This window comes from Macaca nemestrina, chromosome 18 (genome assembly GCF_043159975.1).
Source record: "Macaca nemestrina isolate mMacNem1 chromosome 18, mMacNem.hap1, whole genome shotgun sequence".
NCBI lineage: Eukaryota > Metazoa > Chordata > Mammalia > Primates > Cercopithecidae > Macaca > Macaca nemestrina.
The window spans coordinates 58481353-58625531 of NC_092142.1; the positions used below are offsets into that span (position 1 = coordinate 58481353).

Consider the following 144179-nt stretch of genomic DNA (forward strand, 5'->3'; position numbering starts at 1 on the left):
ATTGTGGAAATAAATTAGCTGAGGCTAACAAAAGACTTGCTGTCATGCTTAATTCTCATTTCAAATAATTTTAGTGATTGAAATGATCTTATCATTCTTATGCATTGACTTGTAATATTTCATCTTTGAACTTATAAGATAAATATGCACTAATAAAATGTAACTTTTATCAATTTTCCAAAATGCATTTAATATAAAATATCTGATTGTAAAAAGTTTCTTGGTACTAAACACACAAATTAAAATGAGCAAAATGATAAAATGAACATAATGCTAAAAGGAGACTGTTGACAAGTGAATGTGCCATATCCTGAGATATTTAACCAAACTTAATTCGGTAATGAGAGCTTAACACATAAATATTTCCAAGACTAGTTTTCTGAAATGGCTGCAGAAAGAGCCCAAATATTCACACAGAAACTCATACAGGGGTCCCCACTGTAACAGCCCAATGGGTTCACCTTGCCCGCTGCCTAGAGAGAGCCAGTTAATCAAGATGAAAATTTCAATGGAGAAAGAGGAATTCACGCAGAATTAGCTGTGTGGGAGACCAGAGTTTTATTTTTACTCAAATCAGTTTCTCCGAGCATTTGGGGATCAGAGTTTTTAAAGATGATTTGGTGGTTAGGGGCTTAAGAAGTAGGGAGTACTGATTGGTCAGGTTGGGGATGGAATCATAGGGGGTCGAAGAGATTTTCTTGCTGTCTTCTGTTCCTGGGTGCGATGGCAGAACTGATTGAGCCACATTACCGGTCTGGGTGGTGTCACCTGATCCATGGAGTGCAGGGTTTTCAAAGTATCTCAAGCACTGATCTTAGGTTTCACAATAGTGATGTTATCCCCAATTTGGGGAGGTTCAGAGTCTTGGAGCCAGAGGCTGCATGACCCCTAAACTGTAATTTCTGATCTTATAGCTAATTTGTTAGTCCTGCAAAGGCAGACTGGTCCCCAGGCAAGAAGGAAGCCTTTTCAGGAAAGGGCTGTTATCAATTTTGTTTCAAGCCATGAACTGAATTCCTTCCCAAAGTTAGTTTGGCCTATGACCAGGAATGAACGAGGACAGCTTAAAGGTTAAAATCAAGTTGGAGTCGGTTCACCAGTATACAAAATAGCAAACACCAGGCATGTTCTGTTAGAACCGGACATGAAGCAGTTGGATGTAACTAGGCCACTCTGAGTTGTCTCTCTCTTTTATTTAGTTCAGTCATCCAACGGATTTCTAATGTATACCAGGAACTTTTCTAGGCACCGGGTTAAACAAAACCGACAACATCCTTCCTCTCATGCAGTTTACATTCTAGTGAAAGAAAACAGTCAAGAAGTAAAATACATGTATACATTATTATAATAATATAACATTAATAACCTAATAGTATTGTAAGATAAAAACAATACAACAAGGTCATCTCTCATGAGTGGTGCTAGGCTGGGAATAAGTGTTTCAACAGGTTATTTAGGGTAAGTTCCTTTGAGAAGTTTCATTGTGGACTTGAAGTTGAGGTAATGCACCATGTGGATTTCTGGGAGCATTATAGGCAGAAGGAACGGTCAGTTCACAGGTGCTGAGAGAGCAGGGGGTACAGTGTGAAAGCCTCTGTGCTGTGGTGGAAAGATCAAGCGTGAAAATACTAGGTCACAATTACTCACCTCTCCGCACTGCCATAGACCCTGTAATAATTTCCAGATCGATGGTTTTTAAACCATTGTTGTAGTTTTGTGTACTATTTGACAGATGAAGAAACTGAGTCTTAGAGGTTAAGCTACTGGCTCAAATTCACAGAAATGTAATTTTGTGGGCATGTTCAGCTTTTATAGCGCTGCCCTTCTCTTGGAATCTTAAAATCCTTATTTTCTCCAAAAGAAATTTTAAAAGAGTTCTGGTTGAGTAACTCATGATTGCATGACTAATAAATGCTAGAGATGGGACGAAAATCCAGTTCTCTCTGTTTTTAAGGTTGATGTTCCTCTACCTCTCTGGTTTAGATAATTGTCCCTTCTAAAAATACATGCTAAAATTTAATCGCCAGTGTGGCAACATTGTGAGGTGAGGCCTTTTTAAAAACTTTTATTTTAGGTTTAAGCGTACATGTGCAGACTTGTTATATAGGCAAACTCATGTCACGGGGGTTTGTTGTACAGGTTATTTCATCAACCAGGTATTAAACTTAGTATCCAATAGTTATTTTTTTCTGCTTCTCTCCCTCCTTCCACCCTGCATCCTCAAGGAGACCACAGTGTCTGTTATTCCCTTCTTTGTGTCCATGTGTTCTCATCATTTAACTCTCACTTATAAGTCAGCATTTGGTTGTCGATTCCTGGATTAGTTTGCTAAGGATAATAGCCTTCAGCTTCATTCATGTTCCCACAAAAAAAATTATCTCATCTTTTTTATGACTGCATAGTACTCCATGGTGTATATGTACCACAGTTTCTTTATCCAATCTGTCATTGATGGGCATCTGGGTTGATTCCATATCTTTGCCACTGTGAATAGTGTTGCAATGAACATTAGCGTGTGTGTGTCTTTATGGTAGAATGATTTATATTCCTCTCTGAGTATATCCAATAATGGGATTGCTAGGTTAAAGGCAAGTTTTGTTTTTAGTTCTTTGAGGAATCTCCATACTGCTTTCCACAATGGATGAACTTATTAAAACTCAAAACGTGGGAACTTTAAGAGGTGATTGGGTTATGGGGGTTCTGCCCTTAAGAATAGACTAATGTAATCTCAGCACTTTGGGAGGCTGAGGGAGGAAGATCACTTGGAGCCGGGAGTTTGAGACCACCCTGGAAAACATGACAACATCCCATCTCTACAAATAATTTTTTAAAAAAGATTAGCAGGGTGCAGTGGCTAATGCCTGTAGTTCCAGCTAGTCAGGAGGCTGAGGCGGGAGGATTGCTTAAGCCCAGGCTTCCAAGGCTGCAGTGACCTAGAATTGTGCCACTGCATTCCAGTCTGGATAGCAGAGCAAGACCCTGTCTCAAAAAAAAAAAAAAAAAAAAAAAAAAAAAGACTATAATCATAGGTTAATTGATTCATAAATTAATAGATTATCATGAGCTTGGGACTGGTGGCTGTAAAGAAGAGGAAAAAAGACCTGAGCTAACATGCTTAGCTCCTCATCTTTTATAGTCTTGGGACTGCAGAGAGTCCCCACCAGCAAGAAGGCCCTCACCATATGCAGCCCCTTGTCCTTGGACTCATCAACCTTCATAGTGCTAAGAAATAAATTCATTTTCTGTATAAATTACCCAGTTCCAGGTAATCTGTTCTAAGCAACAGAAAATGGACTAATGGTAACAGACATCGGCCATGTATGTCTCAGGGCCTGCACGTGGGGAGAAGAAATCTTGTGAAATCGACTAATAAATTACACCTAGCATACACCTACAAATGGGCAATGTGAAGTTTAGTAAATTTCCTAGAAAGGAGAATAGCATTTTGAAGCACACTTTGTCACACTGAAGAATCTGAGTCTTTGAATGGCTTACAACTGAGAGAAGAAATCTTTTTAAAATGTGTAAGATGGCTTTGCTTAAAGAGAAGAGAATACAAACTCTTTTGAAGTTTTAACTGCTGGTTAGATTCCTTAGGCCAGTGGTTCTCAACTGGAGGCAATTTTGTTTTTCAGGGATCATGGCCAATATCTAGAGACCCTTTCAATTGTCATGATTTGGGGTGGGAGAGTGCAACTGGTATCTTGTAGGTAGAAGCCAAAGATGCTGCTAAACATTCTACAATGCACAGTTCAGCCCACCTCCTACCCCTCAAGGGAATTATCTGATCCAAAATACCAGAGTGCCAAGGTTGAAAAACCTTGTTTTAACAGCAAGGGGAGATTAAGATGTAAATTGGGAACTAGTGTGACTAAATTCAGAAAGGCTGCTACAGTTGGCTCCTACTACTTAGTATCCATGGAGGATTGGTTCCAGGACACGACATCCTGCCTGTTCTCCTGCAAATACCAAAATCCCCAGATGCCCAAGTCCCTTAGGGGGCCTGCCAAATAGGCAGATAGGGAGGGCTGACTGTATTAGTATTTTGCTTTTAATCAGGGAGACTGATCTAGTTGATTTGCTTGAACAAACAGCACTAGCAACATTTCTCAGCAGGGAGGAGGATAATATAGACGGAGGAAGAGTACAAATTTCAAAGCATATAGACATAAAACTCTGGAGTTGCTTCATATTTTAGCTGTGTGATTACTTACTAAAATTCTCAATGTCTTCATCTATTAAATGGGAAGTGCACAAAGATGTACTTTGCATTGTTTTGGGATTAAAAAAATATTTTCACCAAAGTTGAGAACCACTAAACAAATGTTAATTATCTTTACTGAAAACATGTTCAAATTGAGCAAATAATACTATTAAATGATGGGGAATGAGGTACAAATTACGGTCTCTGAGTTTCCATGAGAAACTGTGAGAAATGTCCTGAGTCAGATGCAGGTTTTATCTGGGTGAAACCAGACTCAATTTTGATCGGCAGGTGTCAGCTGTTGGACGTAAGTTCTACTGATTTCCTACTCTCCCAAATCTTAGAAGAAAGGCGTATTCACAGAATGAATGCAGGCAATATTTGAAAGCCAAAAATCACTTAAGATATTTTTGAGAGCTGGTAACTAAACGCTTACCTTTTTTTTTTTCCCTCTTCTAATTATAAAATAATAAATTCTAGAAAGGGAATTGTACATTGTAGGATATTTGTGAAATATCATACTACACAAGAAATTAAAATCACTTCTAAGATCAACACATAGCAAAAAAAATCAGGGTTCACAGCTTTGTCTCAGCGGGTGGCTATTTGCTCTCCCTGTTTTAGATAGGTTGATTTCTCCCCGGTTTTCATTCCTGAAAGCCAAAGTAACCATTCAGGCTCCCTGTCACTTAAAGAGGAGGAGATTTATTGCATTTAACCGAAAGGGCACTGTTGGAACAGGGACAATGTAGTAAGTTAACTGTAATCAGGGAGGTCCAGACCAGCTCTCCTGGCCTCTCAGGTCATTTCTTATCTGCTCCTGTTGCTTGGTCATCAGCAGCTGGGACTCTGTTCACAGAAATGCTGCTGGAGAAAAGGCTCAGCAGGGATCAGCTTTCAGCTGGTTGAGTGTCACAGGCTGGGTGGCTACTGATTTTTTATGAGACCTGTTTTATCCTATCAGCTTTACTTTTCTGCAGGCAGAGGAAAGCATATCAAGTAATTACTCCTTCAATAACTTATAGGAAAGAGGTAAAGTGAAATAAGCTTTTGGTTGGAACTCAAACACAGCCAAGAAGTACTAGAAGACAAAATTCCACTCAGCCAAGGAATAGAATATTGGGGTCAATGTAGGTCTTTTTTCCTTATTTTTGGCCATAAAGAGGTATTTAGTTTTCAGCATAGGAAACAGAGCCATGTCCTGGCTTTCAGGGCTCCAATTCCATGGGCCATGTCCTCTGTGTATACATGAGGGTCACACTGTCTCAAAGGGTCTATCTTTTTTCTAACACCATGATGACTGTGTGTTTTAAGAGGACTTTTTAGTTTTTTGTTTGCTCATTTTGTTTTCAAGACAGTCTCATGAATACATGTTACATATAAACACATGCATTTTAAACATAATCAGAATATATAATTTGGTGGTAATTATCATTACAGTTTTAGGCTACAACATATATTATATTAGTGTAAGAAATCCTCCAATATTTCTTAACCAAGAGCTAACTTCAAATGTAATAATGGGAAATTTTCTATTTAATTAAAATACATACTTTCTGGCTAAAGAATAAAGTTCCTTCTTTTTCTTTTTCGAAAATAGGTTCTATGATAATATAGATATCATATAATTTCCCCTGTATTCAGTCCATTGTAACTTAACAAAGAGAAACTTTGCCTTTGAATTTGAGGAATGTATTTCCTCCAGAGATAAACTTGCATAATGTTTGCTTAAGAACCCAGGAGTTTAATTTATAATTCCCCATTATATTCGGCAATTGTCAGAGTGGAAGGCAATAACAGATTTAACAGTAGGGTCGGAAGGAATGTGAAAACCCGATGTTATTGGCATTAAACTGTAAAACTTTCTATAGGTGCATGATTTATATTAGAATGTGGCATTGGTGGCATCTTGGGTTTCCCTGAAAGTGCTACCTTTGGGGCAGTGGAATGTACTTTAGGGGAATTAGTTTTCTCTGCTTTGTTCAAAATGATCATGAACCCTACACATTTTATTTGTTAAGGCACTGAGATAGGAGCAGAGTTTAAAGTAAGAGTTTTTACTTTATTGTTTTTCTATATGAATTAAGTAATTAAATTTTAATATGAATTAAAAAGTACAAAATTCCCAGTTTTATAGCTTGGAAAAAATTACTGCACCCGTATCAAGAAAGAGAATATTAACAATACTTTAAAATACTCTTCGTGATTCCTCCCTGTCTGTAACCCTTCTTCCCCAATGATAACTTCTGTCCCAATCTCTAAAACCACAGATTAGCTTTGTCTATTTTTGAATTTGATTTGATATGAATAAAATCAAGAGTTGTATTCTCCTTTGTGTCTGCTTTCCTTGTCTCACTGTTTTGTTTGTGAGATTCATCCATGTTTCTGTATGTAGCATTAGGTAATTTATTTTAATTGATGTATGGCACATGTAACAAAATGTCATAATTTAGTTATTTGAATATGTTCATTACCTGAAAATTTTGCTTATTATGAACAGTTCTGTTTTCTACCAGCACTTTTAAAACACCAATATTTCTGCAAAAATAGATAGCTTTTACTCTTTTTCTTTATGGAAAAGTTTTTAAAGGTTTTCTTTATTTCTTGTTTTGATCAGTTTTGCTAAGATGTATTAGTTGTGTTTTTCTGTGTATTTATGCTGCTTGAGGTTGATAATGCTTGATATTTATTGCTTAATATCATTCTTCAGTTCTGGAAAATTCTTGGCTATTATTTATTTTAAATTGCTTCTGCACATTCTCTTTCTTTCCTTTTTAGGTTTTTAATTACACATATGTTAGTCCTCTTCATGCCCCTTTACTCTATTTTATTTATATTTCATCCATTTTCCCCTTTGTAGTTTAAGGATGGTTTTACTGACATCTTTTCCAAATCACTAATCTATTCACCTGTGTCTGATCTGCTGTTAAACCCATTTTACTGAGTTCTGAAATTCAATAATTGTTATGTCCACATGTATAATTTCCATTTGATTCTTTTATAGATTCCAGTTCTCCGATGATATTCTTCATCTTACCATTTATTTTTGAAGATATTAATAAGCTATTTTAAGTCTTTACTTGGTAGTCGTAATACCTGGCTCACCTGTAAGTCTCTTGCTATGGTTATTATTTTTTCTTTTAGTCCTTTCTCTTGGGATTTCTATTAATATTTCCCTGAATGATGGTTATTGGCCACACGAAATTGAAGAGACTGTACCTGTTTCTGGGCAGGATTATAATCTCTGTATAGACTTATCTTTTTATAACGCATCCTTACTTCCAGGGTTTGGTCTTTTAGCGTTTCCCAACTGAAAGCCTGAGGTATTTATAAGTGCCTTTATCCCTTGTTAGGACCCTTCACCAGCTTTTATAGTCTCATCATTATGAAGCTGCTTTGTCAATTCTTCTACCTCTCGGTTTCTCATTTTTGTGAAACTTTTCTTGACCTATGTCCGTACAAATTAGTGCAAAATTCAAGGGAGAAAATTGATTGGAATTTGGGCTTATCTCAGTTTGTCATCTCTCCAGATCTTACTCCCTCAAGTTTGACTGCCTTGATAGCTCTCATGACTTTAAGTTAATATTCAGAGAGCTTTATCTGCTACATGCCAGTCCACCATTACTGAAAGGGAAAATTCATGATTTAAAAAATATATTCATATTTCATCATCAACTTCTATCTCATAGTACTAAACAGGATTGCAATTTTACCTTTATTTTTGTGGTGCTTTGAATAATATATATCTCCCCCATTAGACAGTACATTCCAAGATGAAAGTATCGACGTGTGGTTTTGTGCATCATCGTGTTCCAAGTAACTAGTACAGTGCCTGATGCAGAGTATGGAATCAAATAGTATATGAATGAAAGAATGATTATGGGGTTTTTGAATGTGTGGAGTGGACAGAATGAAACAATAATTTCAAGTAGCAAGGCAAGAATAAAATCTTCATCCAGAACAAAAGAGCCAAAAAGTCATCAGGAAACATATTAAGTTGTCTTATGAGATGGAACTTAAAATCATGGCCTCAGACAGTGATGTGAAATGAGAACAATATTGTCTTCCAGCCTTTAGGAGAACTTATAGGCAGAGGAGGTGCTCTTTAAGGCTCTGATAATTTAAATATCTGGGCCTCAGAATACTTATGAGGACTAAACAAGATATTGCTTTGAAAATTTCCACTGCGAAGCTTAGAGAATATAATAGCTATTTAGCCCCAACACCTATTATATTCTATTGGTTGGGTTGCCATTGGCCATTCCCAAGTAGTAAAAACTAACTTTTGAAACGCTGTGTGCTTAAAATTTTTATACTCCATATTTTTACGGGACAAAGTATTGTTGATTATAGGCTCTCTTTTAATCTCATGTTTGAAAGGGACTTTGGATAGCATCGATATAAGATAAAATACACAGGAGGCATATTGACTCCCAGAGGGTTATGGTTAAAAACAAGTAAGTGGAAGTTTTATTTATTTTATTTTATTTATTTATGTTTTTGAGACGGAGTCTCGCTCTTGTCACCCAGGCTGGAGTGCTGTGGCACGATCTTGGCTCACCGCACCCTCCAACTCCCTGGTTCAAGCGATTCTCTTGCCTCAGCCTCCTGAGTAGCTGGGATTACAGGCACACACCACCACGCCCGACTAATTTTTGTATTTTTTTTACTAGAGATGGAGCTTCACTGTGTTGACCAGGACGGTCTTGATCTCCTGACCTTGTGATCTGCCCGCCTTGGCCTCCCAAAGTGCTGGGAGTACAGGCCTGAGCCATCGGGCCTGGCTGGAAGTCCTATTTTACAACTTTGGCATTGGGATTTTTTAGAGCCAGAGAAAAATTAAATTTGCTAACTTTGTTTAAATGAATCAGTAGTGAGTAGAATATTTCATACAAGATGGTCCAAGTTAAAAATAAAAAAATACTCTTTTTCAAATTCTAATTGTCATTGATCCCTTGCGAGTTAAATCAGAGGTTAAAAAATTATCTCAGAATGTCAAAGAGCATAGCATTTTGCTAGAGCTGGGCATCAGCACCTTATTTCTTTAATTTTGGAAGGAGAGAATTTATGCATTCATTCAGTGCATTGTGTTGAGTGAACACTAAGTGCCTAGCTCTGTCCTGGGCCTCGAGGATACAACCAGTTTGGTAGAAGACTGTGTTTCACCTGAAGCATTGCCAGGTACTCCAATATGTTGAGTGTATATAGCTGCATGTTGAGAAGGCCCAGAGAACCAGAATGAAAAGTCTGAATTCATTATCTCAACGAAGAGTTCAACAGGACACATTCAATGCCAGGAACTGCAAATGTGGCATAAATAGGTTTTGGTCCTGGACTGCTGCATGGCCTAAGAATTTCTTTGTTTTGGCTGTGGTCGCCGTGCGGGTCTCGGTTGGAGGTCTCACTGGAAGGTACCCTGCGGTCACAGAGACGGCATCCCGGAGACGATGGCGGAGGGAGATAATCGCAGCACCAACTTGCTGGCTGCAGAGACTGCGAGTCTGGAAGAACAGCTGCAAGGATGGGGAGAAGTGATGCTGATGGCTGATAAAGTCCTCCGATGGGAAAGAGCCTGGTTTCCACCTGCCATCATGGGTGTGGTTTCTTTGGTGTTTCTGATTATCTACTATCTAGATCCATCTGTTCTGTCCTGCGTTTCCTGTTTTGTTATGTTTTTGTGCTTGGCTGACTACCTTGTTCCCATTCTAGCGCCTAGAATTTTTGGCTCCAATAAATGGACCACTGAACAACAGCAAAGATTCCATGAAATTTGCAGCAATCTAGTAAAAACTCGACGCAGAGCTGTGGGTTGGTGGAAACGCCTCTTCACGCTAAAGGAAGAAAAACCTAAGATGTACTTCATGACCATGATCGTTTCTCTTGCTGCGGTTGCTTGGGTGGGACAACAAGTCCACAACCTGCTTCTCACCTACCTGACTGTGACTTCCTTGCTATTGCTTCCTGGACTAAACCAGCATGGAATCATTTCGAAGTACATTGGAATGGCCAAGAGGGAGATAAACAAACTTCTCAAACAAAAAGAAAAGAAAAATGAATGATTCATCTGCTTTAATCAGGGTGATTAGTGGCGCACCCATTGCTCCGGGAACGGTTTCTGCTGTACTATCTGGATACTAAAATGTTACGGAAGTAGCTCTTTGCTCTCCCTCACTCTGCACTTAGTTGATAGAAATTCAGACTCCCCAAGTAAGGCTTTGTGCAGTGTCTTCATGTTGCATATAGTTGAGTGCATTCTTAGCAGTTGGCTTCATGGACAACTCATTAGTGTGTATAATTTGTTTTTGATTTTTCTTACCCAGTGTTAATTGAATTCTTGCTTTTAGACAACTTCCTTTTGTAGTGGTGAACCTTGCCCTTTAGTACAGTTCAAGTGAATCTGGATAATTGTTCATCTTTGCTTTAGCTTAGATACCATGTAGTGGTCTGTGTCTACAGGAAGCTGGTTCTGTCTGCTTCCACAGTCTGCTTAGAAAACTGTCTGACTTCATGAATATAGAGACCAAGTTTACCACTTCTGATGAAGAGACCAATTATGATTCATTCCTCATTCTGTTTCTTTCCGGTGGGAGAAGAGTCCCCATGAAATAAAATGAAACTGATTCCATGTGCTAGTACGTGTAGGCTTCTCCCTTCTGCAAAGCTTAGCAATTTGTAGGAAGCTTTGATCTTTTTGTCCAAAAAAAGGAATGTCTGACAGGCTTAAGCTTTTGTCCCCTTGCACTTAGACTCGAAGTTAGTAAATCCTTAAGGGCTTTTGAATAGCAGACTTCCACAAGATTACATTTAGGATTTCTAGCATACTTTTAATTTCAGATTTTCAGCTGACTTTAGCTATAGTATACAGTAGGTTAAGACTCATGTCTATGATTTTTACTCTAAGACCAGCAAAAGGACAGCAGTCTAATATGTTTAGTTAAGATTCATTTCAGTAGAAGATAATCTTATCTAATTTTTGAGACCAGAATAAGCCTTTTAAGGTAAACCTTAAAATTCTCATTTTATGGTAATACTGGCCATTTTAGTCCCCTAGGTTTGACATGGGAGATAGTGACTACACTGGTGTCTGACTTTTTTTCCTAGAGATTTCTCCCTGAAAAATACAAGGGCTGTTGGTGAGAGCAGACTTGAGGTGATGATAGTTGGCCTGTGGTCTACAAAGATTTCGTAACTCCTTGGAAAGCTTCTTCTTATCATTCTTAACTTGTTGGTAGCTAGAAATTTAGAGTAGTTGAAATCTGTAGGAATGAACTTCTGAGGGCCAAAAAATGTGACTGACTTGGGAACAATTCTTAAACTGATTAGCTGTAATATAGTTTTGTGAATTTATTGCACTGATGTTGTACCTTGTGGTATATCTGTCCCTATTAAATAAGTGTTTTTTCCTCTTTAATATTGCTGTAAACAGTGGTGCCCATTGTAGCATATGTTTTTTTTTTAATATTTCATAAGAAAACTACCTTAATTTTACCTTACTTTCATTGTAAATAAGCCTGTCTTCCTATCTGGATTTCTTTTGTGTATACATGTTCTACTGATTAACTACTTTTGCAGTTTTAATACTGTATTATTCTACTTTGTGTAAAATGGGAAAAAATAAAAAAAGCTGGAATCTTAAAAAAAAAAAAAAAAAGAATTTCTTTGTTTTACAATAATGCAACTTTTAATGAACATCTCCATAGAATAGCACAAGGCTGGATGGCTGGATTTAAGAGCAGGGGCTAATGTCACAGGGAGCAAATTCTATAGATGCCTCTTCTATGAGGCTGTATAGCTTAATAATAAAGAGTAGACAGACAACCTAACATTAAATCCTAGTTTTGTAACTTGTTAACTTGATAACACCCTGGTAAGATTCTTAACATCTGCATCTTCATCTGTAAAAGGCTTGGCTTCTAGGCTCTAAATCACCAATTCCTCCTGTCATTTGCACAACCCTGGTGTGACCGCACCTTCCTGTTCTGGCTAATCTCTGGGTCACCTCGCCATTGTCTTCGGCTCTTTATTTTTTCTAACACCTAAATAACCAATTTCCTTGAATGCAGTTCCTCCATTTGAAAGACCTAGAAAGATTCCTTATTTCTTTTCTTTTTTTTTTTTTTTCCTGACATAGCCTCACTGTTACAGAGGGCAAAAACTCCATTAAGAAAAGATTAAACAAAGATAAAGAATAGCAGGACAAGCAAATTTGAAGTAAAAAAACAAAAATAAAACAAAACAAGATTATTGGAACTAAATGCCTTGATTGCAATTTTCCATGGTGAGATATGGGAGCAGGTGAGTGGTGGATGTAGGTTAAAGCCCTTTCCTGAAATGACTTTGGTGACTTGTGTATTTCCAGATGCATAAGCCTCTTACAATCACCTCCCTTTCTTTAATTAAAAAGAAATTAGACCTTTAAAGCCTCATATAATTAAAGTTAGTTTAGTTCAAGTGCACACAATTTTTTACGATGCGTTTGCTAGTTTGTTTAGGTTGCAAAGATTTTTTTTTCTTTCTTTCTTTTTTTTTTGGTAGGGACTATAGGCTATTTGGAAACTGGAGGCAACCCTGGCTTTTGAGGCAACCTTCTCTGTATCTGGAAGTCTTCCTTTATTTGAGGTTTTTAAATCTCAGCATTTCCTCATAACCTTCAGAAGTGAGCCTTTTTTGATGAATGCTCTAGGAAAATAAAGACAATTCACAATGTGGTTGAAAATAATGACTTGATGTCAAAGAATACAGGGACAATGACAATTGCCTTGGACACTCAGAACAGCTTTTTACTGCTCTCTAATACCGTTCCGAGTTTCCTGGGTGATTGTCTTCCATTCTGTGCCATTAGCTTTCTGCTTTAAGTAGTGGCAGTGGGTATTTTACAGGAAGAGAGACTCCCCGATGGGAACAAGCAAACACTAGATTTTCATACAGGGACAGAATACTGATACTACGATACTTTACAAAACCATTAAGCATCATCCCTGGCTGCTACGACTCAGACTGAATCAGCAGTCCCTGCATCTAATACCAGAAGGTGACAGAAACACCATGGAAGGTGCAGATGCTGAACGCAGGCAGTGAAGGTTATTCAACAAGGGTTTAGTTAGTACCTTGGATTCTATAGTCACATGTTTGGAGGTCAAAATTGCTGAAACTCTCTGTTAGCCTCTGAAGATCTAATGACTACATATTTTTCCCCCACAATTAATTCTTTAGATAAAAAAATCAGAAAGGTGTGGCTAACAAATCTAATCCCTTTTTAGTCCGAATTAATAAGCTTTTTCTGTATTAAGAACTTCTAATACAAAAGTCATTTTATAAGCTACTAAGTTCTAATCTACTTGAAAGTAGAATCTCTTCCTATCCTGTACTCTAGCCTCTTTCTTCTTCTTATGCTCTGCCTCTAACAAATCTCCAGCCGGCATCCTCCTCCTGTTTCAGCTTAGCCGGCACCCTCCTGATAGAGTCACTTTAATTTCCATCTAATAGTTTTCTAAATTTCTTCTCATGCCTCAGTTACATTCTTTACTAGTGCTTTGACTGGTTATATTTTCATACAAATTAATACGTGAGTCTCTATTTTTTAAAACAACTCTCAAATGACTCATTATCAGGTCATTTTTATATACCTCATGGATTATCTATTTGGGGTATTTTAAATGTGTGTTTGCCTAACTAGCCCCCGTGCAGTCTCCCCATAAGTCTTTGGATTGAATGAAAATTCATTTTCATTTCTGTATCTCCAGTGCTCTATATAATGTCTGACAGGTAGTAAAGGTTCAATGACGATTTTGTTTTGTTTTAAACAAATATTTGTTGAATAAATAGATGATGGATGGGCAGAGGAAAGACTTGGCTTTTAACTAAAGAGGATTGTTGGGAAATTTAATGACTCAGGAAAGGACCGTCTATCTTTCACAATGCCACCAACGATTTTTCTAAGGCAGTTTCACAGTCCTTTATCCAAACTTCTTTGGAGCAGTTGTAATTTAGGCTTCAGAACTTAGAAGATGGGGGCAGTTTTAGAATGGTAATATGAAACATATATGTATTATATAGTATGGATCAGCAAGAGTGGGACAATGTCCCATAATCAAATAAATTAACACTTCTATATTAAAAGAGATAAACACTAACAATAAATACAAATTTAAAATAGGCTTAAATCAATTCAAGTGCGGCTTTGTAGCCAAACGAGTTTACTGTGAATTTATGGAAAACAAACAAACAAACAAACAAAAACCTTCTGTTTTGAGAGCTTCCTGAATTATGGAATTGTGGGTGAGAGAGCACCTGAGAGCACACTCAGTCATATAAGAAATTCTCCATTGCTTATTGCAGAAGTTGCAGACTGTTGGCCTGGATCTGAAATCTTGTGCACAGACATGGTTTTCTTTGCCCTATATAAAGAGAGACAGTCTTGTGCTGAAATAAATAAGTAAATGAATCGTAGGTAAAGTTTAAAAATTAGCAAATTTCATGTTAAAAAATTATATTTTGAAAACTTCAAGTGTTTGTTAACATTAGATCTTAATCCAATTCCTGAGCAATTTAATTAACTTTGCTAGTATTAGTTTCCTCATCGAAACAATAAGAATGGTAATGGCTGTCATGTAGCTTCTTTTTGAAGATTAAATGAGAAAAGCACACTGAAATTTTAGTGGAATCTAATTATTCAATAATGGTTACTGTTGTTTTATTATTGTTGTTTAAGTGAAGTCTTTAGTCAGTTTCCCATCTTGTTTTATGTCACAGACTTTACATAAATTATAATATTTGGATGACCCTTGGCATAAACTGTAGGTGTGTTGGAGCATGTGAAAAAAATGCATTTGCTTAAAATGAGACAATTATGATGATGAAATAAAACTTAAAAATTAGTGAAGTTTTAAAATACTAAACATAAAGATTAAATGAGAAGTTGGACTTGCTTTTGTGAATATAACTATTTATTTGTAATGCTGTAGATTTGGAGATAACTGTAGATTCACATGCAATGTAAGAAGTAATACAGAGAGATAATGAGTACCGTTTTACCCAGTTTCCTCCAATAGTCACTTCTTGCAAAACTGTAGGACTGTATCTCAATCTGGATGGTGATTTGATGCAGTTAGAATGCAGAACAATTGATCATTTTGAGCTTTCACATAGCCAAGCCCACTTGTCTACCATCTAACCTCCTCTTGAGTCACTGGCAACCACTACACTGTCTTCCTTTCTATAATTTTGTGATTTCAAAAATGTTATATAATTGGAATCATACAGTATGTAACCTTTTGGGAATGGCTTTTTTCACTGAGCATAATTCTCTGGAGGGTCACCCAGTTTGTTGCACATATCAGTAGTTTGTTCCCACTTACTGTTCAGTAGTGTTCCTTGGTCTTGGGCATACTACAGTTTGTTTAACCTCTCACCCATTGAAGGACATAATGTTGTTTCCAGAGTTTGGCCATTAAAAATGAAGTTCTGATAAACATCTGTCAACAGGTTTTTGTGGAACCTAAGTCTTAATTTCTCTGGGATAAATGTCCAGGATTGCAAATGTTGGATTGTATTGTAGTTGTGTGGTTACATGTTAAGAAACCACCAAACTGTTTCCAGAGTGGCTGTACCATTTTACATTCCCACCAGTAATGAATGATGATCCAGGTTCTTCACATCCTTGCCTGTATTTGGTATTGTCACTATGTTTTGCTTTGGCCATTCTGATAGTTGTGTGGTGATACTGAACTGTTGCTTTAGTTCGCAAGTTCCCTGATGGCTTATGGTGTTGAATATCTTCGCCTGTGTATATTTGCCATTACTTTATTATTTAATCACCACCACCAACACCACCATTACCATTCGTTCATCATTTCATTAGTGAAATGTCTCTTCAAGAGTTTTATCCATTTTCTTATTGGATTGTGTTGTTTTGACTATTGCATTTTGGGAACTCTTCACATACTCTAGATACCAGACCTTTGATGGATTGTGTGGTTTGTGAATATTTCTCCCACTCTCTAACATGTCTATTCATCTTCTTAACAGGGTCATCTGTGGAGGAAAAGTTTTAAATTTTGATGAAGCTCAACTTATTGATTTTTTAAAATAGATTGTTCTTTTGGTGTCAAGTCTATAAACTCTTGCCTATCCCTAGACCTTAAAGATATTTCTCCTAGGTTTTTTCCTTATTCAAAAAGTTGTATAGGTTTACCTTTTACATTTAAGGCCATGACTCATTTTTATTTAATTTTTGCATGAAATGTGAGACTTAGGTCAAGATTGATACACTCCTTCCTGCCTTCCTGCCTTCCTGCCTTCCTGCCTTCCTGCCTTCCTGCCTGCCTGCCTGCCTGCCTGCCTGCCTTCCTTCCTTCCTTCCTTCTTTCCTTCTTTTTTGCCATTGACGTCCAGTTTTCCCAGCACCCATTTGTTGAAAAACATATTTTTCCTCTATTACATTACTTTTGTACTTTTATATAAATATCACTTGATCGTATTTGTGTGGGTCAATTCTGGGGCTCTCTGTTCTGTTCTATTGACCTGTGGCTCTATCTCTTTGCTTGTATCACATAGTCTTGAATACTGTAGCTAAATATTAAGTCTTAAAATTGTAGAATGATGTTTCCAAGTATATTTTCTTTTTCATAATTATTTCAGCTATTCCAGTTCATTTGTCTTTCCGTATACATTTTAGAATAATCTTTTCTATATCTACAAAATATTTGCTGATATTTTTAATGGCAATTGCATTAAACCTGTATATACATTTGGGGAGAAATAGCATCTTTACAATGTTGAGTCATCCTTTCTTCTTTTATTTAGATCTTCTTTGATTTCTTTCATCAACATTATATAGTTTTTAGCATACAACTCCTGTACTTATTTTGTTTGATTGACACCTAAGTATTTTATTTTTGGAGTGATGTAAGTGGTATTGTATTTTTAATTTTGGATATCAAAATGTTCATTGCTAGTTTGTAAAAATACATTTTTTTTTGGCATTTACATTATTCACATGACCTTGCTGAGCTTACTTATTAGTTCTAGGAGTTTTTGTAGGTTCCTCATGCTTTCTACATAGGCCATGATGTCATCTGAAAATAGAGGCATTTTTATTTCTTCCTTTTCAATTTATATGTAGTTTATATTCTTTTCTTGTTATACTGATTAGAATTTCTAGACTACATTGAAAAAGAGTAGTGAGAGTGTCCATCTCACATTGTTCCTACACATACAGGGAAGCACTCGGGTTTTCACTGATAAAAATAATAATAAGTATAGTTTTTTTGACAGGTGCTCTTAATGAGTTGAGGAAGTTTCCTTCATATATTTTAGAACTTTTATAAGTACATGTTTAATTTTGTCCAATTCTTTTTCTTTATTAAGTGATGTGATCATATGGTGGATTACACTGCTAGATTTTAAACCAGCCCTGCATCCCTGGAATTAACCCCGTTTGATCATGATGTATACTTTAAAAAAAAATTGCCTAATTCTATTTTGTTAAGGATTTTTGAATTTGTATTCATCAAGAATATGGGTCTGCAGTTTTTTGTTTTGTTTGGTACAGTCTTATACAAAATTTACAACAAAAAATTGGGCAGTGTTTCCCCCTTTTCTATTTTCTGGATAACATTGTGTAGAAATGTTAGTTTTTCTTTAAAGGTTTGGTAGAATCCTCCAGTGAACCCATCTAGATCTGGAAATTTCTATTTGGAGAGTTTTAACATTACAGATTTGAGGAAGTAGTCAATTTTATCTAAGTTGTCAAATTCGTGTGTAGAGTTATTTGTAGTATTTCATTACTATCTTTTCAATATGTGCAAGACTTATAGTTATATTCCTGTTTCATTCCTGACATTGGCAATTTATGTCTTCTTTTTTCTTTGCTAATCTCGCTAGAGTTTTGTGAATATTGTTGATATTTTTAAAGACTTCTTTGTTTCATTGATTATGTCTATTGTTTTTCTGTTGTTAATTTAATTGATTTGTGCCCTTGTCTTTATTGTTTATTTCCTTCTTGTTGCTTTGGGGTTATTTTGCTTTTAAGATTCTTGATGTGGAAGCTTGAATTATTGATTTAAGACTTTTTCTGCATCTTTTGACACTTATGGATTTCTAGCTTCTTTAGCTCCAAACCAAGAAGTGCCTTGTTACTGCTGGATGGAGATAAAAGTCCTGGTCCCTTACCTGGCCTCCTTTGATACCCCTGGATGGGGTTGTTGGGGCACCTTCATACAGTCTTGCAAGGGTGGAAGTCTTGGCTTCCCTGTTGAAGTTGGAGGACCAGTCCAAACTGAGCCGACTCTGTTGATAACAAAACATCGAGTTAGCTTGTAGGTGTAACAGAGCCCAAAACTGTGAGTCATGCAGCCCAGGCATGAACAATGAAAAACAAACAAACAACAACCAAAAAACACCTTTGACCTCTAACAACACCCAGAACCAACAATTCCCCCCTCAGAACCAAGAAGATTAGGATATGACCAGAAGTTCAATGCTGGAACTCTTTCAGAAGCAAGTGTTCTATTGGCCCGGAAGATCCAGAGCTAAAACTGCCTCAACAAATCTTACTGTAAATGGTCAAATTTAAAGGACTTCAGTCAGATTCAGCCAAGCCATCATCCTTAAATCCTTTGCTATCTGATCCTTTAAAACTTGCCCCAGACACCAAATTGAGGAGACAGATTTGAGTCTGACCCCTATCTCCTTGTGGGCTGGTTCTGCAATAAAACCTTTCTTTTCTCAACAGTTAGTATCACAGTTGTTGACTTATGTGTGCACCGGGAAATGAGCCCGTTTGCTTGATAACAACCTTTTCTTGCATGAGTGGGAGTGTGTGCCAGGTCTCCGTTTCATCAGTGGTTCGACCAAGACAACTTAGTGTTTCCCTCTCCTTGATCAAATTTTAGACAGGCTTTTTTCTTGCCTTTATGCTACTGGCCTCCCTCTCCTTAGAGCATTTACTTTAAAATACTTGTAATACTTTTTTCTGCCTCTATGAGATGTATATTTTTTAAAAAGCCTTTTGCCAGTTTTACAACCCAGAAATCTCTTTCTTCAGGACCTGGGGACCATCTCTTTGAAAGGTGAACTTGGAGGGAGATAGTACAGGGATCTCCCAATCTCTGGTGGAAGAATAGGAGCCGGAGAACTTCCGTAGGCACCAATTAATAAACACAGATGACCTAATTCTAGAGAAGAACATTTGCAAATTCAGGAATAATTCAATGTGCTCTACAGGTTCTATAGATCAACCTCTTCTCAACATACTGCAGTATGTTTCTACTTTGTCACCCCAGTGCTTAAAAACCATCATGCTTTTTGTTTAAGTGGAGGTGAGTTTAGTTTTTCTCCCTGTATTAGTCTGTTTTGCATGGCTCTGAAGGAATACCTGAGACTGGATAATTTATAAAGAATAGAGGTTGTTTTGACTTACAGTTCTGCAGATTGCACAAGAAGCATGATGCCGGCATTTGCTTCTCATGAGGCCTCAGGGGGCTTTTACTCACGGCAGAAGGTGAAGTGGGAGCAGGCATGTCACAAGGTGAGAAAGGGAGCAAGAGAGAAAGGGGCAAGGGAGAGAGGAGGAGGTGCCATGCTCCTTTAAACAACCAGCTTCTGTGTGAACTAACAGAATAAGAACTCACTCGCTACCATGAAGAAGATGCCAAGCCATTCAGGAAGGATCTGTGCTACCCTTCCCATTACCCAAACGCCTTCTACCAGGCCCCACCTCCAACACTGGGGATCACATTTCAACATGAGATTTAGAGGGGACACACATCCAAACAACATCACTCCTCTATTGGAATAGTCATGAGTAACTGTTTGTTTAGCAGGATGCTTAGTTTAACAAGTGTGTGATTGGAGTGGTGTGATTACTGTCTAATGGTTTCTGTCTTGCTCAGATGCCCCTTTCCTGGTCTGCTGGCTGGAGAGAGTAGGAACTTTTTCAAGCTTTTTTTGTTGTTGTTGTTCGTCTGCACCTTTTGGCATCTCTGGATTTCTGGTTTCTTCAGCTCCAAACCTGGCATATATGAGCAAAAAACAGAAGCCACAGAACTCACTACTGTGTTGTTCCTCAAGTCTCATGATCTTTAGTCAGTCTGCCTCATTCACTCCACTATTCAAAGTCTTCTGTTTGTTTGTTTTAAACATATTGTCTAGGGTCTGTCCAGGCTGCTATAACAGAATATCATAGACTGAGTGGCTTAAACACAGAAATTTATTTTTCACAGTTCTGAAGGCTGGTGAATCTGAGATCAAGGTGTTGGCTGATCAGGTGTTGGGTGAGGGTCTGCTTTTTTGTTTGCAGATGGCTGTCTTCTTCTTGTATCCTCACATGAGAGGGAGCAGAGAAAGAACCAAGTTCTCTCATGTATCCTCTTATAAGGGCACTAATCCCATCATGAGCACACCACACTTATGACCTCATCTGACTTTATTACCTTCTGAAGACTCCGCTTCCGGATACCATCCCAGAGTTTCAACTTATGAATTCCAGGGGACACAAATATTCAGTGCATAGTGGCTGTACTTGGAGGAGTAGAGGGGAAAACCCCACCCCTCTGCTTCATTATTCCGGAAGTGAAATTCCTAACTCTTTATTTTTTTACATCATTTTGTTCTTCAGATAGCTGTTTGACCTCTTGAAACTCTTGGAAGTTGTCATTAAGAGAGGAACTTTGTTCACATAAGTGATAATGTAAATTTTTTTTGCAGTCATTCAAAAATTTGTGGCACTTGACATTATATTTAAGGAATCAAACTGATTTTTCTTATCTTTCATAGCTAAATATAATGTTGAAACAAGTTATCATAATGGGAATGGGTTTAGAATTTAATCAAACTTTTCCATGTCAAATATTTCAAAACCCTGATGAAGCCATAATTTGTAGAGTATGTCCCTTTTACTAAAACAGTCATCTGGAAGTTAGCTTGTATGCTGCAAAAACAAACAAAACAAAATAAATGGAGAGAAGTAAAAGAAACATGAGAAGACAGTTTTTGCCCTGCCTCCTGGAGCTACTCCTCTTCAAAGTCTCTACTTGGTTTGGTCATCTTTTCCTCATCATCAACAGAACACGCTTGAGCCACCCACCATGTTCTGTGGGTGCTTGAAAGAAGTCTCCTTTGGCAGTTCCTCAGACACAATTTCCAGATATCCAATAATAATACATTTGCATCTGACCGTTAACATATTTGCCCAGATGGTGGAGGAACTCCTTGGCCGCCTGCAGCATGCCATGTTGGGTAATGCCAGGTGATGCTCGCTGGATCTGTCAGCTTAGTGAGTTGGAGGAAAGAGAACAGTCAGATACCACTCAGCTGAGGCCAGACTCCCAAGAGCCCTAGAAAAGACTACTTATGGAGGAAAGTGACCTGCTAGGAAGCCTGACGACCTCTGGTCATTTCTGCTTCTGTGGAGGCTGACGTGATCAAGGTCTCCTGGCACACCTGTAACCAATTTGCTGCACATCAGCTGGGAAATGTTGCCTTAAGTGCAGACAGAGGTTATGGCTTCTCCACCTTACTCTTCTCTCCAGCTGGTACCACAATGCCAGGAGTCTGGTAGTGGTGAGCAATAAATGATCATTAAATAAATTTACAAAAAATGGATATAGTCACCTCTACGTTTTCCATGCCCTGTATAGACAGGTTGTTTTAACCTTTTATTATTTGTAAAAGTCTCCCAATAAAAAGTTGTTATGATGAGAATAGATTTTTTTTTTAAAGATAAATAACCATCTTCCTATTTGTGAAGTTTTAGAACATCCATATCCAGGGAAGAATGGAAGCAATATCAACTAAATTGCCAGACCAATGTATTTCAGCTTTTAGTAACATAGAAAGCATAGATTCCATCTCAGCACCTAAAATGAGAGGTGCTTTGAAATTTCTCTACTGTGCACAGATGTATTCTGCAGTTGGGTACATCAAACACTAGGCCGACAGCTCACATCACAGATGTTTCAAAACAAACAAAAGGCAAATGCGATTTGATTATTTGTTTATTTCTGAAAGTTCTAAGAACAATGCCCTGACACTTCATTTGGGTAACAGGAGAAAATAAAAGACACCGCATTTTACACCATTTCCCATCTCAAATGGGCACGTTTTCCACTGTGCTTGTTTTCTCTTGTGACCGCTCTACATTTCCTTGAAATGTATCCCCAGTCTGTTCTTCTAAAACTGGTATTTCTTAAAAAGCTCAGCTTCAAAAATGCCAGACATAATGAAAAATGAAAATCACAAAAGAGAAAGTTGTTCACAGCCACTCCCCTGGGGTTCCCTCATGTTTCTGGGTCACCATGCCGACTCTCCATGTGTTAGAAGTAACATCCATAGTGTACTTAGCAGGTAACTCCTTGTGAACAGGGTCAGAATAGTTTCCAAATAAACAAAGCCAACCCTTTCCTTGAAGACAATGCACCATCTGTTCAGAAACACTCTACAACATCTAGCAAAGCAGTTCCAAAAGAAGTTCTTATCTCAAAGTATAAGAAAAGGAAAGCTCCTTTGGAAAAATTATAAAAGCATACATCATTTTCATCACTTGGGGCTAGGGCAGATGAAGAATATGGGAGCAGAGACCTTCCCGTAAGCAAAAGGAACTTGGGTGAACTACAGTCTGACAGCAGGAGCGAATAAGCGCTGAGGCTCTGGTGAATTGAGGACCTGTAAGATCCAATCAAGATAGAGGAGAAACAAATGGCACAGAATCACAGAGGATTAAAGTCAGAAATCAACTTTTGAGTTTATAAAATTTACTCCTATCTTTTAAAGATGAAACATCTAAAATAGAGAGACAAATAACCTGCACAAATTTTAGCCCCTAGATACTTCTATGCTTGTATTATTAACATTAATATCGCTGATAATCTTAGCTATAGTTTATTAAGCATGTGCTATTTGTGCCAATAAATAGCACAACTATGCTACTTATTAGCTAGGTTACTGTGGTCAGACTATATCATGAATATTTCTCAGATGCAGTTCCTTTATTTGCAAACTGTGTGAAATAATAGTAGTTTTCTCATTGGTTGTAATTGCAATTAAGTAGAGAATGTAGATAAAAAGCTTAGCACAGGACCAGGCATTCTGTAAATAATCCACCAATGTTAGTTACAATTATTTAATCAGTTACATTGAACACTCTTTTCATTTCCTACCTGCTGAAAAGGAAGACAATCATATGCCTAACTTCTGAAAGTCCTCAGTATCAAGCATTGGCAGCTTTCATGCAGAGCTATAGATATATCTGACAATATTGGACTTTAAATCCAGTTGATATAAAACTTTAAATATTGAATATAGTGAATATTAGTATAGTATAGTTGATGTTATGCACCTATCAAAACTTTTCCTAGCTTTATTGATTGTTATAGCTTCTGCTATAGATTCCTCCATCTTGACATTTGTAACAGACCCTATAGTATCTGTGTTTCTCCTAATTCTCAAAATCATACTGTGCAGTGATTTTATAAAGGGAACTCACACAGAGAAGAAACACCAGGCAATCAAGTTAAATCCAAACTTGTACTGCTTCCAATAAGTGGCCTAAATGGCCAGCTGCCCTTCACAGCTTTTAGAGGGCCATTCTGTTTGCCAGCTTTGTTCCAAACTGTTTCATTTGAAAACATCCATGGCATATGAGTGAGCTGCTGGCATGCCTGAATATGATCCTGACTGTCAAAGGCTAGGTCCTTCCTTGGGTTTGTCTCAGCTGTTGGTTTGGTTTGGAATATCCTGGAGGAGAATGACTACCACTTCCTAACTGAATTATGTGGTGAAATCCAGAAAGTGCACCATTTGGCAATGCTAAATAATGAGTTTTACCTCAGTGTGACCTATATAAACAGAAGGTGGGCATGCCAGGAGCTGTGATGGCTCAGAGATTTTTATCCTCCACAAAAGCTAACAAGTTAGTCTGCTAGTTTCAGAGATGCTGGTGGAAGATACAGACTCCCGGGCCAGAGGCAGAGGACTTTATTACTCACAGCATAGTAGGCAGCATGCACTTCATGGTGACAGTGTTTTCTGTTGTCCCCCACATGCCATGGGACAAGGTAGAGGTGGGCCAGCTAAGGAGCCTGAGCTTGGGAAAACATCCAGTCTCCTAAGAGCTGATGGTGGGAGGTGCTAACAGAGCTGTCCAAACTTTGCCTCTGAGACCTTCTGCTCAGGCACCAAATCCACTGTTTGTCTTAGAGGAAGATGCTGTCTTTATCTTCCCAGACCGTTTGCTATACAAGTGTCTTTGGAAAGATTATCTAGAATAAAAGCTCTCAGTGCCAATGCTTGCAAACTGGGAGAGACACAGAAACCCACGCAGAATTGTCTCTCAGTAGGGACTAATACAGTGTGGTTTTGTGAAAGCAACTGATTTTTGCCTCCATGGGCAGGATGAGATGGAGATCTAAGAGCGGTCACTTCCATTTCATGTTTTACATAGAGGGTTTCTCGGTGAGCTTTCATTTAAAGAAAGATTTCTATGGTTAAAACAAAACCGATCTAGGAAATAGAAAAAAGCTCAAAAGAAAAGAAAACAAACGTGTAATATGATATTATTATGGAGAAAGGCAATGATTAGCTATGGGTTAAGAGGATTGTGTAGTATAGACTCACACTAATGTGTGATGGTGAACATATTGCTTAAGCACTAACAGACTCAAATTTATTTGTAAAATAGTGCTAATAGCAATGTCTATCACACAAGGTAATTGGAGAGTATGAAAAAGATAATGTATTGGATTCTGACACTTGGCCTCCCAAAATAGTGCCTCCTTTCTGTGGCAGACACTGTTGGCTCATTGTTCTGATATTCTGAGATCCCTTTTATCTATTTGATGCGTACATCTATCAGCTGCTGTAGGTAATACTGTGAAGGGCTCACCCCCACGACTTTCTCAGAGAGCTGTTCTTGGGTGATTGGACAGCCTTTCCTGATTATATCTTGGAGTTATGTAGATATCCTGCGTAACTAAAATAGAGAGACAAATAACCTGCACAAATTTTAGCCCCTAGATACTTCTATGCTTGTATTATTAACATTGATATCACTGATAATCTTAGCTATAGTAGGAAGATATCCTGCCGCTTGACTAATGGCCGATTACAGCAAGGATTCAAAACTCCAGCCCCCTTGCATCAAGGTGGGAAAAACTCTGCAGTGCAATTTATACCCTGGAGCTCCTAGATCAGGCTGAAGTTAGACCTCACCACTAAGCACATCTTTGCTTAGTTTCTTCTCATTCTCCATCTTGCACCCCTTCCTTCCTTATGCATCTCTCCTTGAGAGCACCCCCTGAATAAATCACTAATTTTATTAATAAATAGAGAACACAAATAACTCTCTCATGTTCTGTTTCCAGGGAAGTTGCCCTAAGACACTATTCAAGCATTGTGTCCATGATGACACAAATTCTTCAGTGTTCAACTCTACTAGAGAAATTTGTATTCTGATTTCCTCTATTCCTGGAGATGAAAGACATATCCCTTCCTCTGCACTCACTTAAAGTAAGAAATATTTTCCCAACCTAAATATATTGAAAGAGAGTAGAATATTGTAGCAGGGAAATCAGGGGGCATATAGTTTTCTTTATTTTGTTGACTTAGATCTGTAATTAGCACTGTAATCTGTAATCAGCACTTCACTTTATATTATACACACACACACACACTCACACACACACTAATTCTGCTATAAATGTCTATTTTAAAAATGTGAGTTTGTTCCAACATCATTGACATATTAGGGAACAATTTGAGCAAGATGTGAAATTTGTGTTAGTTTATGTTCAATTTCATCCCTGAGAAACACTAGTTGAATTCAGGAAACTCCACTGAGCTGACCTGAGTCATGCAGGGATACAAAAAAATGCATGCACCTAAACACACACACACACACACACACACACACACACACACACGCACACACACCCTCTTGTCTTAGACTGGGAAATTTATAAGGAACAGATATTTATTTATTTATTTGTTTATTTATTTAGAGATAGGGTCTCCCTGTGCTGCCCAGGCTGGAGTGCAGTGGCAAAAGCATTGCTCACTACAGCCTCAATCTCCTGGACTCAAGCAATCCTTTCACCTCAGCCTCCTGAGCAGCTGGGAATGCAGGCATATGCCACCATGCCAGGCTAATTCTTTTTATTTTTTGTAGAGATGGGGTCCCACTATTTTGCCCAGGCTGGTCTTAAATGCCTGGGCTCATGTGATCCTCCCACCTCAGCCTCCCAAAGTTCTGGGATTACAGGCATCCACTGCATGTGGGTGAGATTTATTTCCCGCTGGAGGCTGGGAAGTCCAGCGTCAAGGGTTGACATTTGGCAAGGGCTTTCTTGCTGCATCTTCTCATGGCAGAAGGCAAAAGGGCAAGAGAGAAAGTGCAAGCAAGCAAGAGAGCAAGAGGGGACTAAACTTGCTTTTATAACATAGCTAACTCATCATAGCTAACTCACTCTCTCATTAACAACATTAATTCATTCATGAGGGCAGAGTCCTCATGGTGTAATCACCTCTTATTAGGCCCCACCTCCCAACACTGTTGCACTGGGGATTAAGTTTCCAACACATGATCTCTAGGGGACAGATTCAGACCATTGCACCCCTCAAACAGTAGACCAGCTACCTTGATTTGCTGTGTATTTTTTCTTATAATGTTGCCTTTTGCTCTTCTTTTGCATTTATGAGCTTTTTTATATCAAAAAACAAAACAAAACACTCCCTCAATACTCCAAACGTGTTTCAATGTCATGGGTCAAAATCACCAGTGATGAATGCAAAAGGAAAGCTTTATGTATTGAAAGAGAAGCGAGAACATGTGATATCTCCTGAGTAACAGGCTTAAAGGAATCTACATTGCAGACCATCAGAGACAATGCCATGAAAATAAAAGAAAAGTCTGTGGCTTCAAGTGCTATGAAGTCAATAAGAACATGGCCTGAAGAGATAAAAGAAGTGGAAAGATTGTTAAGCATATGGATTGAAGACTAAAGAGAGAAAAAAATATCAGGAACAATCTTTCTCATAATCAAAGAGAAAGTACTATCAATATATGAAGGCCTTAAATGAAATCATCTAATCCTACAAAAGCGTCTCTTTTTAGTGTTAGTAGAGGCTGGTTTGAAGGTTTCAAACATTGCTACAATTTCCAAAGCTTTCAGCTGTTGGGTGAAGCCCTGAGTGCAGATGAGAAAGCCACAAAAGGAAATCCTCCTAGTGCTGATACCAGAAGTTAATTGAAGAAGGTATTCACTGGATTGAATTTTCAATTTTGACAAAATAGGTATCTATTAAAAATGCATTTCCCAAAGAACATATACCTCAAAGGCAGAGCAACATGCCTCAGGATTTAAGTCTGCAAAAGATTTCAAATTTTGATAACCTTCCACTACTTCCAGTAAGTGACTAACTACAATCTAGTTTTCTTTTCTTTTTTAAAAAAATATTTTTGTTCTATTTATTTTTAATTGATAAATTAAAATTGTGTATATTTATCTTGTACAACATGTTGTTTTAAAATATGTATACATTGTGGTTACTGGGGGCTGGGGGCCTGCAGTTTAGGGACATGGAGAAAGGACACAAGTTTCAATTAGATAAGAGGAATAAGTTCAAGAGGTCTGTTGTACAACATGGTGACTATAGCTAATAACAATGTATTCTTGAAAATTGCACATAGAGTAGATTTTAAGTGTTCTTAACACACACACACACACACATAATGATATGCATGTGAACTACAATTTTCTTTCGACCACTTCTACAAATGGTTTGTGAACCATTTAACGTGTGTACATAACCATGCAACCATTTTTAACTGGGTTCCTATCAGTTTTGCATGCCACTCATGACATCTTTGAGCATTTCCAGTGCGTGATTTTGCATGGCGTAGTGACACTGAGGAACATATGTGTAGTAGTATGTTTGTGTGCCTTCCATGTTGTTCTCTGTGCCTGGAACATGCTTTCCTTCTTATTTTTCTACTTGAGTCCTGCTCTCTCTTCAGACTTACCTCTATTTCTCTAGAAAAGTGTGACATCTTTGGCTTATTGTTCATAGAGTAGACTCAGACACAAGGATCTGCAGTGAATATAGTTTACTTGGGAGGTAATTCTGGGAAAAACCTGGAGAAGGCAGAAGCCATTCCATGGAGGGAAGGAAGCCCATTTACAGGGAGCATTAGCAAGCAGCTTACTTCTGAGGCCCAAGTCTGCTGGGCTCTTGTGAGAGATGGGGTGGAAATACATTTTGGAGCTGTCTTACCTGGGGACAATAAAACTTGGATGTTCATCCTTCTACTCCAATTTGTCATTGTCTGAGGATTGCTCCCAAGGATATTGATTCCCTGGCACTTCTGGTCTTCCCCATGTGTGGGCTGAGAGAAAGCCCACAGATGGAAAGTCTCAGGTGTTTGCGGTAGAATGCTATTAGCATATAATGAAATAGTGAATGCCGATAGGATACGTGTGTGTGTAGGGAGCAGACACCAGCACCTGCTACTCCTCTGTTGACTTCATTGCCAGGGAAAATACTGCAGTTATACACTTCTTTGCAGCACTTACCACATTGGTCATTTTACATTTATTTATGATGTGCTGGAGTCAGCTGGCACTGGTTTGCAAAAGCCCATTGTTCTGTGAATTCATTAACATTATGTTGACAGCTTAGAATAGGCCTTGGTGGGAGTATTTAGATCATAGAAATTGGTAAACATCACAAACTGTTTCCTGCCCCCCAGTCTCCCACCTGCTGCTGGAGAGCCAGTTGTTAACCCCTTGCAAGCACAGCTACTGCATGAGCCTGCTTTGCCTCACTGGGGCGTGAGTCCTGCTCTTCCCTTCCTCTTAGCCACACAGTAGCCTGGATTCCTCCTATGGCTGAACGAGCTCGCTGACTGGATGAGGCGACTGAGAATGCTTGCCTGAATTGTGAAGAATGTCTGCCAAAAACCACATTATTAATCTTAGCAGAATGGATATTGACCTCTTCTTGGCAGTAATTAGGGCGCAGGAACTGTTGCAATTTGAGGCCACCATGTCGTCAGTGGTCAGCAGAGAGGAGGATATTTGTCATCCTAATTGCTCTGGGGAGAGAACATTCATCCAGTACATCTTAATGCTGAATATTATTACCTCTAAGATCTCAGAGAAGAAAGAGGGCTATAAATGTTTGAGACAGAACTTACACCTCTAAAGAACATGCTTACTCTTATTTTTAAAGTGTTATTATACAGACTTTGCTAAACCAAATAAAATCACAGAGATGAACTTTATAACCAATAAAGTTCCTTATGATTCTAAATATCTGTGATATGCTACCAATAGCTTCCACTGTCTTTTAAAAGTGTAACGCTAAGATATATTACTTGGGCTGAAACTTCAGCAACAGTAATGAAAATCCCCAAAATAATGTGCTTTATGTCAGTGAATACTTCAGGAAAATAACCTCCAAGGAAAAGGATCTGAGGTGTATGACTGGCTATAGTTTGATATACTTGCACACTTTGGTTTCATTGGGTCAAGTTTCATTGGGTCACATTGACTCTCCAAGTGTCTGATGCTCACAACCATACTTTATTTTTTTTATTTTTAATTTTTTGAGATGGAGTCTCACCTTTTTGCCTAGGTTGAAGTGCAGTGGTGTGATCTCAGCTCACTGCAACCTCTGCCTCCTGGATTCAAGAGATTCTCCTGTCTCAGCCTCTTAAGTAGTCGGGATTTCAGGCATGTACCAACACGGCCGGCTAATTCTTTTTGTATTTTTAGTAGAGATGAGGTTTCACCATATTGGCCAGGCTGGCCAACTCCTGACCTCGTGATCCGCCCACCTCAGCCTCCCAAAGTGCTGGGATCACAGGCTTGAGCCACCTCACCAGGCTCAGTCATACTTTAGAGATAAAAGGAACTTGCTATAAAACAGGTAGGTTTCTAACTCCAGTGACCAGCCAAGAGGCAATTAGTTTTGACATGGAAGATATTCTTAGTGTGCAGTCTTTGGACTCTACACTATTTGATATTGAGAGAAATCTGGAGTAATCAGACTCATAGAAGAGAGTACAGATATTTACATTTTGGGGTTTGTGAGTTTGTCTATGTGTGTGCCTGCAAGGGTGGGACTATCTATAAATAGCGTTTACATTTTTTTCTATTATTTAAAATGAAATCCTTGCTTTGACTCTAAACATAAACAGCAACTTTATATCAATCCTAGAAATCCCTGAAAAACGTCTGTACTTGTAATATTGCAGACATGTAGGTGTTAGCTATTTGGTTTCAACCATACAAATCTCACATCGGGGTAATAGAAAATGTTTATCTATTCAAGTATCCTTATCAGATTCAAGTAACTGCTGGTGGTCCTCATGTCTGCAATTTAATGGACCAAGAACTCTCAACTGTTTCTTTTATGCAAATTATCAAAGCTGCATTAGGATAGCCACCATTAGGTTGGACAGAATAAGGCATTCGTATTTCTTCCTCCAAATCAAGATCAGAATAGAAAACAATCCATGCATGTTTACTTTTAATTTCTTTTTAATCAGCTTCATTTTAATCAGAAAATTATATCTAGAAAAAACTCATTGAATGGTATCTAGAAGAAATGACATGAACACTTAACATTGTGTTGACGTATCTTTTAATGTAACATTTCAGCATGAATTTATGCTAGACCTGTGAGATATTTTTAAGAAGATGAGATTTAAAGTGAAAAGAAATAAGGAACTTTCTAATCTACATCTTGCAAATAATTAGCCTCAGGACTTGTATTTCTATAAGCTTTCAACACTTTCCAGCCTCATTTTCCTATACAAATAATGTACAGCAAATACAAATACAAAGAATTTTAAAATTTTCATAATATAAAACATTTTTTCAGGCATGATTTCAAGTTACTTTTAACCAAGACTTTTCAATTTATACAGCCTTTGTTGGTTTCACTTATTTCTCCAGTAACCCTTTCATCTAACAATGATTGGTCACCTAGTGTGAATCAGCCCATGCTAACTAAAGATCTGTAAATGAAAAGAGTCCAACTCTGTAAAATATTTTAATAAATTTATTCTAAGCCAAATATGAGTGTCCATGGACCATGACACAGCACTCAGGAGACCCTGAGAACATGTGCCCAATATGGTTGGAGTGAAGCTTGGTTTTATACCTTTTAGGGAGACAAGAGATATCAATCAAATACGTTTCAGATGTACGTTGGTTGGGTTCAGAAAGGGGGGACAACTCAAAGAGATGGTGGTGGGGGGTTTCCAGGTTATAGGTAGATTTAAAAGTTTCCTGGTTGGCAATTGATTGAAAGGGTTATTATCAACAGAAAGGAATGCCTGGTTTAGGATGAGAGGTTGTGGAGACTGAGGTTTTGTCTCGGAGTTGAAGCCTCCGGGTAGCAAGCTTCAGAGAGAATAGACGTAAATGTTTCTTACCAGACTTAAGTCTGTGTTGATGCTAAATGCTGGTTGGATTTTCCTGAATTTCAAAAGGGAGGAGGGCCTCGTGAGGTTTGTTCAACCCCCTCTTCCCATGATGGTCTGAGCAAGTCTTGTGGTTAAATTTGAAGTGCCCTGGCCAAGGAGGGGGTCCATTCAGATGGTTACAGGGAGACTTCGAATTTTATTTTTGGTTTACAGGTAATTCAAACTTCTCAGAGGATTTACAAGAGATTTTCAACACAAGTCAGCTTCTTTTTGCTTTGAATTCATCATCTGCACTATGCATATTAAATTTCATAATTTTAAATTGTAACATAATACACTCAAAACTATGCATTAAAACGTTGCATTATGGTGGCAAAATCATGGCCAGTAGAACCAGATCATCTGGGTTTAAATTCTAGCTCTGTCTCTTACTATCGCTATAACATGTGTTTTGGTTTTTTTTTTGTTACTGCTGGAGGATATCCAAGTTACTGGTGGCCAATCCATATGGATCTGCAGCGATCCCAATTCTTGCCTCCTCAGAGGAAAGAATTCGACTGAGAGGCATAAGGCAGAAAAGAGACTGAGGCAATTTTCAGAGCAGGCGTGGAAGTTTATTAAAAAGCTTTAGAGCAGGAAATAAAGGAAAGTGCCCTTGGAAGAGATCCAGGTGGGTGACGTGAAGAACAAGGACAATGTTTATCCTTGATCCTAGGACTATATAGGCTGGCCCAACTCTGGCATCTTGTGCCCCTTATCCCATGATTCTTCCCTTAGGGTGGGCTGCCCATATGTGCAGCACCCTCCTTACCCTTGGGAAGTGAGCATGCCCAGTGTGTTCAGAGGTTGTACGCATGCCCATCTGAAGCTTTCTTCCCTTTTCTGGTGGTGTGCCCCTGGAAGGTCATACTCCACCATTTTGTGTCTTAATACGTATGCGCAGGCTCACTCGCCCAATACCTGAGATTTTATTGGAAACCCTTTTTGCTTCTTCCTGGTGCCTGCATTCAATTAACACTTTAATGCAACAGGTGTGGACCGTCAGGAAATGGCCTCTCCCTGCTACTGGCTGCCAAATTATCATTTTTAGAGAGGCAATGTGATTATTGTCAAACCACCACCTAATATTCCTACTGGGTAGGGGAGAGCCCTCTCCTGCCCTGCTCATGCTTAACTACTTGTAAAATTTCCCATAAAATAAGGATTTTAATAATAAATATTAAATGCAGTGACTGTACTTATACTATTTAGAATAGTTCCTAGCATATAGCAATTATATAATTACTAATAACTTACAAATGTACAATGCTTACGGGGTGCCACATACTGATTTGTGTTACTAACTGGAGAGGAAAATCTCTAAAGCAAATAAAAATGTCACATTCTAATAGGGAGACACACCTGCCCCTAGATAGCTGTTTCACAAAACATAAACAATATGGCAGGCCAACATGTTCATATGTGGCAGGAGTCAGAGAAAGAAGCAAAATTTGAGCTGAAATCCAAAATACAACTCCTATTTCTACAAGCGAAGAGGAAGGAAGTTTGTTGTAAGCACAAGGAACGTGTTCTAATTCGAAGAGGAATCCAAATACACTACAGAACTGTGTATTTTACAGAAAATTAAAGCACATTTATAATGTATGTTTTGTGTGTAGGTGGTATCTTTATATTTAGAGATGATTGCTTCGGTGATAGAATAAAATATTTTGTAATGCTGTAGAAAAAACACTGGCTCGAGGATGTAAAGCCTAGATTTTCTTTGCATCAGCTAACTGTGAGACTTGGAAAAATTTCCCAAAGGGCTAAATGACCTCTAACGTCCTTTTACCTCCCCAGTTCTGCTTTTTCTTTTTAAACACTTTTTGAGTTAAGTTTGCAGTTCAATGCAAACACTTGACAACTTCTATGCAAAATGAGTTTTCAGATCTATAAATACAATCTAGTGTGGATGCTAGGGAGAAAGATAAAAATGGATTTTGATGCTTGCTTTGTTAATTCACTAGGGTTTTTATATGACAGGCAATGATGAAGAAGAAAACCACTGGTTAGTTTGACTATTTATTGATAAACTGATAAGAATAACATATATCAATTTTAATAATTGGTTAAAGGCTAGTTTTTCCCCCCAGACTATAGTGTTATTTTAATTATCCTGGTTACTGAATTGGTTCATTAAATTAATAAGATATTCCTTCTGCTGTGACCAAGATTTCTCTTATTAGAATCACACCATGGAGGAAAATGTATGGACCATAAGCTCTTCGAGGCAATGCATTGAAGAAGCTTCAGACTCACATTCCTGTGAAGTGGCATCCTTGTCTGGGGTAAATACCCAAGGTTCATTGTCTCACGGCCATGGATATCTAGGACATGGGCACACAAAGAATGAATTTAAGAGCAGAAGTTTAATAGGTGACAGAAAGAGAAGAGTGCTCTTTGCTGCACAGGCAGGAGTCCTGGAGAAATGGGTTGCTGCTTCCGTGGTGAAATGCAGAAGGTTTTATAGATGAGCTTGAGGAGGCAGTGTCTGATTTACATAGGATATGAAAGATTGGTTGGACCCGGTGATCTATTTGCATAAGGTGTGAAAAACTGGTTAGGACTAGGTATGCCATTTTCATGGCAAGCAAAAAAAAAAAAAAAAAAAAAAAAAAAAATTGGCTGCCCCACCCTCATCTTTTATTATGCAAATGGATTCTCTACCTGGCCCACACCATGTTGCCTCGTTCTTTGCTGTACGCGGTGACAAAGAAAATGGAAGATGGAGCCTTCATGTGGAACATACCTGGTTTCCAGGTAGCCGTTTTCTAGTGGCACAGCTGCCCGCATTCACCCGTGCAAGCTTCCAGCTTGCTTCTCTGTGTCTGCAGCTCCATTTTTCAGGCTCCTCTTCGTTAAAAAATAAATGATGTGGGGGCTGCTTTTTGTTAAAAGGGAAATTCTGCCGAGGACTCTTTTACTCTATCTGCCTAAATAATTTCTTTCTATCTCCTGTATCACCTATAAACTTAGTAAGCTCTGAGGAGGAATATTCTCTTTCCTAAATGTTCCAGCAAAAGTCCTAGAATTGAATCCTCTTGGCTCTGAGTGGCCTTCCATGTGTCAGGTGTCTATCTTGAATCATCTGTGGCAAGAAGACATAAGGCTCTGATTATGTTGGCTTTTTATGGTAAGACTGCCCCTGGGGCTGGCAATAAGTCAGTATCCATGAACCATGTGCGCCGAGATCAAGGAAGGGTGGTTCCCAAGTCAGATCTGGGTAGGGTGAACCAAGGAAGTGAAAGAAGATGCTGGTTGGCAAAAAGCAACAAACAGCCCTGCAGACAAGGTCGAGCTAGACACCTGGCTCCACGAAGGAACCACCTTCATCTGAGTCATAAAATCACGATGGAAGCCATCAATAACTTGACATTTTCTTTTCACTCAGTTGTCTCATTTTAGAGCTCTCTCTCATGAGGAAGTTGAAGAATTATTATGCCCATTAGTATCTGAAGTGATGTAATGGCACTCTATCTGTCAAATTGCTTAAAATTATTTGTATTAAGGGCACAGAATGTGTCCCTAGCCTTTGCTCAAATAACGTTTGCCTTCTTATTTAAAGATAATATATCTTCTAAACAGAGGATAAATGGAGAGTAAAATAAAATCTAGAGGCATATTCTAGGCAGGCCAGAGAAATTAGACACTGTAAAAGTTAGGTTTAGAAATTAATCATTATCGATAGCTCTTTTAGATTCATTCAGCTAAAATGTTTAATATTAGGTTATATCACTTTTAATTATTGTTCTTTCTCAAATACTATGTTTAACAAAAGAAAGAATTATATCCAGGTCCCAAACACATTCTACTAAAATATAGGCAGAGTTTGAGCTACAACAGATGCTACTCTTATTGAAAAGGATGAAAAAATTCAGTTTACTACATAGTCATATTTTAATTTTTCTAAGTTTTACACAGCAGATAAATTTTGTCTCTGGAATATATAAGACCTTGATATGTATCCTCCTTCTGCAAATTATGAGCTGTGTGACTTTGGGCAATTCACTTAAATCTCTTTAAGCCTCTGTTTTCTAATGAATAAAATGAGGAAGGACTATAGTGCCTCCCTAAAGGAGTTATTGTAAGGATTAAATGGCATAGGCGATTTAAAGCATGGAGTATGCTATCTTGCTCAACTACCTTTATTTTTATCTTTGTGGTATAGCTATTATACAGGCATACTACCGTTTATGCAATCATTCTGTTGTGGCTAAAAATTTAATTTGTTTTAAAGATTTCTGAATAACCCTGAAATGTGCATTTTTGTATATAAACTATTCTTGGTAACTGAGCTTCTTTATTTAGAATAAAATCTTCAATAGGTGCTCCCAGGTCAAGCATTTGTAGAGTCACAGCGATAATCTGAAATTCCTTTCTGGTGCTCCTGACCAAGAGTGACTGGGTTTCCTTGTGGACTGGAGCTTCTTATTGCATTGCAAATAGCCACAGGAACGTGGCTTGTTTTCTGTGGAGTGACCCACACTCAGTGGTCTATTTTCCTGGTTGCTGGCCTTTAAAAAGGCGAACTAAGAAGCTGTTAGATTGCTGCCCTTTGAAAGGGCAAATCCCAGACTGCATTCCCAGACCAGAATTGCTTATTTGTTCTAGCCTGACATTTTTGTTCTGCACATGCTAGAAGGTCTTCAGGTTGGTCCTGGTGTTTGTCCCTGGAAGCTGTAAGGGTTATGGGTAACAGGGAACAAATAAAAACATGGCAGAAATGCACCTATCTGATAATGTTGCTTTTGCCCCAATTAACTCATTGGTTGTGTCTCCGGATTTGTGGCCATGTTTGTTGTCCTTAAGGAAATAATCTTAAGGAGAGGAAGAGAGAAAGATCTCTCTGGGTTTTTTTTTCTCTCTCTCTCTACCTACCTATGTATTTATCAATCATCATCATCTATCTATCTATGATAGATAGAAGGACTTAAAGTACTTTTATAAAGAAACACAATTTAAAAGAATTAAGAGAGATTTTCCATATACTCAATCAGAATAAGGCAGTATACAAGCTGACCTAGGGTGATCAGCTATACCAGTTTACCCAGGACTGGGGGATTTTCTGGGTTAGGACTTTCAGTGCTAAAACTGGGAGAATCTCAGGGAAACTGGTGTGGTTGGTGAACTTAGGGGAGATTTTAAGCCAGAGTAAAACTATCTTATTGGTCAATACTCCAAATAAAAGCCTCCTTTGCATAGTGTGTTTTAGACTAAATTTCTGCCCCTTGGTATAAGAAGAATTGTAATTAACCACCTTCACACCTTGCTCCCCCTCTTCAATGCCTGAGACAATCCTGCTTGCATCAGGTTGTGGTAGGGACTCAAACATCTCTGTAAAACACACCTTCCTAAAATCCCTTCAGTCCAGTTTAGTTGGTCTCTTGGTCACAGCTTTTTTTTTTTTTTTTTTTTTTGAGGCAGAGTCTTGCTCTGTCTCCCAGGCTGGAGTGCAGTGGCACGATCTCGGCTCACTGTAAGCTCTGCCTCCCGGGTTCAGGCCATTCTCCTGCCTCAGCCTCCCGAGTAGCTGGGATTACAGGTACCCGCCACCACATCTGGCTAATTTTTTGTATTTTTAGTAGAGATGGAGTTTCACCATATTAGCCAGGATGATCTTGATCTCCTGACCTCGTGATCTGCCCGCCTCAGCCTCCCAAAGTGCTGGGATTACAGGTGTGAGCCACCGCGCCCAGCCAGTCACAGCTTGTTTTACTTCCTGTCTTTTCCGGAGTCACTTGACCTTGCTAAGATTGTTTAGAGCTTTACTTCTAAGTCACACAGGAGGAGGAACAGGATATTTTGCAGGAAACGTCTGATTAAAATGATACCGGTAGGGACATGGACGTGTTGTCCTTTCATTTTTTATTCTTCTTGTGCTTTACCTTTACCATGAACATTTGTCCCAGATTCATTTCCTGTGATAGCTGTGTTTTCCAATGGTGAAGAATATAAGCATTTTACTACTTGTGATGGTTAATACTGAGTGTCAGCTTGATTGGACTGAAGGATATGAAGTATTGTTCCTGGGTGTGTCTGTGAGTGTGTTGCCAAAGGAGATTAACACTTGAGTCAGTGGACTGGGAGAGGCAGACCCACCCTCAATGTGGGTGGCACCATCTAATCAACTGCCAGTGCAGCTAGAATAAAGCAGAAGAAGGTAGGAGAAGCCAACTTGCTGAGTCTTCCAGCCTTCCTCTTTCTCCCTTGTTGGATGCTTTCTGCCCTCAAACATCAGACTCCAAGTTCTTCAGCTTTGGGGCTCTTGGACCTACATCAGTGGTTTGCCAGGGGCTCTCATGCCTTTGGCCACAGACTGAAGGCTGCACTGTTAGCTTCCCTACTTTTGAGGTTTGGGACTCGGACTGGCTTCCTTGCTCTTCAGCTTTTGCAGACGACCTATTGTGGGACTTCTCCTTGTGATCATGTGTGTCAATGCTCCTTAATAAACTCCCTTTCATATATACATCTATCCTATTAGTTCTGTCCCTTTAGAGAACCCTGACTAATATACTCCTTCTCCTCCTCCTAATTATTATTAACATAATTATTATCACTTGTTTTCTTTATTATCTTTCTTTTCATCATTATAAAGAGCCACCATTTACTAAGCAAATACTGGTGTAGGGACTTTATATCAAGAATTTCACGATGAATTCTATGAGTTAGGCAAGGTTATCCTTGTTTCACACATGGAAAAGCAAAGGCTCAAGAGTTTAGGTGACAGTATTTTAGAATGAGGAACATGGAGGTTTGGTAAGTTGGGTGAACTTAGGTCCAAATCCTGGCCATTTTCCCTTGGCAAAGATCTTGCAGTTGTGAAGGGTGAAACAGTCCTCTGTAAGGAAGATTCCACTCGATGCTCCTAAAAGTGGCACATGAAGCTGTGCTTCTCAAGCTTCCACGTACGTTAAAATTGCATGGGGACCTTGTGGAAAGGCAGATTCTGATTTAGTAGGTTTGGTGGGAGGCTTGAAATTCTGCATTTCTAACCAGCTCCCAGGTGATGCAGATGCTGTGGTTCTGCAGATGACGAGCAAAGGTGGGCATATGAACGCCTAAAGCCACACTGCCCATGAATTAGTACTGGAGGTGGTCAGAAAGATTAGAATGGTCCTGTTTGTAAATAGAGTCCATACATTTCTCTTGACCAATGGCGATGTTGCTATATCTAATCAAACTCTTTGAAACCTGCAGCCAGTAAAACCAAAAGCGCCTCTCTTCAGCCAACTGCCAGTCTTTGCATCACAATGCAGGGGTCTTTTCTTGCCTCACAAATTGGATTTCTCTTCAGTGATACTTTCTTGTGAAAAGAAAAAAAAGATCTCCTTATAGACAGGCAAAAAGCAAAGACAGCAGCGGTTGGCACCCTCCTGAATGCCAGCACTTGTGGTAGAAGAATTCAGCACTAGCCCAGGGGATGCCAAAGAGTGTTACTGAGCTTTCTCTGCTTCAACCTTTCTCCTAATTGATTAGTCTAATAGTTGATTAGCCAGTCCTCTGTCACTCTGCACATTGCCTAGGACATCATGAGCATTCAATAACTGAAAGCTTGTTGAATTCATTACATTCACATGCCCCTGAATGGTCTATAGAACTTCCCACTTTTTAAGATGTGTCATAAAACAAAAGCAGTCTTTTTCCAATAAGTTTTGGAAACTGCATAGCATATCCCATTCCTGGAGGTTCACAGTACGCTGGGTGTAAAATTCTCTGGGAAACTCTGTGGTAATAACTCTACTGCACAGATTGCTTTCTTCAACGATCTGGCCAAGATTTAGGGAGCTTAGAGTTTGGATTATATGGAGGAAGTGTGTTGCAGACTCATGAGCCTAGAGTTTGGATTATAATGAGGAAGTGTGTTGCAGTCACACTGCCTTTCCCCTACCAACTATCACTGCTTAGCCAGTACTGACCACACCCACACATGTTTCCAGGAAGAGCCTAGAATAATAAATGGGGCCCACAGTTCTTAGCACCCTGTGCTGCCTCTTCTTATGTGGAGTCACTGACTTAAAATAGTTTAAATTATGATAAGTTTAACATGGTATTAAATGCATTTTCTTTTTTTTTTTTTTTTTTTTTTAATTTATTTATTATTATTATACTTTAAGTTGGAGGGTACATGTGCATAACGTGCAGGTTTGTTACATATGTATACTTGTGCCATGTTGCTGTGCTGCACCCATCAACTCGTCATTTACATCAGGTATAACTCCCAGTGCAATCCCTCCCCCCTCCCCCCTCCCCATGATAGGCCCCGGTGTGTGATGCATTTTCAACCTATGATATTTTTGACTTACAATGGGTCTATTGGCATATAACCCCATGGTAAGTAAAGTAGCATCTGTACTCAACATTATAAACTTTGTGCTTTGGTGCTAAGAAAGCCAAGTCTTAGGCTGACCAGGATTAAGAGTAGAGTCTATAGACATGAATTAAGTATCTCAATTTGCACTGGGCCTGTCTCTGAAAATATACCTGTCTTTCTGTTTTTGAATGCATTGGAATCAAGATTCATCTTTTCTTTATTTTGGGTAAAAAACTATTGCTTTGATGAGTGAGAAATAGCAGCTGTCTGTGAAAATTCCATTAAATTAAACGATACACATAAAGGTATTATTAATACTGTGCCTAACATATAGAAAAAATTATTTTGCAATTTATTGTGAGTATTATTATCCCTTGGTAGAAGGCAATATTCATTTTTAAAAACATTATTGTTATTTAAGCCATATTAATAATATTAGCAGCTAGTAGGATGAGGTTCTCAGTATTAGCCATTCCGTTATTTTTTTGTCTTTCGTTTCCCTTAATTAACGTTGTTCCCCTGTTTGCATCCATCAGCTTTTGTGATCATCCTTTTACAACTATTTTAATACTTCAAAAAGAGTCGATATTTTCCAAATGAATCCCATGAAATTCCTTCAGTAGAGGTCAAGAAAGCTCATATCGAAGAGATCATATTGCAAAATAAGACTTGTATAAGTAATGATCTTTTCATTTAGTGGAAAGAAGACTGGACTGGGAATAAAGAAGTTGGATTCTAACTCTAGTTCAGCTCCTTTAAACATGTGTGCCTTTGGACAAGCTCCTGTACCTCTCTGAGTATCCCCACTTTGTCTATAAAAGGAAAGGGCTCTGAGAGCTTCCTTTGAGAAGTGGCAGGGATAACACTGGAGTGCCAACACCTTGATTCAATGGTTATTATGTTGCTGTACACATTAGAGTCTTTCTCTTTTCTGAATCTCAGTTTTGCCTTTTGTCAAAAGATTGCATTGAAATGGACTAGATGATTTTATTGTCTTTCCAGGTATGTTAAACCCAGAATCTTCAGTCTTTAGATCATACAACCTTAGAATTTAGTCTCTATATTAGTCAGGGTTCTCTAGAAAGACAGAACCAATAGGACATCTCTCTCTCACACACACACACAGACACACACACAGACACACACACACACACACACACAGCGAGAGAGAGACAAACAGAGAGAGAGAGGAGAGGAGCTTTATTAATGGAATTGGCTCATGTGATTATGAAGGCTGAGAAGTCCTATGAAAGGCCATCTGCAGATGGCCTTTGGACTCCAGAAGCTGCTGGTGCCAGTCTTGGAGTCCAAAGGCCAGAGAACTTGAAGTTCTGTGTTGAAGGGCTGGAGAAGAAGAGTGTCTCCGCTCCAGGAGAAAGCAAGCATGCATTCACCTTTCCTCTGCCTTTTTGTTCTATCTTTCCCCCCTCGCCCCCTGCCAATTGAATGATGCCCACATACATTGTAGGCAGATCTTTCCTATGCAGTCCATCAACTCACATGCTGATTTCCTCAAGAAACATCCTCCTCACAGACACAGCCAGAAATAATTTTTTATCTGTTGTCTGGGTATACATTAATCCAATCAAGTTGACACCTAAGATGAACCGTCACAGTCTCCTTTTTTAGTTTGGAGGCACAGGCAGATATAATTTCAGCTGAGAGCCTTGACCCTGGAAAATAATGTTGTTTTTGAGAAAAAGGAAAAGAAAAGACCAGTACTTTTCAGGAGATTGTTATTGAATCTAGCACATTATATTTATGTGGAGATACAATTCCTACCAAACTAGTATGTATGCTCCGGGAGGGTAGGAGTTTTTGTTTTGTTCAGTCTCACATTTCAGCACCTAAAACAGTACCCAAATGCAGTTGTTGAATGAATGAATGAATGAATGAATGAATGAATGAATGAGTGAATGAGTGCTCTTAGAGTGGGGATACCTGAAGTAGTGGTTGACTAGTTTCTTTGTGCATCCTTGACCTTTATATGCTAGCAGTTTGTGGTAGTGATAATTTGCAGTGATAAAGGCTGTTCAAAGGAGTTAGTGTTGATGTCTGGAGGTGTGACAACAACCAACATCATAGCTTCCCAAAGGGGCTATGATCTACGTGATGATTCTAAACTGGGGATTGTTTTCCCCTGCTTAACACTGTCAGTGTTGAGAGCAATATAACTTATGGGGGAATGACAATGTCTTTTTCACTTTGGTAGGGGTGGCTAAATCACCATGGTGATTACTAAAATTATGACATAGCCTCATGAGGCATGTGAGCAGAGATTTCAAAATTGTCAATCGTGAGTGTTCCCACACATACAGAGTCCACAGTGAAACCAAGGGGTATTGTAAGTACTATTTCATCGATTAGAGTTACCAGAAAGACTAATGTCAAAAAGAGTAAACCACTAGGTTTAAGTGAACTCTTCATCCCTTTGCTCAATTCATTATGTTTCACATCTATACCTCTCAAAGGTGGATAAAATCTTGTTCATGATTTCCCACTGCTTTAGAATAGTATTCAAACTTCTCAGAGTTGTATTTGAGCTACTTTCCAAGTTCTACAGGCTCTATCGTATGACGCTGTCTCTCTTGCCGTTCTGCTTTAACCCCATGGCTTTCTGTCAATTTCTTAAGCATAGACAATTCTGCCTAGGAATCTATCTTGCTAGTTCTCATTTTGGAAGATGTTCCATGTGTTGTTTTCCTGCCTGGCTCCTTCTCAATCCTCACGGCCCCATTCAAATGCAAACTTCCTGAAGAAGGCTTCACCAACCAGCCTGTCCAAAGGAGGTCCACCCCCTGCAATCATTCCAAACTGCACCTTCCTTGTTTCCTGTAGATCAAAAATTATCCTGATGTTGTTTGAATTATTTCTTCTCTTGTTACTTGCCTGCCACGTGCCCTCTCTCCCACCACTAAAATGTGACTTCCATGAGGGAAGAAACCAAAAAATGCTTATTTACACTTTGTTGTGTTCAGGCTTTATGCTAGAGGGTGATGAATATAATACTTGTTGAATAACAATGAACCTAAGTAGACAAAAGAAAAGGAAACTCAGTCTAGCAAATCTTGATTCCTTCAGGCATAGGAAATAACCATGCAGGATATGGTTAACCATGCAGAATATGCTACATGAAGTTCTAAAAAGCTTTGCTCTGGAACCCTGGTCCTAGTCCTTCCCCATGAAATATTTCCTCAACTCAAATTTTGTAGAACTCCTTAAGGCTGTGGGGGCTGTGAAGAGGCACACAAGGCTGAAGGACTCCTCCTGAAGGAATCAGCTTAAGATCTTTCAGGTATCTAACTATTTGACTACTAATAAATGTATGGTTTTCTCAAAATGAAACTTCTATTGTGAGAGTGAAAGAAACAATAAGTAAAGAAAGTCTATTTTTGTTTTATTTGAGCTGGCAGCCCTCAAACTGAATTGTTTTCCATGCATTAGTGCTGTCTCACTTTCAAGAGTGTTTGTAGGTATGTATGAAATAAAAATGATGGAAATCATATTTTTTATTAATGTAAAGTGTAGAATTATTTATAGCCAAGATTTGAAACACACACATGTAGATGTCTGTGTGATTATGTAGCAGCAGTGTGCCCTCCCTAAGATAAAAAAAATAATTCTCTAGCACAGGGTTGGCAAGTCACTGCCCATGTGTCAAATCCAGCCCACTACCTGTTTTCATATGGCCCATAAGTTATGACTGCTGTTTACTTTTTTTTTTTTTTTTTTTTTTGGAGACAGAACTTTGCTCTTGTTGCCCAGGCTGGAGTGCAATGATGTGATCTTGGCTCACTGCAACCTCCGCCCCCCAGGTTCAAGCAATTCTTCTGCCTCAGCATCCAGAGTAGCTAGGATTACAGGCATGCATTGCCACACCCAGCTAATTTTGTATTTTTAGTAGAGACGGGGTTTCGCCAAGTTGGTCAGGCTGTTGAACTCCTGACCTCAGGTGATCTGCCTGCCTCAGCATCTCAAAGTTGTGAGATTACAGGCATCAGCCACCTCGCCCAGCCATTATTTACATTTTTAAATGTAAAACGTAAACTCTAAAAGAGACTGTTGGTGTTTCAGCAGGAATAGTTGCTCGAAGAGTTGAGGGCATTGTCCATTGGCAACCACAATATTTACTCTCTGGCACTTTACAGGGCAAGTTTGTCAACTCCTGGTCGAAGACATAAACTTGTAGCACAGTGTGACTGTTGGAAGTCCTGCTGGAAACCCTGTAATAATAGTCTATTGTTATAAAATAGTCTTCACTATATAATTTAGAGAAATAGTATGTATACTATTCTATTGCCCAAGTTTCTAAATTATGCCTTTAATTCTCTGATTGTTAAGTAATAAAAACATCAATGATAACAATAAACACTAATAATAATAGAAATGTTTACTGAGTACATACTGTGTACCAGGCACTATTCAATGAGTTTTTAAAAAATCAGCTGTTTCTTTGACATTTTCTTTACTTACTGTATTAGAAAGTGAATGCCACTATTAAGGCTACTCCAATCACTCTGATCAACTTCTAAGTAAAGTAAGGACTCTACGTGACACAAGCATTCCTAATATGCTGAATGAATTTTACAGATGATGAGACAGCTCCAAAGATCCAGGTGCCAGGGGTTAGAAAGCAGCAAGAGAAATATGTGTACTAAGGGACACACCTGTGCCATCTCTCACCATGCTTTTATTTAGTTTCTTCATCAAGCTTTCTAAGAATGAGTACTTCAGGAACTTCCTCACGAGAATCCTCGACAAGTCTAAGTCGACGTGAACTGTATTTCTGCTTTTGAGAGGAACATGAGGACTTGCATTGCTTTGATGCCTTCTATATTTCCAGATCATGAGCTAAGGATGTTCATTCTATAATCACATTTACTGTTGAGTGCTGTAACATCTCCTTCAGTTAGTCCTCTTGGGTCCAAGGATATCTAATTACTAGCTTCTTCATAAAGGTCAACCAGCTAACACAAACATTACGTGGACTTAGTAGGTCACCCTCAAAGTTCTGAGTAGAACACATAGGAAGTGTTTTATAAACCCTAAAGATGAAATTAGAAGACTGCTGTTGATAAATTCAGCAAATCTTAATTCTTTGAGCATTTCCTAATAGCATTTTGAGGTTATTTTCCCCATCCTGTGAGTCACCTGTCAAGACAAATAGAAATACACTGCTTTTTCATAATCGAGGAAAGAGATGATGCATGCTACTCTTTTTATTTATTTTCCTGCCTAAGGAATAATGAATCAAGCATTGGGTTAGTAATTGAACTTGAATCTTCTTGACCAGCACTCAGTTTTTCTCCATGTCCTGAAAAACCTCACCAAACTGAAACATTTTAATATCAACAATAATCCGTCCTCGAAATTTAAAAGATGTCTTTTTAATGCCTACCATGTCTAATAATGTCCTACTAAAAGCTTTGGAATAATTTTTCTTAATCTATACTTTATTCGACTGTTGATGTGCATATGCTGGTGAGTATATAATGTGGAGAAAGGAAAAACATTTTAGAAGCTCTTGGCAAGCCAGCAGTGAGCATGCGGATGCCCCCTAAATGAATCAGGGGAGTACTTCCATCATGTATAGCATGAAGGTACAGAAGGACTAGTTAGTATGCTTAACATCACTGGTCTTTGCTACTATTGTTTGGTATTAAGAAATACATTAACATTAGGTAGACTTCATAGTTGTATATTCCTGCTCCAATTTTGCCACATTACATATTCCTGCTCCATCTTATTTATTCTACGTTTACATGTTTCCTTTTACTACCTCCAAAACAGAGTTGGTAATATTTTAGTTTCCAGGAATTCTTTACATTTTAATGTTTGAGGACATATAGAGGATTCCTAGACTACTCTTCATCCTCACCTTCCTGGTTCCATTTGACCAGTGAAACCCAAATCCCCCATTAAAGCCCAGACAGACATTCCCTTGAAGTGAACCTGACCTGAGATTGGCCTTGTTGTCCTGTCCTCTGCACTTTAGAGCTTTTGTTTTTTGTTTTTGTTTTGTTTTGTTTTGTTTTTGAGATGGAGTCTCGCTCTGTCACCCAGGCGGGAGTGCAGTGGTGTGGCCTTGGCTCACTGCAACCTCCACCTCGCGGGTTCAAGGGATTGTCCAGTCTCAGCCTCCCAAGTAGCTGGGACCACAGGCGCATGCCACCGTGCCTGGCTAATTTTTTGTATTGTTAGTAGAGAGGGAGTTTTACCATGTTAGCCAGCATGGCTCGATTTCCTGACCTTGTGATCTGCCCACCTCGGCCTCCCAAAGTGCTGGGGTTACAGGCATGAGCCACTGCGCCTGGTCGAGTTTTGTTTTATTTTATTTCATTTTATTTATTTTTTTGAGACTGAGTCTCTCTCTGTCGTCCAGGCTGGAGTACAGTGGCATAATCTTGGCTCATTGCAACTTCTGCCTCTTGGGTTCAAGTGATTTTTCTGCCTCAGCCTCCCAAGTATCTGGGATTACAGGTGCGCGCCAATACGCTTGGCTAATTTCTGTATTTTTAGTAGAAATGAGGTTTCACCATGTTGGCCAGGCTGGTCTTGAACTCTTGACCTCAAGTGACCCACCCCCCTCCACTTCAGTCTCCTAAAGTGCTTGGATTACAGGCATGAGCCACCATGCCCGGCCCACTGTAGAGCTTTTGATAACTTCCTGTACTGAAAACACAAATGCATTGCACAATTGGACAATGGCTATTTATTTGTGCCTCTTGTTCTCCCATCATATTGTGAGCTGAGCCTTCTTCATCGTTGTACCTTTAAAGTCAAACTCAATGCCTGGAAGAGAAGGCAACTATATAAATATTTGTTAAATGAATGATGAAAAATGAATAAATGAAAAACGATTTCCTTTTTAGATTTATCTCTGGCTACTATTCTATTTATACAGTGAACTCTGCCAACCCCAACTGAATAGACCAAGTAGGTCAAGTCCTTTCAAACTTTCTTGGTATTCCTCTACATGACTGAATCCTACAGTCTTGTTTTCCTAGGAACTTTCTATTCCAAGCAACTCGCTTGCACATCATGACCTTTTCTGTGAAGTATGTTCAACATGCAAAGACTGAAATGATAACTCCCTCATGTCCTTCTCTAGCACTTTGTTCCTTTCTCTGTCCTAGCAAGAACTCGTTTTAGTGGGAATAGGAGTTGTTAGCTTATTCTGCCTCCTCATGAGGACATGGAAACCGTTTGGTGGCAGGAATTATGCTTATTTAAAAAGTGCAGAATTGGTGTTATATAGTAGTCTATTTAATGTGGATTCTAGGAAACCTTACCTTTATTGGAATACCATATGCTGGAATACATCTTACTATTTCAATTTTCATTGATTTCTTTAAGGATTTGGGGAACAAATGGTTACAATGAATAGTAATTTTGCAGAATTCTAAGGATCTCACAAATATCTTGCCTTTTTTTTTTTTTTTGAGACAGAGTCTCTCTTTGTTGCCCAGGCTGGAATGCAGCGGCACGATCTCTGCTCATGATCTCTGCTCACTGCAACGTCTGTCTCCCATGTTCAGGCAATTCTCCTGCCTCAGCATCCTGAGTAGCTGGGATTATAGGCGTCCAACACCACACCTGTCTAATTTTTGCATTTTTTGTAGTCGGAGTTTCACCATGCTGGCCAGGTTGGTTTCAAACTTCTGACCCCAAGTGATCCACCCACCTCAACCTCCCAAAGTGCTGGGATTACAGAGGTGAGCCACCACACCTGGCCATTTCTTGCTGTATCATCTCCTTTTAAACTAACCCTTTTTACGACCTCCTTTTACAAAATGGTGCAAACTTTTGGTTCACTTGAACTGGCACTTTAATTTGTCTTTGATCACTTGGATTTCTAACTTTTGACAACTATTTACAAATTCAAATGATAGTATTTTTTACTAAGATGATGATTTACTATAAATGAAACATGGAGTTCAACTAAAAAAAGTGTATTTTCCGTCAGGTAAACCATCAGGTGCAAAAGATTTCAAGGAAGTGAACATTGCAATTCATTCTTAGACATCCAGTCAACTATTATGCATAAAATAAAGTATTTTAAAGAAATCTGTTGTAGACACTAATTTTTAAATATTATCTAATCCTGTTCTTCTACCAACTGTCTTTACCTTTATCTCTGTTTATCTGTTTACTATGTGTGATAATGTATTAGTAGGACTTTTATTTACTAGGAATCATTTTGAAGAAATAATATTACAATATGAAATGTGAACGAGGCGACTTTTTGCTATCATTCTGCTAAATAAATTGAGGAGAAAAAATTTCAAGGAATAGCGAGGCCAATGCAGAACAGAGGTAGAAATAACATAAAGAGACCTCTAGTTCCCTCAAAGTCATTGTGGCACGTCAAGAAAGCCCCTTTTAGCTCAAGCAATTTAAAGTTTAGTTTCTGTTATTGCAAGAAAGATTTCTAACTAAGGAAAAAATTCAAAGTCACATTCTGGTATTTGAAGAAAATGAAGAGTTTGTATGAATATATAGGACATAATTTAGCTAGAACATTATCTGTCTTCCTTCTATTCTGCCTCGTTTCAGGTGGCTGTGTCAGCTCATTATTTATAGAGTAATAACCTCCTACCAATGAAATACTTCAAGTCACTGACACCCACCTCCAGGGTTGTACCTTGAAATTAATCAATTAATCAATCTATAGAATAAGACATAGCTACAATATGCCCTACACAATGAGGAATGATTTTAGGAAGAAGGGATAGAATTACGTTATCAAAATTTGAATGTTGATACTTCATTGAAGTTACTGATGCTTTCTGTAAGAAAAGTAGCATGATGATGGTGTGTAGGTTGTAAACACCTTGCTTAGTGTTTCTCTAAAACTCATGAAGTGTTCTGAAGCTAAGTGGATACATACTCATAGTTTCACATTCTGTAGTCCACTCTCCACTGTCTCTGATACGTATCACCATTTTTACAGGATCAAATATTTTGAGGACACGTGTACTATGAAGGCAGTTTTATATTTGTTAAATTCTCCACTGTTTCTGAACTCTTGTTTTTTCGTATTGTATAATAAGTATTAATAACCTGAAGTAGTAGTTTAATATTAATCTTACTGATATTTATTAACTTAGGGATTAATATTCTTATGTGTTCACTTAGTCATGTGTAATTGCACAGAAGCAATTGCTTAACAATAATATGGAACATTTATTGAGAGATTTTTGTATTTCAGGTAGTCTTGCAAGCACTGCTGGTATATTATTTTGTGTAATCCTTACAACTCAGAATGAGGTAGGTACTTCTACTATCGTCTTCATTTCACAAATTAGAAAAATAACGGAAAAGAGTTAAGCAACTGTCTGAAGTAACGTAGTAAGTGTCAGTCAGGACATAAACTAAGATCTTATATCTGTAACCCTATACTCAGCACTTCTTATATTAAAAAGGTCACTGGATTAGGAGGCCTGATGTCAAGTCCCAACCCAATCATATCATGTCATGGTGACTCTTAGCTTAGTTTCTGGAGTTTCTGATGTGATGTGTTCACTAAGACCTACCTACCTTGTTGGGGTGTGGTGGTTAATGGCAGCTTTGCTTCTGCAGTCCACAGGAGTTGATCAATATGTTTTTATCAGATGTAAAATCTACATCAAAGGCTCGCAGCTTGGGGTTGCTGGTAAACTAGATCCAAATTTTTTTTTATATATATATATATGCTTTTTATGGATGGGTTGCCTGAGTTTGTACAATATTATCTAAAGAATCCACAATACCAAAAAGATGTAGAAGTGAATATCTAATTTACCTTCTAAATCAGGAGATCTTTGAAAAAGAAAAGAGGCATTAGTAATAATTACATTGAGACAACACGTCCCAACAAGCTCCTTCTGAAAATAATATAAATACACATCTCTGAGTTTTAGTTCACTCTTACATACAAATGAAGAGATAAAGTTAAATTTTCCCTAAGCTTCCTTCCAGTTCTAGGATTATATGACTTTTCTCAGTTAAATTTAAATTCAACTGGCTCAATATGCCAGTCAGATCATTTAAGACTGCCTGTCGTTGTCATCTGTCATTTGAGAAGATAAACCTCATTTACTGTTACAGTTAGCTAAAATATGATTATGAAAGCAAATGTGCAATGACAACAAAGAAAAAAATCAAAATGCAAATCCAAGTATAAATGGATTTCAAGTTATTTTGTTATGTATCATTCAGGATGCCACATTTATCCATCTGCATAGAGAATTATGGAATGATGCACTGGTTTCTTCAAAGTCCTGAACATCAGTATCTTATATCAGAATAGAAATTGTTCAGATATTCACTAAGGTTTAGATTGGCAAGGGTTTTCATCTAACTCTGAGTGTGATATCATAACTCTACACTTGCTTTAAAGCCTCACAATAGCATCAAGATACTTGATGTGTTGTTTGCTAGCTCCAGTGGTCAACTGTCTTTAATGACAAAATAGACCAAGTATCCCAGCATTTTTGGTGCATTATAAGATGGTATTATTAGCATGTTGGACCATTGGCAAGGTTCTATTGCTATCTCTCTTGATCCAGGACCCATGTCTTCTCTAAGTATACTTTAGGACTCTTTTAGAACTTTGAGTTTATGATAAGGATAAACACACAGACCAGTGTCTGGAAACAATAAGTTGTTAAAAAATATTTGTTGGGTTGAAGGAAGAAAAAATTATAAAATTCCCAAAGAAAAGAATACATAAAGAAGGAATAGTGTTAACTACTCTTTTTGCTTGAGGTCATATGCTATTTATGTCATTAAATATAATAAAATATTATAGGCTAATGGTTTGATTCAGTACATATCTCCAGAAAGCCATGCTGCCTTTTTAAATTGTAGTAAGACAAACATAACATTAAATTGATCACTTTAACAATTTTAAAGTATACAAGTCAATGGCATTAAGTACATTCACAGTGTTGTGCAACCATCACCACTATTTATTTCCAGAACTTTTCAATTTCCCCAAATGGAAACCCTGCACCCATTAAGCAGTCCCTCCATATCCTCTCTTCTTGCTAGCTGCTAGCAGTCACAAATCTACTCTCCATCTCTATCAGTTTTTCCATCCTGGATATTTAGTATAAATGAAATAATATAATGCGGCCTTTTGTGTCTGGCTTTTTTCACTTAGCATAATGTTTTCAAGGTTCATCCATGTTGTAGCACGTATGACTAAATAATATTCCATTGTATGGATATACTACACTTGTTTACCTATTTATCATTTTATAGATATTTGAGTTGATTCTACCTTTTTGCTACTGCAAATAGTGTTGCCATGACTATTTGTTTAAAAGTTTTTGTCTGAAGATTGTGTACTATTCTTTTGGGCGTACACCTAGGAGTAGAATTGCTGGGTCATATGGTAATTCTGTTTAACTTTTTGAGGAAGGAACTGCCATATGTTGCCTTTTTAACTAATTAAAATATGAACTATCTGACAGATACTGCAACCAACCCATCCATATTCATGCTCTTCCTCTCATAGCGTAGGACTGCTATTAGGAAGCAGCTGCCCAATCGGGGATTGTATTTCGCAGTGCCCTGGCATTTAGGTGAGACCACGTGACGAATTCTTGTGAGTAGAATCTGAGTAGAAGTGCATGTATAAGGCCATTACTATGAGAAAGTGAATGTATTTTCTCCATCTCTGTTACCCCTTTCTCTAGCTTGATGTAGATGAGTACATTGAAAGTCATATGTCAACAATGGTAGAGCAGCCAGACATGGGGACCTTGGTCCCAAAATCATTTCTGGAGGAATCTGTTCTTGATTAAAAATACTATTTAAAATTTTTACATAAGTAATAAATACACTTTTAATATCTATGAGCTATGACATATACGAGGGTTTGTTTAATTCAACTGCTAACTTTATCTTAACACAAACTGTAATTAGAAAAAGATAAGGAATACAAAGATGATAAGAGTTCTCTCCCCTCCGTTCTGCCCTCAGCCTATCGTGTCTACCTTCAATTGTTAGAGCTTTGCTGAGAAGCTGGAAGAAGAAGGTCAGGAAGCTCGTCTAAACAGGGCTTAGAGCTTTGCTGAGAAGCTGGAAGAAGAAGGTCGGGAAGCTCGTCTAAACAGGGCTTAGAGCTTTGCTGAGAAGCTGGAAGAAGAAGGTCGGGAAGCTCGTCTAAACAGGGCTTAGAGCTTTGCTGAGAAGCTGGAAGAAGGAGGTCAGGAAGCTCGTCTAAACAGGGCTTAGAGCTTTGCTGAGAAGCTGGAAGAAGAAGGTCGGGAAGCTCGTCTAAACAGGGCTTAGAGCTTTGCTGAGAAGCTGGAAGAAGAAGGTCGGGAAGCTCGTCTAAACAGGGCTTTAAAGGGGCGCACAGGCTTATTGTCAAGACACAACTTACATGGAAATGAATTTCAAGCAAGTTATTATAGCGTGTGCATCAGTACAAAATCTCTTAATTTTTTTTTTTCCTGAAATTAAAGGCAGTAGGCTATTGGTGGAGCTTGGATGGAGATTGATGTTGGTTGAGATGGTTGGGTTGCGGGGAGAGAGAGGTGGACACAGAATGCATAGGGGTCACAATATGGAGGGTTCTGGATTCCACATGCAAAGTTAGCACTTTTCCCTATATGTGATGGGGAAACTACATATTCTAACTTGACCTCATTTATAGTCTTTAATCAGTTTTGGAAGTGTTGCCCATTTTGGTGGCTAAGAAGTATTTCTCCTGTGACAATAATGCTTTTGAGGGTTGGCTTTGAAACAGCATAAAGAAAGGCAGAAGCTACAGGTTACTAGAACTGTACAGGCTTGGCCATGATGATGTCCTAGTCCAAATTTAATTTTCCTGGAAAGTCTTTCACAAATGATGAATGAACAGGGCTTCTACCATCAGTTCTTCTGCAGTAAGCACTGAAACCACACACAGAAAAAAGTGGAGGACACATTTTCTGCAGAAACTGGTGATATTAAGCAAGAACCTGTCCTTTGTCTTGAGATATTTATTTCTTTCATTGTGTTGGACTGGAGAGATTTTGAATATCTTACTGTTTGTCACTCCAAAATAGGTCTTGTTGGGTGAGACTTTTTGACATCACAAGTAAAATATAGAAAATAATAAATTACCTGCCTTTGTCCCTAATTCTAAGCCAACATGCCTCTAGTTCTGAACTGGATTAGTTTAACTTGCCAAGCAAAAAGATGCTGGTTGAAGCTCATTGCTCATCCAAAGCTCCCTTGAACTCACTATTATCTCTTAGGGATGTAATCAGATTTCACTGAGATTTTGATCCTCTTCATAATTAATAGCAGACCATAACAGTGTTCCTATATTTACATATATTTAAACTATTTTGGTGTGATATAAATACTGTGTTCCTTATTGGTTTAGAGACAGAATATGATATTCATTTTTAAATAAATCCATTAAACTATTTTCCAACTGTAACCTTTATCAACTTTTATAATAATGGTTTAACTTTGTACTTTTCAATTATTTTACTTCCAGTTGGACTTTATTAAGGCATTACTTGGTTTCCTTACGGAGACAACATGCAGTTCCCTTTTCTTTCTAATTTCTCTTTTTAAATGCATTCTTAAAAACACTATTTATTTTGCCTTAGAAACCATTTGTCCTTTATTTTTTCCAACAAAAATATTTGGGGTTTAATTAAAACTATCAAAAATGCCATTAAAAGATCATTAGTAAAAACACCTGCTGCCATTATTAGACACACTATTTTCCCTAAAGCACAAAGGAAGCTTCAGCTTGCGGAAATGTGTATATCATGTACTTTATGGAATTGCGTTGCTGGATTTTTGCCAGGGTTTGGAGATTTTTATCCATGCATCTCAGAAACTGCTCCACTTTGTACAGCCTGAGAAGTGCTACACCAAGTGAACCAGGTGCCTTACGATTTTGAATAAACTTGAGCTCCTGATCCAGGCTCCATTAGAACCTCACCTTCAATTTTAAATAGGAAGCAAGAGAAACTGGTAAAGTACAGGGAAAATCTTTACTCACCATTGCACTCCTGTAATATGAAAAGAATCCCAGATCTCTGCTGTCTGTAGCACATCTGTGATTTACCACTGGAAGGAGCTAGAGTAAAGAGATTGAAAGAGCACACCGTAACCAGGTATCAATGTGGTTAAAAATGACATAAAGGAAAATGATGAGCAAAAGCAAGACTGACCTTACATTCTGAAAGACAGAGACTCAGGTTTGAAATTTCATGGCACTGAGATACATAAGATCATTTAAAAATTTTGAAATGTAGAACTTGTGCGTGTAAGTCGTAAGACAAAAGCTTGAAAGCCTGTCATTTTCTTTTATTTTGCTTGCATCAAAGATTTGAAAGGGAAACAGTAAAAGAGATGGAGAGGAAATCAGAGGCTATTACTCTAACTCAGAGAACCTTTAAATCTTTACACAAAAGGGATCTCAGAAGAAGAGATCTGCCACAAATATTTAACTCTTTATTGGGCAGACTTAACAATCTTCTTATCTCAAATAAGGCTAACATTTATTTGGCTTGACAGCAAAACTTTTTCTCAGTTAAAGACGACTAACAATTCAGTAAGTATGAGAATACAGGTAGAATTAAAGTTGAAATTCTACTGATTTTAAAAATATTATTACCTACTCCTTTTTTCCTGAAATATAAATTACTCTGTACTGAGAGTAAATCCTGGAGTCTACATTCTGTTTTTGAGGTGGAGTCTTGTTCTTTTGCCCAGACTGAAGTGCAGTGGCGTGATCTCGGCTCACTGCAACTTCCGCCTCCAGGGTTCAAGCCTCCTGAGTAGCAAGTAGCTGGGATAACAGACACCTGCCACTGTGCCAGGCTAATTTTTGTATTTTCAGTAGAGACAGGGTTTCGCCATGTTGGCCAGGCTGGTCTTGAACTCCTGGTCTCAAGTGATCTGCCCGCCTCAGCCTCCCAAAGTGCTGGGATTATAGACGTGAGCCACCACGCCCAGCCGAGTCTACTTTCATAGTTAGAAATTTTTTCCCAATTTCTAAATTAACACAACTATTGATCTTTCTTATAGAAAATAGGTAAATTAATGAGTGTAAGTACAGAGGCATATCCAAGGCACATCTTGGAGTTTGGGTGCCAGGTCACTGCAATAAAGTGAGTCACAAATTTTTTGTTCCCAGTGCATATAAAAGTTATGTTTACACTATACTGTAGCCTATAAAGTATGCAATAGCATTATGTCAATAAAAACAATGTAGATACCATAATCAACAAATATTTTATTTCTAAAAATGCTAATGATTATCTGAGCTTCAGTGAGTCATAATCTTTTGGTGGTGGAGAGTCTTGCCTTGGTATTGTTGGCTGTTGACTGATCAAGGTGGTGGCTGACGGCTGTTGACTGATCAGGACAGTGGTTGCTGAGGGCTGATGTGGCTGTGGCAATTTCTTAAGACAACAATAAAGTTTGCTGTATTGATTAGGTTTTCTTTTCATGAAAGATTTCTCTATAGCATGCCATGCTGTTTGATAGCATTTTTACCCATGGTAGAAATTCCTTCAAAATTGGAGTCATTTCTCTCAAACCCTCCCACTACTTTCTCAACTAAGGTTATATAATATTCTAAATCCTTCATTGTCAGATTTCCATAATGTTCACAGCATCTTCACCAGGAGTAGATTCCATCTCAAGAAACAACTTTTTAAATTCATCCATGAGAAGCAACTCCTCAACCTTTCAAGTTTAATCATGAGATTGCAGCAATTAAGTTACATTTTCAGGCTCCACTTTTAATTCCAGTTCTCTTGGCATTTCCACCACATCTGTAATTATTTCCCCTACTAAAGTTTTGAACCCCTCGAACTCATCCATGAGGACTGGAATCAACCTCTTCCAAATTCCCATTAATATTGATATTTTGACCTCTTCTCATGAGGCACAAGTTCTTTTTTGTTTAATTATTATACTTTAAGTTCTAGGGTACATGTGCATAACGTGCAGGCTTGTTACATATGTATACATGGGCCATGTTGGTGTGCTGCGCCCATTAACTCGTCATTTACATTAGGTATATCTCCTAATGCTATCCCTTCCCCCTCCCCGTACCCCACAACAGGCCCTGGTGTATGATGTTCCCCTTCCTGTGTCCAAGTGCTCTCATTGTTCAGTTCCCACCTATGAGTGAGAACATGCGGTGTTTGGTTTTCTGTTCTTGCAATAATTTGCTCAGAATGATGGTTTCCAGCTGCATCCATGTCAAAGGACATGAACTCATCCTTTCTTATGGCTGCATAGTATTCTATGGTGTATATGTGCCACATTGTCTTAATCCAATCTGTCATTGATAGACATTTGGGGTGGTTCCAAGTCTTTGCTATTGTGAATAGTGCCGCAATAAACATACGTGTGCATGTGTCTTTATAGCAGCATGATTTATAATCCTTTGGGTATATACCCAGTAATGGGATGGCTGGGTCAAATGGTATTTCTAGTTCTAGATCCTTGAGGAATCGCCACACTGTTTTCCACAATGGTTGAACTAGTTTACAGTCCCACCAACAGTGTAAAAGTGTTCCTATTTCTCTACATCCTCTCTAGTACCTGTTGTTTCCTGACTTTTTAATGATCACCATACTAACTGGTGTGAGATGGTATCTCACTGTGGTTTTGATTTGCATTTCTCTGATGGCTAGTGATGATGAGCATTTTTTCACGTGTCTGTTGGCTGCATAAATGTCTTCTTTTGAGAAGTGTCTGTTCATATACTTTGCCCACTTTTTGATGGGGTTGTTTTTTTTCTTGTAAATTTGTTTGAGTTCTTTGTAGGTTCTGTATATTAGCCCTTTGTCAGATGAGTAGATTGCAAAAATTTTCTCCCATTCTGTAGGTTGCCTGTTCACTCTGATGGTAGTTTCTTTTGCTGTGCAGAAGCTCTTTAGTTTAATTAGATCCCATCTGTCAATTTTGGCTTTTGTTGCCATTGTTTTTGGTGTTTTAGACATGAAGTCCTTGCCCATGCCTACATCCTGAATAGTATTACCTAGGTTTTCTTCTAGGGTTTTTATGGTTTTAGGTCTAACATTTAAGTCTCTAATCCATCTTGAATTAATTTTTGTATAAGGTGTAAGGAAGGGATCCAGTTTCAGCTTTCTACATATGGCTAGCCAGTTTTCCCAGCACCATTTATTAAATAGGGAATCCCTTCCCTATTTCTTGTTTTTGTCAGGTTTGTCAAAGATCAGATGGTTGTAGATGTGTGGTATTATTTCTGAGGGTTCTGTTCTGTTCCATGGGTCTATATCTCTGTTTTGATACCAGTACTGTGCTGTTTTGGTTACTGTAGCCTTGTAGTATAGTTTGAAGTCAGGTAGTGTAATGCCTTCAGCTTTGTTCTTTTGGCTTAGGAATGACTTGGCAATGAGGGCTCTTTTTTGGTTCCATATGAACTTTAGTTTTTTCCAATTCTGTGAAGAAAGTCATTGGTAGCTTAATGGGGATGGCATTGAATCTATAAATTACCTTGGGCAGTATGGCCATTTCCACAATATTGATTCTTCCTATCCATGAGCATGGCATGTTCTTCCATTTGTTTGTGTCCTCTTTTATTTCACTGAGCAGTGGTTTGTAGTTCTCCTTGAAGAGGTCCTTTACATCCCTTGTAAGTTGGATTCCTAGGTATTTTATTCTCTTTGAAGCAATTGTGAATGGGACTTCACTCATGATTTGGCTCTCTGTTTGTATTTGTCTGTTATTGGTGTATAAGAATGCTTGTGATTTTTGCACATTGATTTTGTATCCTGAGACTTTGCTGAAGTTGCTTATCAGCTTAAGGAGATTTTAGGCTGAAACGATGGGGTTTTCTAAATATACAATCATGTCATCTGCAGACAGAGATAGTTTGACTTCCTCTTTTCCTAACTGAATACCCTTTATTTCTTTCTCCTGCCTGATTGCCCTGGCCAGAGCTTCCAACACTGTGTTGAATAGGAGTGGTTTGAGAGGGCATCCCTGTCTTCTGGCAGTTTTCAAAGGGAATGCTTCCAGTTTTTGCCCATTCAGTATGATATTGGCTGTGGGTTTGTCATAAATAGCTTTTATTATTTTGAGATACGTTCCATCAATACCGAATTTATTGAGAGTTTTTAGCATGAAGGGCTCTTGAATTTTGTCAAAGGCTTTTTCTGCATCTATTGAGATAATCATGTGGTTTTTGTCTTTGGTTCTGTCTATATGCTCAATTACATTTATTGATTTGCGTATGTTGAACCAGCCTTGCATCCCCGGGATGAAGCTCACTTGATCATGGTGGATAAGCTTTTTGATGTGCTGCTGGACTCAGTTTGCCAGTATTTTATTGAGGATTTTTGCATCGATGTTTATCAGGGATATTAGTCTAAAATTCTCTTTTTTTGTTGTGTCTCTGTCAGGCTTTGGTATCAGGATGATGTTGGCCTCATAAAATGAGTTAGGGAGGATTCCCTCTTTTTCTATTGATTGGAATAGTTTCTTGTACCTCTGGTAGAATTAGGCTGTGAATCCATCTGGTCCTGGAGTTTTTTTGGTTGGTAGGCTATTAATTATGAGGCACAAGTTCTTAATGGCATCTAGAAGGGTGAATCCTTTCCAGAAGGTTTTCAATGTACTTTGCCCAGATCCATCAGAAGAATCATGATCTTTGGCAGCTATCATCTTATGAAATGTATTTCCTAAGTAATAAGACTTGAAAGTTGAAATTATTTGTTGATTTATGGGCTGCTGAATGGATGTTGTGTTGGCAGGCATGAAAATAACATTAATATTTTTGCACATCTCCATCAGAATTCTTGGGTGACCAGGTGCATTCTCAATGAGCTGTAATATTTTGAAAGGATTTTTTTTTTTCTTAACAGTAGGTCTAAACAAGGTCTAAACAGTGGGCTTACAATATTTGGTAAACCATGTTGTAAACAGATGTGCTGTCATCTAGGATTTGTTGTTTTATGTCAAGAACACAGTTGGATTAGAATTAGCATAGTTCTTAAGAGCTATATGATTTGTGGAATGGTATATGATCATTGGCTTCAACTTAACGTCATCAGGTGCATTACCCCCTTATACAAGAGAGTCGGCCTGTCCTTTGAAGCTTTGAAACCAGGCATTGACTTCTCCTCTCTAGCTACGAAAGTCTTTAGATGAAATTTTCTTTTAATATAAAGCTGTTTCATCTACAATGAAAACTTTTTGTTTCGTGTAACCATTTTCATCAATTATCTTAGCTATGTTTTCTGGTTAACCTGCCGCAGCTTCTACATTAGCACTCGTTGCTTCTTCTTGCACTTTTATGTTATGGAGACAACTTCTTGCCTTAAACCTCTGAACCAACCTCTGCTAACTTTAAACTTTTTCTCTGAAGTTTCCTAACCTCTCCCAGCCTTTGTAGAACTGAAGAAAGTTAAAGCCTTACTCTGGATCAGGCTTTAGTTTAAGGTTTAAGGGAATGCTGTGGCTGGTTTGATGTTCTATCCAGACACAAATCATTTAGGACCTTACAAAAAACAAGATTCTGATATTCTATTGGGATTTATTAATCCTTTAGCAGATCATTTGTATAAAATACTGAAAATCTTGCATCTGTCATTGCATTGATCTTTAGGATTTATTTGCACAACCTTTGGGCTTGTTTAATAATAATTCCTTATCAAGATCCTTCAGCATTTTCATTCCACTCCAAAATACACATAAACTGGGTGAAAGATAAAGACTTTTCCAGATAAAGGATAGCTATCCTCAGTAATAAGTTTGTGGACAGCCCCATTCCTCCACTGAAAGCCTAACATAAAACTGGGTATATAAGGGAAAATACAAAAAGGACTGTCATGAAAACTAAAACGAATTGCGAGAAAATAAAAAAAAAAAAGGCAAAGGCCTATTCATTATTTTCTAGTAATCTAAAGTAGCAACTACACAGCCATTTGGCAAAATTGAGTTTTGACTTTTGCATCAGGAGAAAAATCTTTGTAAGCATTACTTTTTCATTATGCTCTTTTTATTGGTCATGGTTCCATGCAATATCTATGGTCGTGAAATTTATTCCTGTTTCAAAGCACCTGGAATATATACTTAGTGCTACTTTTTCAAAAGAATAACTCCTTTTGTATTTGCTCAAATGTTTGCATTGTTTTTTCATTTAGCTCCAAAATGAATGCAATATGATTTATCAGTCCAAGTATCAAAAGGATTCCTCAGAATGGCAAATTGTGACCAAACTTTAAAACACTAATTTAGAGGGAAGAATCTTTCCATGAAATCGTTGAGTCCTGGCATCATCAAATTCAGCACCATAGAAACACACTTTCTAAGGAAGTCATCAAAACAATGAGTATACTATCTTTGGGGCAGAATATAGATTTCTGCATTTTGGAGGTCAGATTCCAGAGTATACCAAAGACAAAAAAATAATGAATAAACCTACGTTTTGTGTCAATATATCTGATACAAAAAGTCCTTAGAAAAATAAATGCGAATGTGTTCCATTGAAGTAATTTGGAATGGGATCAAGAATACTGGATTCTGCTCCCGTCTCTGGCACTAAGTAGCTGTGGACAGTTTTGTAAATCACTTCACATTTCTAAATTTCAGGATTTGAATCTGAAAAGAAAGGGTGAGATGGTCTAAAAGTCAAAAGTTCCTTACAGATCTGCTGCTTTGTCATCAGTGGGCCTCTCTTTATTTGCGGGACTGGCAGTGGAGAATAGGAGGATGACATTTTCCATGGCATAAGCCCCAGATCTCTTAGAATTTCCAATGCATGCTCATACCTGAAAGGCCACTATTTGGAAAATAACTCCAACTTAACCTCTCTAGATTCTAAGTGATCTCTATTATGTCTGTATACATACATTTGTCAGTGTAGCTCCCCAAATACCTTAGTTCTTTTTTATAGACTAGTCTTGAAACCAAGGGATTCATATAAAGGGCCTCCATAGGGATCCGTCAGCAGGCAGCTGGTTAAGTCTCACACGCTGAGCCTTCTCCAGAAGTATGATATTTTCAATGTACTGAAAAGTAACACTAAAGAAGTACAGAATTTAAAGTACTTATTCTTGGAATTTTCTGTGAGTAATTCTGAAAGAACGAGAAAACAGTGGATGCAGTTGCCTGCATGACTTGGGTAATCAATGTGGCTGAATCTACTTCTAAAAAAAGTACGTAACAAATCAGTGGCCATGACTTTTTACTTAGGATACTGTGGCAATATGTTTTACTCCCAATAATTGTACACCTCTCTTCTTTTTATCCCAATTACCACTTGCCTTATTCAGACAACGTGTGACCTAGAACTTGGATGTTTCCCCCTAACTTGTCTTTTCCCTGAATGTATCCATCAAAGTACCATTTTAAGCATGTTGCTTCCTGGTTTTAAAACCTTCAGTGTCTCTACAGGGTTTATTAATAATGGCTAAAACATACAATTTGGAATTTAAGGTCTTCCATTCTCTGTCCCTATCCACACTTGCTACTCTTACCTATAGCAAACTGTAGTCTTATTTATATAGTTCCAGTAGATCCCTCCACAGTATTCACTACCATGTGTTTGCTTATTCTGTCTTTTTAATTTTTTTTGCCTCAACGCATTGTCTCTCCTCTCCACCAGTGACATTCCATTCATCCTTAGAAACCCAGCATAAAAGCCAGCCTCCCTTATGAAGGTCACTCTGTTATCCTTAATCTCTGCCTTTTGACATAAAGAATTATGTTCATTATTGCATTATCACATTATATTTTATGTCCACAACCTGTGTACATGTCTTCCTCCAAAGATTATTCCATATCCTGTTCATCTTTTAATTCTCAGTGACACTCAGCAGAGTTCCTTGCAAAAAAATTTTTAAGAGAACTTTAATAAATTAATTCAATCAATCGCTACATCATTTTGACCATTTAAAACCATTTAAAATGAGTTTTTTGCTTTGAACTTATCCATTGAAATTTTAATTTACTCTACATTTACTTTTCCTTTTAAGTACAATCTGAGAGCATTTATATGGAAATTGTGACATTAAGTAATGAGTTTGATCCTAAATGAATCACTACCATGGAAATGATGTCGCCTTAGAATTTATCCAGATATTCTTATGTTATCCAATATATGTTTATGTATATTTTTTATATATATATATATTTACTATCGATATACATGAAAAGAAAAATACCTCAAGTCGGGATCAAATTGAAATTTTGGCACTAGTCACACTTTTTCATTATTGTTTTTAATTAGAGATTTCAAAAAGTTGTTTTTCCCCGTTTAATATATAGCACACCATAAAAGTGTTTTTGAACAATCCTTGATTGAGTAATCACACGTCTTATACAGTAAGAGCGTACACCCTATGTTCAACATAGAAAATCAGCCTATAAGTGAAAGGATGTGTATACATGTAAAAGAGAGAGCCAAAGGCAGTCAAACAGCTGAAATGGGGAAGAAAAATAGTTAAAGGGAACATATCATCTGCCAGGTAGGCAAAAGGTAAGTATAAATGACTAACAATCCAGTTAGAGAATTCTTTTTAGGCAGAAAAAGTGTGGCAGAGTAGAAAGTTATGAACTACATTACATACCATGACAAAAATTCCCAGGGCAACCAAGTACCATTCCATTTTCAAATATATGTATGAGAAAAGCCATGAATAATGGATTTCGTATAACACCTTTGCTATGCATTATTTAAAATATTTGTGCTGACTGAAAGTGATCATAGTCTTTTTTCATTACAGTTTTGTGATGTGGTTAATATGCTCTGCTTGTGATATTAGTGTAGGGACATGATACTGGACATGTTGTTTTGAAGCCTACAACAGATTACAGAATTTAGATGGAATTGTAAGCATTTGAAAAAAAAATCTGTTGTAAAACATTAAAAAAGCTCTTCAGTATCTGTACATTGTTTTGTCAGTAGAGGATAATGTAAAATCAGAATAGGTGCATGCTAAATTGTGCCTTGGTTAATTCTTCAGTTGAGTGTCATGGTTTATTCTGCTTTTCACGTCTCAGCAAAATCTTAGGAGAGGTCTCTTTTCCCCCCAACATCTATCTTCAACTTAGTGGAACTTATCCAGGCAAGATAGAGTTAAAATGCAAATAACTTTGTTGTATGAAAATATCAGACTCTTCAACCAACATTTATACATTTAAACTTACTTCTCAGTTGGAAAGCATCTTAAAACCTGATGCCAAGTTTGGAAGCTACCTCAGAAGTTATTAAGATTGAATTGATTTTCTCACAAAGGAAAGTGCTGATGCATACTGGATATTAATTAAGGTATCACCAAATTGTTTTTGCAGCAAAAATATGTTACATTTACTTAAAAATATTTAACAAATGTCCACCATGTTCCAGGTACTGTGCATGTGGTGCATCTATACAGTATATATAGCAAATTATAGCTCTGTATGTGCACATACATATATGAACACATGTGTTACAGAGCATATATTACAGAACTTGTACATGTATATGTATATGTATTTATATATGTGTTTATATGTATGTATAAAGCAGTACAACTAACAGACTTTAATCCTTACATACAAATGCCATTTTAGGGTCTGACTGAGTCCTAGGTCCACTGAGGGGTGCGAGTGTTTGTAAGTGTAGTTCTGATTGTTGAAATGGGCTGGTCTAGTATTCAGTCTAGTGTTTTCTCAGTGGTTGCTTTTGTTACATAAAGTATGCTTCATATTATGCTGCATACATTTTTATGCATACACAATCAGGTTTTATCACAATTTTATGCACAACTTAATGCATACATAATCAGATTTAATGCTGCTGTATGTTAACAGAATTACAGCTCTTTGATTCACAGCTCTATCTGTAGACTCCAGAACAGTGCTCAAACATAGTAGATGTTCAGTAAAATTTGTTGAATAATAAATGAGTGTCTACATTTTTTGCGTGTGTGTGCACGTGTGTGATTACTATTTTCCCCATTTTGAAAGATGGTTGAAACTCAGGTTTAAGAGGAATTAGGATAATACATAATAATTTTAGTGGAATATACATCATATATATGTAATAACTAAAACCATCTATCCTTTTGGAGTGCTTAAGTAAGAGCCATGTCCTGGGCTAAGCCTATTCCATAATTTATCTCATCTAACCTTCACATACCACGTAGGTGGATTATTATTCTCATTTTACAGATGGAAGCACTGAAGCTCAGAGTGGTTGAGTGAGTTTGCACAATATCCTAATGTGAGCTCTTGGCAGAGCCAGAATTTAAAATGGGTCTTTTTTTTCAAAAATTATGTTTATTTCAATAGTTTTTGGGTTACAGGTGTTTTTTGGTTATGCGGATGAGTTTTTTACCGGTGAATTCTTCTATTATTATTATTATATTATTAATTTATTTTTACCTTTGCTTCACCTTTTCTAGTTCTAAGATTTTAGTGCACCCATTACTCGAGCAGTGTACACTGTACCCAATATGTTGTCTTTCATTTCTCATCCACCTTCCAGCCTCCGCTCCCAGATCCCCAGATTCCACTATATCATTGTAAGTTTTAGCATCCTCATGGTTTAGCTCCCACTTATAAGTAAGAATATACTCTATTTGGTTTTCCATTCCTGAGTTACTTCATTTACACATTAGTCAGGGCTCTCCAGAGGGACAAAACGAATAGGATATATTAACATATGAAAGGGAGTTTATAAAGGATAATTTACTCACATGAACACATGGTGAAGTCCCATGATAGGCTGTCTGCAAGCTGAGGAGCAAGGAAGTCAGTAGTGGCTTAGTCTGAGTCCCAAAACCTCAAAAGTAGGGAAGCCAACAGTGCAGCATTCAGTCTGTGGCCGAAGGCCCGAGAACCCCTAGCACACCACTGAAGAGTCCAAAGGCCGAAGAACCTGGACTCTGATGTTCAAGGGCAGGAAGCATCCAGCATGGGAGAAAGATGAAAGCTGGAAGACTCAGCAAGCCAGCTTATTCCACCCTCTTCCACCTGCTTTTACTAGCCCTGCTGGCAGCCAATTGAGTGGTGCCCACTGAGATTGACAGTAGGTCTTCTCATAGTCCACTGATTCAAATGTTAATCTCCTCTGGTAATACCCTCACAGACAAACCCAGAAACAACACCTTACATCCATCAATTCAATCAAGTTGACATGTTGACATTTAATTTTATCCATTACAACTTAGAATAATGGCCTCCACCTCCATCCAAGTGGCTGCAACATATATTATTTCATTCCTTTTTATGGCCAAGTAGTATTCCATGGTGTTTATATACCACATTTAAAAAAAAACTACCCATTGGTCAATGGGCACTTAGATGGGTTCCATATACTTGCAGTTGTGAATTGTGCTGCTATAAACATGCATGTGCATATGTCTTTTTCATACAATGATGTCTTTTCCTTTAGGTAAATACTCAGTTGTGGGATTGCTGGATTGAGTGGTGGATCTACTTTTAGTTCTTTAAGAAATTGCCATACTGTTTTCCACAGTGGTTGTACTAATTTACATTCCCACCAACAGTGTAAAAGTGTTTCCTTTTCACCACATCCATGCCATCATCTATTGTTTTTTGACTTCTTAATAATACCCATTTTTGCAGGAATAAGGTGGTATCTCATTGTGGTTTTAATTTGCTTTTTCCTGATTATTAGTGATCTTGAACATTTTTTCATATGTTTGTATATCTTCTTTTGAGAAATGTGTATTCATGTTCTTTGCCCACTTTCTGAAAGGATTATTTGTTTTTTTATTGCAGATTTGTTTGAATTCCTTGTGGATTCTGGATACTAGTCCTTTGCCAGATGCATAGTTTGTGAATATTTTTTCCCATTTTGTGGGTTGTCTGTTGATGTTGCTGATTTCTTTTGCTGTTCAGAAACTTTTTAGTTCAATTAGGTTTCATTTATTTATTTTTGTTTTTGTTGCATTTGCTTTGATGGTCTTGTCATGGATTTTTTTGCCTAAGGCAATTTTCAGAAGAGTTTTTCCAATGTTATCTTCAGAATTTGTATGGTTTCAGGTCTTAGATTTATTTAAGTTTTTGATCCATCTTGAGTTGATTTCTGTATGTGGTGAGAGATGGGGACCCAGTTCCACTCTTCTACATGTGGCTCGCCAGTTTTCCCAGCACCATTTATTGAATAGGGTGTTCTTTCTCCAATTTATGTTTTTCGTATGCTTTGTTGAAGATCAGTTGGCTGTAAGTATTTGGCTTTATTTCTGGATTCTCTATTGCATTCCATTGGTCTAAGTGTTTATTTTTATACTAGTAGCATACTGCTTTGGTAATTACAGTCTTGTGGTATAATTTGAAATCTGGTAATGTGATGCCTCCAGATGTGTTCTTTTTGCTTAGTCTTACTTTGGCTATGCAGGTTCTTTTTTTGGTTCTATATGAATTTTAGGATTGTTTTCTCTACTACTGTGAAAAATAATCATGGTACTTTAATTCTAATTGCATTGAATCTGTAGATTGCTTTGGGCAGTATGGTCATTTTTACAATATTGATTCTTTCCATCAATGCTATGGGATGTGTTTCCATTTATTAGTGTCATCTGTGATTTCTTTCCGCAATATTTTATAGTTTTCTTTGAAGAGTTTTTGTTTTGTTTACCTCCTTGGTTAAGTATATTTCTAGGCTTTTTCTTTTCTTTTTTTTTTTTTTTTTGCAGCTGTTATAAAAGGGATTGAGTTGTTGATTTAATTCTCATCTTGGTTGTTGTTGCCCTATAGCCATGCTGCTGATTTTTGTACATCGATTTTGTGACCTGACACTTTACTGAATTTGTTTGTTAAATCTAGGACCCTTGTGAATGAGTCTTTAGGGTTTTCAATGTATACGATCATATTATCAGTGAAGAGCAAAAGTTTGACTTTCTCTTTTCCAATTTGGACACCCTTTATTTCTTTTTCTTGCCTGATTGCTCTGGTTGAGACTCCCAGTAGTATGTTAAATAGAAGTGGTGAAAGTGAGCAACCTTTTCATGTGCTAGTTCACACCGAGAATACTTTAAACATTTCCCTATCCAGTAGGATTAAAACGAGTTTTGTTTTCTGATGCCAAAAGTCCCACTTTAATAAAGTTTGCAACATTTCCAATAGTTCAGATGCCAGCATTTCCTGACCATTGGACCTAATTGACTATAATAAAGAATGCATACTGCAAATTTTGCAATAAACTAAATTGTTATTAATATTAGTGTTAGTAGAACCATGAGAGCCTGCCTAAAATTATTCAGAATAAGGGAGCAAGTGTTTGGCTAGGCTTCTTCCCTTGATTGCAAAATTCTTTGGTACAAGGGCTTTGATTTTAACTTCATAAAGTAGAAATAAATTCCCAGCCAAACATCTAAATTAGTATTTGAATGTTTTATTTAAGCCAAGCCAAGAATGATTATTTTTTAACTTATAAACCGTAAGTACAAAGTTAGTATAATATACATACAAAAATGTATGTATTATAAACATACAGCTCACTGAAGTTGCACAAACTAAACACACCTATGTATTTGACCCCAAGATTTTTAAAAAAACAATGTTACCAGGACGCTATGAGCACTCTCTTCTCCCCTCCACCTGCCCATGATCCCTTACAATCATGAATTCTTTGCCCCGACCCAAGCATAACCACTATCCTGACTTCTCAACTTCAGTCAGTATAGATTAGCATTGCTTGTTTTTGTACTTTATGTAAGTGGTATCTTGATCTTTCTTTTTTTTGCATATGGTTGTTCTTCATGTTTTATTTAATCATGCAAATAGATTACAGTTTATTTATTAGTACTTCTGCTAATGAATATTTGGGTTTTTCCAGTTTTTACAGTTTTGCAGTATTTTTCTGAATATTCTAGTACCTATTTTGATGAACATATTTGCACATTTTTGTTGAGTTTATATTTAGGAGTGGACTTACTGGGTCATATGTATATATTCAACACAGTAGTTATCACCAAATATTTTTCCAAATTTATGTTGCCACCAGTAGTATAAAAGTTCCGGTTGCTCTACGTCCTTGCCAATATGTCATCTTTTTCATCTTTTTTTTTAATATTAGCCATCATAATGGGTGTAAAGTAGTATTTCATTATGATTTTAATTTACATTTCCTCATGACAAATAGATATTGAACACTTTTCATATGTATATTGGTAATTCTTTTGTAAAGCATGTGGTAAAGTTTTGGTCCAGTTTTCATTTGGGATGTCTGACTTTTTCAGTATTAATTGGTAAGGGCTTATTTTATATTTTGGATACAAGCCCTGTGTTGGAGATATCTATCTATCTATCTATCTATCTATCTATCTATCTATCTATCACTTCTTTGTGGAATGAGAGTAAAGATTGTATATAGAAAGCGATAGTTTAAATGTATATGTATTTTCTTGTGTGTGTGTGAAAGAGGGAGAGAGAACAAGAGAGACAGCAAGAGAGAGAAAGTCTAAATTTTCTGAACATTATGTAACAAATGCTTGAGTTCCTATGACTATTACTCATTTCATCTTCTTTACCATGTGGGTTCCTAACATAGTGCTCTCAAAGACATATAGGGAGAAAAAGGTACTGACTTCCTGGTGATTTGCAAAATAAAATTCTTTGAGATTAAGACATTTACATTTCTTCCAGACTGAAAATGAAAAAAAAAAGAGGACATGGAAATTGTTTGTCAGGGGAACCCTAAGCAATGTATTTGGCAAATTCATATAGTAATGAAACTTGGGACCTACATAGGGTTGGGTTAAATTTATTTCAAACATTTTCTACTCTTAAGCAAAACCAAGAATTTAAACGAGAACAACTTTTACAAGCCTGAGTTGAGTTTCAATGCTCGAATGTCAAATAATATTAAATCTCAATTTCCAAGGGTTAGACACAGCAAGACGCCACTTGCTCTTTTCATGGCAAGACTCTCAACAATTCTTTGTAGAGCTTGTCATGGTGTGTGTCCCAATTGCTGTCAAACAGGCTGCTATGCATTTTGCTAAATGTAGATTTGAATTAAAAATCTTCAGACATTTATAGAAAAGTAGTTTAGGTATAGCTGAGGGGATTCTGGAAAAGATAAATGACCTTACCTTCTTCCCATTAAGAACTGACCAGAAACAATACAATGACTGTGTTCTGTTTAGAGTAACAAAAGAAGACTGATAGTTTAATTAGCTTAAAATAAGGTTATAAGTGACAAGTCCTGTGCTGAAGCTAGCAAGGAAGATGTCATGATATATTTTAAAACAAAAGTACTTCTTGCCCCTCTGCTTCAAGGAAGGAAATATATTTTTTTTCTCCAGATACAAAAATCCTTTTATGAACCTGTTGGACACAGCACCTTTAATCATTGTCACGAACATTCCATTTCTTAGGTACACTTGCTGATTTCATGAATTGTGCTAGAAAGCAGGAAGGCTAAATTTTCCATTTTCATTAACTGACTCATTTATGCATTCCTAGCAAAGGAGAAAATATCTGTGAAAAAGAATGAGTGGAAATGTGCTATTTTTCTTCTTTGTGAAGTGGGAATCAGGAGGTTTGAGGCACAAGGGCAGCTCTTGCTGTTCAATCTGCAAGTCTGTTCTCCATCTACAGCATGCTGTATTTATTTGAATAGTCTTATTCCTCTTTCATCTTTGAAAAGAAATCAGATCCTATCTATATTCAGGTTGGACAATATTCAAAATCTTGTCTAAATCCCCAGTTGTGTAAGCAGTTTTCATGGTTCACGTTCATTTTAAAGAGTAGTTCTCAAGTACTGAAACATATGTTTTCAACACAGACCACAGAATTTTCAGAACACGTCCAAAGATTCACAGATGTTTTGAAGCCCCTCCATACATCCCAAAATAAGAAACTTTGAAATAAAGGCAGATCACTGGAACATTGTAACTTATTTCAGAGCCAATGGTAAAGACATGCATTAAAGCCATGGTTTTCCATATATCATAGCTGCCATGCCCATTGTAATACACCAGATCTAGGAAGTGAATTGGTTAATATCAGGAGCTCTCCTGCACATAAAAGATTTCAATATAAATTGTTTCTGGTGCAGAATCTAGAGAGACTTGATTTATTAGGGCAAGCCAGGAGAGAGAATAGAAAAAAACGTAGAATATAGTCTAGGAAGAAAGTGGGCAGGACCCAATTTATAGATGAGTAACTGAGATTCAAAAAGAATAAGTTTGTTTGAAATTACACAGTTTAAGAGAGTGTGTGAAGATTGTAAAAGTAGCCCTAGATGATTTGAAATTCTTATTCTAAGCTTTTACTCATTGTTCCCTAATTAAACCACCAAGATGATTAGTTCCAAAATGTTCACTTTTTCCGAAAAACAACAAAGATCAAATTAAAATGGAATAGATTTGGCAGTTTTAAATGACTGATGACACTTTGACCAAAATAAAAGTGTCTTATATTTAAAAAGGGCTGTGTAGTATGCATTAGTTTCCAGATATGCTCATTAAACTCTTCTCACTTTTATTGTAGTAAGAAGATGATGTTACATCGTTGTGCTATCAGGCAAATCAAGAATTGGTTACATCTAGGTCCCTTGAGTGCAGTTTTGAAGTCTGAGAGTACAAGGGTGGATGTTTGGGAGAGAAAGTTTAGAAGGCGATGCCTTATTTATTGTGTGTCCATCTAAGAGGAGAAAACAAAATTTCTGATATATTCAATGTTTTTTTTTTCTTAAAGAGCAATAATGTACATGTACATGTAGAAAATAAAAGAAAGACATGATCTTTCCATTCAGAATTTTTTGTCCTTAAATTTTAACTCTTGCTCTCTCTTTATATATGTCTCTCTATATAAAAATACACACACATATACATGCACACACATATACACACACACAAACATATATACAAAGTAGCAAAATAAAAAAAAAATCCTCAAATTACTTTTAAAAATATAATTCCCACTACATATTTTTAAAAATTAGCTTTTAAAGATTTTAAAGATTAGCTTACCTAAAAGGGTCAAATTTGTACATTATTCTACATCTTCCTTTCATTCCAGCTGATGAAGGGAGCTGTCCAAGTCATGTTCAGTGGAAAGTATTTAACTCATTCTTTTAGAAGTTTTCATAGTTTTTCATGTCATTTTGTTGTTTTGCAGTCATTATTACACATCAAGCTTCTAAATATTCATATGAAGCAGTGATGTCTTTGACACCAAACTACATCAGTTCCTAAGTCAGAGACAAAGATGGTGGTTTGGTGAGATCCGCATCAGATTCCAGGATAGTGAACATTATCATATGTTTTATTAGTATATTAATTAGGATGACTATATAATTATCATTTGAACAGGGGTGCTTTTGAAAAGGAAAGGGGTGCTGTCCTCATTCCTTTTGTGCTGCTATAACAGAATACCTGAGACTGGGTAATTTATAAAGAATAGAGATTCTTACAGTTCTAGATGCTGGGAAGTCCAAGGTCCAGGGGCTTATGTCTGGCAAAAACCTTCTTGCTGTGCTATCCGGTGGAGCTAGGTGAAAGGGCAAGAGAGTATGCACATGGAAGAGAGGGAAGGTTGCTGAATTCATCCTTATAAGGACACTGCTCCAGTGGTAACAAACCTACTCCCTTGATAATGGCATTGATTCATTCATGAGGACAGAACCCTCATGACCTAATCTCCTCTTAAAAGGTCTTACCTCTCAACACTGTTGCATTGTGGATTAAGTTTCCAACATGTGAACTTTGATAGGGACACCTTCATACCATAGCAGGTGCTACTAATAATTACATCTGGACAACAGGCATAAGCCAGAACTGTGTAGGACAAACCAGGATATACGGTGAAGCTCAATAAAAATATGAAATACCTCCCTTTCTTTTCCTGTTGTGCCCTAATATCACTTCCAGTCATTGCTACAATTCTAATCTAAGTGACATTCTGTTAGCATACATTTGATGGCCCTCTTCCCAATCAACATTTTGAAATAATAGTTTTATAGGAATTTCTTGAAAATATAATTCTTTTAAGATTTCCTATCTTAGGACCTTGTTTAAAAGGATGTTCTCTGCCAAAAATATTTTATTTTTCCCTTTATAACTATTTTAAAATTCTCATTTTCCAGTTCAACTGTTATTTCCTTGTCAATAAATTCTACCTCCAGTTTTTCTTTACTAGCTGTGGGAACTTGGGAAAAAATTAACCTAAAATTCATTATCTTTAAGTGTAAAACAGGAGTAATTCCAATAAATTTTAAGTAGATAAAATGACAAAATATTATGTTGCATTACCTATAAATTGTAGAAAACAAACAATAAAACTAAACTAAAAACCTTTGAACTGTATTCACGTTTTAAAAAATGCTCAAAAATATTTTATTTATAAACTGATTCAGCTGGAAGATAAGACAGTTAATTGACCATCTTAAATACCAAAGGGCACACTAAGAATTTTATATATGAAAAAACAATAGATTCAAAGGGAGAAGGTTAATCAGCTTATCATTGATTGATTTCATTAACAGACATAATTTATGAACTAACCATTGATTTTATTATTTGTTGCGGCTATCAAAACAAATCCTGAAATCAACTCAGATATAAAGGTTCTTAATAGCTATTTCAAAACTTGAAATCTAAAACGATGTTAATATTCTCTTTTCAGGGGCTCAAGAATGAGAGAGGATTGCTTATAACAAATAATCAATCAAATTTTAAAATATTTTTATAAATTCCAACTGGCAGGGGAAAATTTACTAGTTGAAAGCTAGTTACCATTTTGAGAGGGTATGTCATATTTCTGAGTTCATATTTTTGTTTTTTAAAAGATGGTTATGGTCATCCCACCTCCACAGCATATTAAAGGTTCACCTCAAATTTGGTTGGTTCCAAAGCAATTCATCTTCACGAAGATCTTAGCTATTGAACTTGAGAGGTGGAAACGCTCTGCTCCTCTAGCATTTTCAACCATTATGAGAGACATTCACAATGTTGCATTTTTATACCTGTCCTTTTCATTTATGTAAACCTATTTCAGGACAGGAACTGTTCTTTCTTTTTCCCATTCTTAGCTGCTAGTAGGAACACATTCACTAAATATTTGAATGAATGGATAAGTGGTTTTCTTCTGAACTTTCCTATGGATGCAAGCCACAATGAAGATAACGCGGTCTATTCCTCCTTTATGTGCTTTTTAAAATAAGATTTAGCATGATGAGATTAAACACATAGTAATGTATACATTTTATCTAATTACAGATAAGTATATTGTAAAAGCTCTGTCTCTAAATCCTCTTTTTATACATAGCTGTCTTTTAGAGACTTAAAGATGCCAAAGATAATGGAACCATTTTATAAATTTAATGGGAAGAAATTTTCATTAACAGCCACAATATGCACACAATCTACATTTGACTTATTCTCTTTGTGAGGGTCAAGCAGTCTTTGCCATTTCTTTTTAAATCCTTGTTGGAAAATTCTGAGTGTTATCATAAGATCATGTCATTTGAAAGAAACTCCTGTAGAATCAGGTTGCAAAAAGCCACTTAGATTACTTTTGAGAAGTGAGAGTTGTTTTAAAATATCTGAATTCCTTACTCTTTTGAGAAAACCCAGCCTAGTGGGAGAGTCAACTCCTGGGAGGTAGTTTTCAGACAAGCCTGGGATTGAAGATGCCACATAATAGCTATCTGCAGCTCTTGTTATTTATCTCTTGGTATGGGAAACATAGGTTTATATGTTGAGCTTTCACACAAATTCAAGAGAAGCTGTCCATTGTGAGAAGTGAAATAAAATGATGGAAAAGACTGCTGCTTTCATCCTGGGTGGGTGTGCTATCCACAGGTAACAGAGTGGCATTTGACAAAAGAACATATTCTCTGTCCTTGTTGCCTTGGGAGAAGAAGTAATTCTATGATTTGAAGGCAACTCTCTGGGGGATTTTTTTTTAATTGTTACCTGCTATTCTGAAAGGGATTTTAGATGGCTAGGTTTTAAAGTCTGCTTTCATAGCAAGGCAGTGAGTTGGAATGGAGAAAGTACATTTTCATTGCCATGTACTCAATGCTCATACTTACAGTCAAATACTCAATCTCCCTGATATTCAGTTTTCTAATCTGCAAAATGGAAATCATAATAGCACCTATTTCAAAAAGCGTCTGTGATGATTCAATGGAATGATTCTGTGTCTACATAAAGTGAGTTATTATTATATGTCAGCTATTATCATGTGTTATTAGTATCAGTTAGTCATTTATCATTTGAGTAGGGTTCATGGTCTGGGCAATGTGCTGGGTGGAGTGGGAGGTGGGGAGTACTAAAAAAGTGATTCATGCTTCTTACATTCAAGGACCTGACAGGCCAAGGAGATAATGCATACAACAAAGAGCAATTCTATTAACAAATGAATCCACTGAGTAACTAAAAAGGGGACTTTGGAGTTCTGATTCAGATGAGACTGTTTTCAGCTTGAGGTGGGAAGTATGTGGGGGGCTGGGATTACTGGCTTAGGACACATTCTCTTAAATACAGATCTGGAAAGATGAATATGAGTAAAAGATGTGATATAAGAAAACACTACATCCCACAGGGAACACCATGGACATGTGAAAACATTTGGTGGATATGAGCGAATTGACAAGGAATTAGGTTTGGATAGTATACTAATTTGCTAGGGCTATTATAAAATACCACAGACTGAGTGGCTTAAATAACTGGAAGTTCAAAATCAAAGTGCTGGGGATAATGGCTTCCAGCTCCATCCATGTCCCTGCAAAGGACATGATCTCATTCCTTTTTATGGCTGCATAGTGTTCCATGGTGTATATGTACCACATTTTTTTTATCTGGTCTATCACTGATGGGCGTTTGGGTTGATTCCATGTCTTCTCAGCAAACCAACGCAGGAACAGAAAACCAAACACTGCATCTTCTCACTTGTAAGTAAGAGCTGAACAATAAGAAAACATGGACACAGAGAGGGGAACAACACACTCTGGGGCCTGCCAGGGGGTGGAGTTGGGGAAGGGAGAACATTAGGAAAAATAGCTAATGCATGTTGCGCTCAATACCTAGGTGATGTGTTGATTTGGGCAACGAACCACCATGGCAGACGTTTACCTATGTAACAAGGCTGCTCATCCTACACGTGTACCCCAGAACTTTAAAAAAAGATTAAACAAAACCCCCAAATCAAAGTGCTATCAGGGCTGGGTTTTTCTGAGGCTTCTTTCCTTGGCTTGCGGATGGCCATCCTCTTGCTGCCTTTTCATATGGTCAACGTCCCGGTGCCTTCCTTCTTTTAACAGCTGCATTTTCATGGATCACTTCTATATGACCTTACCTGCAAACACGGTTACATTCTGAGGGGCTGGAGGTGAGACTTCAACATACAAATTCTGGGGAATCATCCCATAACAAATAAAAAGATTGAAAACGTAATTTGGTGACTGACTATTGTCAGCTTTAAGTGGTTCCCTTGGCTTGTGGAATTTATTTCATAGACACCTAGAAGACACTAAGTGTTTTTGACAGAGAAAGGATCAAAGCAGTACTTTGAAAAGATTAATCTTCTTTAATATATAAATTGGATTAGAAAAAAGAGAAACAGAAGGATGAGACTCCATTAAAAAAGCGCTTTGCTAAACTAGACCGCAGCACTTTAGACTTGATAAGAAGTATTATAGAGGACCCAAGGGGAATCAAGTGAGAAAAGACTACAAAAGTAAAAATGATCAGGTTTGAAGATAGATTGACACCTACATGCAAGGAGAACATTATGATTTTGAACTTGAACCACTGGGAATTTTCCATGGTTGGAGGAGAAAGTCAGGGAGAATTTCTAAATTTTTTAAGAAAAGATGACTCTTTCAGTTTTGCACAGTGGAACATCTTGGGTGTGCTATCTATCAGTCTTCTGAAATGTGGGTCTGGACTTTAGAAGTTGGATTTGGAGATAGACACAGAAGAACTGGAGGTGACTGGCAAATGAACTTATGCTCATTAACCCAGATCTTCATTTTAATCTCTAACAGTACACAGACGTCCCCTTCAAAATGTGATCAGCCTCTTGGAAACAACTGACAAATGGTACAATCTGATCAGAGTTTAACGTTTTGGCTGTAAGTAAAATGTCTCTGTGAGACTTAAACCTCATATTAAGGGAAATCTGCTTTAGAAAAATGTTCAGATAAGGAGACATTGTGGAGCTCTAATATTGGAATTCTATTTACACATATCATTTGTGATGGCTTGATACAATCTCAAAAGATTGGGGAAATTCAATCTTTTGATTCATTTCTTTTAGAGGATGGTGTAAGTGCTTTAAGAAGGTTACTGTTTTCTAGTTGATTGTTACAGAGTAAAAGAAGACAAATGGTGGCCCAGACAGTCCCCATTAACCTCCTCACAAGCACACAATTTCACATGGACAAAACAGTAAATGAATTTCTTGTGCTTCCTATACATTCAATGAGTATCAAAAATTAGAGTTAGAAAAAGTGGAATTTTGTTCTAATTTTGGCCCAGTTGGGTATGGCAGTTTAAGCAAATGATTTAGAATCTTTGTCTATGTCTCTTTACAATTTAAAACATGGTTCCATAGGAAATATTTTTAGTTGAATGACCTCATCAGTGTAGAATGCACCTCGTATAATAATAAGGCATATTTCTGAAGATATTCACTGAGTCCCAGAATGCAGCATGGGTATCTGCATTTCACATAGGTGACCTTAAGAGAAAGCATGAAAGTAATGCCTAGCACAGTAGCTGAAACACGTGAAACACTTTGTAAATATGTGCCATATAGGTGAAATTCAACAGACATATGGGAAAAGGCAGGAAGAAGAAACAGTCAAGGCACGGTGGTGTAAATGTGGAACTTTCAAAATTAGTGAAAGCCTTGGAGTTCTAAGAGAGTTTCTAGATCTTCTGGAAACCAGGAAGTGACTTAAAGAGGGAATCTATCATCCATATTAAAAAAATTATCTTACTCAGATATGACCCAGACTAACTCAGTTTGAACATGTCTGTATATGTAGCTCAACACTTGCTCACATATTAATAATAAACTTTCCAAGCAAGTGCATTCACTGGCTACTGTTATCTCGTTTTTCCAAAGATGACATCTAAGTAAGAAAGGGTAAGTAACTTGCAAAAGGTTATCTACAGGAACACTAAGTTCTGACTGTGGGCAGCCTATGTTGAGCTTTGAAAGGACAACTTTGTTCATTCTTTTCTAGTACTTACCAATTGTGATAGAGTAATGGAAATTCCTTGGCTACCTAGCAATACAGTTCTCATACAGGCTTGCTCACTTACTTGAAGTAGTAGTTTAGCAAAGCCAGAATTTCTTTTCGATTCCAACTGAGTTTCTTCCAAGCTCTGAGTCTATGAGGAGTCGCCAATGCACAGGGCTGGGAGATGTGATATAATGGTGCCTGCAGGCTAGGAATCTGGTCTGTGGGACATATTGTTATTTACAGAGTTGCCATGAAACTTGGCTAGGGACCCAGCCCTCTCTGTTGGAGCCAGACTCTGAGTGTCTTTGGCTAATCAGCATGCTTCCAGGGAGAAAGAAAATAATTGCTGGTAAGCACAGGCACTGTTTATCATCTGTGTGGCATCTGCTTCCACGATTGCATTTCTAGAAGATCTGGATAATCACATTCTTTTGCAAATGGTCTAATTAATGTGATTTTTGCTATTATTATATTTTGAGCATCGGTAATACCAAGCTAACCATTAAAGGCCTCCAATTTTGCAGTATGCAGACATCTTATTGATTGACACAGAAATCCACAGAAAGTGACATGAAACAACTGAGACTATGACGACTTTAGTGCTTGCCAAACCCAAGGAAGTAAACCGAATATTTTGTGCATCTTTTTATTTCACAAGTTAACCTGAGTATGATCGGGAACATGTTCAAAACCAGATATATCTTCCTATGCACCCATGCAGAGAGAATAAAAAATATGGCCACCATGTAAAATTGGGTTTGAATCTCAGTCCCGACACTAACCATCTGGGTGGCAGTGAACATAACATTCTCAACATTGGTTGCCTCTCGTTTACAATATGGACTGTAATTTGTGCCTTAAAGCATTCTTACAAAGATTAAATGAGATGACACATGTAAAATGTACTGGCACAATAAATTATACTCAACAATTGACTTAGTATTCAATAAATTATAATTTGCTTTCTCCATAATATTAGGCTATTGTTACAATGTCTCTATTTTTATGTTTTATGACTTGGAAAGTAGGAGTTTACTCATATAGACAGTGGAACCAAATACTGCAATTTGGCCTGTCCAGGATGTGTGGTTCGCAAAGCTGGGAGACATTAGTTGACTAAACTGAAAGTAGAGTGTAATGGCCTCAACGATAACTGCTGAAGCACTGAATATCAGATTTAGCAATAATGATCAACAAGACTTGGGCCTTTTCCACTGGGCACACCTGATATACAAGCCACCAGTCCTCTGTTACATTTCATTCAACTATGAATGAAGTAGGAGAGTTGACAAACTCAAAATGAAACCAACTTACCAGCCCTATTCCAGATTTGAAAGAAAATGTGACACATCTATACATCTGAGGCTTAGCTATTTTCCCCTTAGAAAAAGATTTCTAAAATTAATATTAACATGATAACTATTGACTTTTATTGTTAGTTTATTCTATGACAGTAATTATGCCAGCTTTCTATTTTTATTCTCACTGCAAACATGTCAAGTGGTTACTATATTTCTGCTTTTTAATAGATAATGAAATGAAGATATAGAAAAGTGATATAATTTGTCATAGAACAATACTTGTAGGTAATACAGTTGGGATTTGAATCCAGAGCCTGTGCGTATTCAAAACTGAACAAAAAAAGAGATATTTCAAGCCTGTAGAAGTTTTAGACAGAGTTTCTTCAAAAGGCCTCTAGCTTTTGATCTCAGGAAACCTCCAGTTCCAGTGAATTTTGTTTGGTTTGGTTTTAACACTTGCCTGAGCTTTGAGGAACCATAATGCATTTTGGTTCTTTCATATCACGGATATCTCACAGCAAGTCACATATGGGGAGCAAAGATTTGTATCTTGCCTTTTGTTTGTTAGTTTTATGTTTTTATTTTCGAAATGGAGTCTTGCTCTGTCACCCAGGCTGGAGTGCAGTGATGTGATCTCGGCTCACTGCAACCTCCGCCTCCCAGGTTCAAGCAATTCTACCACCTCAGCCTCCTGAGTAGCTGGGATTACAGTCATGAGCCACCATACCGGGCTAATTTTTATATTGTTAGTAGAGATGGGGTTTTGCCATGTTGGCCAGGTTGGTCTTGCACTCCTGACCTCAAGTGATTCCCTCGCCTTGGCCTCCCAAAGTGCTGGGATTACAGGTGCAAGCCACCATACCAAGCTAAGATTTCTATCTTGTAAAGAGAGTATTTTATTTGAGAAGAGTGAGAGTCCATCAGTAATCCTTTGATGGGAATCAAAGATGCTTTGGAAATATACATGGGAACTTCATAATTGCTCAGTATCTTGATGCTTGCTAAAAGAAGTAGCAAGATTTCTCATTTTGTCAGCCCTTCAAACCTCATTTTCCAGATGAGAAGCATTGTTTCAGCTTTCTGAGTCTGTTGATATTCAGCCACCTTCTTACATTTCCCAGCTCATGGGCTTAGAAAAATGCATGTAGTCAGAGTCTGTTTAGCAGACTAGAGCACATGGTATCCTTTGTGTGTGTGTGTGTGTGTGTGTGTGTGTGTGTGAGGAGCTTCTTTGTTTTTAATTATGAAAATAACACTTCACATGACAATAAATAAGTAGGTAGTATAAAAGGGCTAGAAATGAAAAGCTAATTACTTCTACACTCTGGACCTACTACCTCTCCTCAGTCATTAACTACACAGATTCTACTATATGTTTATAGAGGAAAAATGTGTACATATTATAAATAGTAACTGTACTCTGTACAAACATATGCTTATAAACATATCATTTTTGTTTTTACATAGGTGCATGTACCTTTCAGATAGTTTTGGCCTTATTTTTTTCATGAAATGTATCTCAGAGGGAGATTTTCAGATAAAATGCAAGAGGAAAGCCAAATGACCTAATAATGTTTCTTCCAGTACCTAATCAAACAAACAACAATTTGAAAACAAAGAAAAATAATGATCAGCACTACTGGTGATTCAGATGCAGATGTGGTACCCAAATCATTTGCCCAACACTTCAGAAACCATAAAGGCAGAATACAGGCAATCAAATTCTGAGATTTATCATTAATTTAAAGAAAAATTTGCAATGGTAGTCAAATCACTTCGTCAAAAAAAAAGTATGGCCGAAAGTTCTGCAAATTTGGAGATAAATACAAATACAGATCCAGGAATCTCAGTATACTTCGAGTGAGTAAGTTGTGGAGGAAACCACATTTAGGCAAATCAAACTGCTACAAATTAAAGACAAAGTGAAAAGCCTTGAAGCAGCTACACAAAAATAAAATATCTTACAAAGGGAACGAATAATTTGAATAATTCATCAGAAACTATGGAGGTCACAAGACTGTGAAACTACATTTTCAAGTGTTCAAAGTAAAAAACAAAATCCATCACTTTTTTTCCAGTGCAAGTGTCCTTCAAGAATAAATGTGAAATAAAGACATTTTTAGATAAAACTAAGAGAATTTTTTTGTCAGCAGACCTTCATTCTAAGAAATGTTAAAGGAAGTTTCTCATACTGAAAGGAAATCATATCAGATGAAACTCATATCTTTAGGAAATCATAAGAGCATCAGAAAAAATAAATACCTGACTCAATAAATAGACCTTTTTCTTCTAGTTAAAAAAAGTATATAAGATCACTTAAAATAAAAATTATAGTACTTTCTTGTGGGCTTTGTAAATGCATAGATATAATGCATATGTGAACTAGAGTATAAAAGATGGGGCTAAATGCATTCACATGATTACAAGTTTTCTATATTTTACGTGAAGTAAAATATTTTATATATTTATGAAATATACATTAAATATATTTTACATGAATTAGTGTAATATTAATTATAAGACATCTGTAGAAAATATAAAGATATATATGGCAATCACTAGATCAACCACTTAAAATGTAATAGGATATATCTAAAATCCCAATAAATAAATTAAATGAAATTCTAAAAATAATCATATAAATGTTAAAGAAGTTAGAAAAGGGAGAAGAGGATAACCACAACACTGACCAAAACAAAAGAAAACAGGAAACGAAGCAAAAACCAAAAATAATAAAAATGTACACCTAAGTCTAATCACATTGAAAATTACAATAAATGATAATGGACAAAATATTTCAAATGAAAGTAAATATTTTCTGAATGGATAAAAAAGCAAAACCCAATTTTACACTGTCTATAAAATAATAATTTAGCTACAAAGACAGATATATTAAAAGTAATGGATAAAGAAAGATATGCTATGTACATAGCTTAAGAATGCTGGAGTGATTATATTAATATCAGACAAAATTGATTAAAGACAAAGAACATTGGCTAGTCACCGTGGCTCACACCTGTAATTCCAGCACTTGGGAGGCTGAGGTGGGCAGATCATGAGGTCAAGAGATCAAGACCAGCCTGGCCAATATGGTGAAACCCCATCTCTACTAAAAATACAAAAATTAGCTGGGCGTAGTGGCATGCACCTGTAGTCCCAGCTACTCGGGAGGCTGAGGCAGGAGAATTGCTTGAACCCAGGAGGTAGAGGTTGCAGTGAGCTGAGATCGCACCACTGCACTCCAGCCTGGAGACAGAGAGAGATTCTGTCTCAAAAAAAAAAAAAGAAAAGAAAAAGAAGACAAAGAACATCACTGGTAATAAAGAAGGGCATTTCATAAAGTTAGAAAGATCAATTTGTCAGAAAGACATAAACAATCATAAATGTATATGTACCATATGTACCTAGTAACAGAGCTTCATAATACAGGAAGCGAGAATTGACAGAATTAAGAGATAAATAGCTCAAACTCTTTACTTTCTATGTGATAAACTGTTTAAAATAAAGATACATTTGTATGAAATTCTAGAACAGGCAGAACAAATTAATGGTAGAAAAAACAGTATAGTAGTTGCCACTGGAAGATAGGGATAGTGACTGACTTGTGCCATCAGGCCTGGCTAATTTTGTATTTTTAGTAGAGAGAGAGTTTCACCATGTTGGCCACGCTGGTCTCAAACTCCTGACCTCAAGTGATCCACCTGCCTTGGCCTTTCAAAGTGCTGGGATTACAGGTGTGAGCCACCATACCCAGCCAGGTTTTTCTTTTTATTGTTGAGTAGTGTTCATTGTCTCTTTGTGCTGCAATTTATCTATTCATCCATTGATGTAGATTGGATTGTTTCCAATATTTGACTATTATGAATATAGGCATTATAAGCATTTGTGGACAAAAAAAGATTATACATAAAGATGCATGAATAAACCTTCTGGGGTGATAGTAATGCCTTTATGTTAATAGGGATTTGGGTTATACTTATGTCTGTATCAACCTGTACCATGAAATTTGTGAATTTAGTCGTGTGTATATTTTTCAGCAGAAGAAAAAATAACTATAAGCAAATGAACTCCTGTTAATGATATGTGTGTTGAAGTATATAAGGAGAAGTATATTGACATCTATACTTTATTTTAAAAGGCACTAAAAATAAAGTGGATTAATATATGGATAGAGAGATGAGCATGTGGATAGTTATTTTATAAATAAGTACAGTAAGATGTTTATAAATAAGTACAGTAAGATGTTTATAAATTAGTGGTTGAATATGCATATTGTACTGAAGTGAGTAGTGTTCCCCCCCAAATTCATGCCTACCTGGAAACTGTGAATGTGACCTTTTTTGAAAACAAAATATTTGCAGATTTAATCAAGTTAAAATGAGGTTACAATGGATTAATGTGGCTCCCAATGGTTGGCATCCTTAAAGGAAGAGGGAAAGGTAAACACAGATCACAGGGAAGAATGCCATGTGAGGACGAGGTAGAAATTGGGGTGATGTGTCTATAAACCAAGAAATGCCAAGGATATCCAGCAGCCAGCATAAGTTAGGAAAAAAGCATGCAACAGATTCTTCCTCAGAACTCAGAAGGAACCAACCCTGCCAACACCTGGATTCTGGACTTTTAGCCACCAGAAATAAGACAGATAAATTTCTGCTGTTTTTCACTGCCTGGTTTGTGGACATTTGTTACAGCAGCCCTAGGAACTAGTGCACGTGTTCGCTGTAAATTTGAATCGAGACGGTGAACATACATTTGGTCACTATAAAATTATTTCAGCTCCTTTACATATTTGAATATTTTTACACTGAAACTTTGGGAAAGAATAAATGAGCAGAAGCTGAATTCTGTTACCCGATAGATAGTCATAATCCTTTGCCCAGATTCATCATCTGAGCTGTTTTTCAGACCCACAATCTTTGGATTATAAGAGAGTCTAGTTCTAGTGGGAAAGACTGCAACTCTTTGGCAGATGTTACAGCTGTGATTCCTTCATTCTTTCTCTGAAGAGAATATCAGCTATTCATCTGACCATACACAAAGCAAAAGGAAGTACTTAAGTCCTTTGATTTGTTTCCTGGATGATCTGAATTGACATTGATTCCTGGGTACATAAAGTACCAACATGGCTTGTGCATGCAGTAGGAGTGTGTGAAAGTCTGTTGGCAAATAGAGTATTGTCCCAGTCTGCCTCACAGTGTGGCTGCTAATCCATTTGTTGTATTCACGGATGTATAATTTTAAATAACATAAATAACAGTTGGACACATCTTCATGTGGAACAAAAGCTTGACCTGTGAAATAAGAGCTATTTTAATAATAAAGGCCATAAGAAGCCCCTGAAACTCCTCCCTCCACTCCACTAGGATGATCACCTTTGCAGGCTAATGGCAGATATAAGTACCACAAAGCCTTAAAGGATTCAGGGGTGATAGTTCATCCCCATTTAATTCAACAGTCTAGCCTCTACTAAAACAGATTATGAGGAATGACAATAAATCATTGTAAATGTAATCAAGCATTGGTTCTAAGTTAGTCACTATGTTGGATGTGCTTTCCTGACTAGAACTGATGAACACAACTTCATGTACCTTATAAGTGGCTACCGATCTGGCTAATGTGATCTTCTCATTACCCAACCGGAAGGAGAATCAGAAGCAGTTTGCATTCACCTAGGATCCATAGCAGTATACCCTCAGTCTTGCCTCAGAGTCATATTAATTCACTCAGCCATAAAGATAACATTAATTCACTCTCCAAGGAGGTCCTGGCAAGGTGGACAACCTGCAGAACACAAGATTGCACACTATATTGTTGATGCAGTTAATCAGACCCCATGGACAAAATGTGATAAGCCCTCTGAATGTCTTGGTAAATATATGGGCTCCAATTGTAAGGAAATAAAGATTCAGTCTGTCACATTGTTGAATATTTAGAGGTGTAGTGGTCTAAGTTGTATCAGAACATAGTCTCCAAAGCTATGGACAAATTATTGTGTTTTATCCCACTTCCATTGAAAAGGAGAGAAGTACTGGGTTTAAGTTTGCTCTTTAAGTTTGCAGGCAGTGTATTCTGCACTTGAGAATCCTCATGCAAGCTATATATTGCTGTAGAAGACGTCTAGGCTTTCGTGAGACCCAGAGAGAGAAACATCATGAAAGCAGCTCTAGGTAGTATGGGTTAAATTGTGTCCCCTCAATATTCATATATTTCAGCCCTAACCCTGAGTATCTTGGAATGTGAACTAATTTGGACATAGGATCTTTAGAGATGTAATTAAGCTAAAACAAGGTCATCAGGGTAGGGCCTAATCAAATATAACTGATATCTTTATAATAAAGGGAAATTTGGACACAAATATATACAGAGAGGGGAGATGATGTGGAGATAACATAGGGAGAAGATGACCATCTGTGTGCCAAGAAAAGAAGCCTGGAGGATCCTTCCCCACAGACCTTAGAAGAAACCACCACACCAACACTTTGATCTTGGGCTTTTATCCTCCAGTGTTGTGGGGAAATGAATGAATTTCTGTGATGTCACACAGTTTGTGCTATTTGTTACAGCAGCTATTGCACACGAATGCACTAAGTTACGCCCTGCTGCTTGGCATATTCCTGCATGCACATCTCCACCTCAGAGGTTTCTGAAGAACCTGAACTAAAACAAAAAAACCTCTCCTATTTAATTCCTGAATACTAGTATTCATCTTCTGGTACCATAAGGTGTTTTACAGTAATCTTGTACGTTTCTTAGCCAAGAGTTGTAATCAGTCATTTCTTTTAAAGATATGTAGAAATCGGTTTTTGTGCCAAGGGTAACTACTGCTAATGTTGCTCACTGTTTTTAGGCTTTTTCAATGGAAAAAAGTAAGGCATACTTTTTCCTTTCCTCTTTTCCCTTTCCTTTCCCTCCCTCTTCCCCGTCCTCCTTCCCTCTCTTTTTTCCTCCCCTTTTCCCCCTGTTTCTGTTTCCCCCTCCCCTCCCTTACTCTCCCTTCTCCTTTTTCCTTCCTTCCTCCCTCCCTCCCTCCCTCTCTTTCTTTCTTTCTTTCTTTCTTTCTTTCTTTCTTTCTTTCTTTCTTTCTTTCTTTCTTTCTTTCTTTCTTTCTTTCTTTCTTTCTTTCTTTCTTTCTCTCTCTTTCTTTCTTTCTTTCTTTCTTTCTTTCTTTCTTTCTTTCTTTCTTTCTTTCTTTCTCTTTCCTTCCTTCCTTCCTTCCTTCCTTCCTTCTTTCTTTCTTTCTCTTTCTTTCTTTCTTTCTTTCTTTCTTTCTTTCTTTCTTTCTTTCTTTCTTTCTTTCTTTCTCTTCTCTTTCTTTTTTCTTTCATTCTTTTCTTTCTTTTCTCTTTCTTTTTCTTTCTCTCTTAAAAAGAGAAATGTATTGCACATTTATATTGACATTTTCAATTAAAATTCAAGATTATGGAGATTTCAGTTAACTTCTTTCATTTCATATTTGTATCTCTTGAATTCTTGCTTCTGACACCACTGACATAATTTCTTTTGTACTCTATATTTGAGCTTACTTCCCATCCATATGATGTATTAAAATAACTCGATCTATTTTTGTCTTTGGTAGTTTGACTTCATATCTCTGATCCCAACTAGGACATGTATTTTTTTTAATTCTAAAAAGCTACTTAATTCTAAAAAGTTTTTTTACTTCTAAAGAGTACATAGCGCTTACTATGTACTAAGCACTGTTTTTTAACTTAACTAACAATAATATATTATATAGTTTCAAGTAGCTAGGAGGAGGATATTGAAAGTTTCCAAAACAAAGAAATGATAAATGTTTGAGAGGATGGATATGCTACTCACCCTGATCTGATCACTAGTCATCATATGTCTCTAAACATTATTATGTGCCCCATGCATGTGTAAAAAATTATTTGCCAATTAAAAAATAAAATAAATATTTAAAATGTGCATTAACTCATTTCATCCTGACAGTAACCCTCTGACATTGATACTGTTGTTATCCCAGTATTACAAATGAGAAAACTGAGGCATATACAAGTTAAGTAACTTGTGAAAAATATTGCTCGTAAATAGCAGAGCTGCTGTTTGGACTCAGGCATCTGACTCCAGAGCAATGCACTTTAACTAAGGTGTACTGTCAACATATCATAGTGGACTTAGAGAAATGGTCCAAATAAAATAAAAATAGTTTTGATGAATTATAATCATTAACCTTCACATAACTCTTGATGTCTCGCTTTGCAGGTGTTTTTGTAGCTAATATCCTCTCACTTGCTGCTCAGAATCTTGGGAGAGAGAGATGTATCTCAGAGAGAGAAGTGACTTGCCCAAGGGCACACAGCTGGTATGTGGGAGCATCAGGATTTGAACCAGAGTACAAATTATTTTTATTTCCTGTATACATAGATGGAAACTGAGATTAAGAGGAGTTAAACTATTTATATTCTTCTGTCCTCCAGAGGCTTGGCGTGGTGATTTGGAGGGAGTCCATGCAATACATGTACTAAGTCCAAGTTAGCATCCATATTTATACTGAATAATTAGATGCTTCTCAACTCCTCTGGTTCCTCTGGGGACACAGGACTCCCAGTGGCAACTTACGCTGCTGGCAGCAGCTTGGCCCTGTGAACCAGGGTGGCCCTGTAGAAGCAGAGGGTAAGCAGGTCAGAGGCTTTCTGTGAATTGGAGGCTCCAAGCTTCTGTTTGCAAAGGATGACTTGTGAATCCTTGATCTGTAGACAACCAATGATAACTTTGCTGTTGAAAGCAAAAGGCTGTGACTTATTCCTCTCATCTTAGATTTGAATACTAGCTCTGCTTTTGGGGGAATACAGTTTCTGTGTCTGATAAAGGCACAATAACTCATCTCTGGATAATCAAAACACCAAATTAACAATTAAACACATCAAAATAATTTTGTTTAATTTTACTTTGATTTTTAAAGCCTGCATTTATTTTCATTAAAATTTAATTTTGTTTCACAATTTTGAACCACTTATATGGTTTTCAAAGTTGAGTCTAAAAAATAAACTACCTTTAGAAAATATTAGATTTTCTATATATGCCTTTTATTATTTTTTCAATGAACTCCTCACTCTTACTGTCTAGAGTTTTCTGATTATTATTTAAAATTTTTTCTAAGTTTTTGCTATTTATCCATATTCTATGGAAATTATAACTATTATATATTGTAGAAAGAAATTTTTATTTCTAAGAGGCCAATGGTATTTATTTATTTACTTATTTTGCATTTTAAAAAATTAGTAAAATTTTCAGTTTTTTTTTATGGCTTCTAGGTATTATGTTTGGTTTGGAATGTCATTCCTGCTCAGAAATTACTTTCAATGGCATGTTTCTTCTAGTAATAGTATTTTATTTAACTTTTAAAAAAATTTATTAGGTGTGCAAATATAAAATTGTAGAACCTTAATTCTAATTGTTACCCAGTTTTCTCCACACCTTTTATTAAAAGGCTCATATCTTTCTTTGACATCTGGTAAGGCAAGTCCTCCTTCATTATACCACGGTCTTGGAATCTTTATGGCTATTACTGGAAGTCTAATTTTCCACATCTACTGTAGATTTAGCTGATTGCATTCCCTCCTTAATTGTGCTAATATTTTGAGTAGGATCTTACTGAATAGATAGTTTGTATTAGAATGAGTTCCCTACTGGTGGTTTCAAGAAATGTGTTTCCAGTTATTTGTTACCACGAATAAGGTGGTAATAAGCTTTAACATCACTAGTTCTTCCCTCGGAATAGAGTTCTAGGAATAAGATTACAAACTGTGTCAAGGGATATAGATATTTGTGTCAAGGGTTATAGGAAAGCAAATTTACAATATGTGTTTTTCCATAATGTGAATTTGTTTTCCTGAAAGATTGTAGCAGGTCCAAGACCTATTTTTCTTTGCCCTCTGACCAGAACCAAATGCCTGAACATATTATGTCTAAGTAGTTCAGAAATTTCCACAACCAAAAACACCCACCAAGTACGATGGGGATGAGACTCACCAGTACAATTTGGAGGTACTACCGTAAATTTGCTTCCTATGTTGTACTGATGGGAAACTCAAGATCCAGGAATGATTAAGGCCTGGTTTGAATTACACAGAAGTTCACATTAAAGAAGAGACCAGTGGCCAGGTTCTTGACTTCTAAGCACATCTGTATGTGGGCACATACACAAATGTTTTCAACTCAGATATATTCCCTAGAGTTCAAGCTATTCCACATTAATATAGTGGAATGTTATTTATAATCTACAAAGTGACAACCAAATAAGATTTTTACCCTCCTAACAAGTTTTTAAGCATACAGTATCAGTATTAGTAACTATATGCACATGTAGTATAGAAGATCTCCAGAACTTTTTAATCCTGAAAGACTGAAACTTTGTATCTATTGTTTCCATCCATAAAGTTGGTAGCTTCTTTTTTTTTTTTAACTTTTATTTTAAGTTCAGGGATACATGTGCAGGTTTGTTTTACAGGTAAACTCGGGTCACAGATTATTTTGTAACCCAGGTATTAATTAAACCTCATACCCTTTGGTTATTTTTCCCTGATCCTCCCTCTCCTCCTGCTCTCCATCCTCAAGGAGGCCTCAGTGTGTTGTTCCCCTTTGTGTCCACGTGTTCTTATCATTTAGCTCCCACTTATAAGTGAGAATATGCGGTATTTGGTTTCCTGTTCCTTCGTTAGTTTGCTAAGGATAATGGTCTCCAGCTCCATCCATGTTCCTGTAAAGGATATGATCTTGTTCTTTTTATGGCTGCATAGTATTCCATGGTATATATGTACTACATTTTCTTTATCCAGTCTATCACTGATGGGCATTTAGGTTGATTCCATGTCTTTGCTATTGCGAATAGCACTGCAATAAACACACGTGCATGTGTTTTTATGATACAACATTTTATTTCTCTGGGTATATACCCAATAATGAGATTGCTGGGTTAAATGATAGTTCTTTTTTTTTTAGGTCTTTGAGGAATTGCCACACTGCTTTCCACAATGGTTGTACTAATTTACACTCCCATCAACACTGTATAGTGTCCCTTTTTCTCTACGACTTCTCTAATACCTATTTTTTTGACTTTCTAATATTTGCCATTCTGACTGGTGTGAGATGGTATCTCATTGTGGTTTGAGTTGCATTTCTCTAATGATCAATGATGTTGAGCTTTTTCTCATATGCTTGTTGGTCGCATGTATGCCTTCTTTTGGAAAGTATCTGTTCATGTCCTTTGCTCACTTTTTAATGGAGGTGTTTGTTTTCTTGCAATTTGTTTAAGTTCCTTATAGATGCTGGATATTAGGCTTTGTGAGGTGCATAGTTTGCAAAAAATGTTCTCCCATTCTCTGGGTTGTCTGTTCACTCTGGTGATAGTTTCTTTTGCTGTGCAGAAGCTCTTTAGTTTAATTATATCCAATTTGCCATTTTTTGCTTTTGTTCAAATTGCTTTTGGTCTCTTTGTCATGAAATCTTTTCCCTTTTCTATGTTCAGAATGGTATTGCCCAGGTTGTCTTCCAGGGTTTTATAGTTTTGGGTTTTACATTTGGGTTTTACATTTACAATCTTTAATCCATCTTGATTTAATTTTTGTATATAGTGTAAGGAAGGGGTCCCGTTTCGTTGTTCTGCATGTGGCGAGCCAGTTATCCCAGCACCATTTATTGTGTAGGGAGTCCATTCCCATTGCTTGTTTTTGTTAGCTTTGTCAAAGATCAAATGGTTGTAAGCATGTGACCTTATTTCTGGGCTCTCTATTCTGTTCCACTGGTCTATGTGTCTGTCTGGTTTTGTACCCGTATCATGCCATTTTGGTTACCATAGTCTTGTAGTATAGTTTGAAGTTGGGTAGTGTGATGCTTCTAGCTTTTCTTTTCTTTTTTTTTTTTTTTTGCCTAGGATTGCCTGGGCTATTCAGACAATTTTTTGGTTCCATATGAATACTAAAATAGTTTTTTTAAATTCTATGAATAATGTCATTCATAGTTTGATAGGAATAGCACTGAATTTATAAATTGCTTTTGGCAATATGGCCATTTTAATGATATTGATTCTTTCCATCCATGAGCATGGAATGTTTTTGCATTTGTTTGTGTCATCTCTGATTTCTTCCAACAGTGTTTTGTAGTTCTCATTGTAGAGATCTTTCACTTCCCTGGTTAGCTGTATGCCTATGTATTTTATTTTATTTTTTTTGTAGTGATTGTGAATAGGATTGCATTCCTGACTTGGCTCTTGGCCTAACTGTTGTTAATGTACAGGGATGCTAGTGATTTTTGTATGTTGATTTTGTATCCTGAGACTTTACTGAAGTTGTTCATCAGTTTAAAGAGCTTCTGGGCTGAGAATGTGGGGTTTTCTAGATAGAAAAACATATCATCTGTAAACAGGGATAGTTTGACTTCCTCTGTTCCTATTTGGATGCCCTTTGTTTATTTCTTTTGGCTGATGTTCTGGCCACGACTTCCAATACTATATTGAATAAAAGTGGTGAGAAAGGGCATCTTTGTTTTGTGCTGGTTTTCAAGGGGAACGCTTCCAGCTTTTGCCCATTGAGTATGACGTTTGGATAGTTTCTAAATAACAGAAATGTATTTCTCAAAGTTCTGGAGGCTGGGAAGTCCAAGATCAAGAAGCTGTCAGTTTTGGTGTCTAGTGAGGACCCATTCCTCATTAGATGGCTCCTTCTTGCTGCATCCTCATGTGGCAAATGGGGCAAGGCAGGTTTCTAGGGCCTCCTTTATACAGGTACTAATATCATTCATGAGTGCTTCATCCTCATGACTTGATCATATCCCAAAGGTTCCACCTCATAACACTATCATATTGGGGGTTAGGTTTCAACATATGAATCTTGGTGGAGGACACAAGCATTAAGACCGTAACACCTATTAAACAGCAACTTTGCACATGGGTCTCCTTAGCTTCTGGAAACCACCATTCTACCTTCTGTTTCGATGAGTTTGATTCTTACATACTTCACAGAAGTGGAATCATGCAGTATGTGTCCTTCTGTGATTGACTTATTTCACTTAGCACAATATCCTTCAGGTTCATCTGTGTTATAGCATATGATAAGACTCCTTTCTTTTCACACCTGAATAATATGCCATTATATGTACACACCACATTTTAAAAATCTGTTCATCCATCAGTGGACATTTAGATTATTTTCACCCGCTGCAATAAATACAATAGTGCAAGTATCTCTTGGAAATGCTGATTTCATTTTTTTGGGGACAAATACTCAGAAGGGAGACTGCTGACTCATATGGTTGTCCTGTTTTTAATTATTTATGGAAACGATACCATTTTCAATAATGCCTACATCATTTTATATTTCCACCAACAGTGCCCAAGGGTTCCAACTTCTCCACATTGTTGCCAAAACTTGTTATTTTCTATTTTCTTTTATAATGCCATTTTAACATTTTGATTTACTTTTTTTATGATCAGTGATGTAGAGCAGTGTGTCCTCTTTGCAGAAATCTCTGTTCAGGTCCTTTCTCCACTAATAATTCAAATTATATATTTTTTGCTATTGAGTTGTAGAACTTCCTTATATATTTTGACTATTAACTCCTTATCAGGTATATGGTCTGCAAAAATTTTCTCCCACTTGATATCTTATCTCTTTACTCTGTTGTTTGGTTAGTTTGATGTAATCCTATTTGTTTATTTTTGGCTTTGTTGTCTATGCTTTTAGTGTCATATCCAAGAAGTCACTGGGAAGGCCAATGTCAAGAAATTTTCCTCTACGTTTTCCTCTACGTTTTCTTTTAGAAGCTTTATATTTTTAGGTCTTACATTTAAGCTTTTAATCTACTTTGAGTTTATTTTTATGTATGGTGTAAGATAGGGGTCCAATTTTATTCTTTAGCGTGTGGTTATTCAGTTCCCCAACACAATTTTTTGAAGATGCTATTCTTTTCCAATTATTTATTTTTGGCATCATTGTTAAACATCAATTGACCATAAATGTGTGGATTTATTTCTGTGCTCTTCATTCTGTTCTGTTGATTTGTATGCTTGTCTTTATGCCACTATGATAATGTTTTGGTTACTGTAGCTTTGTAATATATTTTGAAACTAGGACCTATGATGCTTCCAGTTTTATTTTTCTTGTTCAAAATTGCTTTAGCTTTTCAGAGTTTCCATATGAATACTAGGACTATTTTTGTATTCGTGTAAGAAATGCCAATCAGATTTTGATGAGTTTGTGTTGAATATGTAGATAACTTTGAGCACTATGAAGTTTTTAAAAATTTTTTTTTCATTTCATGAGCACATGATGTCTTTCCATTTATTTGTATCTGCTTTAATTTTTTACATCAATGTTTTATGGTTTCTAATCTTCAAGTCTTTCTCTTCTTCTTTTTCTTTCTTTTTTTGGAGTCTCACTTTGTCTCCCAGGCTGCAGTGTAGTGGTGCAATCTTGTCTCACTGCAACCTCCTCCTTCCGGGTTTAAGCAGTTCTCCTGCCTCAGTCTCCCAAGTAGCTGGGATTACAGGCATGCACCACCTAATTTTTGTTTTTTTAGTAGAGATGAGTTTCACCATGTTGGCCAGGCTGGTCTTGAACTCCTGATTTCAGGTGATCCACCTGCCTTGGCCTCTCAAAGTTCTGGGATTACATGCATGTGCCACTGCACCTGGCCCTTTTCACTTCCTTGGTTAAATTTATTCCAAAGTATTTTATTCTTCTTGATGGTATTGTAGATGGTATTTTCTTAATTTCCTTTGCAGATAGTTCATTGATAGTGTGTAGAAATGTAACTAATTTTTGTATGTTCATTTTTTATATCCTGCAACTTTTCTAAATTATTTTATTTTTTCCAACTTTTTTTTTTTTTCACGTTGTGTCTTCAGGGTTTTCTACACATAAGGAAATGTCATATTAAGAAGTAATGTTACTTCTTCCTTTCTGATTTAGGTGCCCCTTAAAAATTTTTATTATCTTATTGCGCTGGCTAGCACTTCCAGTACTATGTTGACCAGAAGTGGTGAGAATGCTCATCCTTGCCTTGTTTCAGAACTTAAAGGAAAAATTTTCAGTTTTTCACCACTGAGTATATTAGTTGTGGGCCTTTGATATATGGCCTTTATTATGTTGAGGGAAGTTCCTTCTATATCTAATTTTTTTTGAGAATTTTTATGGTGAAAGGGTGTTGAATTTTGTCAAATGCTTTTTCTGCATTTATTGAGATATTCATGTGATTTTTAATCTTTCATTTTCTTAATGTTTTGGTTGATTTGCATCCATGGATAGATCCCACTTGATCACAGTATATGACATTTTTAATGTACCTATTCAATTTGCTTTGCTAATATTTTGTTGAGGATTTTTACAACTACGTTCATCAAGGATATTGGTCTGTAGTTTCCTCTTCATGTGTTGTCTTTGTCTGATTTTGATATCAGGGTGATGCTGGCCTCATAAAATGAGTTTGAAAGTTTTCTCCCTTCAGACCGGGTGTGGTAGCTCATGCCTGCAATCCTAGCAATTTGGGAGGCCACGGCAGGTGGATCACTTGAGGTCAGGAGTTCGAGACCAGCCTGACCAACATGGTGAAAACCCATCTCTACTAAAACTACAAAAATTAGCTGGGCATTGTGGTGTGCACCTGTAGTCCCAGCTTCTTGGGAGGCTGAGGCAGGAGAATCGCTTGAACCCAGACACAGAGGTTGTAGTGAGTCGAGAGGGTTGCAGTGAGTACAGCCTGGTGACAGAGCAAGACTGTTGCAAAAAAAAAAAAAAAGTATTCCCTCTTTTATTATTTAATTTTTCTTTAAATGTTTGGTAGTATTCACCCATGAATTAGTCTGGTACTGGGCTTTTCTTTGCTGGGAGTCTTTTGATTGCTGATTTGATCTCTTTTTTTGTTATTGGTCTGATCAGGCTTTCGACTTCTTGATTTAATCTTGATAGGTTGTATTTCTAGGAATGTACCCATTTCTTCTAGGTTGTCTCATTTGTCGGCAATTACGATCTTCCTTCTGCTGACTTTGGGCTTAGTTTGTCTTTTTTTCCTAGTTTTTTGAGGTGTAAAGTTAGTTTATTTGAGATCTTTTTTCTTTTTTTTATGAGCCTTTATTCCTATAATAGTTCCTCTTAGTACTGTGTTTGTTGTATCACATACATTTTGATAAGTTATATTTTTTTTTTCTTTGTGCCAAGATATTCTCCAATATGCCTTTTTGAATTCTTCTTTGACAGATTGGTTGTTTAAGAGCATGTTATTAGTTTATACATATTTGTGAATTTTTCATTTTTAGTTCCATTCTAGTTTCATTTTAGTGTGGTCAGAACATATACTTGTTATGATTTAATATGTTTTTAAATCTGTTAAGACTGATTTCATTCTAGCTGAAGGCTTTTGGGCTTCTTGAATCTTGATGTTCATTTTCTTCCCCATATATGAGAAGTTTTTAGCTATTATTTCTTTTTCCTCTTTCTTTCTTTCTCTTTCTTTCCCCTCCCTCCCTCCCTCCCTCCCTCCCTCCTGTCCCTCCTGTCCTTCCTTCCTTCCTTCCTTCCTTCCTTCCTTCCTTCCTTCCTTCCTTCCTTCCTTCCTTCCTTCCTTCCTTCCTTCCTTCCTTCCTTCCTTCCTTCCTTCCTTCCTTTCTTCTGAGACGGAGTCTTACTCTGTCACCCAGGCTGTAGTGCAGTGGCACGATCTTAACCAGCTGTAACCTCTGCCTCCCGGGTTCAAGTGATTCTCCTGCCTCATCCCCCCGAGTAGCTGGGACCACAGGCTCGTGCCACCACACCCGGCTAATTTTGTGTTTTTAGTAGAGAGGTGGTTTCACTATGCTGGCCAGGCTGGTCTCGAACTCCTGACCTCATGATCCACCTGCCTCGGCCTTCCAAAGTGCTGGGATTACAGGCATGAGCCACCGCATCCGGCCACTTTCTTTCTTTTTTTAAAATTTTATTTTATTTTGAGACAAGATCTCACTCTGTTGCCCAGGCAGGAGTGCAGTGGTGCAGTCACAGCTCACTGCAGTTTCAACTTTTCAGACTGTAGGCACCTGTCACCACGCCAAACTAATATTTGTATATTTCGTAGAGATGGGGTTTTGACATTGTTGCCCAGGCTGGTTTCAGACTCCTGGGCCCATCTCTGCCTCCTGAAGCGTTAGGATTACAGGCATAAGCCACTCGGCCTGGGCCATCCATTATTTCTTTAAATAAGCTTTCTGCCCTCTTCTCTTTTCCTTCCTCTTCTTGGACTACCACTATATATATTTGGTTTGCTTAATGGTGTACTCTAAGTCCCTTAGAATTTCATTTTTTTATTGTTTTTTTTTTTGGTTGTTGTTCCTCTGATTGCATTATTTCCAATTGCTTGCCTTTGAGTTAGCTGATTCTTTCTTCTGTTTGATTAAGTCTCCTGTTCAATTCCTCTAGTGCATTTTTCCATATAGTAATTGTATTTTTCAGCTCCAAAATTTGTTTTGTCCTTTTTTAATATTTTCTATCTCTTTGTTAATATTCTCATTTTTTTCATGTATCATTTTCTTGATAAATACTCTAGAATGCTTATTTTGAAATCTTTCTCAGGGTATTCACTTATCTCCATTTCTTTGGGATTAATTTCTGGAGATTTGTTTTTTTCTCCTTTGGACCATGTTTCACTGTTTCTTCAGGTGTTTTGAAACTTTATATTAAAATTCACACATTTGAAAGAAACAGCAACTTCTCCAGTCTTTACAGACTAGCTTTGTGCAGGGAAGACCCTCATCACCCAGCCTGGCTAAAAAATTCTTGGGGCCTCTGAAGCCTTTTGTTTTATAGGAGGATGATATAACTTCTCTGGGCCTGTGTGAGCAATTTCTCAATTAGAGAGCCTTCCTGTTTCTTTCTTTTTTTTTTTTCCCCAGGAACTCATAATTTCTTGCTTTCTCTTGTGTCTGTGCAACACTGCAAGTTATTTGATTCTTTAGTTCTATAGTAGCATGCCTCCTTGGTTTTCCTTATTCTAGTAGCCACCAGATATCTGAAGTATGCTGGCTGTCTGTCAGCACCCCAAAATCAGGTAAGACAGAAACCAGTTCCTTGGGTAGACTGCAAAAAAGCTGGAATGTTGGATGTATGTGCTACCTTTCTTTTTTTCCCTCCAGAGAGAAGTTACCAGCCAGGACATTCTCTCCCAGCACTGAGATTTGCTGGCTGGAGGGAAGGCCTAACCTGGTTAAAATGAAATTGCTTGCTAGGCATGGTGGCTCATGTCTGTAATCCTAGCACTTTGGGAGGCCAAGGCTGGAGGATCACAGAAGATTGGGAGTTTGAGACCAGCCTGGCCAACATGGTGAAACCTTGTTTCTTTTAAAAATACAAACAAAATAAAAATTAGCTGGGGGTGGTGGTGTGTGCCTGTAATCCCAGCTACATGGGAGTCTGAGGCAGGAGAATTGCTTGAAGACAGGAGGCGGAGGTTGCAGTGAGCTGAGATGGCACTCCAGCCTGGGCGACAGAGGGAGACTCCATCAAAACAAATAAACAAACAAACAAAATTAAAATGACGTGAAATTGCTCTTCTTAGCCATTTTAATATATTTATTCTTGTCTTTTTGCTTGCCTGGGGTACTTCAACTTCTTACCTGGATTCTAGAATTCTCACAAAGGTATTTTGGTCTATGTATCTAAATTGTTGTTTCTGTGGGAAACGAGAGCTGAGACTTTCTTTTACACCATCTTATTGACATCCTGGTGTTTTTTTTTTCTCCAGAGTTCTGTTGATAGCAAAACTCTAGAACTTCAGGTAGAGACTGTATGTAAAATAAGATCCCAGCATTTCTTCCAAATTACAGTTTTCTAAAACTTAAAAAAAGAGGGAGAAGCAATAGTAACCAGAAGTTTCTTTTTAGCTTGATTTATTTATTTTTGAATCTCCCTTTAAGGAAAATACGTATACTGCCCATCATATTTTTCCAATATGATAAAACTGAAAACAATGACAATAAAAATACAAAATCAGAGTTTCTTACAAATTTTATAGTTCTTTTATGAGTTATAGATCAAATACTTTTGTGATTATCATATGAGGTATATTTCTTTGATATAAATATTTAAAACATAATCTTATTTTAAAGAAGAAAAATTCCAGCCATAGCCATAAATTATAATTACACAATTAGTCCCTGACATAATTGATTATTGCTAGGTACACTACTAAACTGATTCGTAACAGTGGATTTATGGTTGATACCTCTAAAATATTTGCATAATATAATTTTGAAAAATGGCGAAATTACAGTTTTTTAAACAATAACTGCTTCAAGGATTTTTTTCAGGTACTCAAAATGCCATGGAACATGAGCCAAACAGACAAAATATGGGCAATTTTCACCCAGCAATATTGAAAATAAAAGAGACAAGCATTTTCAGATGACCTATCGTCAATCTGTGTTAACTTCCCATCAAATTCACAGGGGAACAAAAATGCCCTTTTGGTACTCTCCTTGACAAAGAAGCATCACTCTCTGACTTATGGGAAAGAATAAGTGCTCCTGAGAGCTGCTCCAGCCAGAGCTGGCTCTGAAGAGTTATAAGTCCATAAAAAATGTTTTCTTTAAGTGGCCTTCACAACCCCAGACTTCACAACATCTCATTAGCTTTTGCTTTCAAGTGTTCTTAATTGATAGAATAAATTTTCTTTAGAAGCTACATTCAAATCTCCTTTTAATGCTTTTGTAAGTGATTATATTAATAATCAGGGAATGCAAATGATTTAAGGAGATGCTTGTTAAGTTTTTTCATATTTATTTTGTCTTATTTAGAATTTCTCTATATACATTTACTTTACAGGCTGACTAGAGCTAAGCTAGAATGCCAAAAATGTGATACAATATTATTCATTAATTAAGTCCTGTTTTTGGCACTCTACTTTTACCCACAGTGCTTGCTTAGAACTAAAAATGATGAACACAACATACAAAGTTCTTGCTTTCTAGGTCTCCCCAGTATGGGTAAGGGGGACAATTAACCAAATGAAGTTTATTTCAGATAGTTGTTCATGGTTTTACCATAATAACACTTTCCAGGAAGGCAGGGTTTTTTTTCTGTTAAATTCGATAACAGATTCCATATTTCCCAAACACTGCCTGACAAGTAGTAGACACAGGACAAATATCTATCAAACGGGAATGACTGTGATGTGATGGGAAATGCCAAGAATGAAGAGGGCTATGCTGACAATGTGGTCGTGTGAGTTCACTTCGAGAAGGTCAGATCACATTTTGACTGAGACCCGCAGGATCAGGAAGAGCCAGTCATGTACTGATCTAGACAGAGAGAACATCCTAGAGCACAGAGCTATTGCAAAGACTTTAAGACGGAGGTGGGCTTGGTAAGTTCAAGGAGCAGAAATACCACTGTGTCAGGAACATCATGAGTGATCATTACCTGATAAGGACAGATATGTAAGCAGAGCCAAAGAGTGATGTGCACCATCATATAGCAAATGTTTGGTTCTACTTTTATCTTTAGGTTATTGAAGGATTTTATGCAAGGCAGCAAACAAATATGATATGCTTTTTTTAAAAAAAACGTATTTGGGGAAGCTCAGAGAAGGTTCTTTTTTTATTTCAATAGGTTTTTGGGGAACAAGAGGTATTTGGTTGCATGAGTAAGTTCTTTAGTGATGAATTTCTGAGATTTTGGTGTGCTCATCACCTCAACAGTGTACACTGTACCCGATGTGTAGTCTTCTATTCCTCACACTCCTTCCACCCTTTTCTACAAGTCCCCAAAGTCCATTGTATCATCCTTATACCTTTGCTTCCTTATAGCTTAGCTCCCACTTATGAGTGAGAACGTATGATGTTTGGTTTTCCATTCCTGAGTTACTTCACTTAGAATAATGGTCTCCAATTCTATCGAGATTTCTGTGAATGCCATTTTTTCATTCCTCTTTATGGCTGAGTAGTATTCCATGGTATATATAGACCACATTTTCTTTATCCACTTGTTGATTGATGAGCATTTGGGCTGGCTCCATATTTTTGCAATTGCAAATTGTGCTGCTATAAAAATGTGTGTGCAGGTATCTTTTTTGTATAATGATTTCTTTTCCTCTGGGTAGATACCCAGGAGTGGGATTGCTGAATCAAATGGTAGATCCACTTTCAGTTCTTTAAGGAATCTCCACACTGTTTTCTATAGTGGTTGTACTAGTTTACATTCCCACCAACTGTGATTTGCTTTTTAATAACAGCCCTCTGCAGGGAGCAAGATTGGAAACAGGAACTACTGTGCTAGTCTTGTGAGAGAAGGTAAATTGTAGCAGAATAAAGATGGAAAGAATTGTATTCAGTATAATGGTAGAGATAATAGCACTTATTAATGGTATGAATGTGGATGATGGGAGAAAGCCAACTCCAGGATGACTTCTTTGGATTTTATACTGACAGAAATCTTATTCCTTTTCGGAGTTTATTTAGTTACCAGGCAACACATTTTCCAAAAAGCCTCCCCTGTTAACCAAATTAGAAGTTTGTGAAAAAGGCAAATAAAAAATGTATTGCATAAGGAATGCTATTGTCTCTCCATGTCCTATGTATATTCAAGACTAATTTTTTCTAGGAGATAGGGTAGATAGCTAATGGATTGAAAGAGAAAATCTACAATTAGAGAGGCTTCAAAACCTGTGAAGAGGACATGATCAGGAGGAAGATTGGAAGCAGAGAACTGTGTACCCCTCAAAATAGTACACTCTGTACTTTAAGGTGCATGTGGACCATAAAACATCATTTATTTGAAATGCTAAGAGACTGAGCTTTTCTACATGGCAAATTGTCTGAAGAACTGAGGGTTTGCTTTTCAATGCACCTACTTTTACATTTTGATCTTTCTACGTGGAAATTATCCTATGATATAATCAATACACCTTGGCCTTCTAATTTGAATATAATTTAAACTTGTCCTGAATAGCCATGGTAACTTTAATGTAATAATAACTACCATTTATTGAGTGCTTATTATGTGCCAGGCACTGTATGAAACACGTTCATTTGGTCCTCTTTACAGTCCTCTGCAGTAGTAGCTGTTATTATTCCCACTTTTTAAGATGAGGAAATTGTGGCTCAAGAAGTATGTAACCTAAGTGATGTTATACAGCCAATCAATGACAATACATAGAATAAACAAAAAGTCTTAGTAGTTTTAGAAAATTTATAGAGTTTATTGAGTAAAGCATACGTGATTACCTATCTATTTCTCTAACAATGAGAACTCAATGATATTATTATCAGTAATGTTCTATAAAATGAGCATCTTTTTTTCTTCCATTCCAAGAGGAGAGAGACTGTAATGCAAGTGCAGTGCCACTTCACAGACCAGAAGAACATGATTATGCCAATAAGGACACAGACAAGGAGGTCTCCATTTGGAAAGTAAAGAGTCTCTAGAATATCTCAGCTCAACCGGCATTTTGCAAAGTACATTTTTTGTGAGGCAAAATTTGTTATAGGGAGCAATAATAAGAATTCATCTTATGCAACAATAAAATAAGCATAATAATAAAAATTAAATTTAATAATAAAAAATGAAAACTAAGAGAAGGAGAAGAGAAAAAGAGAAGAAGGGAAAGAAGAAATAGAGACAAAGAAGGAGAAGAAGAAAAGGAACAGGAGGAGGAGGGCAGAAAGGGCAGGAGAAAGAGGAGAAAGAAATCAATGACTAATGAAATCTATGAGGCAACTATCGTGGTAAATACATTATGTACATCATCTCCTTTCAGGCTCACAGTCACCATTTATCACATGAAGTGACTGTACACAGGGGGTTAGTAATGAGAAGAACCTCACTCAGTGAGTAAATAACATGTCTTGAATCCAAATCTTTCAGATTCAGAAGGCTGTGCTCTTAATAACATGTAAGGTCTATATATGGAGCAAACGCATATAGAACAAAAAGCGACTTTATTATTAGCTGAATTAGAAAATTTTATAGGAATCCATTATCTTCATTTTAGAGTTTATTGCATATAAATAAGTATAATGCACTTTACTTTGTGTCCATTTTTAAGTAGGGTGTTATTAAAGTAGCCTTCAGTTAAAGACCTTCAGGAGTAAACACATGTGCCTGCACGTACACACACACTCAGATAGTCATTTAGTTCCTATCGACTATAAGTCAAGATTTTGATTCCCCAGAGTAGACTAAGCCAAGGGAAAACTGCATAGAGCACATAGCTGACCTCTTTCTGAATGCGCTGCAAATTCTTTCTAGAGCTTACAATTTAAAAAAATAATTTTAAATTCTCATTTATGGTTTCTACCCAGGAATCCCATCTGGATTTCAAAGGTCTGTTTTTATATAGAAACATGGTCGAAAAAAGGAGAGTCTTAGATTTAGTTGCTCTAGACTTAGACACTGAGATAAGGGGATGAGTGCAAATAATTTTTCTTGGGGGTGACCCGGGGAAGTAGATTAGGGAAGAAGAGCAGTAAGGTATGGAAGAAACAGGACCAATAAAACACATTATTGAACCAACTACTGCTTAGAACAATCAAGGTTCAATTCCACGGAGAAATTTTGAGAGACAGATCAAAATACATTTCAGAATTATCCTGACTGAGGTACCAAGGAGTTGGATTATTTGTCCAGCAACTTTTATCAGTCATTGATTGAAGGCTAGTCCCCAGGAGCATTAACCTCAGGCCTTGGGCCTGCTCTGCATTTGTGAGATGAGGAAACTCCCACAACTAAAGCCCTCTTGGGAAGAGTCAGAGCTGCACATGAACATGCAAGGGAATGAGAAGTGCTGAGGAGATACAGGGAAGGACACCAATAGTGTCAGTGACACATGCATCCTCACCCAAACAGAGGTAGCCCACCATAGCCTTAGGTTTCCAGGAAATGATTCATCTCTCTTCTGTGTAATCACATCCTCTCCTCCCTTCAGAGCATCACAATTTTCACTAATGCTCTCCTATATTTTTCTGTCTTCTATGAAGCAGCCATGCAATATGAGATTACCCGAGTCAATACTAATTGCTGTTTTAATGTGGTTTAATCATCAAATCAAATACTATTGACCAAAAATAGAATGTATACTATTATAATTAAGGCACTGTATAAGGCAGTAAGTACAGTTCATAAAAAGATAAGATGATCCTTATCCTCCGAATATCTCCCAATTTTTGTGTGGAGAAGACAGATACACAGTGAACTAAGACAGAAGACAAAATAAAGTCTATTTATTTCCAGTGTGAACGTTTCCTGATTAATCCAGCCTACAGTTATCACCACTAGCTCTAAATTCCTATTACATGATTTTACCCAATTTACATGGCATTAAGTAACAAAGGAAGAGTTGTAGTACTACTGGTGAAAATGGTGTTAAGAGAGAGCATTGTGGGCTGGGTCTATACAATGAAGGAAGTCACAGAAATAGGAATGGCATGTCTTGACATTGTTTTCATTCAAACTAGAACACACCCCACCTCCTAATTGTGCAAGTTTGAGTTCATTTTATTCTACAGAAGATGCTGGACCATTGAAGCTCCCATCATCGAGTAGGGAGCCTCCTCAGTAAGTGTCCAGGTGTACTGGTGTTTGGGTAAGAGTGACTGATGATCTTAGTATATTCTTTATTTTGAATACAGAATAATTAGAGTGAGTTTTACAAGACCTACACTGTTCTCTTTTCTAGTGAAAGAAAGAGCAGTTTAGACTGCATTGGGTCAGGAGAGTCTAGGCTTTCATTTCAGTGTAAAGGGAAGGTGGAAATTTAGGGTGGGTTGACCTCCTGAGAGATCATTCTGGGTTTTTTATCTATTGAAATAATTCTATTAAAAAAAATCTCTTTAAATTGATGAAGTACATAATCATAAATCTACCTTCTAATGTTAAACCAAACTTACATTTCTAGGACAAATCCAGTGTGGTACGAATGTATAATTATTATACATAAATTTTCCATTGCTGTGTTCAGTTTGCTAATATTTGTCTAAGATGTTTTGGTTAATATTAATGAGAGATTGGCTTACACTTTTCATTTCTCATACTGTCTTTGTCAGGTTTTGGTGTCTTGGTCAAAAAAAGCATCAATAAATAAGTAGAGAGTCTGCTTTTCTTTTTGCTGCTTTCCGGGAGCATTTATGTAAGATTGGAATGATCTAATTTTTGAATGTAAGTAGAGCGTACCTGTACAAATGCCTGGGTCTGTCGTATTCCTTTTAGACATTTTTATCCTACTGATTCAATTTCTGCAAAATTTCTGCTTTTATGTTTATTTGAGCCATATAGATTTTATCTATTTAAATCTAAGTTTTAAAATTTGTTGGTATACAATTGTTCATAATATTCTTTTAAGTCTTTGCTGCAGTAGAATGCCTGCTCATTCCTTTTCATTCTTAATGTTCTTTATGTATGCTTTCTCACACTTTTCTTTATCAGTCATGAGAAGTTTGTTTTTCAAATAAACCAATATTTTTGTATCATTATTGTATCTTTTAAAATACATATTCCAGTAATTTCTACTCATATATATTTTTTTATGATTTTTTCTTTGTGATTAATCTGTTTTCTCTGTTTTTTCTAAATTCTCCAGCTGAAACCTTCACCTTCAGAATCCCTTATTGTCTAATGAGTAATTTTGCCTATATTATGTTCTTGTTTATTGATACTTTAACTGCATCCTACTTTTAAATATAATAATTTTATCATTTATTTTAATCATTATAATTTTTATCATTTATGTTAATTACTTTTATTAGACCTAATAGTCATTTAGAAATGTGTTTATAAACTCTAAAACATTTAGAATTTCTCCATGTATACACATATGCACGTAGAAAAAATCTTTACATCTTTTTATGCACAAGTATTAATTATATTCTTGCTGTTGGCTTCTAATTTAATACTTTTGTTGTTTAAAGGGATCTGTGTGATACTGCCATTTTGAAATTTGTTTGAAGATTTAATTTGACAATGAATATCCTAAAACAAATATTTCATGTTTGCTTTATTTGAAAATATATTTGGAAATTATTGCCTATAATATTCCATATATATCCACTGGATTTACTCCCTTAGCTTTATATTATTTGAATCTCTAGGAGAGTTCTTAATTATCTTGTGCATTAAGTATACACAATAAACAAAAATATAAATTAGAAGAATGTTCTTTGTTTCTAGTAATGATTTTTGTGTTATTTTGTCTATATAGCAGTCAAGCATTTTTATTTTAAATTTTCTATTATGTTATTTTGCTATTTGTTTTAATATTTTCCTCTCTCCTGTCCTTTTGCTTTCAATTTTGTCTTTATATTTTCTTATAATTTGGATATAATTTTATTTAAAAACTTAGGCATTTGTTTACTGTGATATAGTCTGTGAGTCTTTATTTTAATAACTTGGTGCAAAAGTACCAAGTTAAAATAGTACAAAATACTAAGTTTTTGCACCAACCTAATAATACTGGATTTTAGCCAATTTCAATATATATTGAAGGTATATATATCTTCAATTTTATGTTGTGGTTTTCATTTTTTCTTAGAAGTTTTAAGAAATTTTTTCTTTTATGCAGTTTTCTTTTGGGTAAATTGCTTGATTTTCTTTTCCTTTATTCAACTCTCCCTTCATCTTACCTCCCAGGAGTGTCTTGGAAGTGACACATTGCATTTCTCTTGCATTGGTAGATAATATAATATACTTATTTTTAGTTATAAATTCTAACTTTCATTAATTTCTTTACTCTTTTTTAAATAAAAGAATTTAGATACGTTAACTCTGATCATTTATCTGTTGACTTAGATGTTATCCAGCATTTTAGTTTATCTTTCTTTTTTTTAACACTTACCATAATACACTACTATTATAACTTAATACTATCATTGGTTATTTATATTCTCTCTGTTGTGTTTAGAAATTTATTTGCTCACTCATTTGTGAATCTCAGCTCTTTCTCTTGGAATAATGTTTCTTTTTCCTAAAGTTTATTTTAAATTATCTTCCTTGGTAAGGATCTGTTCCAGGTAAACTCTGAGTTTCTTTCTCTGTGTGTGTGATTGTGAAACTCACTAGATCACTGTGATTCTTAAATGATAGTGTCCCTCTGTATGATACTGCTCCATGCAACTTTCAATCCAATGTCTTTAAAAAACGATCAACCGTCTTTTTCTCTAGTGAATTTCCTTTTATTTACCTTGCCTAAGATTAAATATTACCTTAAAATCTGAAGTTCTTTGTCTTTTATCAGTTTGAGGAAATTCTCAATAATTTCTTTCACTATTGCTACTTACATTATCTGGAATTCCAACTTCTAGAATTTGGAATGACAGCTTCTCATTGTCTTATCTGTCTCAGGTTTCTTTCAGATATTCCATCTCTTTGACTGTTTGTGGTTTATTCTGGGCATTTTCTATAATTCTGTCTTCTAGTCAATGGAATTTCCCTGTTCTGCTATTCAGAATTTCCACTTAGTATGTGTCTTTATGATATATATCATATGTATGTTTGTATATGAATCATGAAGTATATTTTTTCAATTTGAATGATTCATTAAATGATTCATTTTTATTGTCTCTTATCCACCCTCATATTTTTAATTTATAGTTTTTGTTCCTTAAATACATTCTGCATATAACTGTTATTTCTGGACTGTTGCTCATGGACCCTTCTATCTACCTTATTTTATTATTTTAATTCTAATATTTATTACAACTTTATTGGTAGGCGGTTCCTGAGTTTTAGATAATTGGTGTATGCTTCCAGTGATTATTTGAGTTCTCCCTTCCAGATATCTGGGAGTATCATCAACCTAAATGGTTTAAACTAAAGTTTTGAGTTGAATTTGGGTCTGAAGGCAAATGATAGCCAGTGAATAATTATAATTCCTCATGGGACACTTTGTTTTTCTCCTGTACTTAGAGTTAAGACGATTTTCCTCCAGGTCCCCTCGCGGAGTAATATTTTTTTTTTTCCTAGTTTACAGTTGCACAGAAGGTTTGCTACCATGGGGGACTCAGCATTATGTGGGAGATTTATGATTCACTCTCCATGTTATGTGGATTTGGGGAATGCCTTTTGTGCACTTGATGTGATCACTAAAACCTTGGCTTACCCCTCTGGATTTCTGTTGCTGTTTTATTTTTGGACTCTGGGGACTTCCCTTTACTTCAGCAAAGAGTTTGTAAAATGTATTATTTATTATCTTTAGCTATTGTGTAGTGAGGTAGTTTCTTATCATATCTAATTTGCTACATTGCCCGAAATAAAAGTCTCAAATTAGTTTTCAAGGTTTATATCTAAATTGTTTGCAAAATGGACAAACTTAATTATCTTCTGACAATTACTGAAGTGGCTGGGAGGTAAAATAAAAACCCACTTTCTTCCTTCTGTTGAATATTCTCTTTTCTATTTTATATATTTTTAATGTATAACTTCTCTCTTGATCTGGATCTGTAAATGAACACTGATGGATAAATATTGATCAACTCTGAAATTTCAAGAGTGAAAGACAGTGGAGAGAAGGGTGAATGTCTACAATTCGGAAAGTTTCCTTTTTCTTTTTTTTTTTTTGTTTTGTTTTTTGAGTCGGAGTCTCGCCCTGTCGCCAGGCTGGAGTGCAGTGACACCATCTCAGTTTACCACAACTTCCACCTCCCAGGTTCAAGTGATTCTCCCGCCTCAGCCTCCTGAGTAGCTGGGACTACAGGCGCATGCCACCACTCCTAGCTAATTTTTGCATTTTTTGTAGAGACGGGGTTTCACCATGTTGGCCAGGATGATCTCAATCTCTTGACCTTGTGATCTACCCGCCTCGGCCTCCCAAAATGCTGGGATTACAGGTGTGAGCCACCGCACTCAGCCCAGAGAGTTTTTCAAAGCCCATAAAGAGCTTAGACTGCATCTGATGTTTCTGGTGCTATGGCTTTGTTTAGTAATCTTTTCTGCTTAGTGCCAGGAAGTGCTTTTAAGTCAACTCATAGCACAAGCAAGAAGATGTGCAACAAGCAATGGGTCATAAAGAAATTTAAGTTAACAATGTAAATACGGAATTATGTTTTACTTCCACAATTATCCACACTGAGCTTCTATTTTCTGTTCTCTTATTTTACAGTATTAGTGTTTTTGTTGTTGTTGTTGTTGTTGTTGTTATTTTTAATGGAGTCTCACTCTGTCGCCTAGGTTGTAGTGCAGTGGTGCGATCTCAGCTCACCACAACCTCCACTCCCTGGGTTCAAGCGATTATCCTGCCTCAGCCTCCCAAGTAGCTGGGATTACAGGTGTGTGCCACAACACGCTGCTAATTTTTTTCGTATTTTTAGTAGAGACAGGGTTTCGCCATGTTGGCTAGACTGGTCTCAAACTCCTGACTTCAAGTAATCTGCCTGCCTTGGCCTCCCAAAGTGCTGGGATTAGGGGCATGAGCCACCATGCCTCGCCACAACAGGACTAGTTTTGATATTTTCTTTTTGACTAGTATATGAGATTATTCTCCTCTTAGGAATTTCTCTCTTGAGAAGGAAAATGACCCTGGATTTTGCCTCCAGGCTACCCTAACCACAAAAACAAGATTTGATAATGCATTGCTTTTGTTTCTGAACTCTTGATTTAAATTATACTCCCACTAATTATCTTATGCAACACCCACTACTATAGCCTTAATAATTGCCACATAATAAACTTTTAACTTAAAAATACTGGGGAGGCTGATACTGTATTGGCTTGTTGCTTTGTTTTGCATTAGTTTTCAGAGCAATTGTAGAGAAGAGAACATCCATAACAGTTTTCGTACTGAATCAGTGTGTGCATACTGCTGATATTCTGGAAACACTTTCACCCATCTTATTAATTTATACTTAGGGAGTAGGCAATTTTCACATTTTATTTTGAGATGATAAACCGTCATGGATCTAAACATGTGAAGATACATATTTAATGCACTTTAATGCCTTTATGGGCTCCCTGTTAAAATGTATAGCCCTAAATAATTCTATGTAGGAATGCTTACGCTATTGCTGCTACATTCCCTACAGAGCTATGAATATGTTCTAGTCAAAGCTCCATGACTCCAACTTGTTGAAATATTTCTCTCTCTGCAAGTTTTGTTTGGTATTGGGATTCCGTTGGTCAATGAGTTTAATGCGCTATCGTGTTATCACGAATACAAAGTTAAAGACCAGCCTTGATTTTGCTTCCAGCAAAACATTTAAGGCTCGTATTTTTGTGGACAATAACTCGGGAAACTGATGTAATTATTATTGTGGATATTGTCTGTTTGTTTTTATTATTAATAATGTTGAATGTCTCCTCTCGCCATGGATATGAGCTTTTAATGGTACAAAATCTGTGCCATTTTTATTGCTATTCACATTTTATATTTGTTTTTTGTTTGGTTTTGTTTTATTTTTGGATACTGAGGTCTCACTCTTTACCAAGGCTGGTCTAAAACTTCTGGCCTCAAGTGATCCTCCCGCCTTAGTCTTCCCAGTGGCTGGGATTACAGGCATGAATCACTGTTCCTGCCATACATTTTATATTTGGAGAATATAAATAAGCAACTTTGAATAATAATTGGCCAATGTTTATTAAGACATTATCAGTAAAAAGCCATGCCTTTTATTATTGCCTTATTGCCTTTCATACAACCGTGTTTTAATGTGGGTGTTTTGATAACTCTTTTTTTTTACACGAAGAAACAGTCTTCCCAAAGTCACACGTTCGGTGAATACTGGAACTTATATTGCAACTCAGATCGTTCTCCTCTAGAAATAAGCATATCCTTGAGACGATGATTTAGGAAGAAAAAAAAGAGCAAGTACAACATATACTGTCATCTAGAAACTTGAGATCTCATTAAGGTTTTATTACTGGTAATAACTGCAACCTTAAGCAAATATCCAGGAAAAGATCTGTGTGCCTATCATTAGTTTCATTACATAGATTACTACCCCAGAAGTGTAGAATTAAGAATACTAACTTTAGGAGGTCCTTTTAGAGATCGTGCAAATTAAGCTGCACATTATGCCAATAGTAAAATTATACTTTTGAAAAGGGAAATGATTTACTCTAAATACCTAGCCTTGTTTTCTTATTTTATTTCACATTTATTGGTGATTTTATGTACAACAGAAGATAAATTGCTTAAGGGTAGACATTATGTGTGCCTTGTCAAGGCACAGAGCGGAGTCTTGACAATGTCTTTCTGTAGTACATGAAGTGAACGGAAACTATCTGTAAAACGTTTGACCCACCCTGTGTATACTAGTTCAATAACTTATCAATTTAACTGATGCATAACAAAAATCAATGAGATAATTTATGTGTACATGTTTTAATTATACATGAAGCTTTGAATTTTCTTTTTTATAACTGAAGTTCAGGGGTAAAGTGCAAGTTTGTTATATAGGTAAATTCATGCCACGGGGGTTTGTTGTACAGATTATTTCGTCAACTAGGTATTAAGCCTAGTACCCACTAGCTAATTTTCCTGATGGTTTCCCTCCTCCCACACTTCACCCTCCGATAGGCCCCCGTGTGTGTTGTTCCCCTCTATATGTCCATGTGTTCTCATCATTTAGCTCCCACTTATAAGTGAGAATATGTGATATTTGGTTTTCTGTTCCTGTGTTAGTTTGCTAAAGATAATGGCTCTCAGCTTCATCTATGTTTCTGCAAAGGACATGATCTTGTTCTTTTCTATGGCTGCATTATATTCGATGGGCCACATTTTCTTTATCCAGTTTACCACTGATGGGCATTTAGGTTGATTCCATGTCTCTGCTATTGTGAATAATGATGCAATGAACATACGTGCGCATGTGTCTTTATGATAGAATGATTTATATTCCTTTGGGTATTTACCCAGTAATAGGGTTGTTGGGTTGGATGGTAGGTATTTTCTGTTTGTTTTTAGTTTTTTTTTCCCAGCATATGCCTCCAGATTATATTCTTGGTGACCAAAATGGTCACTCTGACTTTTGTCTCTCTGTTGAAAATAGCAATAATAAATGATAGCTAGTGTAATCATCATCATTATTATTAACGAGTTTTTATAAAGTCCTTGGCCCTGCCCCACCAACCCTGTGCAGGAGATGATATTATTCTGTCAATTTTACAGATGAGGAAACAAAAGCTTAGAGAAATTAGATAACTTACCCAAGTGAGTGAATAGCAGAACTGAAATTTTGTATCCCTCTTCCTGTGGATCATTCTTTTCTTTTTATCTTGGTCTCTTGACCAAGATGCTATTTACTTAATAGCATCTATAACAATATGCAGTTATCTACTTTTTCTTTCCTTCTTTCCTTCTTTTCCACCAGAATGAAAGTTTCATTGCAGCAGGGTCTATTTCTGTGCTTTTTCTGTTACATTCCCAGCCTATAGCATAGAGCCTGCCACACAAAAGATACTTTTGTTAACAGTATTTTATGAAAGAGTGAATGAATATTTGATTCCAATGTCACCTCTGGGGTTACCACACATAGGAGAGAAAGTTTCTACTAAGCAGACATTCCATTTTAAGGAGGGAAATCCAGATTTTAATGTAGCTAATGATGTAGTTTGCTAAAATTAGAAATGAGGTAATTTCATAAGAATTTTATGTTACAATTTAGTATCTTGAATTACTGAGTCTGGAGAGCACAGTTGAAATGTAACTTAATTACTGCCATCATCTATTTGAGGGAAATTGTAATGAGGAGGGTGACCAGCTGTTCCCCATGTGCACTGAGTGTAGAACAGGAAGAAAAGGGCTTATATCAAAAGCACAAAAATTAGGCCAGTCTCAGAAAGGGCTGGAAGATACTGGAGTAAGTTTTTGAGATGTTATAAAAATCAATTTTTCCACCTTTTTTCTTTCTTTTCTTATTTTGAGACAGGGTCTGCTTTATTGCTCAAGCTGGAGTGCAGCGGCACAATCACAGCTCACTGCAGCCTTGAAGTCCTGAGCTCAAGGAATCCTCTCACCTCAGCTCCCTGAACAGCTAGGCATGTGCCACCATAAATGGCTAATTTTTTAAAATATTTTTTATTTTTTGTAGAGATGGAATCCTACTGTGTTGACCAGGCTGGTTTCAAACTCCTGGTCTCAAGCAATCCTCCCAGCCCAGCCTCCCTAAGTGGGATTACAGGCATGAGCAACCACCCCTGGCTTCTACCTATTCTTACTGACTTGTTTTCATGCCATCAGGTGATGTCCTCAACAGTTTGACTATTCCCTTTCTGATTCCCAGTAGCCCTGGTCTCGCTAGAAATGTGAAAGGCTAAACTCACAGCCATCATTGTGAATGGTGCCCCTCTTGTATTTAATTCTATATGTTCTTGTGCCAGCCAGTGAGACGAGAGATAATCAGTTTTATAAGTGAGGGAATTTGCAGCTTGTGAAAAAGTAAAGGACTTGCTCGAATGCCATTTAGATTGCATAACCATTCAGGATTTAATTTTCTTAATGTATTTGTACTTCTCGTGTTTGATAATATGACTAAGAAATAGATGTAATCCTCCAAAATGATGATCAACTCTGAAATGGACAATTAGTTGAATCAAATATCCAAATCTGTAATTGATTACATAAGGAAGTAGTGTAATTGTCCCTGGCATTCTCACAGATGTTAAAATGAAAGAACATTTTGTAGGTCTATTTTTCATTCTTGTAGAACTACATTCTTTGTTTTGTTTAGTTTGCGGTAAAGCTAATCAAGAAATTGGCAGAAGCTTCTTGTGGGCTGCAATTCTACCCAACATACTTTCTCATGCACAATGTTTTTAATTCAGTTATTATTTCTGGGCGCCCATTATTTCAGGTACTGGTAGGGTTGACCAGAATTGAAGGCAAAGTACGACAAGGTTTTAAAAGGAACTTAAGTCTTAGCTCTGGTTACTCACAGATGCCAAGCACCAGAAAACAGCACGTGGGTGTAAAATATTTCCAACAGGTTTTACAAGTGAAAGAAATACAGTGCTGCCTGTACATTTCAAGGAAGAGCTATGCTAGCCTAGAAGACTTTTTAAGGACATAACTCTAAAGCCAGTTCAAATACTTTTCTTTCATTAATTTGCTGTATGACTAAACAAGTTACTTAATATTCTTGTACACAATTTTCTCATCCTCTGAGTGGGGATAATAACAGGATCTCCTTGTTGGTTTGTGAGGATTAAATGTCATGTGTGTATACGTGTGTGTATGTGTACACACAATTACCCAAATGGTTGGGGAACTAGTTTGTGGGCCAAATTTGGCCTACCACTTGTTTTTATATAGTCGGGGAACTAAAAATAGCTTTTACATCTTTCAAAGATTGAAAAAATTAAAAGGAAGTACAGTACTTTGCAATACATGAAATACTCTATGAAATTTAATGTCCATATACTTAGTGTTCATAAATAACACAATTGTGCTCATTTGTTACTGCACTGTTTATGACTAATTCACTCTATAAAGGCAGAGTTAAGTAGTTGTGACAGACACTGTATAGGCTGCAAAGACGCAACTATTTATTATGTGGCTCGTTACAGGAAAAAAATGCTGAATTCTGGCTTATAACCTTAGCTGACATGTAGTAATTGCTACGAATTGTTTGCTATTATGCTTATTTAGTTATTTTCTAATTCAGAATAATAATTTAGTCTGAACTTGTGCATACAGACTTCTTTGTTTTAGAGGCTTAATGTAATGAATGAAAGGATAGTCATGTGGTTGTAAAGTACAAACAAGCATATATTTGATTCAGATGTTTGTCTCCTTGTTGTAACTTGGAATTTCATTAAGAATGAATTGACCTTAAACCTCTTGTCTAGGCAGGTAGACCTTTAAAGCTATGTGGGCCAAATAAATTTGGTAACTGATCTAACTAATATAATCGTCATATCATAGATTACAGTTGTAAAATCCTAACTAAAGCTCATGGGTTTTATCCACTATACTTTTCTCCCACCCTTACCCCACTATGGAAAATGAATTATCTTTGAAAGTACCTAAGTACTGTGAACAAAGAGGAGATAGAATTAATATTCCTGAGGCAGACCCAATTATCACCTCTATAGGAATCTAACTCAAACCAATGGATGGATGCCAGGTCAGCATTCACCTCTCTCTGGTGCAAAATTTCCTCTCCAACATCTTTCTAATTGCAGCCTCATTTTGGCTCTATGATCACTCAACACATTTGAGTTATTGTAGGTGAATGGCCAGTTACTGAAAATATATTCAATATACCATTATTTCAACCCCTGCCATGAAGTATTTCTTTAGCGAGGTGACTCATTCGTTCTGTTATTATTTATTCATGTACAGACTTCTTATATAAATTGCTTCACTTACTGCTTTTGGGCTCCCAATTCCAAAGCTCTCTTTTGAAAATCAATAACGCCTATCTTCTGAGGGAAAGTCTCAGTAAAGCAAGCTGTGATGGCTTTTGTTGCACTCCTTGGCATTAATTATTCATGGTTATTTATTGAATAATTCAACATATATGATAATTTTTAAATTCTCTACCTTGTTACTGAAAAGTGAAGACTTTTTGAGCTATCATTTGATTCATGCCAAATGAAGCCATTATCAGTGAGAGCATACAATATGTACAAAGGTGACATTCAGTTTTCAGGTCTTCATTAAATAAAATAAAGGTGATTTGAGTATATTCCATGGCCCTCAAGGATAACAGGAGACTTATTCCTACTCAACCAATGCTCTAGGTAAAGGGGAATCAGTATAATGTTTAAGCAAGACTTGGAGAAAAAAGGACATTTTCTTACGTGATAAAGTGTCAATGAAGTAATGAATTAAAACATCTCCTTTTCTATACAGTGAATTAAAGATTACACAGAAACATTCTCTACAAACTGGTCTCTTCTTTCCCCTTTTTTCTTCTTCATTTTCTTCTTAGATTTTAATTGGTAAAAAGCAAAAGAAGCTTCATAATTATTTTTTATAATTGTTAATTATTTCTATGTTTTTAATCACTCAGGTTTATACCATACCTTTGTTCCAACAGTCAAATATTAACTGACTTTCTGAATACTATAGATCTTTTGTAAATGTGTGACCCCATCATTTAAACAATGTATAAACTAATATTAATCCACAATGTCACTTAAGTGGTTTAATGTAATAAAAGAAGTAAAATATTTCTGTCTTTCCTTCAGATACTTCTCCCAGGATTTCCAGGTTTTTTTACACCAAATAATTATCCTTCTAGCCTGGCTTCTGAATAGTTTTTATCAGAACTAAAGTACCTCTTAATAGTATATAATTTCCAAATCTTGTAGCTATGATTGAACCAATAATCTGTTTCAATATTATATTATCAAGTTGCATATTGATTCCTGCTGGGATGGGACTGGGTAGCTGAATATGAATTAAATTATTTTAATAGCCAAATATGAATTAAAGTAATTTACAAGCAGAGTGTCACATGAACAAGAGATGCTAAATAGGTAATAAAAATGCCAGTATTTATCAAAATTTTTCATTCGAACAGGTCCAAAATTCTTTAACAAACATGTACATTGTTAAGAAGAGCCAGTTTTAGAGTTGCTGCAATTTACATTACTTGTAGAGCAAAAAGCTGTGTGTGATGTAAGTTACTTTAACATGAGGTTAGACAAGGGAGGTTTTAACTGATCATGTTCTTTGGCCTAGCAATTTTGCTTATGGAGTTAAGTGATAAGCTGTTATCACATAAGGAGAGTTAAAGGCAAAAACCATATGATCATCTCAATAGGTGCAGAGAAAGCATTTGATACAATTTAGCATTCCCTCATGGTAAAAACCCTCAACAAACTAGACATAGAAGGAATATACCTCAACATAATGAAGGCCACATATGACAAACCCACAGCGAACATCACACTGCATGGGAAAAAGTTGAAAGCAATTCCCCTAGAAACTGAACAAGACAAGGATGTCCATTCTCACTATTCCTATTCAATATATTATTGGAAGTTCTAGCCAGAGCAATCAGGCAAGAGAAAGATATAAAAAGCATCCACAATGGAATAGAGGGAGTCAAATTACCGGTTTGCTGATTATATTATCTTATATGTAGAAAATCCTAAAGACTCCACCAGAGAACTATTGAAAGTGATAAATGAGTTCAGTAAAGCTGCAGGATACAAAATTAATGTACAAAAATCAGTAGCATTCCTATACACCAATAATAATCAAGCTGAGGGCCAAATCAAGAAGGTAATCCCATTTACAATAGGTACAAAAAATACCTAGGAATATATTTAACTGAGAAGGTGAAATACCTCTCTAAAGAAAATTACAAAACACAGATAAAAGAAATTGTGAATAATGCAAGCAAATGAAAAGACATCCCATGCTAATGGATTGGAAGAATTAATATTGTTAAAATGATCTTACCACCCAAAGCAGTCTACAGATTCAATACTATCCCTATCAATATACCAATGTTGGTCAGGGAGGGAGGGGAGAAAAAATATATATATATATACCAATGTCATTTTTCACAGAATTAGAAAAAAAGAGTACTAAAATTCTTACGGAACCAAAAAAGAGCCTGGATGGTCAAAGCAATTCTAAACAAAAAAATAAAAAATAAAAAAAGATGGAGGCATCACATTACCCAATTGCAGATTATACTACAACGCTATAGTAACCAAAGCAACATGACACTGGTATAAAAATAAGGCACATAGATCAATAGAGCAGAATAGAGAACTCAAGAATAAAGCTACATATTTATAGCCAACTGATTTTTGACAAACTTAACAAAAATATACACTGCGGAAATGATACCCTTCTCAGTAAGTGAAAACTGAAATCCAGAAAATTGGATTGTCATATGCAGAAGAATGAAACTGGACTCCTATCTCCCACTATATATTATTACAAAAATCAACTCAAGACCAATTAAAGACTTAAATGTAGGACATCAAACTATAAAAATAATGTAAGAAAATCTAGGGAAAACTGTTGTGGACATTGGTTTAGGCAAAGAATTTATGACTAAGACTGAAAAAGCACAAGTAACAAAACAAAAATAGACAAATGGGACTTAATTAAACTAAACTTCTGCACTGCAAAAGAAACAACCAACAGAGTGAATAGGCAATCTGCAGAATAGGAGAAAATATTTGCAAACTATAAATTCAGCAGGGGACTGATGTCTAGAATTTACAAGGAACTCAAAGAACTAAACAACAAAAAATCAAATGCCCTATTAAAAAGTAGGCGAAGGACACGAATACATGTTTTTCAAAAGAAGGCATGCAATGGCCAACAAGCATATCAAAAAATGCTCAGCATCACTAATCATCAGAGAAATGCAAATTAAAACAACAATGAGATGTCATCTTATCCATGTCAGAATGGCTATTTTTAAAAAGACAAAAAATAAGAGATGCTGGTGAGGATGCAGAGAAATAGGAACACTTATACACTGTGGGTGGAAATGCAAATTGCACAACCATTATATGTTGGTGGGAATGTAAATTAGTTTAGCCATCGTGAAAGACAGTGTGGCTATTCCTCCAAGCCCAAAAGATAGAAATACTATTCAACCCAGCAATCCCATTACTGGGTATATACCCAAAGGAATATAAACTATTCTATCATATAGACACATGCACACGTGTGTTCATTGCAGCACTATTCACAATAGCAAAGATATGGAATCAACCTAAATGCCCATCAATGATAGACTCCATAAAGAAAATGTGGTTCATATACACCATGAAATATGATAAGCCATAAAAAAGAATGAGGTTATGTCATTTGTGGGAACATAGATAGAAATGGAGGTCATTATCCTTAGCAAACTAATGCAGTAACAGAAAACCAAATACTACATATTCTCACTTATAAGTGGGAGCTAAATGATGAAATGCATGGAAACATAGAGAAGCAACACACATGAGGCCTATCAGAGGGTGTAGGGTGGGAAGAGGGAGAAGATCAGAAAAAATAACTAATTGGTACTACGCTTAATACCTGGGTGATGGAATAATCTGCACAAGAAATCCCCATGACACAAGTTTACCTATGTAAAAAACCTGCACATGAACTTAAAATATTAAGTCATAAAAACAGTATGGAGATTTCTCAAGAACTAAAACTACCATTTGATCTGACATTCCCACTACTGAGTATCTACCCAAAGGAAAAGTAAAAAGCAATATTATACCAGCATGTGTGTTTACCAGAGCACTATTCACAATAGCGAAGATATGGAATTAACCTAAGTGTGCAACAACAGATGATTGGATAAAGAAAATTTTCTGTCTCCTCTCTTCTCTCCTCTCCCCTCCCCTCCCCTCTCCCCTCCCCTCCCCTCTCCCCTCCCCTCCCCTCCCCTCTCCCCTCCCCTCCCCTCTCCCGTCCCCTCTCCCCTCCCCCCTCCCTTCCACTCCCCTCCCCTCCCTTTCTCTTCATCCCCTCCTCCCCTCCCTTCTGCTCCCCTCTCCTCCCTTCCTCTCCCCTCCCCTCCCTTCCTCTTCCCTCCCCATCCCTCCCTCCCTTCCGCTCCCCTCTCCTCCCCTCCTCTCCCTTCTTCTCCCCTCCCCTCCCCCTCCCCTCCCTTCCTCTCCCCTCCCCTCCCTTATTCCCTGAGTGGAATAAGCCCCAGGTTTGAAGGTGCAGCTGTAGAAGTGGTATACATCATTACGCCATCATTTTACTGTACAGAATCCAAATCTGCCACCACGTAGGCAAGGAAGCCTGGAAAACGTAGTCTTCTGAATGCCAGAAGAAAATGAGGTTTTGTCATAATCATCTTAAAGGAAAGAAGAGGAAGTAAGAAGTTAACATAGTGATTCGTAACAGGGAGGATCTTGCCCAGTTGATCAGCAAAATATTGTGGGTTGGAGATGAGGATAATAAGCTTATGACTGGAAAGACAGCCGGGATCTACAGCTTTGCGTGACAACAACTGAGCTTCTCCAAGCAATGCCTCTTGAATCTATGGACCTTAAGGAAGATATCTGCACATCAAGCTAATCAAGAATGGGAAAAGGCACAATGACAGCCCTCCCTCAATTGTAGCTTTTGATAAACAGTACAGAACAGTCAACTTCACAATTATGTAGCAGACAGGAAGAATGCCAGAGATTACAGCAAAGAACTTTTAGCTCCATTCACATGGATGTGGATGGCATATCATATTCTGTTAGAGCATCACTTTGGAGACTGTTCAGAGGTATATCTGTTTCTGGTGGTAATAATGGGTGGTCTGAGAACCAAATGTCCATTTTTAGTTTGAGGAACACCATGTAAGAAACACTCTTTTTTAGGAATACACAATGTACACAAGCATATTGCATGTTTCAAATTGCCAGTTAAAAGAAAGCTCAGTGTTAACTGCATGGGAAGACACTAGCTCTATACCTTTGGTGTTGTTTTGAACACTGATTTGAATACAAATGTAAGCTATGGTTAGACACTTTCTAACATCTTTTTAAATTTTTAGTCAAATTTTGGCTAGCTCTCTAGGCCTTGATATTCTTTTTTGCTGTCTTCTAAGGCAACATTGAGAAACAGCTAAGCTTATTATTTATATATTCAATATAATTCTAAGAGGCTGAAAAAATTCCCAAAGCCTTGGAGAATTTGTAGAATCAGGTGCCCTCAGTTCTTCATAGTTGGTGAGGATAGTAAATGTCATATGAAAATGTATTTTCCTGGAAAATACAAATACTGCTTATTTTCTTGAAATGTACCATTAGAATAGAAAATATTACTGTGTCCAATTCCATATCACAAACAACCAAATATAGCATTCATTTTCAATTTAAAGACATATATGTATATATCAAGGTAATATTTTTATAATCTATTAACGAACTACTATTCTTTACCACACACCGCATAAAATGATTTCTGTTTGAAGGCCATGACAGAGGCTTTTCTTTTTTGAGACAGAGTCTCACTCTGTTGCCCAGGCTGCAGTGCAGTGGTGCAATCTAGGCTCACTGCAAGCTCCGCCTCCCGGGCGCAAGGGATTCGCCTGCCTCAGACTGCCTGGTATCCAGGACTACAGGCACCCACCACCATGCCCCGGTAATTTATTTATTTATTTTGTATTTTTAGTAGAGATGGGGTTTCACTGTGTTAGCCAGGATTGTCTCAATCTCCTGACCTCTTGATCCACCCACCTTTGCCTCCCAAAGTGCTGGGATTACAGGCGTGAGCCACCGTGCCTGGCCAAGAGAGACTTTTATATCCCTGGAGAAAAGTAAAACTCTAATTTCCTAATAAATACATATATCAATTATAAGTAACTAGAAAAATTATAGAGATCACTGTATCCAAAATTGCTAAGTAATTCCACTTTTCAAAGATAGAGTGGGCAATTTCTACTGCCAGGTGTGGCAAATATTTTGTATTCAATTCAATGCTTTACTTTTTCAGATTTCAGGTAGGTTTTATGTTTTAGGTAGCTAATAATTCTGATAGAGGCATATCAGTGAAGAATCACTTTTCTGGAACAAAAAGATTTGTTGTAGTTTAAACTTGTAAAGCTTGTCCAGGACAATAAATCCCTTAAGATGTATAGTTATAATGAGAAGGATGTTTTCTTTTGACTTATCTTTTTTCCTCTTATTTTTAGTTGACATGTAATGATTGTACATATTTATGAGATACAAAGTGATATTTTGATACATGTATACAATGCGTAATGATTAATTCAAGGTAATTAGCATATCCATTACCTCAAACATTTATCATTTGTGTTGGGAACATTCAAAATCCTCTCTTCTAGCTTTTTGAAAATATTTTTAAATTATTTTAAACCGTATTTATCCTACAGCGCTACAGAACACTACAACTTATTCTCCCCATAGAGCTGTAACTTTGTGTCGATTAACCAATGTCTATCTTCCCCTCCCCGCTACACTTCCCAGCCTCTAATAACCACAATTCTATTTCCTACTTCTATGAGATCTTTTTTTCTGACTCTCACATACGTGTAAGAATATGTGGACTGAGTGCGGTGGCTCAAGCCTGTAATATCATCACTTTGGGAGGCCAAGGCGGGTGAATCACCTGAGGTCAGGAGTTCGAGACCAGCCTGGTCAAAACAGTGAAGCCCTGTCGCTACTGAAAATACAAAAATTAGCCAAGTATGGTGGTGGGCGCCTGTAATCCTAGCTACTTGGGAGGCCAAGGCAGGAGAATTGCTTGAACCTGGGAGGCGGAGGTTGCAGTGAGCCGAGATCTTGCCACTGTACTCCAGCCTGGGCGACAGAGCCAGACTCCTTCTCAAAAGAAAAAAAAAAAAAGTGGTATTTATCTTTCTGTGCCTGACATATTTTATTTAACATAATGTCCTCCTGGCTCGTTTTTGTTGCCATGAATGATAAAATTTCATTCTTTTTTTTTTTTTTATGGCTGAATCGTATTCTGTTATGCATGGCGTGGTGTGAATGTAACAAATGCATTCATCTGTTGATGGATACTTACATGGATTCAGTATTTTGGCTATTGTCAAAATTGCTGCAATAAAGGGGTGCATAGATATCCTTTTTTATATACCCACTTCCTTTTTTAAGACAAATACCCAGAAGTGAGATTGCTGAATCATATGGTAGCTCTATTTATAGTTTTTTGATAAACCTCCTTACTGTTTTCCATAATAGCTGTATTAATTTATATTCCCACCAACAGTGTATGAAAGTTCTCTTTTTCTGCATCCTTGCCAGTATTTGTTATTTTTTGTTTTCGATGATAGCCATTCTAATGGATGAGAGGATATCTCATTGTGGTTTTGATTTGCATTTCTCTAATGATTTGTGACATTGAGATTTTTTTTCTTATATTTGTTGGCCATCTGAATGTCTTTTTAGAATTTTGTTATTTTTATTTTTTTGAGACAGAGTTTTCGCTCTTATTGCCCAGGCTGGACTGCAGTGGTGCAGTCTCGGCTCACTGCATCCTCTGCCTCCCGGGTTCAAGTGATTCTCCTGCCTCGGCCTCCCAAGCAGCTGGGGTTATACGCACCCACCACCACACCTACCTAATCTTTTGTATTTAGCATAGATGAGGTTTTACCATGTTGGTCAGGCTGGTCTTGAACTCCTGATCTCAGGTGATCCACCCACCACAGCCTCCCAAAGTGCTGGGATTACAGGCGTGAGCCACAGTGTCTGGCCCATTCAAATGTCTTCTTTAGAGAAACATCTAATCAGATTCTTTGCCCATTTTTAAAATCAGATTTGTTATTGTTGTTGAAATGTTTGAGTTCCTTGTATATTCTGGATATAAGTCCCTTGTCAGATGAATAGTTTGTAAATATTTTCTCTCATCTAAGGTTGTCTCTTCACTCTGTTAATTGTTTTCTTTGCTGTGCAGAAGCTTTTTGGCTTGATGTAATGTCTTGAACTCTTGACCTCAAGTGATCTGCCTGCCTCAGCCTCCCAAAGTGCTGGGATTACAGGTGTGAGCCACCACACGCGGCCTCAGTAGCTTTCATGTGCCCAGAAATTTATGTTTCTTTTAGATTTTTGAATTTGTTAGTGTAGAGTTGCTCATAATAGTCATCAATGATCCTTAGTACTTCTGTGGTACCAACTATAACGTGTTCTTTTTTATTTCTGATTGTATTTATTTGAGTATTTTCTTTTTTTATAGTTAGCCTAGTTAAGAGTTTGTCAATTTTGGTTCTAAAAAAAAAAACTGTTTTGTTGATCTTTTGTATGTTTTTTAGTCTCTATTTTGTTTAGTTATGCTCTGATCTTTATTATTATTTTCCTCCTATAAATTTTGGGTTTGGTTTATGCTTGCTTTTGTAGTTCCTTGAAGTGCATTGTTAGGTTATTTACCTGAAATTTTTGTACTTTTTTTGATGTAAATATTTATTGCTGTAAACTTCCCTCTTAGAACTACTTTTGATGTATTCCATAGGTTTTGACATGTTGTGTTTCCGTTTTCACTTATTTTGAGAAACTTGACTTTCTTCTTAATTTCTTTGACCCATTGGTCATTCAGAAGCATATTATTTAATTTCTCTGTACAGTTTCTAGAGTTCCTCTGATTTCTTGTTTTACCCTATCATGGTGTGAAAAGATGCCTGAAATTATTTTGAATTTTTTTGTATTTGTTGAGATTTGTTTTGTGGCCTAACATATGGTCTGTACCAAAGAATATTCCATGTGGTGATGAGAATAGTGTGTATTCTGCAGTTAGTTGATATAATATTCTATAAATGTCTATTAGGTCTATTGGGTTTATAGTTTAAGCCCAATACTTTGTTGATGTTCTGTCTAGATTATCTGCCCAATGCTGACAGTGGGGTATTGAAACCCCCAACTATTATTGTATTGTTTTTTTATCTTCTGTTTAACTCTAAGAATATTTGCTTTATCTATCTGCATGCTCTGGTGCTGGGTGCCGCATATATATTTAGAATTGTTATATCCTCTGGATGAATTAATCCCTTTATTATTATATAATGATCTTCTTTGTCTCTCTTTTTGTTTTTTGTTTTTAACCTAAAGTCTCTTTTGTCTGATGTAAGAAAAGTCAGTACTGCATGCTTTTGTTGCTTTCTATTTGCATCGAAATTGTTTCCGTCCTTTCATTTTCAGTCCTTGTGTGTCTTTTCAATTATCCTAACACGTATCTTTCATGCAATAGCATGAACTATTTCATGCAATAACATTTATTGTTTAATATGATAAATAAAATGGAAGATTCTTTCTGACCTTGACTCAATTACAGTGTAAGGAGTGATTAAAAATGAATAATATGATTAATATCAAATTGAATATTAACATTGTATGCTGTTTGTATTGTGAAAAATGCTTTCTCATTCCCTTCTGGAGATAGGAGATCTACAAGGTGGCCTTAAAGTATTGATATTTTCATTGCAGATAATCAGTGTCAAATATGTGACTGTCAAGAAGAGTCAAAGCCCTTTGCTATGTAGATATTTTGAGATGAACACAAAACTTAGCAGGTCTCTCTCACTTTTGTTAGTTTTACTTCTCACTTATCTTAAGGTTAGATGTAACAAAATCAAAATTAAAAGAAACCCAGGAAACAAAACCAATACCCTGTTTGGCTGCCCGAAATGTCATTAAAACATTAAAAAATACATTAAAAGGCCAAGTGTGGTGGCTCACGCTGTAATCCCAGCACTTTGGGGGGCCAAGACGGGCGGATCTTGAGGTCAGGAAATCGACACCATCCTGGCTAACAGGGTGAAACCCCGTCTCTACTAAAAATACAAAAAATTAGCCGGGTGTGGTGGCGGACGCCTGTAGTCCCAGCTACTCAGGAGGCTGAGGTAGGACAATGGGGTGAACCCAGGAGGTGGAGTTCGCAGTGAGCCAAGATCGCGTCACTGTACTCCAGCCTGGGCGACAGAGCAAGACTCCGTCTCAAAAAAAAAAGTATTAATAAATACATTATCTGAGAGTATTCTACATATTGACCTAACCAACTTTTTTTTTTTTTTTTTTTTTTTTTTTTTTTTAAGGAAAACTAGGTCCCATATGCTGTGTAGTCCTTGTGGTATAGCCATTCACTAAAGAGCTTATATTTAACTAAGGAAGATAGAATTACTTGTTAAATATAGAAGTGTGGTAAGTATTATGAGGATACATTAGGTATGATTTCAGTCTAGAACAGATTTTCTCAGCTGGGACCAATTTTGCAACCTAGTAGCCATTTGACAATGTCTGGAGGCATTTTTTGATTGTTAAAACTAGGGAAGGGGATGTTACTGGAATCTGGCGGGCAGAGGCCAGTGATGATGCTAAAAATTTTACAACGCACAGGACAGACTTCACAAGAATTTACATGCTCTAAAAGTCAATAGTGTCAATGTTGAGAAACCCTGGTCTAGAATGATGGGAGGGAACAGAGAGAGAATGGAGGTTGGAGAATCACTGTGGCAGCTATTCAGCTGAGCAACTGCCTGTGGGTGAGGATGTCTTTTAAGTATTCCATTGTTAGATGTTTAATTCAATAATCTCATTGTGTACTGTGCCTAAATAAAACTTTATAAAACTTGGTTGAATAAATAAATTATAAAATAGCAAATGTTATTATGAAACAGATGGTACCCAACCTGCAATCAACTTTCCTACCCTTTTATTCATTGGCAGAATAATTGATGTTTCCCAGGTTTGATCCTGGCCCCATGAGCTACAATTGTTACCGCGACTATAAAGTGGAAATAATGATAGCTTCTCTTACAATTGTTGTGAGAATTAAGTGAGAATGTTCAATAAATATAAAGTGTCCTGCACAGTCTCTGAATAAATGGCAGCTATTAATCAAAGAAGATCACATTATGCTCCAAACGATATAAGTCATAGAGCTTTTGTGGCCCCATAAATTACAGAATTATTATATCTTACATGAAGACAGAAATGGAAATGATTACCTCTTTTGATGGAGAGCTGTGTTGTGAATTACTTTTTTAAACCTTCAGATAGATGAGTTATATGTGAAAAGCCCTGGAACGCTAAGTGTTTTTACAAGATTTGTTACTGGCAAGAAATGGACAAGCATAAATGAGATCAGTCCAAAAAGATTACCCTGCAAACTTGCTGATGTGCTGTCTGCTAAAGTAGTGACAGGTCATAAAACCACTGAGAGAGAAAGGCAGAGGTATAGGGCACTGGAGAAAAAAGGCTCCATCCCTGGATCTTTACACATGCAACTTTTTCAGGATTTATTCTGCTACACTGCTACGCTTAGCATCATGGTGTCTTTTATGTGTGGTATGGGAAATTGACCTGAGTTTTGATGAAAGTGAGAGAATTATTGGGGATGACTATGACACTATTACCTGGCCAATATAATGTAGTTATTATGAGTCCAGGGTCTGAAGTGAGCTGAAACGTCCCAGCTTTGCTGCATTACAGCAGTGTGACCTTGAGGAGGTTCGGCCTTCTGATACATTTTCTATTCTATACAATGGGAATATCGATGCTACTGCTTCCTCAGTGGCATTGATTAAATTGGATAATTCATGAGAGGCACTTTGCACAGTGCTTGGGACTATAGTTATCATGATCATCGTCATTATTTTCATCAGTGTCATTTTTACTATAATCTCTTAAAAGCTTTCTATTATTAAAATAATTTGTACCATTTAACTTTCAGCTTTTTAAAGGGAAGAAGCCTTAAAGTACTTTTCCTATTTATTTTTAATTTTTAAGATAATTTCAACTTTTATTTGAGATTCGGGGGTACATGTGAAGGTCTGTCACATGGGAACACTGCATGATATTGAGGTTTGGGGTACAAATGATCCCATAGGCAGTCCCTCAGCCCTCACCTTTCTCCCTCCCACCTCCAGCAGTCCCCAGTGTCCATTGCTCCCATCTTTTGTCCATATGTATTCAGTGATAAACTCCCACTTATAAGTGAGGACATACGGTATTTGGTTTTCTGTTTCTGTATTAATTCACATAGGATAATAGCCTCCAGCTGCATCCATATTGCTGCAAATCACATGATTTTGTTCTTTTTAATGACTGTATAGTATTCTATGGTGTATATGTACCATTTTCTTTATCCAGTCCACCATCTATGGGCATTTAGGTTGATTCCATGTCTTTGCTATGGTGAGTAGTGCTGCAATGAACATGAGTGCATGTGTCTTTTAGACAGAATGATTTATTTTCTTTTGGGTATATACCCAGTAATGAGATTGCTGGGTCAAATGGTTCCACTTTAAATTCTTTGAGAAATCTCCAAACTGCCTTGCACAAAGGCTGACATCATTTACATTCCCACTGACTTTGTGTAAGTGACCTCTTCTCTCTGCAGCCTCACCAGGATATGCTGCTTTTTGGCTTTTTAATAATAGCCATTTGGACTGGTGTGAGATGATATCTCATTGTGGTTTTGATTTGCATTTCTCTGATGATTAGTGGTATTGAGTTTTTTTTCATATGTTTGTGGGTTGCTTGTATGTCTTTACACATGCAGCTTTTTCAGGATTTATAGTGCTACAGTGCTATGCTTAGCATCATGGTGTCTTTTATGTGTGGTACAGGAAGTTGACCTGAGAAAATGTCTTTTCATGTCGTTTACCCATTTTTTCATGGGGTTGTTTGTTTTTTTTTTGCTTGTTGATTTAAGTTCCTTATAGATTCTGGACATACTAGATCTTTATCAGATGTATAGCTTGTAAACATTTTCTCACATTCTATACATTGTATGTTTACTCTGTTGATAGTTTCTTTTGCTGTGTAGAAGTTCTTTTGTTTAATTAGGTCTCATTTGTCATTTTGATGTTGTTGCTGTTGCAATTGCTTTTGAGGACTTAACCAGTAATTCTTTGCCAAGGCCAATGTTGAGAAGCATGTTTCCTAGGTTTTCTTCTAAGGTATTTATTGTTTGAAGTCCTACACGTAAATTTTTAGTCCATCATAATTTAATTTTTATATATGGTGAAAGGTAGGGGTCCAGTTTTATTCTTCTGCATATGCCTAGCCAGTTATCCCAGCACCATTTACTGAACACAGAATCTTTTCCCTATTCTCCATTATTTATTTTTGCTGACTTGGTTGTTTGTATGTGGCTTTATTTCTGGGTTCTCTATTCTGTTCTATTGATCTGTATGTCTACTTTTGTACCAGTACCATGCTGTTTAAGTTACTGTAGCTTTGTGGTATAGTTTGAAGTTGGGTAATGTGATGACTCTGGCTTATTTATCTTTTCTTTTTTTTTTTTCTTGTTTTGCTTAAGATTGCTTTGACTATTTGGGCCCGTTTTTGTGTTCATATGAATTTTACAATAGTTTTTTCTAATTCTGTAAAATATGAGGCTGGTAGTTTGATAGAAACAGCACTGAATCTACAGATTGCTTTGAGCAGCATGAGCACTTGAAAAATATTGATTCTTCCAATCCATGATGAGCATGGAATGTTTATCCATTTGTTTTTGTGTTGTTACATATGATCATTTCTTCTTCTTCTTCTTCTTTCTTCTTTCTTCTTCCTTCTTTCTTCTTTCTTCTTTTTTTTTTTTTTTAGAGGGAGTCACCCAGGCTGGTGTGCAGGAGTGCAGTGGTGCGATCTCAGCTCACTGCAACCTCTGCCTCCCGGGTTCAAGTGATTCTTCTGCCTCAGCCTTGCCAGTAGCTGGTACTACAGGAGCATATCATCATGCCCAGCTAATTTTTGTATTTTTAGTAGAGAAGGGGTTTCACCCTATTGGACAGGCTGGTCTCGAACTCCTGACTTCATGATCCACCCACCTTGGCCTCCCAAAGTGCTGGGATAATAGGCATGAGCCACTGCACCCAGCCATTTGTGGATTTTTTAATCTGATAATTCTTGAGTCTGATCACTAATATCTATAGAATCTCTTCACAATAGTTTGCTTTTTATTTTCCTGTATGCCATTCTCTACTGATTTTCTTTCCTCAATTTATCTGATTGATTAGTCAAATAATATTCCTGATTTCATTAAACTTTGGAAAAACATCCAAAATACTTCAAATTTGGACATTTGTAGAGTGAAGTGTCTCCTGATTATGTCAGAATTCTCAAAAAGTAGAAGACAAAAGCAGAAAGTAGCCCACAAAAGGCATAAGGTGACAGTGTATATGGTATCCAAAGAAACTTTCACACAATATGTATTTGATATCTCAGCTCTTTAGGTGACAATGGCCTGCAGGCAGCCATTTCCAGCTCTCCTACCCATGCTAGGATCCCTAGGTGATTATAATATTTATTTTCATCAGCCTCAGAATACTTTTCAATTCACAGTCAAAGGAGCCATTACCTATTGATCAATGTCAGCAAGCTTATTGAAATCTCTTTCTCATCTCTAGCTGCATAAAGGAATAGAAGAGTGATTGGTATGTGAAATGGTAAAGCCAAGATTCAAAAATGCTGATATGGATCCTAAGATAAGCAGCAGAAGTAATGTACAATATTTAGATTGTATCCAAATATTACTACAAAAATGCAGGATAGAGGCAGCAGGCAGCAACACAACAGGAACATTTACAAGTAAGACTTTGGTTTATTGTAGGCTTGGTATAAATCAATGAGCACAAATAATTGTGAAATCAGATGCTAGAGGAGTGATTGGCTGGTGATCAGATGAGGAAATATGAAGATGTACAATCTTGAAGAAAACTTATGCATAGATATGAAAAAAACTCAAAACATTTGAATTTTGCAGATTTGATAGCTAATGTTAATAATCAAAGATGTCTAATGACCTCTATTTCATTACAAAAATATCCCATCCATTTACTTCTTCCAATGCACCAGTGATTTAAAGAGAGAGGGGGGAACACAGAAACCAAGCCAAAATTAGTTTTACTTTTGTGTGAAGGAAAAAAATCAGAGTTCTTTGACTATACAAAATTGCTTAAAGTGATGAAAAAAAGTGGTGGAGGGGAGTGTGTAATTATTGAGGGTTTTGCTGTGTTTGCTATTCTTCTTTCTGCTATTTGTTTGTTGCTTTGATTGTTGGATCTTTATTTCCCAGAGCTGATGAAGAGGCAGTGGATTTAGTTTCAAATGGTTAGTCCAGTCAGAAGAGCAACACCCAGGGCTGACTCTTTTCCTTTGATTAGAACTGTGCAGGGAGCACAGCAAGACATGCGATCCTGTATGTGTGTGTGTGTGTGTGTGTGTGTGTGACCACTGGGTCCACAATCAAGTTCATTGATTTATCTTCACGGAATAATCACAAAACAAACACTGATTGTCTATAGATGTCAGGGAATTCTGCCTATATTATGTTTTATTATGTACTTCCTCATTTAATTCTCAAAACAATCCTGGCAAAAACGAATGCTTTTGAGCCCCAGCTTTCTGATTTATAAAATGCAGATTGCAGCGAATGCATTTCTTAAGGACTTACTGCTAAAAATTGAGACAAGACTTGATGTTATGAAAATTTTATTCTAGTAATATTTCTAACATGTGATGATAAATACTGGAGAATAAGTTTTTTAGCTTTACTTCCAACCATCTTTATAACTGAGAGCACATTAGAACTCAGTCTATTTCTTTTCTGCAATCTTAAAGTAAAAAATGATTAATGAAGGGAATAACACAATATTCCACAGCATTTTTTCAGATGGAGCTGAAAGATACCTGAAAATTCAAGCAACTTCTATAGCCACAGGTTTATTCTAAATTAAAAGATTAAAGAAATAGTATAATATTTATCTTTTAAAAAAGAAAATATGTCAAAAGTATTAAATGTGAATCAGTATCAAACATATATATGAATATAAATTTACCTTTAAGACTAAATTTGGGAGATTTTATATTTTTATCAAATAAAATATGAGATAAATTTTGGTAAACAATATTTTAATATATTGCACATACACACACAGACATATATGCACATCAGATGTTGTTATCCAACTTAATGTTAAATTAGTCCCGTGAGCTTCACAGTGAGGCGTACTTGGCTCCGTTAAATGGGTGAGGAAATTGGTTCAGAGAGGTTTTATGAGTTTAGGCAAGCCTTTCAGCCATTCACCTTTTTATTTATTCATGAATTCTTTCCGTCAATAACTTTTTTTTTTTTTTTGCCTGTTATAATGAAGAAGAAGGGGAGGAGAAGAAATAAAAGGAAGTGATCCTAATACATGTAAAATAATATCTCTTTAAATGGTCACATCAACCACAAAATATGCTTATACAATCTTGTCTCTCCATTTGGGCTGGTTTTTACCAACTGTGTTACTTTTTATGCAACTAGTTACTCTGTCTAAGACCCCAGGTTCTTTACCTGTGAAATGGGATTAACGATGGCTCCTTGCGCTTGCTTTCATATGCCCTGTGTCATCAATAGTCAGTGTTACATTCTTCAGGTCTAGTGCAAAGGCACCACACTGGGCTTCAAGGACTCAGCTTGAGGACAAATACATAAACACTGGAAATACATAATTGTAACACAGCATGGTGAGCTTCATGAGAATTTAAGCCCAGTCCTGAGGCAGCAGAGAAGAGGCAATTCTTTCTGCCTGAAAGCATTTGGAAAGATTCAGACTCACACCAGAAAGGGCATCAAATCTAGGTTAAAAGGGATAAGGAAGAATTTTCCAGGAATTAAAGAGCAGGAAAAAGGAATTTTATGTATTAAAAACATCTCATCTAAAGACACAGAGTCAGGAAAGGGGAGAATATGTTGATTACACATGAAACATGGTTTAATGAATGTGAAATGATCAGAAAGCAAGCTATGGTCAAATCAGTAAATGCCTTGGCTATTTTGGCTAAGGAGGTTTTTTTAAAAAAAAAATATAATTTCAACTTTTATTTTAGATTCAGGGTGTACATGTGCAGGTTTGTTACATAGGTATATTGAATGATGCTGAGTTTTGGGGTATGATTTATTGCATCACCCAGGTATCGAGCATAGTATTCAACAGTTAGTTTTTCAACTGTTTCCCTCCTTCCTCCCCCTCCCCTGCAGGAGTCCTCAGTGTCTATTTATCCATATTTATGTCCATGTGTACTTAATGTTTAGCTCCCACTTATAAGTAAGAACATATGGCATTTGGTTTTCTGTTTCTGCATTATTGCAGCTTAGGATAATGACTTCTAGCTGCATCCACACTGCTGGACATGATTTTGTTCTTTGTTATGGCTGTATAGTATTCCATGGTGTAAATGTACCACATTTTCTTTATCCAGTCCATAGGTAAGGAGCTTGTAATCTAACTAGTAGGAACTTGTAATCAACTTGTTTTCAAAAAGATATTAGAAGTCTTGGGTATATTTTTTGCTAAAACTAGTGGCTTATCTATAGAAATGACTTTTATATTATTATACTTATTATTGTATTTAGTATAATAGATTGTAATAAGTAATTAAGTATTAAATATTACATATATAAACAGTATATAGAGATGCTATTATATGTAATACTACCTAACTCCTTATGTCAATTCTTTGCAGTCACTGAAGATACTGTGGAGAATCCCCTCAAAACACTTTAATTCTATAAATATTCATTAGTTTTAGTGCTAGCTTAGTTTTAAACAGTCTTCAATTTATATTTAAACAAAGAATCACACTGTAGATGAAACACTGTTGCTTATGCTTATTTGAATATGTAATTTTCTTGTAACAACATTTTCTACCGAATCCTGTTTTCTGAAAAGTGGCTATATACATGAAGGGGAGCTTTAAAAAGTGAGGTGCAAGATTGGAGACATGTGTGCAGTGACAACTGATGGGTCTTGTTTTTTGTGTGTGAATAAATGAGGATACATGAAAAAAGAAACCCACACTTCATGTTTCAGTTTGAGAAGGCATTTGCAAATTTGAGGTCTCTATGGGATGTGGATGGGTATATTTTGTTTCCATTAATGTCTCCTGAATAAACATGCCAACACAGAAAGGAAATAACAAATGGTACTGAACACTAATGTGTCTTTAAGGACTAATGCAGAATTTCAAGGAAACAATCCAACAGAAGGATGCATGGCATGGAAACACCTCCTGGGAATGGTGGCAGACCCTGACTGCTCTAAGCCATTTAAACTGAACCTGCAAAACCCCAGCAGAATAATTACATGATGGAAAGCAATCCTTATTAAGAAGCTGCCTTATTAGCTTACAAGTGGCCTTCCTCTCCTTCATCTAGTCTAGCATTTCATGGCACTTTTCAGCTGAGAAAACTTTTAAATGCTGTTGACAAATTGATGGAAGAACTTTATGCAAAAGCTGAGTCTCTCTTCGGCAAGCATTTGTAATATTGATTAAAAGCAAATGCTATTTCAGTATGTGTCCCTTAGAAATAGCAAACGATGATTTCAAGTCCTTAACTAAGCTCTGTTGCGTGAAAATACAAATACAAAAAAAGCAATTTCAATTGTCTTTAGAAAAGAGACTTGTAATTTGTTTAATAAAATTAAGTTTTTGTTAGTCCTCAAACTATATGCCTATATTCACATATACCACTAATATTTTAATATTAGATTCATGATATTGTTTGTGTATGTTTAAGATGAGAATACAGAAAAGGTAAATGTTCTTCAGTTTTTTTTTAATTATATATGTATTTAAAATTTAGAGAAAGAAACACTACTTTTAGAATTCAGAGTTTCAGCAGAAAATAGGATTCTTCCCAGTTAGTTCATCTGTAGAGATTTTAAGGGAACAAGAATGGTAAAGAATTCAACACACTAGTCACATTGGGAAGATCAAAAGGCTGAAAGTAGTTGAGGAAGAAATTAGGGTGCCAGAGTCCAGTGAGAACTGAATTGTGGGGGCCACAGGGTTGTTCAGCAGATGGGGAGCTGTGGAGCAAGCAGTGCTGATGCAGAGTTGCAGACAGGGAGTCAGGAATAAGTGCATTGCACTCTCTCTTCTCACTTTTGACTCTCCAAAGAGTGCCTTCTATTTACTGACTCAACATAGAAACCAGAAGGTGAAGAATCACACTGTAGATGAAACACTGCTGCTTATGCTTATTCGAATATGTACCTGATGGTGCAATCTGTAGCTGCAGGAAACCTTGGGGCAGAGAGTGGGGAAGGATGGATAGTGGATAATGGAAGACATAGTGGCCATAATGGGGATAATTTCACAATGTGTGGGAACTTCAGGACTCTTAATGTTTTCCTGGATATACAAAGCGAGCTGGAGCCGTGTCACCCAAGGCTTGCCCATATATGTCTACTGAGAGATAACTCTGCTAAACACAAGGAGGATTCATTTGTGGTCAAATAGATTAGTGCATCTCCAAGAGTGGGAAAGTACCCTGTTGACAAGATACTATATTACTGTGAAACCTCTCGAGCCTTTAGATTTTGGAATTATTGGGTTTAACAAAATTAATCTGATAGAGATTTCAATTAATGTTTAACAGAATAAATGTTTCATATAAAATATGAAATGCTGAAGTTGTTGGATCAAAGTAGAAGTCCAAGAAAGAGATATCTTTGGTGGGTGGGTAATAAGCTCTATGCCATCTATAGTACTGTCTATACCTTTCTTCTCTGTGAAGCTTATAGTACATTACACTTAGAGTCAGAAGAAATGGCAAATCCAAAGGAAAATTGTCCTCTCTCCCTCTTTTGCTTTAGCTGTGGGCATTCCTGCAAATTCATGCTTCAATGCTGTGATCTTTATATTATCTCTTAAAAATGCCCCCTTCCCTCTGGTTTCAATTATTATCTCCATTCTCATTATACCCTAATCAGAATCTGCTTTCCAAAATTCTAGTTCAGAATCTCTAGGTACAGATTTTTTCAAATGAATATTTGTTTTAGGATATTTTCAGCATCTCAAATTTAGCATTAAGTTACCTTGTTATTTAGACTTGATTGAGTTGCTTAGCCCCTTTATCTGAATTTCTGTATCTGTTGTTATTAGGGAGTTAGGTTAAATAAAATTAGTGGGGAAATGTTGCATGAATATTTGATTATGACCTTTTTATTCTACCAAATGTCGGTGGGTCACTTGAAATCTTCTGGAGGAAGTTTTTACACCCCTCTAAATCCATAAATTCTGCAGAATGAAGAATGGATATACAAAGTTGTTGTTTTGCAATACAGAAACAGGATAGGGGTTTGGCAGTAGACCCAGAGTTGCCTCTTTGGTTCAACGGGTTGCCTCTTTGGCAGATCATGGGTCAAATCCATCAATTTTGAGGCTTTCAGAAGGAGTCACCCAACAGACAATAAACATCTAGTTTGTCGAAGCCAGGGATATTGCTAAACATCTTACAAAGCCCAGGACATCCCATCCTCCCCCAAAGAATTATCTGACCCAAATATCAATAGTGCTGAGGTTGAAACACCCTACATTATATGAATGGACCTCAGTTTATCTACTCCTTTTGATGGACATTGAGTTACTTCCCAAACTTGACTATAATACCACAATGAATAATTCTGCTTGTTTTGTTTTATGTGATAGAGAATATTTGTAAGAAGGCTAAATAATGGTTAAAAGTTAAGAACATTTGTCATTTTGATACTGACAAATTTTACGCATTAGGTGTTTTTTCAGGTTACAATTCTTTCAGCAAATTGTGAAGGTTTGTTTCCAACAGCATTGCCAATGTTGTCTGTCATCAAACATTAAGAAATTTATCAATCTGAACATGTTGTATCCAAGTCTATTTTAAATTCTGTTTTTTTTTTATTATTATGAGTTAGGTAGAGCATCTCTTTGTACTTTAAAAACCTAAATGTTCATTTTTCTGTGCAAGCTTGGTTACATAATTTGTCCAATTTTTAGAAAGTCAGTTTATCTTTTTATTGGTCTCTAGAAGCTCTTTGTATATGAGGAAAATCAGTCTTTTTTCTGTTTAGTGATTTGTAAGTAACGCTCCAGTGTGTCACCTGCATTTTGACAGTGTTTAAAAAATGTATCTTATATATATATTTTTGACATAAAAGTTTTAAATTTTAATTGACTCATCCTTTCGTGGCTTCTATGCTATGAATCACATTTAGAGAATAGTCTTTCTGCTTTGAGATTATACATTAATTTGGAAACCAAAATTCTCTTTTTATTGCCTTTATTATTTTATTATTACCATGAAATCTTGAATATTTGGAACTCTATGTTGGTATTTGATATAAGGTACGAATCCAAGTTTACTTCTTTTCCCTCCCCGATCTAGCTAAGTAGCTAGTCTCAACAGATATTTTGAATAGTCCATATTTTCCCGCTGATTTGATATATCTCTCACCACATGTGCAATATCCTCATAGTGTCTGGGTTGACTCTGTGTATTGTGTCCCATTTATCTATCCTTTGTTTATAAGCTGGGACCATAATCTCATACTTCTTTTATTATTGAACTGAGTTCATCTCTTGCTTTTTAAAAAGTTTTTTTCCCCTAGTCATCTTGCTTACTCATTTTTATAAGATTTCTAACAGTTTTATTGAGATAGAATTTACATATTTTACAATTCACCCATTTACAATGTATACTTCGATGGTTTTCCATGTAATCACATATATATGTGACCAGCACCACAGTTAGTTTTAGAATATGTTCATCACCTTGAAAAGAAACACACTGTACCCTTTAGCTATCATCTCCCTATTCACCCATTCCTCCCCAAACTTAAGTAACCAATTTCCGTTTCTGTGGATTTCCCTATTCTGAACAATCATATGAATGGAATCATATACATGGTCTTGTGTAACTGGCTTCTTTCACTTAGCATAATATTTTCAAGGTTCATCCATTTTGTAGCATGCATTAGTACTTCATTTTTTATGGCTGAATATATTCTATTAGATGGATATATCACATATTATTTATCTGTTCATCCCTTAATAAACATTTGGGTTATTTGCTCCTTTTGGCTATTATAAGTAATACTGTAATAAGCATTCAAGTTTTTGTACGAAGATATGTCTCCATTTCTCTTGGGGCTATAGCCAGGAGGAGAATTGCTGGATTATATGGTAATTCTGTGTTTACTCATTTGAAAAGCTGCCAGACAGTTTTCTAAGATTGCTGTATATTTATTTTCCTAAAAGCAGTTTAGGAGGGTTCTAATTTCTCCAAATTCTGGCCAACATATTATTATCTGGCTTTTCAGTTCTAACAATCCTAATGGGTGTGAAGTGGTATCTCATTGTGGTTTTGGCTCATAAGAACTTTAACTCATTTGCTAAATTCAAAATAAATTATTAATACTTTACTGAAATCATGTAATTTAGAGATAATTGACATAGTTATATATTTAAAACAAGCAGGCAATTATTTATGCTAAACTTTCATATAGTTCTTACAGATATTTCTCATTAAATTTATCTTCATAGGCTTTATATTTATTTTGTAAATTCATATATTTAATCTATTACATCTTTTAGCTTGTTGTGTTTGCTTGTAGAAAGCTATTATTTGAAATAGTAAAGTTGTATCTCGATAAATTACTGAAGTCTAGTGAATATAGTGGTTTCTAACTGATTGTTTAGAGTTCCATATGAAAACTTTACTTCCCCCTTTCCAATTTTATACTTCATTTTTCATCTTTTTAAATTAGGTGTAATGGTGTCATTTGGATTAACATATATTTTATCATAATAATATTAATATTTGAGAGTTCTTTAAAATAAAAATTGTATGTTTAACTGTAGCAAACACCTTTTCATTGTTTGAGAAGATAAACAACACTTGGCATGATGTATTATTCTTTTGATGTGTGACTGAATTCTAATTGCTAATATTTTATTTAAGATGTTGGCCCTGATGATGAGAAATGAGATTTGCTTGTAATTATCTTTTGAGGGCTAACATTGCCAAGTTCGGTATCAATGTTATTAGACTTAATTAAAAGAAATAATTAAATTTTACTTCTTTCTATGCTCTGAAGAAGTTTAAAAACATTGGAATTACTGGCTCTTTAATATTTTGGTAGAATTCTCCTGCAAAAGAGCTTAGTTATTTTGGTAGGCAGAGTAATAATCCTTCAAAGATGATTATATTCTTTTCCATGGAACCTGTTAATGTGTTAGGTTACACGACAGCAAGAGAGAATTAAGGTTGCTGATCTAATTAAGGTTGTTAAACAATTAACCTTAAAACAAGTTTATCCTGGTTTGCCCATGTGGGTTTAATTGGTTTAATTGGTTTACCCAGGTGGGCTTAATATAACCAAAGTGAAAGACGGAGACAGGGAGGGTCAGAGTTAGAGAAAGATTTAAGGAAGTTATGTTGCTGGCTTTGAAGATGGAGGAAGGAGACACACGCCAAGGAAAGTAGGCAGCTTTTAGAAGCCGGACAAGGCGAGGAAGCAGATTACCCCTGGAGTTTCCAGAAGGAGCACACTCCTGCTGACACCTTGATTTTGCCCAGCGAGACCAATTTTGGACTTCTGACTTCCAGACTGTAAGAATGAATCTTTGTTGTTTTAAGTTATTAAGTGTGTCTGAGATGCGCACACGCGCACACACACGTATACATGTAAATATGAATATGACTATGAATTCTTACCAAAATTGCCGGTTCTAATCCAGCACCACAGTGTTCATTCTAGCTTTATCATCTTGCTTATTAGTTACTAGTTTGTCTAACCTGGGTCCTATTATTTATAATTTATTTGCTTGTTCAGTATTTACTTATTTGTTGAGTTTTTTTTTTCATACGTTTGTTGGTCATTTGCATGTCTCTTCTTTTAAGAAGTGTCTATTTAGGTCTTTTGTTCATTTTTAATTTTTTTTCTTGCTATTGAGTTATTTAAGTTCCTCTTTTATTTTGTATGTTAAATCCTTATCATATATATGGTTTGAAAATATTTTTCTCCCATTCTGTAGGTTGTCTCCTCACTCTGATTTTTCCCTTTGCTGTGCAGATACTTTGATTTTCATGCAATCCCATTTGTTTATTGTTGCTTTTATTGGCTGTGCTTTTGGGGTAACATCTAAGAAATCATTACCCAGACCCATGAAAGTTTTCCCCTATGTTTTGTTCTAGTAGTTTCATAGTTGCATGTCTTACATTTAAGTCTTTAATCCATTTTATGTTGATTTTTGTGTATAGTGTGAGAATCTAATTTCATTCTTCAGCATGTGGTTATCCAGTTTTTCCAGCACCATATATTGAAGAGACTGTCGTTCCCCATTGTGTGTTCTTGGCATCTTTGTCAAAAATCGATTGATTATAATGTGTGAATTTATTCCAGTTCCATGCTGTTTTTATGCCAGTTCCATGCTGTTAAAATTTTTGTAGGTTTGTAGTAAATTTTGAAATCAGGCAGTGTCATGCCTCCAGATCTGTTCTTTTGGTTCAAGATTGCTTTGGTTAGTTAGGGTCTTTTGTGGTTCCATGCAAATTTTAAGTTGTCTTTCTTAGCCTAGTTTATTCACTTGTTTTTGGCTTGAATTCAACCTTATCGAGAGTTCTACTTCCCTTTTGTTTGTTTTTCCCTCTAAATATTGTCAGTTTTGATTTTCTGTGTGTCCACTCTGAATTTTTTCATAGGTAGTCTCGGTCTGTTGACATGACAGATAGATCTGGTTTTAGTTATATCCTATTTTTGTTGTTAAACCTATTTTAAAGTTCTTATTTTTACTATGAATTGTTTGCTTGCTCTGGGTTTTCTTAACTCTTTGTTTATTAGTTTACCTTTATAATTATTTTATTTTATTTTATTTATTTATTTATTTATTTATTTTTTACTTTTTTTTTTTTTAATTTATTTATTATTATTATACTTTAAGTTGTAGGGTACATGTGCATAACGTGCAGGTTTGTTACATATGTATACTTGTGCCTTGTTGGTGTGCTGCACCCATCAACTCGTCATTAACATCAGGTATAACTCCCAGTGCAATCCCTCCCCCCTCCCCCCTCCCCATGATAGGCCCCGGTGTGTGATGTTCCCCTTCCTGAGTCCGAGTGATCTCATTGTTCAGTTCCCACCTATGAGTGAGTGCTTAGCTTTCTATTGTTTAAAAGGTGTCAATGGCTTGGCTTCTTAATGCAAAGTTGTGAGATAAAGTATCTTCCTAAGGTTAGTAGTGATGGTGCCATAATTTGAATCATGTTAGATTTGTTCTGTGCAGTTTTTTTGTTTTGCTTTGAGGCAACATAGGTTTTAAAGATAATCGGTCTTGATTTGTATTTCAATGATCTTGTAAGGCTTCTCTAATCTCCAGCCTGTATCCCGTACTCCAACTTACATAAACAGACAAACAAAATAAATGAATGGATAATTTGAAGAAATGATTGATAAAATGGAGAATTTGGGGGTAGTTAGCTTAACATTAAGATAAGAAACATCATGAGATTTTTTTGATGCAAATTTTTTGTTGTTGTTTTGTATTTTTCCCATTTTATTCTCTTTAGAAACGCTTATGTCTGAAATATATTGTGCCTCTTATAAATTTGCTGGCTTTTGAAAGGCTTTATCCCACCCTGGATGGAGAAAACTGGGCTGTTGTTTTGTCTTACCCATTTGCCTTCTCTTAATCCTCTGCCTGTATCCACAGAAAACTGGGAGTTTTTAAATGCATGATTTGTTGCTAATCCATTTGGAATGAATGCTTTTTTAGAGATATAATAGTTACAAATGACAGACCAGAGGCACGTTTGTATCATGTATTGTGTGGAGGAAGAAAAAAAATGCATAGCCTACCTGACAGCCACTGTTTAAAATGTCTTTGAATGAATTGGTATAAAATAAAATCTGTGCTAGATTTAATCACACAAAGAAACTGTTCTCAGCTTAACATTTTCTTTCATAAAATGACCAATTCATCCCATTCAGAAACTTAACACATTTGTCATTTTGCTCAAATGCAAGTTACAGAGGAAAAGGTCCTAGGTTTCTCAAACTTCTAAAGAGCAGGCAGGCTGGAAAGACCCAGCTGTTTTAGAATTGGGGCTCTATCAACTGATGGCATGTTTCTTAATGTCTCTGGTGCTTAGTTTTCAGATCTATAAGATGGGGATAATGATATGTATCTTCCAGAGGTGAGCGGGCTTAGATAAGTTGGTAATTAAAGTAGCTGGTTAGTGAACAAGAACAACAATTTCCCTATCTACAATCCTTGTCAAATGAAGCCAGGTGTTAAGACTTTACAGATAATCCAAAGGCTTCCTTGGAGCAGCCCCATTCATTTAAAGACAATCAGGAAGCTTTTACTCGACAAGCTGACCTTTGTTTGGCTGTCATGAATGCTCTGTATCAAAGAAGAAACAGGTCCTATAGGATTATAACCCTCCCAAGCTGTGGGCTTTGGTTTATTTTCCAAACTGCATTTTATTTTTCTACTTATCAGGCCTATAGAAAACAGATTTAGCATAGCTTTCTTAGCGAAGTTGCCCAGTATAAACGTTCATATTGGTAAATTTGCTTGCTAATACACGTAATGCTAATAATAGACTCAGCAATGAAATTAAGCTTGCTTTATTAATTTTTCAATATGAAATTTCACTAACAGATTCATTAAAAATTAATTGTCATCTTTATTATGCCAACTCTAATGAAAAGACATACATCATTAGTGATATACTTACAATAGAATGTAAGAACATTTTTGATGGAAAAATCGATAACCTCATTAAACGTATTTATATTTGTTCCTACAGTGTCAATTATCCCCACAGTTATTGGCATATTCACATTATGACATAAAACCAATGAATAGCAATTTTTCCTCGCCGTAATCTGATCTTGTCTATATTTCTTATAATTCACTTGTGTTTCATATTTTGTTTTATGTGCAAAATCTTAATATTAAAAAAATTTATACCTGAGACTGAATCAGAGAATTATTTTACATTTGAATTGAACACTTCTAAGAAGTAAAAATCATCCTGAAACTGCCATTTGCATTAAAATGATACATGGATAAATAGTTAAAATTTCTAAATTCTGCCTATAGAAAAAATTAACCAAAATTCTGTCAAATAGCTATATCTGGCAAGTCTTTTATTTAAATTTGGATCTGGCAACTGAATTATACCCTAGTATATGCCCAAAATTTGGTATCCTAAAAGACCACCCTGTACTGCTGTGTATGACTTTTAAAATATTTTCAAATGAAATAATTGTATTTAAACCACTGGTTCCACAACAAAAGAAACGATAGATTCTTGGAGCAACAGTATTGCATTCTATTAAAATTTCAAAAACTTGTTATTTAATAGGCTTAAGTCCGTATGGTTTAATGTGTGTATGTGCATGTATTTCTGTGTATATGTGTGTGTTTTATAGTTTATTATTACAACAGTCTTGCGTTGAAATTTATTGCCTTTTGTAGAAAATATATCATGATATATAATTGTTTTCAGTAAATGATAAATTAAATTATACTCAACTTAAGTGTTGGAAAGATAAGTTAGTGAACAATAATGCAAGATAGAAAAATCTTATCTAGGTGAATAATAAGTAAACGTGATTGTATTTAGTGAATACTGTAGGAGAGTGTTAGCTTCTGTGATTACGGAACTTAAAATAATCAGTGGTTAAGAGAGGGCAAGAAATGAAAAGAAATGAGGATAAAAAGAAATTGTTGTCAAAAAAATTGATCAATGACTCCACTAAACCTAATAGTAAAGGCATTTCAAGACCTAATATTTATTATAATCATTGCGAGGCAGTTTGAAGTTAGGTCAAGACCCTCCAAACCTGGTGAATTAATTCCATGGTTATAAATAAACCAACAGGAAGCTCACCCATAGCAATGACCCTCCGAAGTTGTAACGGAGCATAATTATGACCCAGTACTCGGCCTCCTGGGCCACAGTAAATGTGCTATAAGAATGTCAAATTCACACGATACCCTTTGTAGGAGATTTTAGTGGCACAGACTGAAACTTAAAAAGACCTATATGTAAGCAGAGTTCAATAATTCTAAGAAGACAAGGGCTGTGAAATTGACAGGCAAAATTTCACAACCTCTCTGTATTTTCCCCAAGTATATTACATTAGCAAGGATAGTGGGCTCTGTATTTTGAATTCTAAAAACTGATTAAATATTTTGCCTTACCTATATTTTTCTAAGCTTTTTTCTTCTCTTCTACTGAAATTCCAGAATAGGATTTAGGGCTTACTAAGAAAAAAATCACAAATTTTTAAGTCATTAAAATTTCTCATGAGATATGAAAAAAAAATGTTTAAGGTAGATTAAACCTAGACCAAAAATTAATTCAAATTATATTCTGTGTGCTCAATTTTCTGTAGGGAACCAAAAGCCACTGGAGTGTAAAATTCTAATTAATTATGTGGAGTGCTAATGGATTTAAATTAAAAATACGTGCTGTTTAACACCTCACTCCACACAGTTTTGCAAGTGGATATTACAATGAAACTGTCCTGTGAAATCTGAAATGCATGGGAGGTATAATTGTCACTTCTCCAGTTGAACCTAAACAGATCTCTTCATCAATTTGGGAATTCTACAGTCCTCTTCTTTGGCCATTCAACGTGAACATTTCCTAGTCTTCTCCACATACAGCCATGATTAACCAGTGATGTAATTTTAGCAATCACAAAGTTTTGTTACAGTTCTCCTAATTTTATTTTATTTTAATTTTTGTATTTTAAAAAATTATACTTTAAGTTCTGGGATACATGTGCAGAACGTGCAGGTTTGTTACATAGGTATACATGTGCCATGGTGGTTTGCTGCACCTATCAACCCGTCATCTATATTAGGTATTTCTCCAGATGCTACCCCTCCCCTCTCCTTCCACCCCCTGACAGGTCCCAGTGTGTGATGTTCCCCTCCCCGTGTCCATATGTAAAATTGTTCAACTCCCACTTATGAGTGAGAACAAGCGGTGTTTGGTTTTCTGTTCTGTGTTAGTTTGCTGAGAATGATGGTTTCCAGTTTCATCCATGTCCATGCAAAGGACATGAACTCATTCTTGAATTTTTTATGGCTGCGTAGTATTCCATGGTGTATATGTGCCACATTTTCTTTATCCAGTCTATCATTGGTGGGCATTTGGGTTGGTTCCAAGTCTTTGCTATTGTGAACAGTGCTTCAGTAAACATATGTGTGCATGTGTCTTCATAGTAGAATGATTTATAATCCTTTGGGTATATACCCAGTAATGAGATTGCTAGGTCAAATTGTATTTCTGGTTCTAGACTGTTGTTTTTAAGACTACCGTCTTTTACACATACGGAAACTGAGACTCAGCTTGTTTATTCCAGATGATGTGTCTAATTATCAGAGCTGACATTCAAATGCAAGGTTTCCCATCACATGTTAGATATTTAAATAATCACAGCAAGCTCAATGGAAAGGACACAACAATAAATTCATCTCATTTTATTAATCTTTTATTTTTTGATTGACAAGTAAAAATTGGATGTATTTATAGTGTACAAAATGATGTTTTGATACGTGTATACGTTGTGGAAGGGCTAAATCAAGCTATTTAACATATGCATTACTTCACATACTTATCAATTTTTTTTTGTGGTGAAAACACTTAAAAATCAACTGTCTTTGCTGTTTTTATTTATTTATTTATTTGAGACAGAGTCTCCCTCTGTCGCCCAGGCTGGAGTGCAGTGGCGCAATCTCAGCTCACTGCAACCTCTGCCTCCTGGATTCAAGTGATTCTCATGCCTCAGTCTCCCGAGTAGCTGGAATTACAGGTGTATGCCACCACGACTGGCTAAATTGTGTATGTTTTGTAGAGATGGGGTTTTGCCATATTGGCCAGGCTGGTTACAAACTCCTGAGCTCAAGCGGTCCAGCTGCCTCAGCCTCCCAAAGTGCTAGGATTACAGGCGTGAGCCACCATGCCCGGTTCTTTGTCATTTTTAATATATATGTTAATAATGTTATTAACTATAGTCAACATGATATCCCGTAGATATCTTGAACTTATTCATCCAGTCTAACTGAAACATTGTGCCCTTCGATCAAGACTCCCCAGTCTTGGCATCCCAGTCTTTGGTGGTCACCATTTTACTCTCTGTTTCTATGAGTTTGACTTTTCTTGCATGCCACATATAAATGAGATCAGCTCCATGCAGTTCTCAAACATAAACTAGGAACTCTTTACTCTATATCAGGTCATTGCCAATGTTCTTCCTAATACTGACCCTTTGACATTGCGATGCTCTAAGCAAAAGCTGAAATAATCTAGGGTCAGAATAACTTCACTCATTCATTCATCCATTTGTTCATTTGGGGAACATCTACTTTGTGCCAGGAGTTGTCTTATGTACAGAAGATTCAGCAGTGAACCAAAGAGATAAAGTCCCTTTCCATTATGTAGTATAGAGCTTAGTGGAGGAAGATAATTTTTATAAAAAGGAAAAACAAAACCACATGTATTGTATTGTGCTAAGAATTAAGAGGCAAAAACTAAATTAGGGTTAAAATGATAAGGTAAATGGTGGTTGCTGTTTATACTGGTGGTCAGAAAAAATTCACTGACAAAATAAC

The 144179-nt window shown here is 36.6% G+C and overlaps 1 protein-coding gene and 2 long non-coding RNA genes across 3 annotated transcripts; 1 reads left to right on the forward strand and 2 right to left on the reverse strand.

Moving 5' to 3' along the window:
• Positions 1 to 9573: 9573 nt before the first annotated feature.
• LOC105491497 (ADP-ribosylation factor-like protein 6-interacting protein 1) lies at positions 9574 to 11556 on the forward strand. The gene has a single exon (XM_011757980.3). The coding sequence runs from the start codon at positions 9652 to 9654 to the stop codon at positions 10261 to 10263; it is 612 nt and encodes a 203-aa protein (XP_011756282.2). The 5' UTR covers positions 9574 to 9651; the 3' UTR covers positions 10264 to 11556.
• A 6784-nt stretch (positions 11557 to 18340) lies between these two features.
• Positions 18341 to 71220, reverse strand: LOC139359891 (uncharacterized). Its single transcript, XR_011616521.1, has 3 exons — positions 70899 to 71220; positions 53981 to 54058; positions 18341 to 18493 (listed from the first exon to the last, which is right to left on the reverse strand). It is a non-coding gene; the product is annotated as an uncharacterized lncRNA (long non-coding RNA).
• On the reverse strand, positions 46674 to 52606 carry LOC105491496 (uncharacterized). Its single transcript, XR_011616166.1, has 3 exons — positions 52358 to 52606; positions 49522 to 49641; positions 46674 to 46773 (listed from the first exon to the last, which is right to left on the reverse strand). It is a non-coding gene; the product is annotated as an uncharacterized lncRNA (long non-coding RNA).
• Positions 71221 to 144179: the final 72959 nt, after the last annotated feature.

What these genes read in the sequence shown, in the direction of transcription:
- LOC105491497 (XM_011757980.3), top strand. Translation starts at nt 9,652, where the DNA reads ATGGCGGAGGGAGATAATCGCAGCACCAACTTGCTGGCTGCAGAGACT.